Here is a 133,140-nt window from a genome sequence, read left to right as displayed (position 1 = left end):
AATATTAGAGAACATCAGCAAATACATAATTCCAGAAAAAAGATTAGTCACTTTTTAAAGTGAGTTGAATTGTTCTCATAAATAATACTTGAATTAAATACTTGAAATAAAATAAATTATATAAAATTAAAAATACTAGTTTTTCATTAATTACCTCTATTTGTGATAGATTGCTGCAGCCCAATTCACAACACAGATCCCTCTCTTTTGGGAATTCACTTTTGCTTTTCTGTAAGGGTAATAACAACTGCATTTTGATCAGAATTTTTCTTATTTTCAGGCCTGTGTTTCTCTGATAACTCCCACTGCTTCAGAGAGACATTTACCCCTCTCTTTCTGGTCTGTATATAAAACATAAAATACTTAGTAGGTCCATCTTTATTGAAACATCTGAATTCTCTCATTTGTCAAATATTTTTTTATTGTTCAAAAGGAATATTTTGAAATCAAATTGGTTTTTCAAAAGATCTTTGAATTTTCGTGTATAAGAAACTTTCATAACTTTAAAATAGCCCTGGGACCTGTTAAGAGCTTAAATGTTTAATGAAAAATAGTCACATTTCATAGCAATAATAAATACAAATTATTAATCAGTCATACAAACAACTGAAAAAAATGGAGAATCAATCCACAAAAGTATTCTGTCAAGATAAAACCTGCCCTAATTTCAACTAGTAGGCAGGAAAAGTCTATTGCAGTTTCTTATTTCCATAACAGAGAACACAGGACTACATGCAATGGATAGCCTAATGCTAAGAGAGTGATCTGTACAGAAGATAACACAGCATAGTGTTTCTTTCCTGATGTTTAAAGGAGACCACAGGAAGCTGTTTCAGGTTAAAAACCTCATTTGTTTTTTTAGAATACAGGTTAATTTTTTTTCTGAATTTCCTTCAGAGACATGGAAAATTAGTGTTCTCAAAGAATGACGCTTCCTATTCACACATTTGGTAATCTACTTGAAGATGGACACCTCAGGAGGAATTCTGCAGTGTTGGAAAAGGTACAGTGGTAGTTGTAACAAATGTGTTTAGCACAAGAGGAGAATGAGAGAAAGATGGGGACTTGTTCTATTGACTTGAGTTTAGTTTACCTTTCTGACTGATATTTCTGGTTATTGATGACAAGTTTCTAACATGCTTCTGTAGTAAAATGAATTCAGGGAGTTAACAGAATATAAGAAGTAGGGAATAAGCACCACAATTTAAACTGTAGAAGAGCATAAAATTAACTCCTGAGTTACTTGAAAGCAATTTGTTTTTCCATGTAAATTTGTACCTTTCCTAGCTAGCCTCTTTAGAAAGATAATTTCACTGTGTTCTTCATGTAGTAATAGAAATACTGCAAATTCAGCAGTTAAATTAGAAAAATTTGACACTGTTTTGATGAGTTGTAGTAATGATAAGTCAAGATTATTTTTAAATAATGCTAATGCTTAGACTGGTTTTGACCTACAACTGAATCCTTTAAAATGAGTGTGCCTTAACCAAAATCAGATCTGAATGCCTTCACTTCTCTATAAACATAATTTCATGAAAATCCAACCCATGATAAATCATGTTTTACCATCATACTTTTTACTATGGAGGTGGTAACATTTCTAACACATTCCCATTTAGACACAAAACTTCCAAAACTGAAAAAAAGCACCATCTAGAGCTTATACTCAACAATCTAAACTGGTCCATCTTTTTTTTTTTTTTTTTCTGTAGTATGTATTTTTGAGGAAAAACTAAGTGACAGTACATCTACCCATGCAAGAAGGTATTCATTGAATGGATTTAAGTTAGTTTCTGAATCTGGAAACAGGGACAGAAGACACCCTGGTAATGAAGTCTTTTCAAGGTGGAAGCTGAGAGATCAGGATTTTTATCTTTTCACTTTTTAAAATAAAAATAAAAAGCTGAACCTCAAGAGATCCCTATACCATATGGAAAAGTTTAATAGAATTAAAACCAAACTGCCAATCTTTCTTAATGACACCAGGTCAAGAACAAGTGGTGCTGTCAGGGCCCAGTAGGCACAAGAGCAGAAAGAGAATGGGGATTTTGAAGAGAGAGATAATTGAAGTAGATTAGAGATCTTGCCTTGATTTAAATTGTCATCAATGGGAAAAAAAATCTATGAAAGCTTGTTGTAGGCTTGATAGAGCTTGGTTTTGATATCTTACCAAGAGTAACATAAACGTTAGAGATTAGTTTAGATTTTAGGCACCCCACATGCCAGTTTGATGCCCATGTCTCTCTAGTCCAGCTAGACTGTGTACTCAAATATGCCTTCAAATAGAGTAATACTTAAAATGACAACTTAAATTACTGTGAAAAGTTAAAATTCCCTTACTCCATTCAGAGAACTTAGACTGCCTGCAAGGATTACAATGGTCATGCACAAGGAGTTTCTGACTCTTAAAATGAAGTAAATTGTTGGGACGACTTCCTATAATCACTTGCAGCAATCCATTATGTTCTTTAGTAATCACACTCGTCTCAATTAGAAATGAACTTGGGATTGGATATCTATGAATCTGCAACACTGCATTTTGAAATAGGTATAGCTACCCAAAAATTCAAATTACCTTTAAAAATCTATTTAAATTAAATTTAGAAACTCTCAGTCTTGTCAGCAAGACCCATGTTAATTAACAGGCTTGGATCAGCTGCAATGCATGCAGTGACATAGTTCCTTAGACTCTCCCCTAAATATTTGAAGGCAATTGGACTTTGGAATATGTAGCTAATTTTAGAAATACTGAACATCACCCAAAGCATATTAAGTCTGAATTACTGTCCCACAGGGATTTAACAACAAAAAAATATATCATTACGAAAATAAAAATATAATTTCTGACTAAGTCAGAGACTTTTCCCAGTTTAAACCAAGCAGCTGACCTATGGTAAGCCCTGCATATTGGTTGGGTAGTATATACTGCTCCCACCTCAGTTAATGGTGCTGGAGTTAGTGCATCTAATGTGGCCACAACTGAAGTCACAGAATGTTTTGTCACTGGTATTGGTTACAGCAGGATGGGATTGTTTGCTATTGAATCAATTAAAAAAGAAAGGGGGGTGATGGAAAAGAAAAAAATTTATACCTTAGTTTCTTTCTTGATAATTTTACTTCCTTCTCTGGTTTCTACTTTCAAAATATACCAAATTAATACTCTTCCACCTAACTTTGAACATTTTCTTTTAATTGTACTTCTTGCCTTCCTATTTACTAAACCAGAGCTTAGTTCATCAGCAATAACTGCTGGAATTTTAAATTTTAGTTTTTTCCAACTGAAAATCACAGTCCTTGATCCTTGCTGCATTTCAAATATATGCCTGAAATGTCATGGTATGTCTTTTGAGACCATTATTAAAATTCTTCATATAGCTCAGGTCTATGTAGGATGAAAAGGAAATCTGTTCAGTTTTCCTAACACATAACACTCAATAATATCCACTGAGTCTCTCAGTTATGAGTTACACTGTCAGCCTCAGTAATTACTTCCTATTAAAATGAAGGATGGACATTACTTTCTCTTGGCTTTCTTTGCATGTGTAACTGAACACCAAAGCCATCAGTCTGCAAAATTAACTTCTCTGCCGAGAAACCTGGCCTGGCTCCCAGCTGACCATGCCTTGAGCAGAAGGTAGGACTAGAATCCTCCAGGGCTTTTCCTTTCCAGCCTGAATTATTTTATGCTCCTGCATATCCTGAACATCAGAACCTTCAACAGTAAGTCATGCAGCCAGGGGGTGAAAAAAGGGTGCAGACTTTTCAGGAGCAGCAACCAACACCAAATACTTGAAAAAGCAATAGCAAGACTACTAGAGACTATTTATTTAGTAGTTATTGTCTGGTTTGGCCAAAAATATGGTAAAAGAAGAATTGCAGAAGTGTTTTGGAGCCAGTATCAGGCTCTTCCCAGAATCTCAGAATTATAGAAAAGAGTAATAATTCAGGAAAGTAAAATTCTAGTCATGCCCTCTAAAATCCATTTGATCAGTGACATGGTTATAGGAAGAAATATATTTTAAAAATCAGAATAACTGTCACCACAGCTTTATTTGCTTTCTCTTTCAGCATTTATAATGTTGCATTTACAAAAGGGTACTCATCACTATGCCTCTGCTAAGATTGCATTAAAAAAAATACGGATTAAACTGCCACCTAGAGTCAAATCCTTGATGTTAATATTGGTTACACTTATATTCAAGGGAGACAGCTTTACTATTACAATATTCAGGACCTAGGTACCAGAAGTCAGCATAATCTTTGAACACTGGCAAAGGAAGTACACATTTGATATAGATTACAAATGGAATCTGATGATGTGCCTAATTTCTTGACTGATATAAATCCATTTAAAAATCAGTAAGGAGGTATAAATCATTACTGGCATATGTTATTCTCATCCTGTTAATGGTGATCAATAGTCTGAGCAAGTATTATTGAAACCATGGTGCCAATTTTTCATCTGGCAGTCACTTTCAGTCCATTGGGATTGCCTGTGTATTAGCAAGTCTCAACAAATTAATTAGCTGCTTGATTTCATCTTAGATGCATTTTAAAGCAAATAAATATCTACTGCCCCCTATACGTACTGCAAGAATTCTGAATTTTATTTTTTAATTTGTATTGAAACTATTAACTATGTTAAGTAAATGTGATGAGCTGACCTTGTCTGACTGCCAGGTGCCCACCAAGCTGCTGTCTCAGCTCCCTACACATCGAGGCGGGCAGAAAAGAAGATTAAAATCTCATGGGTCAAGATAAAAGCACTTTAATGAAAGAGGCAAAGGCTGTACATAGAAGCAAAACAAAACAAAACCAAAAAAAAAATGAAACGAAGATTTATTCTTCTGGGAAGCAGAGCCTCAGTACTTAGAGAAGTCACTTCAGAAGACAAATGCCTTAAAAACAAGTTGCCCATTTCCACCTTCCCCACACTCCCACCTTTTATTGCTGGACATGTTATCACAGAGTATGGCAAATCCCTGTGGTGAGTGTGGGACAGCTCTCCCAGCCTCCCAACCCCCAGCCTGCTGGCCTTTGGCAGGGGGTGGTGAAGAGACAGCCTTGAGGCTGTGCAAGCATTGCTCTGCAATAGCCAAAACACTGGTGAGTTATCAACACTGCTTGGGCTACACAGACAAGCCTCAGCACTATAGTGCTGCTATGAGGAAAGTTCACTCCATCCCAACAAGTAACTTGAAAGTGCTGACAAGTCCTCTGCTGCCCTGTAAGAAAGTCATCTCTGCATTAAGGCACCTGTGACAGCTGAGGACAGCAGTGAACACTGCAGGTGGTCATTGACCAGTCCTTTGAATACTTGTCTTCTCCAGACACTGATGGTTTGTGTAATATGATTTCCCAGAGCAGTTTACACAGATATTATATTTTTATCTCCCTATTAGAGATACAACAAGAAGTACATAAAAGATGCATATCCTGGAGTCTGTGGCAGAAAGGGAGATGGAAGGACCCCTTTAATATCTTCCTTTACACTAACACCTTTCAGTCCTTTATGCAGAACAAGCTTATTACATTCTCTTTTTGCCCTAGTATTCTGATACAACATGGTTGACCAAATCATGCCATATGTTCACAAGCCTGGAAGCCTGTTCCCAGTATGATTTTAATGCATTGTTCCCTAAAAATCAAACTGGAAATATGATTTCAAATTCAACAAGCTGTGAAGAAATCTATGATGAGTAGAGAGGATAAATCTAAATTAGTAGGAAACTATAAAACAAGATGAAGCCATTTTACCTCCCCCTCTCCTCTCCTCTTGCAGCTTGTGAGTGAAGTGGTAGAACAGGTTTGGTAAGTAAAAATTGCTTGAAGAGAGGGATAAGGCAGACCTCCAAAACAAGGCAGAAAGGGGAAAGAGGGAACTGATGAGAGGGAAAATATGACAGGGAGTGATTTTATACCTTTTCTTTTAAATCAGCATAGCTGAGAACCTCTTCGCTTCCTGAACTAACATCCACAGCACAGGGAATGGACGGGGGAAGGAGAATGGTAGGATAGCTCTCATGACTGGAGAGCTGTCATGGGTGGATGTAGGTTTTTTAGGATGGGCAGACTCAGGACAGCAAGGAGAGGGAACAGCCCTTCACTTGTAAGAGCAACAGGGTTACCCAGAACTCTGCCCTGGGATGGACAATGATACAGCTGAAAACTTAAGGACTGGCATGAGAGGAGAGATCAGGATGGACAATGTTTGGTGGGTATCCTACAGACTGCCCGATCAATGAGGTCTCTTCAGACAACTGAAGCACCTTCACATTTGCAATTATTCATCAGGAATGACTTGAACCACAAGATATCTGATAAACAGACAACAGAGCAAAGCACAAGCAATCCTGGAGGTTTCTGGAGAGCGTTGGTGGCCACTGCCTAACATGGGCAAATAAGGAACAAACATAGAGTAACTTTGGCTGCAGTGACTCCACATGACATTATGGAGTTCAGGATCCTGAGAGAAAGAAAAAAATCCAATAAACAGAATCACAGCCCTGACTTTCAGGCCTCTTCAGGGGGTTACTTGAAAGAATCCCATAAGATAGTCCCAGAGGAATAAGTAGTCTAAAAGACCTAGTTGCTTTTCAAGGATCTTCCAGCTGATAGGCAGGAGATCAAGCAAAGGCCTGCATGGATGAATACTGAGCTCCTGACAAAATTCAAATGTAAAACAAGTCACAAAAACAAAACCAAAAGAGTAGGTGGTTTGTGCATATTCACGGTATTGTCACTATACACTGGGAGCATGATGCCTTGCTCCTCTGTAACAACTTACAGCAAGCCTCAAACCCCCCAGTAAATTCTATCTCAGACAGTAGCTGACATGATATGACCATGTTACTCCCTGTTTCAGAGCTGTCATGCAGCATTAGGTCTGTCACTAGTGCTTTAGAAGCATTTGTAAAATCCATGCTGTTACTGCTGCTGTATCATCATCATTGGTTTGTGAGACTTCTCACATCACAGACACTGAAAGAGTGAAAAAGTTTGCACAAAGCCATTAAATGTTAAAATAGTTGCATCTATTCTTGCAATCGAACTACTTAGTCCTTAAAACACAGGGAAGCTGTGCAGTTCAATCCATGTCAAGTGGTTGTTTATCAAGCTATAGTTATAAAGTAATAAATTACTGTTTCTCTACTTTGTAAGTCTGCTCTGCTTGTAAGATTTTCCAGGCTCCTTCATGGACAGCAATTCCTGTCTTTTTCATCCACCTAATTTTGTTAAGTTAACCTTGAAACAAAGTTTTTGACATACAGTAATGGCAGATAATCCATTTCACAGATTTGGAAATTTTTGTTTAGTTTCATTATCATTAAAAACCTTTAAAAATAGAAGAAAAAGAGGGAATATTATAAGGAGCATATCTTGTCTGCAGTAGCTAAGATTCTTTGTTTTGAGCATACCTGAGATGCTCAGAATCAGAACCTCATTTAGTATGGTTTGAAAGGGATATGACTTGATATTTTCAAAAAATTAAAAATACGTACTTTGTATTAAAAGTACATTTATCTTTGCAGATTGTCAGTCTTGAAGGCCTCAGGTTCCTAGGACAAGCAGTTTGAATACCTCTACTATCCATAAATGCATGACTATTCCCTAAAAGCAGGACAATATTTTTTTTTTAGTTTAGAAGTGCTTTCATCTGCAGTATTTATGTACAGGTTTCTTCAAGGACTCGTGCATTTCTGTACTTAAGTTCAATGATAGACATCTATCAAAGCAATGAAAAGTATTTGAAAAAGCATTTCTTTTTTTGATTCAGACAACTCCTTTAAAAGAAAGGTTTCTAGTTGATCAGGTTTTTTCTGGTTTTTTTTAAATTAGATCTATGCAGAGGAGGGGTTCTAACTCTACTCAGGCAGCCCTTGTTCAGTAAGGAGCCTGAGTATGGGCACGATAAGAAAAAGGAGGTATAAAAATAAACTGCAATGACCCAATTCTATTGTGAACAAACACAACCTATGACCTCCACTGTCTGGAATTTTGAATCTCAGTCCCATCTGGAAGACAAGAGAATGGGGTCAAATATCCCTGTCTCTACCTGCCTAACACATTTTCTTTTCTGCAGTTGAGTTGATTCAGTAGTCACATGGTTTCCCAACTTCATTTAGGACCACTGAAGTCATGTGAGTGACACTGGAGATAGTGCTGGATTGAAGAGACCCGTTGCTACACTCTAAATATGTCTATGGCTGCAGAACCCTGTGTTTAGCAATTTGGAAGTCAAATTGCAGAGCTTAGCTAAAAGCAGCAGCTAATAACCTGCTCTGACATCTGCAGTTGCTGAACAGGCTAAGAGATAAAGTTCCCAATGAAGAAACACAAAAACCAAACATATAACAAATTTTCCTTACAGACCTTCTTCAGAAATTCTAATACTATTAATATATACACCAAGTACTGATAGAGAGGCAGGATTAGTCAGGAAAAAGTCCCTGTTTGAGGAAAGAAGTTCTTTCATCGAAATTTCCAGCACTAAGTCCTGTTTCTTCAAGCACCCATAAGTAAAGTAGTACCAGTTAATGGCTGGTGGGTTTATTCAGTAAGAATCATTATCTTCTGACAAACAAAAAGTAGAACTAATGAGTAGTCTGGATAAAGGCCGTGAATTGGGGTAGGAGGACAGGAGGGGGCAGGCTGAGTCACAGCCCATTTCCTACCCTGAAGCCACAATCTGGGACTGCTGGGCCTGCCAGAGAACCACCGCAGGGCACTGGCAGAGACCAAAGCACTGGTAGCAGATGCAGGAGGGCATCTCTAAGATACTTTTTCAACCCAAACCATTCTACAATTCTCCAATAATTATTGTAGAATTATGCATGGCAAACAGATCAGCATGAGAATTCATAGCCCCAGTATAAAAGTCATAACCCCAGTACAAAATCAACATCACCTGGCACATGTGAAAAACCTCACAAGACCACCTAAAATGTAAGGAAACGTCCAGTACCTTTGATTCTCCTAGGAAAGCATATTCTTGCTTATTTCACTCCTACTGCTTTCCCCACTCCTTCCTCTATTTTCTCAGATGCTACTGTGGAAACTTAGATCAAGCAATAAATTAGTTGCAGACTTTTAGGCAGGGAACTTGCTTTATTAACTCTACCCCAAGATGTTGAGCAAGGGGGCTTGAGAAGGAATTGGTTTGTAGTACACATGCAAAAATGAGAGTTTTGGCATAGTTCTGCACTCATTAACAATCAATGGTAAGGGCCTTAAGTTTCAAAAAAATGACGAGACAGAGCTTAAATGGAGGTCTTGGGCCAGGGGCAGAAGCTGTGTAGATCCAGGTCTCAGATAAGGATTCTCTCTGCAATTGCAGCCTCTCTGTGTGCTTGGGGCCTTGACATGAACCATACGTCTTCATTAACCACGAGAATTCCTCTGGAACTGCAATTATCCTGATGAAAAAAATTAAATCCAAAATTTTGCTTTGAGTGGCTCAACCGTTATCATTAAACAACCAGACAGTCTCTGAAATCCTCTCAGAAAGACAATTATCCTAAAAAGGTCATTGAACATAGGTATACCTTTAGAACACCAGCTGGGATGAAGACTCAGGAAAATACTTATTTCCCATTAGTAACAATCTGCTCTGCATCAGAGAATGTAATTTTTAATCTTCAAGAGACTTTGTACTAAGCAATTGTTGTGATTAATAAGATACAGTAATTCTTGAAAATAGTTTGTCCCAAATTTTATAAGAAATGTGTTTTTTTTACATGCCTGTCTGACAGATAGCCATTGCATTGGAGAATTGTTCTGACTTTTAAATAATATTGTGAATTTACACACCTATCAGTAGCTTTGTCCTTTGATTGGAGAGGTTTTTATATTTAATTTTGAGTCTATTCTTCAGCTAAGCATAAACGTAGAGTCATCACTGTGGAACATGTAATGCACTAAATTAGCTCTCCTGGGGCCTATATGGGAAAAAAGAAAGAAGAAAACGTGATTAAAAGGAAAATCAGACAGATTGTTATGAAGCTGGCAAAATAAAGAATCTTACGGTACTCCTGAACTAATGTTAGAAGCTTGGGAGAACATCAGAAACTACTACAGATTTTCATGAATAAACATAATTATAATTGGATTGACAGACAATGTAGAATGAGCTTCACAAGTGAAATGCTCATCAGTGACACCCTGTGCTCTCAATCCAGGGATGGCAAAACTACTGTGGCAGTGGCAGACCTACTCTATTATACACTTGAGCCACAGAGTAAAGGGTCATCCCTGAATACATATCCAGGAATATGCTGTGGCTTCACATGAGGTATATTGATTCAGAGGTTCATTCTTCTTCCGCTTTCGTTTGCTTCTCACTTTTTAGCAGCTCAAAATCATATGCTTAACCCAATATCACTTTAGGACCCTGTGTATTAGATTGAATGCATGGGATTCAAAAAGAGCATGATCAGAATTACTTCCATACAATTGTTCATAGGTTTTATGTTAAAGCCACTATGAAAAAAAAAAATGCAAAAGAGAGTCAAAAGATAATGTGACTTTTTAAAAACTTGAATTTGGCTCTTTTTCTGTGTACTTCCCTCAGAAGTTATGAAATGGTTCTCCTTGTGCAAGCTCCCCTCCTGGTAACTTGGAAGCTAGTAGCACCAGTGACCACAAAAAGCACTAAGGTTTCACAGTTGATGTATGTCCTCATATTCAGTGAGAAAGAAAATGACACCTATAGAGAGAAAAGTGCTGCCACTAATGTTCATTAGAAGAAAGATAGATAGAATGGAAACATATATATCCTATTTAACAGAAGTGTTTGGCTGATCTACTTACACTGGCCGGCCAGCCAGCCAACACAGATGTAACTGTGGCAGATTAAGGATATGCTGAGTCTGGGCTATTTGGGTTCTATCTGCAAATTGTGGTGGACATTGGAGACAGTGGTAGGGATGAGGACAATAAAGATCCTGGAGAAGACCAGAGTTCTGCAATGGGTGTGCTATATGGACCTGTGGCAACACTGGATTATTGCAAGAGTGCATGACTACATCATAAATGCATGGAAAACCAAATTTTAATATTAATTTTAAGTTTTTTAGTTTATTATGTTCCTTAAGATTTATAACTAGTCTTTGAAGGTAAATTTTTAACTTAAAATCACCATGGATATTAAGTTTTGTCATTCTAGGTCTTGTAGGAAAACATTACAGGAGCTTACACCATTTTATTTTGAAATTTCATACCTTAACTGCATCTTTAATAAGATAACTTTTCTCCATTGTGTGTTTTGATTTTAATATTTAAGTGAAGACATATCTAATTATAAAATAGTTTGGCTATAAATAAGTTTTTATGACTGAACTATGGAATGTATCCACAGATATTAAAAGTTTTTAATTAGACTCTGGTTTTTATATGAGAGGTCTTCCATGCTAGTTTCTATAGCAAAATATTTTAGAAATACCAACATTCCCCAACAGTTCCATAAAAGATCACAAACTCCACAAAAGTTTCCAAATTCTTATTTTGTATATGCACCATTACACGAAAAAGCTACTGGTGTTTGCCTTTAAAGCAAAAGCTTCATGCATGAATGATGATTACTTCCCCAAATGTCCTCCATAATTACTTTAAAAGAGGTAAATAGTTGTCCTTATATTTCTTAGCATTTTAGAAGTTGGAAAATCTATTGCAAAATGAAATGTCCATCAATTCAAGTAAGTAGAGCAATAAATCAATCTCTTTTTCTCCTAATTTCTATATTACATGCAGTTGCACATAGAAGAAAGCTTTAGTACTTCATCAAGCATTTTGAATATATTTGCATACAGAATAACCAGAAAAGACCAAATTACAAATTACAACTTAGAACACATTTTTAGAGTAGTTATAGCCTATGCCAAATGGAGAACGTCTTTTCTATGCAAACAAAAAAAAATCTAAAAGTAGTATGTGACTGTAGAACTGCTGTTGCTATGGATGTTCTCAATGTCCTCCTCAACATCTGATTCTAGTTAAGATACACCATTAATATTCAAGGACAATATATAGATACATTAATTTGTTAATCAAAATTTTAAAAAATCCTAAATTATTTTTATAAGCGTTAAGTTGTAATTTTTAAATTCACTTTTATGTTATTACATCATTTCTTAAAGCTTTCTCTTTGACCGCAAACAAAGAAACTTTATGTAAGTGTAGAGGTTTCAAGAAAATAAAAATAATATAAGCCCCAGAAATCTGACAAAAATACCACAGACCTGTGTGATACTGAGAAAATTTATTCTGTCATACAGAATTTCAATTCAAAGTATCGGTAAAATGGGGAAAAAAACAACAACACAGTGGTAAAGTATCAAAGGGGGCACGCCCTTGCAGATTCCTTTAAGCCATTAGTGCTCTGGAGACCTTTGAAGGTGCCTGGCAGCACCAAGTCTCTGTTAGTCCAGGGGGATTGGGCTATGACTTCAGAGGTGAAAATGAGCTGAGAAGCTTCTGCAAATCTATCTTTGGATGTTTCAATTAATTATCTCACTGCCATGCACTACAGAGCATCCCAGAGGGTGGAGGACAGGGTAGCAGGGCTGGATGTTCCTGAAGGACACTGCCTATTAGGTGCTGCTATCAGCAGGCAACAAACATCTACACAGGCTGGATGGAGGCAACAGGTACCCTTTAAAACTCTTCAAGTACAGTAATTTCACGAATACAAGCCGCACCAATTTGACTAAGATTTTGCTCCTAAACCGGAAATGCGGCTAATAATCAGGAGCGGCTAATACAACCTCAGAAGTGCCTGCCAGAGTGCTGAGCCGAGCAGCTGCAAAGTCGGCATTTTGCGATTGTTACAAATCGCTACTCTGTTGCACCGCGGGTGGAGCCTGGCTCCGTGTAGGCAGCACGGGGGGCGGGGAGAGAGGCGGGAGAGCTCTCTTTCCTCCTCTGCCACAGCCCAGGGGAGAGACGGGGGGGGCCCGGCGCCGCCATTGCCGCGGCCCGGGGAGGAGAGGGGGGACCCGGGCCGGCCCTACCGCGGCCCGGGGAGGGGGGGGGGAAGCCGGCGCCGCCATTGCTGCGGCCCGGGGAGGGGGGGGGAAGCGCCCGCCGCCATTGCTGCGGCCCGGGGAGGGGGGGGGAAGCGCCCGCCGCCATTGCTGCGGCCCGGGGAGGGGGGGAAAGCCCGCGCCGCCATTGCTGCGGCCCGGGGAGGGGGGGGAAGCCGGCGCCGCCATTGCTGTGGCCCGGGGAGCCGACGGGAGCCCCGCGCAGCCATTGCCGCGGCTCGGGGAGCCCACGGGGTGCTTTGTCCCCGCCCGCCGCCGCCGCGGCAGGAGCGGGGAAACTCCGTCCCTGCCCGCCGCCGGCGCCACGGGCGCGGGAAAGCTCCCTCCCCGCCCGCCGCCGCTGCCGTAGGAGCAGGGGAAGCTCCGTCCCTGCCTGCCACCGCGGGGCAGCGCCGACCCGGGGTGACCGAGCCCAGGGGCAGCGGCGGCCGGCCCCGACCGGCAGCACTGTGCTGGGCCACCTGGCCCCGTCAGCGGCCCCTAGCGGGCCGAGCCTGCACAGCCTTAGCTCAGCCAGTAAACCCCGCCCTGCCGTGGCTCTGTTACTAATTGCACGCGGGTCCTCGCTGCGAACGACAGAGCGGCTTATATTCGTGTGCGGCTTATCTATGGACAAAAACCGAAATATTTGCCAACACCCAGAGATGCGGCTTATACTCAGTGCGGCTTGTATTCGTGAATTTACTGTAATTTCATGGAGCTGGGTATTCCAGAGATTTAACAGCTGTAACATCAAAGGCTGCACATGAATGGAGGACTTGGAAACGCTCCCAAGGTTGGTAAAGAAAAAAGAAATAAAACCAGACAGCTATGCATCTTGAATATCTTAACACGCATCACGCGGTTTAGGTATCAGCCAAAAAGTCCCTCCTCTGAGATAATTATACAGGGTGGCCCCAAGGTAGCTTCTCTAGTGTCTAATAATGTATGCACTTGCACAACAACTTTTTCTTTAACAAGAACGCTGATAAGATTTCCTTATTTTACTTGGCCATTTTCCAAGCCCTGTAGGAACATACTTATTTTTAGAACTATGGTACTAAGTTAATTTAGCTGGAATTAGCCAAAGGGCTCAAAAGCATTAATGGAAAGCAAAGAGATAAACATGCATGTGTGCATGCATTCAACACACACACACACACATTTGAGCCCACACAGGCATTTTTGTTATCTTATAAAAACCAATTTGAAAATACAATTTAAAACACACCCTTCAGCAGTATTTTGCATATTATACAACAACAAATACATTAAAAACAGCTGATGCTTTATTTGGTTTGGAAAATATCCCTATTTCTCATAAAAACCAAAATTGAGCTATAGAATTAGGCTTATATAGGAAAAAAAGATTATTTTTATAGTCCCAGCAAGATACTTTAACTATATGCAAGTCCCAACATAATGAAAGATTCCCTATTTGTCAAGTAACAGCATGGTGGTCTGTAATAAATACTAATATAATATAACATGCCAGAGATCAAAGCCTCAGTAATAAAAGATACAGAATAACTCATGAAATCATAATTACTGTTTTGATTTAATCCAGGCAGTTTGCTTAAAGCGTTTTTAAAGACATGCAAGCATTTCAAAGAAAACAATTTTCTAAAAGCAAAACAGGAAATAATCTGGTTCCCTGTCCTTCCTCTTTTTATATTGTGGCACACCTATTTTTGATATTATATAAAAAGCCCATATCCAACTTATCTATTAATTCCCTCATCACAGTTTTCCTTCAGTACTACTGTCAACTGCATCCTATTGAAGTGGAAATAGGTTTCTTTAGCACAGGTTTGTGCTTAGTATCATATAAGCTATAACATGATTAAAATGTGCAGTCATTTAAGATGCAAAACTCAAACACAGTTTTGCAGAATCAGGTCATGATTATACAGCCTGTTTAATGTGATTAAATCCTGCTGATTACATGCAAAAATGGGTGCATGTGCTCTTTAATAACTTGCCTGGCTGTGCCCACTCAAAAGCCTCCCTGCTTGTAGCAGCATTAAGGAAGATGCTGGGAGTGAGCAGCTGGGCACATGACAAGACAGAGTCAATTTATGTCAGGTTAACTTGACTGTGAGCCATCACTGCAGCCTCTTATTTGCAAGTTATCATTATAGAGGTAGTTTTGCTTATTTCTATGAAGCATCTCGTACAGTTGGGGTACCTTAAAAAAGTGAATTTTCCTTGTAAATGTTGCCATTTTTAGATAAACAACTTAAAAATATTTATTACGAAGGAAGTACATTATTATTTATTAGTTCAACCATAGGATTTTAATGTGAAAACTGTCAAATCAATGCTAATGGCCTGCACACCTCAAAACTGTCCTTATGACAGTTTGTGGCCTGTATAACAAGTTGCATTTTACCTTGCTCTTGAAGACAAGCGTCTACCACCAAAATTGGTGAAGTCAGTGAAGATCTTAAACCTACTGCTTCCTTAATATTCTAGAAATATACATAATACATAAAAACTGGAAGCAAGAATAAATTTGGGGTCATTCACAACAGTAAATATAGCCCTACACATTGAAACTGAGACTATTGGAAAAAGATATATCTGTGCCTAAAACCCTATGAGTTCCAATCAGTAATCACACTAGTAGGCATATGCACCTGAGCCAACAAAATGCTATCTTAAAACAGCTCAACTCTTAAAATTAAATGTCATTCCTAATTGGATAACAAATCACAAAATGCCACTCAAACTATTTCATTCTCTATATTTAAAAAGATTTTTTGCATGCCTTTTGCAATCTTTTAATCAGCAACTCTGTACTTTACATACATGATGAGTGTGTTAACTCCAAAGAAAGAAAAAAGGAAAAGGTTCTATGGAAAAAAATAGTTTTGATTTCTCTAGCTTGAATGCAGAACTCCAATTCATTCTAGATTAATTCCAATTCATTGTAATTAATTTCACCATTGAACTTTCTCTAGATATAATGTAAAAGTTTAAGAAACAGTTTGCAAAGGCTTTGCCAACTTCTGTGTAACTAGCCTAATCCCAGCTATGTGGACCCCGATGAATCAATGCAATTCTATTCACCTCTCACCTAAGGTAAGGATTTTTCCTTATCCTCACAGAAATAAATGTCCTTGTGGAACAAAGCTCTATCTCTTTATAGTTATTTTTGGATAAAGACTGCTAAAGAGGTCTTCTGTGTGCTGGAAATCTCCAGATTTTGGAGAAGACTGATCACATCTTTTTAAATATTAATCAGCCTGTGGAGTACTGTTTGGAATAGAGCTACCCAGTCAGTAGCAGGTGGCAGAAGATGTCTAAATGTGCTTTGGTCACAATCCTACAGACACTTTAACATATTTGAGTTAAAATTCTGTGCATTGAGTGATCATAAAAGTTATTCCCGTAGTAAAGTTAACAGATGCAAAAGTTTTTGAGGGCTTAAAGCATTAGGTGTAACCAAGATGGAGAGGTTTGAATCCAGCAGTAGCACAAACTAGAAATGCTTTTTTTTTTTCTACTTACCCAGTTTTCTATGACTTTAGGATTCACATAAGTAAGCATTTCTGTTCCAAGAGGAAGGACGAAAATTTGCTTGCCTACAGCAGAATCTTCCATCATCTCATGGCTCAGGCACATGTCTTCACAGATGGCAGCTTTAGGTCAAGCCACAAAACCCTCCCCAGAACCTGCTACAGTGAACGCTACTTGATTTATCCATTTAAAGCTGTTTCATATTTATTGAACACAGTTTAAAGTTACAGAGAAAACATATCCTTTCCCCATTAGTGAGACTATTCTATCCAGAAATGCTTTTGGTAGCTACCATCAGCCTTATCCCAGAGCACATTTCCTCTCAGAGACAGAAGCTCTTTGGTTTGAGGGAGGGGCAGAAGATGGATGGATCCTGGCAGCTTGCTCACTCCCCTGGGACGGTACTTTCCCCAGGTGGCAAGGAAAAGACATATTCATGCTGAGCTGTGAGAAAGAGAGGTATTTCTGAAAGGAATGTGGAGTTGTTGCCACACCAGGGGTTTAGGAACTGAAAGGAAGCATATCTCCCCTCTGAAAATGGAGGAATATGATTAAGAAAGTATTACATCTAGATATTGCAGGGTGAAGAACAAAAGAAAAAATAAAAATAGCACTGAGTGAGCAAAGGTACAGGTAAATGAACACTAGACTTTGCAATGAAGATGTTTATTTTCCACAGCTGGATGTAAATGGGATTGTAATTCTATTTTATTTTTTTTAATTAAACTTTCTTAACAAGTATGTTATTCTGACTTAGTTTTGTTCTTTCCCCTGATACCCTGTCTAACTGTTCATTGTGTGTTCATTGGACTGCTCCAGAAAGAAGCAAGAAAAGATCTAGTGCAGCTGATTTATGTTTTATAACTGGAAAATATTTGTTCCAGCCCTGTTCTTTGTCACTTCTGCCAGATAATTTGCAACTTAAATTGGAGATGCTGTTTGATTTTTTTAACTCTGGCTACACCTGAATGCATTATGTAAGTTTTTTGTTGCATCATTTATTGAGGAAGAACTTGATGTACCTAATTGTTTCTAACTGGCAAGTTTTTAATTTAATAGGTGGATAAAAATTCAAAATACTCCTGTTCAAATCAGTCATATATTAGGCTTGGACAGAACATATCTTTTCTCACCTCCAAAGCACTAGTGAGTTTGGAGTAACTCAGGCTTTTTCTGGCAGTTACCTGTGTAAATCCATAATCTCCATCACTATGATGACTAAGCAGATCTAAATTTTAACTCAAAACTGCATTGCAGACTCCTGTGCATAGCTGTTAAAGAGACTTTAGCTTAATTTTTACTTTGCAATCTCAACTTTGACTCCAGAATTGTCTGGGTCAAGTGGTGTTTATATTCAGTGTTTTCAAATAAAACCCCTGCGATTGTACTTTTGGTTTGAGGTTATATCTTTGACTGCAGCATCTGTACTGCTTCTAATATGGGACAGAGGTAAGCCTGAAGTACTGTATTCTCAGCCTGAAGAAAGTGATAGCTGTTGTTAAACCCACTGACATCAAGGAGAAAGGGAAAGACGGAACATGCATTTTAAGCTTACAAATTCCTTTCAAGTGTGCATTTCCAGAGGAACTATTTTAAGAAAGAACAGGAATTATCAGGAAATTATGGGATTTAGCAAGGAAAATTTTACCGCCCTACTTTAGGATATGCCTTTGCTGCAAGGATTAATGCTCAGGCATGCGAGTCACTCTGCAAAATCCTATCTAAGATTATGCCTTTGCTGATCCTTTGTGACCCTAGGTGTATTGCTGATGTCCTTATGTCAGCAGTACTGGCATACATGGTTTCAAATCTTTCACAATAATCTGTAGAGAAATGGGTCTGTCTTTCTGGGAACTGGATGTAAATTATGAGAAAGGAATAGTGGTGTTTAGTCCTCCTGGTAAAGTGAAGGAAGAATGCATACAATCAGGACTTTTTTTTCAAACAGTAACATTAGGGAAAAAAGACCAAACAAAAACAGAAAACCAAACTTGTGAAGAACTTAAGGAGAAAAACAGAATGTCAGAATTAAAGCCAACAAAACTTAGAAAAGTTAGAGGATTAAATCTTTATTCAAGGACACATCTGGTATATAAAATCCACCCAAATGAAATTCCTTGTAATGGCCTCTCTGACTATGTGTCCAAAAATGAGGAAGAGGAGTGCCTGAGGAACAGGTTTTTCTGGTGAAGGAAGGACTTGGTAGTCTTTGTAATAAATGAAAAAGAATTTGGCATTGACATAGGACCAGTTTTAAATGCTCCTTTAGAGGAGCAGACACTGATTTCAGTTGTAAAGTCCACAGGGGAGAGTATTGTGAGAGTCCCAGACAGCCACAGAAAATGCTGTTATTCAAAATAAGCGAAGAGTGTTGTATTCCTCTGCGCTCCCTCTTCCTAATGCATTACAAGCAGCATTTTGTTTCAAGCATTTGAAGTTACTGTGGCCATATCCAGTGGTCAAATTAAATATCTACATTTTGTACTTACATCAGTGTTTAAGAACAAACTGCTGTAAGTGGGCAGCAAAACAAATGAGCAGAAGAATGCAGACAATTCCCAAGGTGGCTTGAGAGGTCTGAATCTTCAACTCTGAGAGCACATAAAGTACTAATTAAGTCCTTCACACACAGACAAAAAGCAAATATCAGGGATGTACAATGGAAGGAAAGTATAATAAGCTCTCCAGTATTCTCAGTTTTTGCCAAGTCCTAAAGGTTTACTATAATTTATAATATTTAGCTTCTTTCTTAGAGTTTTTGTAGTGAAGTCATTTATTGCCAGAGGAAATAAGCTTTTAAAAGATTTTGTAGTGTTTATGATTGCAAAGCAAAGCCTGAAAATATGACTTGACAATTTCTTACAGTTTCAGGAGACACGGAAAACATCAACAATTTTCAGTTCCAATGTAATGATTCTTAGGGCTAATGGCTCTGAACACCTGAGGTTGCTGATATTGCACAGAATATTTATTTTACTTATAGCTATTCGATTCCTTTCATTTTCTCCCCCACATCCATCCCCTATAAGCAGATTAACTGTCCTAGAAATGTTGTTGATTATGGATCTGCCTTTACGACTCAGTGGAAAACATTACTCAAAAAAAAAAAAATTTAGACTCACTTCTTAATACCCCTCTGCTCAGATTTTTTGTTTTTGTTTTTGTTTTTTTTTTTTTTATTACAGTAATTTCACGACTATAAGGTGCACCCTTTTGACTAAAATTTTCCCCCAAACCTGGAAGTGCGCCTTATAGTCCGGTGCGCCTTATCTGATGGACAAAGTTCAGAAATTTGCCTACCCAGAAGTGAGAGCTGCGAGCTGTGGGGGGAACCGGCAGGGCCATGGCTGCCAGGTGGAGGCGGGGCCTCGTCCAGCAACCACGCGGGGGAGCTGGGGGCGGATCCTTGCTGCAAAAAAAAAAGATGCGCCTTATAGTCTGGTGCGCCTTATCTGATCTACAAAGTTGCGACATTTGCTGACTCCCCAGGGGTGCGCCTTATAGTCCGGTGCGCCTTATGGTCGTGAATTTACTGTAATTTCCTAACCAAGAACCTTTTGTACCATGTGTTAACTGCAGTACAGTTAGGCTTCTCAGATTTTCAGGATGATGTCTTCATCCGGATTTATGTAAAAAGGACACAAAAGATACCAATTTTGCAGAATACAAATATGGCAAATGATGCTAATTTTTTAAATGCATAATGAATAACTTTGCTTCCTATTTGTCTTTTTTATTATCAGTAGTAGTAGTTCTTATTTTTTTACTAGCTGTTAGTCTTCTAAGTAGATATTTCCTTGCAAAATGTTTTAGATATTTATTTTTTGGTCTCTGTGGCATTGAACATCCTACTTTTGCTGGTAAGTCACTGGCAAATTTCTGTATTGTTGTAACAATCACAGCGGCAGCATTACTGCAATTGCTACTGCAGCAGTTTGCAACCTGAAAGTTCAGGCCCAAACTCCTGCTGGGGACCTAAACCTAACCTCTGGAAGGATAACTATGATACAATGATACAAACAAATCCTGCTTTCTAGAAAAGTAAACTGAGTCTACTACTGCAACAGCATCACTGAACAAAACTAAAACCCATGTACACAAATTGTTTGCAGTACATTCTGAAATTGTGCATATGCATGCTTGACAGAATACCAAAAGTATCCTTTTGAAGTATCCTTTTGATGCTTTTTAGATCGATGGGCCCTTCTCATAGGCTAATCTACACTCAGGGGTTCAGATCTCAGAATTCTGAGAAACCATGTGAACCCTTTTGCAACGGGTAATTGTGGATACCAAGCTCAGGTAACAGCAAATAGTCTGAAGAGCAATAGAAATATCTTTAAATCACAGGTATGCTTTCACAGCTCTTGACCCACTTGAAAGGAGTGGGATCATTTACCACAACATAGAATAAAAATTCCATTTAACAGTTTTATCCACAAATTATCATATCATTCAGATAAAGAATTGCATTGGTGGTTTCCAAAGGAATTTTAAGAATTAAGATGACTTTTCTAAACAGTTGGTTGCATTCTACCTTGCTTGCCTTTGTATCAGCAGTGTACAAATGCCATGGGGAGCCTTCTGTTTGTGTGCAGTATTTTCACAGAAAATCCCCAGCCAGAAGCTAAGCACCTGATGACTAACATCTGTGTTACAATTCTGATATGACTCTAGTTGTGTTAGACTTCTGACAGACTTTGGAAAAAGACACCATAATTTTGAAAGTTCTCTTTGTATTAAAAATATAGCTTATCTTTATTCTAATACTTACTTAGACAACTAGGATTAAGCTGCTAATGCAAACATTGTGTAGCCTGTCTAGCTGCAGACAGCTGTTTGAATACGAAATGTTCACTTCACTGTAGCAAATATGTAAGCTTTAAAAAAAATCTCAGCCTCCGGTAAACAATTCTGAGAATATGAACATTGGGGAGATACTGCATCCTTATTGCAAAGGATGATGCAAGAATTAAAGCAGAAGCTTCTTAAGTAATTATTTATCTAATGCCTAACATCCACATCACATTGCTTCGAGTGGCCTGTTCACATACACCCTTGCATCTTCTGTCTGTGCTGCATCTCAGGGAAATAATGCTTAAAGTGAAGAAGATTTAATTAGAAATTACACTGTTGCCATCCTGACCAGAAACAAAACTTCTGATGAGACCACTCAGACCAAAGAGCTTAAAATCAGCAACATCCTGAAATAACGGAATATTCAAATTTCACATGTAAAAGATACTTTGAGTTCCCCTTTCAATCACATTGCTATGTAGACTTTTGGGGTCACGTGATCTTATTTGAAATGCAATGGAATGCAATCAGACAATTGCTCTTAAACAGTTATGACTTAACACTTGAAATATTTAACTTCTACAAATTCTACAGATCTTCTCCACCTCACCTTCTTCCCCAACAAAAGGAGTGAATCCCAAACTGAACAACCCTATGGAAACTCTAACCATACTGCCACAGCCTGAGGTATGAGCTGATGCGGCCACCTGAGCCTGGGCTAGCTCACTGGGGATACACGGGTGCGTGTGTGCCAAGTGTGGGGAACTACCCCAGCATAGGATTCCCTGGAGGCAGAACCTTTGAGCTAATTGCTCTACAGAGTGATCAGTGTCCGGGGTTGGGCAGAGGATGTGAGGGAGGCGCTCAGCTGCTGAGGTTCTAACATGGTTCACTGGGGTTGAAGGGTTCAGAGGCAAAGAGCCACAAGCACTGCTGTGCCCAGGATTAAATGCAGGGGCAAATCAAGGGATGGATACAAACAACTAACCAATAATGAATCCTTAGGGGAAGAGTGGAGGGCAGGGTCTTACAGAGTTGAAACCAATGACGGAAGCAGGGGCAGGAGAAAGGGTCCACAAGGGCCAATGGGGCATCGAGTAATAGGGGATTTCCATGGGGGTGGAGCAACTAGGGATTGGCCCAGGGTGGGACTGACAAGGAAGGTACTGGAACAATGGGCAAGGTTACAATAACAGATAGGGAAGGTGCTGGAACAAGGGGCAAGGTTACAGTGATGGACAAGGAAGGGGCTGGAGAAAGGGGCAGAAAATGCCAAACAGGGTAGTGTCGGGGCGGATACAACTTGGGGACAAACCAACTGGGGAAAACACAGGGGTACATAGGAACAATCCATTATAACAATGAACTGAATAGAATAAACACCTGGCTGAGCAATGAGCAGCTTAAACAAGAGAAAAGAAGTCAAATTTTGGTTTGCATCAGTTGTTATGGACAATCAGAACACATTACAGCATTCATAAGTAAAAGATCTTTCTAGATTGTAAAGAAAGGTACAGCAATTCAGGCTGGTTGATGTTAGAAACGGTCTTGTAGCCGCTCTAATGAAACTGCTTTGTAAAGCAAAATCGGTCTGTTGTTCTTTCAGTCCATCCCTCCCCCAACCCTGCCTGTAGTTTCCCATTTCCTTAGTCTTCACTTGTTTTCTTGTACAGGCCATGAAAACATATCCTTTTGCTCTCCAAATACAGGCTACTGTTCTTTCAGAGATTATTGTGATGGCAATTAGGTCACCAATTTCATTTTTCATAAACTGTTGAGCTAATAGTTATTTAGGTTGTGGAACTGCCCTCCTTTCAGGGCTGGAAAATAATTTGCACTCTTTTGTGCTTTGCTGGAAGTTGGCACAGTTGCTCTTTTATTGCTAAATCCTGCTTGTGTCCCTGCTTCTGTGTGTGTTGTGTTTCCCCCCTCAACTGTATTTTTGTGTCTTAACTTAGTGCACTTCCTATGCTTTACTTCACAAAATGTTTATAAACTTCTGGATGTAGAGCCTGATGGTAGTATCTCTGTCTCCTCCTGCAGTATTTCAGATTTTAATGCTGTGTTTATGCATCATTTCAGTAGACAGCCGCATGGCTCTCAGTGTCCCCTGTGGGATTTTGAAATGTGGATCTAGACCATCAGACCACTCCTTGAGCTTACAGTGAAAACTGTAATGAGTGCAAAGAACACTAAGATATTTGGCAACAGGTCGGAGTTGTTTTATAACTATGAAGGTATTTGTAGCTATCAGCTTTCAGGTATTCCTTCTAGATGAACTAAGCATTTGTCTAGGCCTAAGACAAAAAAAATCTGTGAGTATTTTAAGGATGGAGTGCAAACACTTTCTGCCAGGTTTGCCTTTGACTGCAGATATAAATACTTGCCCTAACACAGAACTTCACACCATGCTTGTGGGCTTGTGGAAGTGACATTAAAAATAAGGCGTGTGCTGCTCCGCCTGGGTGAGTGTGGTGCTAAAGTGGCTGCCCTGCTGCTGTTAATATGCTGGCTTGTTGCAGTGCCTGTCCCGAGCTGCATGTAATGAATGCAAAAGGGTGACATGGATAAAACTCTCTTATGAATGACTCATCAAGTCTAATGGAATTATTGTCACTTGAAGATGGGTTCAGGGAAACAAGTGTTCTAGTGCTTCTGGCCTATCCTCATTTCCAGATCTTTTCACACAAATTTAGAAACATCCTCCTTCCTATAAAAAAAAATTAAACATTTTTCCAGTTCATTATAAGAATGGGAACTGGCAACATAACTGCTGATTTGTTTTCTCTTCCTCCCAGCAGTTTTTCAAGAATTCCCAGATATCATCCTCTTCCCAAGCTGCTGTCCCTTCTCACCTCTCCTTTATGAGGCTGCCTTGAGTCTATGTGGTTCAGTTCTTCCTCCCAGCCTCACTCCTTGCTGTTGCAATTACACTGTCTTTTCCTTCTGAAGTTGAGATGATATTGACCAAAAATTAGAACAATGGATTCTAGCATTAGTAACAATTTGGAACACAATTAATGCTCTGCTGATTGCTGTAAAATCAGAGAACAGTTTTCAGCCGAAGTACTGGTAGGTTTATTCCAGCAGTACAAGAACAGAAGGTGCTTCCCAGATTTTTATGCTGTTGGGCTACCAAATCCCAAGCACAAGTAGGGGCAAATTCAATAAAAAGTATTAATTGTGATTTCATTTTGCTGGGAGATTTGTGTAAGATTTGCTCTTCTTTTATATCTAGCACACTTAGGATATATACATCTTTGCAATAAGTTGTCAAAAGGGATTATTTCTTTTGAAAACCTTAACTGCTACACTTAAATATACAAGGTAAAGAGATACAGTGCCTATCAAGTTTGTTTTTCTGGACTATTACCTTGGTTCAATTACTATTATTTATAGATATTCATAAACATAATGAGATTTCTTACCTTCTGCTTAACCCTCACATTTTATGAAATATTATCTTATCTGTTCATGACACTGTGCCTTGCTCAGAGGACATATTTATTGATTCAATGATGTGTCAAGCAGTAGTAGGCTCTAAGTATTTTGATTCTGTTTCCTATGTACCTAAGTATGTGTTGAAGTTCTTTCATAATTGTACACTACTGATCATTTACTTATCACTCTGCTATTTTATGTGTACCTTCAGGATTTCCTGTAACACAGATCTGAGCACAGGACTTGAAGCACAGTGAAAGCCACAAATATGGGCCCCAGCTGTGCACATATATGTCTACCAAATAAGCACCTACAAAAATTTAGGGGACTAAAGCAATACAATGGCATTGGTATTTCATAACTCCTATTTCTCAATGGCTTTGAACAATTTTTAATTTATCAAGGTGCTGAAATACCATGTGCAAGACCTCTGCATGGTGCTTTATTGCCAAGTATATTGTTTAAAGTAGAGTTGTGTCTGCTGTAAGATTTGGATTTTCCCCGAGGGATCAGCTTGGGGCAAAGAGTATTGCTATTTGAATGAAACATTCAAAATTATAGACTCAGAAGTAAAAAGCATATTAGACACTTAGAAAAATTAGTATTTTTTATTATTTATAAAAGGTAAGTAAACAATTCTGAGTATCAAGATTTTGCTCTTTTTGCTTCACATAACTAACAGCTGGGTCTCTGACAGGGGAAAAATAGTTGTATGAGTAAAACTGAAACCCAATAATACCCACAAATAAAACTAAGAAGTGGTCAACCTTGAAATGCGAAGTATTTAACAATCCCTGGTACAATTACAGAACTTCTACAAAACCCATCAGCCTTAAGAACTGCTTAATGTCCCTCACATTTCTGCAAGAAAACAGATTCTGCTTTCATGGAGGGAGAAAAAACACTGTAATTGAAGAAAGTTGGTTTTCTTCACATTAAAATAGTAGTGTTGTTTTTCCTGCATCTTTCCCGCAAACCATTTTTATTTCTTTGGTGTGCATGTCATGTTAGTGGCAATGCAGGAAAAATACCTATGTTTTCCTACTCTCCTAATACACCTAAGGTTAACCGTGTAACTTAAAGTCTAGTGAAGAAGCAAGCACACAAACAAAAGTCCATAGAACAGTGCTTAAAGGAAGACCAAGTTTCAGACAGGAATCTGTCCTTATATTCAAATACTAAGCTGTGGGGGCACATCACCCCAGGGCTCTTGGGCTGGGGCAAACATGGCTCTGTTTCTGAAGTGATGTGTTTCTGTTCCATACTTTATACCATTACTTAACAATACTATAGGTGACAGGCTTATAGAAGTTTCTTTCACAGAATCAATGAGTTTGGAAAAGACCTGAGATCGTTGAGTCCAAACAATGACCCATCACCACCATGTTCATGACACAAGGTGCCACATCCGTGTCAGCTCCAGGGACAGTGACTCCCTGGGCAGCCCACTCCAATATCAAAACACATTTTCGTGAGGAAATTCTTCCTAATATCCAACCTAAACCCCCTGTGGTGCAGCTTAAGGCTGTGTCCTCCCGTCCTGTCGCTGGTTGCCTGGGAGAAGAGACCAACCCCAACCTAGCTACAGACTCCTTTCAGGCACTTGTAGATAGAGATATGGTCACCCCTGAATCTCCTTTTCTCCAGGCTAAAGAACCCCATCCCTCACCCTCTCCTCAAAGGACTCGTGCTCCAAACAGGACATGCGCTCTTCCTTAGCATCTACAACACGGGAAGACACGCAGCGCTGCACACGTCATGGTGGATGAGAGATGTGCCGCTTGGTCAGAAATTTGACAAAATATTTCGATTAGCGTCCGCAGCACAGTTGCCTGACACCGAGCAGCTCAAAGACAGGTCACGCCAAGGGAGATAGGGCAAAAAACACGCCCCGCAGTTTCGAGCTCTGTGCCGTGCCATCGGACCCAAAGCCGCGGGTGCCGGCGGCGGTGCCGGTGCGGCCGGGCGCGGGCCAGGCGCGGGCCGGGCTGGGCGGGAGCGGAGCGCCAGCGCCGGCCCCGGCAGGGGCGGCCCCGCGGCCTCGCTGGGCGGCGGGGCGGGGCGGCGGCGCACGTAGCCGTCCCAAGATGGCGGCCGCTCCGGACCGGGCTGCGAGGGCGGCAGCGGGGCCGGGGCCGGCGGGCAGGCGCTGACCCGGGCGGCGGCGGGGGCTGGCGGAGCTCGCCTCGCCTCCCCGCGGGGTGCGGGGTAGCTTTCCGCGCGGCCGCCAGGCTTCACCATGCTGCGGGGCTAGAGCCGCCGAGGCGCCGCCGCAGCGCAGCGGGGTAATAATGTTAACAGAGGTAAGAGCGCTGCCGGCGAGGTGCGGGAGCGCGGGGAGCGGCGCGCCGAGCGGGCAGCGCTCAGTGCTGCGGCTCGGCCCTCCGCCGGGGCCTCCGAGTTGTCTCGGCGCTGGCAGTTTCCCCCTTGGCCGCGGAGGGCAGAGGCGCTGGCCGGCTCTCCCAGGGCAGCGCCGGCCCCCTCTTATCAGCCTCCCTCCTCTCCCGGCAGGGCTGGACTGGCTCCGCCGTGCCCTCTCCGTGCGGCAGCTGGACCCGCTCCCTGTTCCGACGCGGTCCGCAGACGGCCGGGCTGTGCTGCCTGGCGGGGGCCCGTCGGGCCGCGCCCCCGCGGCGGGCCCGTGTCTGCCGGAGCGGAGCGCACCTGGTGAGGGGGAACCCACCTCGGCCCTGGGCCGCGCCGGGGAGACGGCCCCGCCTGGGCCCCGCACGCCCGCCCCGGCGTCAGCCCCTCTGGCCTCCTTCTCCACCGTGGCTTCGTAAAGCCTCTGTGTTTGTTTTCTGCTCGGAGGGCTTAAGGCGAGCGGTTCGGCTGTGCTTGCAGGAGTTTGTGTCAGTAGGTAATCTCTAGAAGTTGGCTGCCCCGGTTCACCTCTGCCTGGTGGAGGGTTTCTGTCCCGAAGCAGCTCAGCTATGAGGCAGGCAGGTATTTGAGGATCAGCGTGGGCTATAAATGTCTGCTGTGTCCAAAGGCATTCTTAAAGGTGGAATCTGGCAGTGCTTCCCAGTTGCTGGAAATTAGACTTTTACCCTGTGTTCTCTTTTGTCTACAAAGAGCAATTGATTTTCTATTTTTAATGTCAGCGAGGTGTCCCGAGTGCAGATACTTCTGCAACACAATGACTGCATTACCCATGTTTTATAATTTGTCATTTTATTCTACAGTGGAGGTTATTCATCCAAAAGTGAGTTGTCTTAAGTCTTACAGGGTAAAGGTTTGCTTTCCAACACCTGAACATTGCAGCTTTGCTTTCCTGAATGATGTTAAACAGTATCTTCCACGTTTTAAATTGCATGAGTTCAAAGTTTTAGGACATTAAGAATGTAGTTCTGTAGAGCCATGAGCTTTCAGATTTCCCCAGGAGGTTAACATTTGCAGAATGAGTTAAACATGTAAAAATATATGACCTATTTTTGCATTGAGGGTATTTGGTGGGTGGTCAGGATTAATAAGCTGCATTAAAGAGAGTTGGTGAGTATGATGCATAAGCATTAGCCATAGTAATTTAGATTATTTTAGGGGCAGCATAGAACGTTCTGGGTCGGTGCCTCCTACTGGACTGTTTGTTCCTTTTGGTGGTGGCTGTGTGTGCCCATCCAAGACACTTTATCTTGGAACTCTTTTTTTTTTTTTAAACAGTGTTGAAATTCTGTTAATATCAGTATGGATAACAATCCGTTGGCTTTTTGAGGTAAAGCTTAGGGATTTCGCATGTAATGACCGGTTATGACACTTATCCTTGGTGTCAGGAGGAGAGAGGTTCTACTTCTAGTTGCTGTACATAAGTTACTTGTAGACAAGGTGCTTCAAGGTAAAGTATTCCAGCCTTGGTCTCTGCCAAGGAGATGAATTTAGATTTTAAGGGAATCTAGCAAAATTGCAGGCTTTACTTGCCTGAAAAGCAGTTGTGGGGAGTTCTTCAGGCAGTCAGACAGCTCTGGGCTGTCAGGAGTACCCACCTAAGGTGAACTGGAGGAGTTCTTTCCCAGTGCGCTTTTCTGAGTGTTCCAGTGGTGACTCGGTAGCTACAGTGGACTGAGGAAACTGCACACAGTCACATCTGTGAGCCTTTACCACACTTCTCAGGAATATGGTGGTCGTTTCAGGTCTACTGATACATGATTTCTTTTTATATGAAAATTGAGATTGACTGTATGGTGAACTGACATTTGAGGCAAAAACTGCTCTCACATTTGGTGCTGGATATTTGGGGCCTTGTCAAGTTTGCTACAGTATAGAGTGGCCAAAGTCACTGTAAATTTTATTTTTTTTTTAGCCATTAAAAATTTAGCTCAATTTCTCCTGCTAGTTTTATAACTTTAAGATGTAGAAGATATTTTTTCTTAAATATGTTTAAGAATGAAGGGAAGGCAGATTGGGTTTTACATGTGTTGTTATCATGCAGTAACATAGTGTTGGGTTTCTCAAGGTCAGTTTCCTACATCCTTTGACCGTATTCATATATGCAGACCCCAGCAGATTCATTTCAGTTTTGTGTGATATGCAGTTAGGATTAGGACTTTGCAACCAGTAACTTCAGGGGAAGATCACACTTCCCGTCAGGAAAAAATACTCTGTGTGTTTTTTATTTGGCCCTTTCTGCCCATCTTATTTTAGTTGCATTCAAAACCTGTAGTGTTGGATGTCAGGCACATACATTTATTTACCTAGCTGGCAAAAGCCATTTCCAAATTTTTCAGTCTAAAACTTATTTCTGCTGTAATGTAGAATACATTCTGTCGGCATGGTTTAGAGTCTTGCTGTGATGATCATTTCCCTGGTCCGTTGTGTTGCCTATTCTGTGCGTTTTCACTTGTTCCCCTTTTCTTGTTCATCTGATGTCTCCTCTGCTTTCCAGGCCAGTGTGGCCTGTTCCAGTGTGACTTGCTGCCTCAGCACTTTCTCATCTGGCAAGGCCATGGCAGACACAAGTTGCAGTGTTCTTTCTCTTGTCTTTTTAGACAGCTGGCTTTGTCATGCTTGCCTCTCCTGTGGGGGTAATTGCGCTGCACGGACTATGGGGAAGCAGTTGGTGTTTTACAGCTCTGGCTCTTGCTGATCAGTAGTGTCTTAAATTCTGGTGGAACAAACATTCAGTAGAATTTTGATTTAACTTGCAAGAAGTTTTAGGTGTCTTTCAAATTGATGGCCTGTGCTGTCTGCATTTGCAGCCTGTGTTACCTCTAAAGAAGACACTTTATCTCAGCTGAGAAGTAGGTTCCTTTTTTTTCCTCCCCAGCTACTCATTAAACTGCTTTGAGATGTTTAGGGAGGACTTCAGAATTTATCAGCAGCTAAATTTTGGACAACTTAATTCTCAGCTTAGCAAGACTAACTTGTTGCAGTACTAGTGACAGTTGAGAAGATTTTTGAAAATTGACAAAGTTGGAAAACTTTTTTCTTATCCACAACTAAAAAATCACCCATACTAAATGAGCTCTGATGTGTTGGTATTTTTTGTTATTGCAACTCGTCGAGATAATTCACTAAGTACATGCATACTTCCTTTCCATTAAACAATCTACAGATTGTTTATAAGAGAGGTTTAACGACTTCTTTTTTTTTTTTTTTTTGGTTAAATTTTGATAACTACTAGCCATTGAGAACCTTTTCTGAGCAAAACCAAGCAAATTAGCCTGATTTTAAGAATAAAGGTTGACTCAGCAGCTTAAGTTGCTCTAGAATAATAGTGAATTAGCCTTTCTGCAACAGTAGCACATTGTAAAGTATAAGTACAGCTCTGAAAGATGCAAAACACAGTTAACTGCTTGATGTACTGTAGCATTAACTTTTCCTGTTCCTTGATACATATCAGTGGCACATTGCTTTGTGCTTTATGTGTCTGAATTATGTTTTGCTGGTAGAGCCATTTTCAAATGTGTAGATATTTACCAGGGTGCTGAAATAAATAAGTTTCCTGTCCTTTTGTGAAATTTGTGTGCTGCAGCTTTCTTTAGTGCCAGTGTTTTTTTATATGAGAGACATCTAGCTGGAGCATTAGTTGCAAGCCCTTGGGAGGTCAAAAGCCTCTTTCTCCTTCAGTATTTTCTGTCAATGAGGTTTCCCCTACAGCTGGTCTGTGTTGTGTCCCTAATTGTTCCTATTACAGCTCTTTTAATAACTCCATAGTTTATGTAGTGTCAGTTGAAAGTCTGTGAGAAATGCTGAAATTAGGAAAACTAGCTTTTTGCTGAGAACACTGTATATTCTTAAGTACTTGGTTTTGGATATTTTGCTGGCTACTAGTAAAAGATAGTGTCTGAACACTCAGGACTATTCTTAGAGTGTACAGTGGGGCCTAAACTGCCGAGACTGAATGCAGAGTTCAACAACAACTCTGAAATGTCAGTCTGGACCATTCCCCAAAGCAGCGTGGAAGAAGAAAAGTGTGAAGTTCCTTTCTTCAACAAAAATAGTAATAGCTTGTCTGGTTAGATAGCTGAAGGAGCTCCAAATGATGATTTCCTCTGTCTGGTTGCACTCTAGGGAATTATCTCTGTTTTAAATATGTTTGTCATCTTCTCCTGACCCTTACAAAGATGACACAGCATGTTTTCTTCACGCTGTCATTGGGAGAATTGCTATTATTAGAAAAAAGAAGTCATTGATATTGTATCTTAAGTTATTTGCAGCAGTGAAAGAATTACTGTTTAAAAGTCTCAACTAGCAATTTCCCCCATTGCTTGCTTGAGAATATCAAGGCTGGAATGATAGCAAAATCTATGAAAGTTGGTACTTGCAGTTATGTGAGTGAGACCCTTCAAGAAGTGCAAGACATTGTAAGCTTGGGCCTAATGCTTGTTCTTATGTCCCCACCATGTAATGTCTGATTTCTGAATTAATAATAAAACAAGGCGTTATTTTGTGATGTAAACATGTTGACAAGTTTGAACAAGAGCACTCTAACCATGTTTACATAAATTCTGTGGAATCACACTTCCAAATGATGATGGCATGATTGTGATTTACAAGTTTGAGGAGAAATGGGTGTTTTATTTGTACTGTGAGTAAGCTTAGATGATAGGTGTGTTCAACCAGGGGGACTCCTTTTATAACTGCTGTTTTTTTTTGGACAAGAGGTCAATTCCTAAACTGTCACAGTTTGGGAGGACAAAGATTATTATTACTCTGAAACAGGAGCAGCTGTAAAATCCTGAGAGAGTGGTGATGGATTTCTGAAGAAGTTGCAATGTTGATTGACTTTGTGTTCTGTGTGGAATGGGATATGAAGTAGTGTTGTGGTTAAAATAGCGTGAGCCAAATTTATTGCTGTATTCTAACACTGACATTTTACAAACACTTTAAAAGTCCCACAAATTTTAACTCGTTTTTTTTTTTTTTTCAAGTGGGATGTTATGAAAAATCAGGGATTTTATAGTATAGAATAAGGAATTTGACCACAGTGGTTAGTACAGCAGTTTATTTTGAAGCTGTTTTACCAGTGACACTGAAATCTTTTCAGTCCTGTTGTTTTGCCTATTTTCTTGGACAGTAAGCACAATACTAATTTGATTTGAACCTCACCAGTTTTTCAGTCCACTAGTTGCCAGCAGGAGATGGAGATAAAATCATCTCTGCTGGCTTGAATCCTATTAAACTCCTTCATGCATCACATGACTTGTATGATGTCCTTTCTTCAACTTCACTTGGAAGGATTTTTTTGGTAATCAGAAATACTAAATTTCAAGAACTTTTTCTTTATTTCACAGGTGGAAATAGCACTGTGTTTGTTCATGTGAGGGCTCATATGACCAAATTAAAAATTCACAGGTACCATTGATGTCTGAAATGTTTAATTCAATATCCTGTTGTGGTTTGAGCTCTGAATAGGAGGATGAGCTTTGCACACATTTTCTTTCCAAGAATGTTCATAAATTTGGGAACATTCTTTGAAGAGTATGAACTGCTTAAATGTGGTTGGGCTTTTGTTAGAATATGATTTTTAAAAAAATCTTTAATGTCTGTTCCTTTGCAGTTCTTCCCTTAATCTCATGCTTCTTGGTGGAAGGGAGTGATCCTAGTTCTATTTTAATCAAATCTGTTTCTGTCAGAATGTTTTGATTTCAGAAATGTCACTATTGTAAGATCATGTATTCTTGTTTATCAGTATATTTTTGCACTTCTGCTGGTGCCTTTAAGGCAGTGCAGGTTAGGCTATCTCTTGTGATGTAAGGGAATGAACTTGAGCAGGAAGTATGAATTGCTACATATCCTGTAGGGCACCCTGCATTTCCACTCTTCCAGTCAGCACTGTTATACAAGGCCAAATAGAAAATTAATCAAGAATAGGAATTTTTTTGCAGCAGTTGTCCAACTGATTATGAAACAGTGCCTCAGACTTGGGATGGTTTTTCACATACCTCTAAAGTGATAATAAGAGCAAGGGGGAACAAACTTGCATGGTTTTTCCAGTCACCCCTTACTCAGGATTTGGCATTCCAGACTGCACAGATGAGTTGGAAATCTGGTGGTGTACATGCCTTGGGGAAACAAGTTCAACCTGTGTTACTGTAGCAAGAGTGATTGCTTTGGAGTCTTGCTGATTGCCAGAGTGCTCTTGGAACTGTCTGACTTGGAGAGGTGAGGGAGCCTTGCTTATTGCCCTGCTGCAGTTCTAACAATGGCAGATGCAGGCTGTGATATCTCTGAGGCTTGAGTCTTTTCTCCTGTGTGAGGCCCACTTAAAACTTTACATTCCATGTCCATTATAATAAATCAAAACTTGGTGTAGGTTGGGTTTCCCCAAAGGTTGTTGTGTTTCATACTGTTGTATCAGCTTACTTTTCTGAAGCCTATGTAATGATTTTTTGTGACACCTTGAAAATAATGAGATCAGTAAAAAATATGTATATTCCTTATTTACTGAAGGAATTCTGTGCTTGAAATTGCACCTGTATTTATCTGTATTTCTGTAGGATTTTTTTTCTAAAAATCTATGCAAGTGGTTGTAGTTCTGTTTCCCCCTCTCCTGGTGTATCTTGGTGTATTAGTTACTGATAGATATCTTAATTTTTAAAGAAACCTATTGGGGATTGAGGTATCCAACCTCTTTTAACATACTTGGAAGAAAAATACTTTATTTTATAGTTTATATACTCAAATTAGTATTTTTGATCACAATGCTAACAAATGGAAATTTCATTAACTTTGTAAAGTAAAATCATGTTATGGAAGTCTTAAATCTTGTGATCTAATGTCCGAATTACAAATATAATTTGATGATGCATATAATGAAATGGAAATTACTTTTAATGCTTGTTTATTTCTTCTATAAAATTTAAAATTTTTTGTGGAGAACAAATTGGTTTATGTAAATATAATTTTTATTATTTTGATAAGAAGTTATTTATTCATAACATTAGACTAGAAGAATAAGGTTTTATTTAAAATTTTCACACTTATCAAAGTTTTTCTCTTCATAGTCAGCATTTTTTCTAAATTGAATAATGTGCAGTAGGTGTGTTAAAAATAATTTGTCCTTACTTTGTGTATACAAGTACTTAATACTGGTACCTTGTTTTATGGTCTTATACCTATGTACTTCATTTAATTTTTAGTACTTCATGCTTGACTTGCATATGTGCTTAAAACTTTGAAATAAATGTTATGTCTGTTTCTTTATGTTGTTTTTAAAGTCTGGACTTTAAATGCTAGCGGTCTTCTGTCTTTCAGTTGGCAGTTGCCCTACTGCAGCTTCTTAAAAATTCTTATGAAGATTATGAATTAGCAATAGTGATACCAACAGGAAACAATATGTCTATGAATGTTTCTAAGCTCTTCCATTTCTTTATTGGATGTTTTCCTTTATTGAATTCTCCAATTAATGATGGTTGGCTGTTGCCAGTCACTGTTTCTTTTAATTGTGCTTTATTTTACTGGCATCTTTTTTGTTTGAAATATTTTTTCTGTTTTAACAATCTTAATATAACATGATGCTTGCAGTCTTCTTATTTTTTCTCTCTAAATTTCTAGACAATTGCCCATAACTCTTATTTTCCCTTATTCTCTATTTTTTGATGCATTATGACAAATAATTTTTGTTTGTTTTCCAGTGATAAAAGTAGCTGCATTGTTTCTGTGTAGAGTTGTGCATCTGGGTTTGTCTATGAATGCTTCCACCTTGCTGTCTATGTGGTTCTTCTTTTGTTTGTTCTGTGTATTACCCTCTTCTTTATTATTTTCTTTATATATTTTTGTTTGCCTGTTGCTGTCATTGGGATGGCCACATATTTTTCTTTAGCTGTTGTCCATGTATAAAGGTATTTAAGATACTAGGAGTGCCATTTCATGTTTGACTTCACTGGATCTAGTTTGGCTGCTACTAAAGTGGTTTCCTCCCCTCCACCAGACACAAGCTGGTCTGACAGCTTCTTATTTCAGGTCTAGCAGCTAAATAGCAACTGCATGAAGAATTCTTTTGCCTTGGTGAACCAGTCTTGTGGAGGGATGAGAGGGTGGGAACGCAGGATAAGTTGCCAAATCAACAGCTGCATGGTTTGGCACTAGGGAAGTGCGTAGTGTTAGTGTGCATTTCCTTTTGTGGAGGTCTAAAATGAGTCAATATCCAAAATAATTCCTGTACTTTGGAAAACAGGGAATGTCACTGTTCCTGCTGTGCCTTCTGAATGCATCTCTACCTCCAGAAAAAAAAAATTACAAATATGGGTTTGGTAGTTCCAGTTAGTTTCTTTTTTTGTTCTTGACCATGTGGCAATGATTGAAGTTTTTAGATATCTTCTCTAAACTTACCCTGGGACCTGGATATTGTAATGACTCAATTAGTTTCAGTCTATAGTCTTGAAGTGTCAAGAGTTGATGCACCATTTCTGTGGTTTCCTTTCTCTCTGAATTCATTGAAATTTGTTGGAAATATTCCATGCCCTTATGTATGAGAATGAAGTATTCCAGCAAGTTCAAAGTACTGTCCCTTTATGTATATGTTATTTGCAGGTATTCACACTTGTTTTCCCTCCTCTGTGTCTTTGTGGGAGAGGCAGTCTGTGAACCTGGGAGATGTTTAGGAAATAGTGGACATGCTAATTGTGGGCCCAGATTTTGTACAAGGAAGAAGATGAGTACTTGAGGTTGAAAGATTGATCTAGGATACTCAACAGGCTCTTTGCTTCCATAGAGAGGCCAGATGGACAGAGGTCATGGAGCAGAGTCTTGAAAGAAGTTGTAGGAGGCTCCACTCTACTTACAATTACCTGCAGTGCTGTCAACAGCATTCTGTAGCAAACCACTCAGTAACTCAAGTGGTTTGTGCAGGGTTGTGCAGGCAGCAGACAGCAGTTTTCTCAGTCACAGTGTTAAGGAAAAGGCAGGTGTGCAGAGAGGATTGTGAAAGATGCACATAGTGAGCAAGCCTTCCAGAAAGATTTGGGGAGCCAAACATCTCTGGAAAACAAGCAGGTAGAGCACACAAGCAATAAGGGCTGTAGGAAGTGTTGGAAAAGGGGAGAGAGATTTTATTTATTTGTTACATTCCCATTACATTTGTCCCATTGGAAAAAGACAATAATATTTAAGCAGTTTCTCTGTCTCTTAAGTAAGGACTTTTTTTGCTGATTCGAAGCAAAATCAGAGTGCTGATTTTCTGTGTTGGCACTCTCCATTCTGTGAAGAGTTAGGCATCAACTGCCTATTAAAAAGGTTGCAGATTTTTTTGTATATTGTGGACTATTGAAAAACTTGCTGACACTGAACTTCTCTTGCTTTACTTTGTGCAACTGGATGATATTCTGTCCAGAAAAACAGTAGAGAGGAACAGGAAGTTTTTAGGCTTACTCTAGTTTTTTTAAAGGTTTGTGTCACTTTGTATAACAGCTGTTTCCATGGTTATTTTGTCTTCATTCAGTAAGCATGCTTCATACGAAATTTGACCCTGTAGAAATTCAGATGTACTCAGAGACCACTGGGAATTTGCAGTGAAATAGTGGCTGTATCAGAGTTTCTGTATTTTGTAACTGGAGAAAACCTGTGGCGCTCAGAGAACTGCCTAAATAAACTTTTGAAGGAAATAGTGGAGTAACATCACAATATCCAGAGGAAGGTGCTGGTATTCTGTCAGTGCTTTTAAGTTTCTTAAAAATGTACTTGCAGCTTGGGATCTTACTTGTTATTAGTGTGCTGACAAGAAATTTTTGTGACGCATACTCTGATCTTTGGAGTTCTATTTTTAATATCCATTTCATTTTCCAGTTTGTAAATTATGATGCTGACTAAAAAGCACTACAGTAATTTCACGATTATAAGCTGCACTATTTTGACTAAAATTTTGGTCTAAACCCAAAGTGCGACTTATAATCAGGTGCGGCTTATATATGAACAAAGAACAAAAAGTTGCTGTTTTAGTTTGGAGGACAGGTGTCTGCTGAGAAAGGCAGGAGCTTCTCTTTGAAATGGAGAATGTAAACCCCCTCCCTCCAAATTATTAGAATTTTGAAATCAAGGGGCTTTCAGGCAAAGATATGGGAATTAGGAATAACAGTTATTTTCTAGGGAAATTAAAATAAAATACAGTGCTACAAAGAAACAAACTCCAAACCCTGACAAAGTCAGAGTACAACCTGACACCCCGTCAGGCAGGGTGTTGGTAGCAGTCCCATTAAATGGTGGCTGCATCCTCCTGCAGTGACAGATGTGGTTCAGTTGGAGCAGTGCTCCTGTAGAAGGTGCAGTTTCCCTCCGGAGGTCCAGTGGTGATGTGGAGAAATCCGTTTTTCCTCTGGAGTCCAATGGAGAAAGGGGCTCCCTTAGTGTCCCAAAACTTCTGTTTTTGTCTTGGTAAGAAATGTTGGGCTCTTCCCCCTGGCTGGAGCATCTCCCAATGGGATGCAGTAATTTTATCAGTCCCACAGTGGGACTCAGTGGGCCATTAGCAGAAAATGACTCCCTGGAGGAAGGATGGGTTGTGAAAAGATAAAGAACAATGCCCCGCCTGGTTTCAATGGATGGACCATTAACAGAATATCTCCCACGGAGATAAGGATCACTGCCCCCACCTTCAACAGATGGTGATAGAATAGGTACCTTTTATCACACTCTGTATTGTGACATGCGCCTTATAATCATGAAATTACTGTACATAGTTCTAAGAACTGTTGTGGAACTATCAGTAGATTTTTGACAAGAAATCAGATATAGTGAAGGGGTGATTGTTGCAAGCAGGAGTCCAGACTGAAACTGGTTATGGCGCTGGCACTGATTGAGATCTCGAAATTAAAAGAACAAAACAAATCTGCCAAAATAGTAAAATCAGTGAATACAATGTTGGTAGCTGTTTCTTCAGAATCCAGTGTTTAGTCAGTAGATGCCTTTATGACTTTGGTGGTAAGAGAGTAGAGACTGTTACCGTTGTTTATTTTTGAAGACAAAGGTGACCACCAGGGAGAGGAGGGAGGCGGTAATACTTTAAAAATTGTGTTACTTCTCAGTCATATAAAAGGGTGTCAGAATGTTAATTGGGAGCACCAACAAGCTTTCTAAACCTACCCTTCTCTTGCTGGCAAGTGTAACCAGCATGTGGCTTCATAAAATGGATATATTTTATTTTAGCACAAAATCATGGGATTGGATATTTTGGTTGAGGTTGGTTTCCAGATGGATATTTATTGTAACAGGAAGACCAGAACTGGACGCAGGAATATAGGGATGTCCAAATGGAGAGGAAGGTTCATTTTGCTGTCTCTGCTGGTGACACTTCTGCTGATAGAGGACAGAATACTGTTACCACCTTTGCTACAATGGCATGCTACTGACTTGAGTTCACCTTCCAGCCCACCTCAGGGTCTCCTTCTGCAGAGCTGTTTTGCGGAGAGTGAGCCACAGACTGTATTGTGGCCCAGGGTTAGTCCACCCCAGGTGCAAACCTGTGCTTGTTTTTGTTGAAATTGATGAGGTTCCTGTCAGCCCCTTTCTCCAGCCTGTTGACACACGTCAGAAACCTCTGTAACACTGACCATATCTTTGCATTCAGCATTTTTTGTTTACCATTTAATCCACTCATCAAGCCTGTACCTCACCAATTTAGCGATAAGGAAGCTATGGGATATTGTGCTAAAGGCAAAGTGCACGTCATCCAAGGCCCCACCCTTGTGCTCAGTGTCACTCACCTCATCATGGAAAGCAGTTGGGTTGGTCAACATGATTTGCACTTGGTAAATCTCTCTTGGTTGTTCACAACCTTCTTGGGGACTGAGGTGATGCTGACTGGCATGTATTTTTCCTTCCTCTCTGGCCTGGACCTTCTTTCTTGCTGATGGCATCTGCTGCCAGTACAGTCTGAGAAATCATTTATGGTGGCTTTCTATTAAGCTTTAGATTCCATGATAGCAGTTACAGTACTGTCTTGAATCAAGGTGACATTTTATATCACAGGTGAGAAACTCAGTGTGGTTTTCCTTTATGAATGCTACATTATTGCTTACAGCTTTTCTCCTACTTCTTACTAAATTAAAAAAAAAACCAACAAAAAAACTCGAAAAAACCTCGAAACACTTCTTTTAGGGGTAGTAAAAAGGATAGGCATGTTTTAACCATGTTATTTCATTTACCAAAAAATTCTACAGGGATAGGTGGCATGACTGGCTATATTTAGAGACAACAAACAGCCTTTATCACTAGGGACAATGTGGAAATAAAATTTTAGTCTTGTTGAGTATGTCTGTTATTGGAGAACTCCTGGCAATTATGGTAGATAACATGAATTGACTTCTTCCACTTGCATTCTTTCAGGTTTGTAACATGACCTAATAAGGCAAGTAAGGTCAATCTTTATATTTAGCACAGCCTTGATAAAAATATTCTAAAGTTGTGTTTTTAGCTTAGTACTTTTAGAGTAACTTTTTCATCTAGATGAGGAATGTTGCTTATTTGGGATATATTAGATTGGAGTATGTGCTATTCAAGGAATACTGCCCAAAGCAGTTGCATCTTAACTTTAGTGGAATAATGCTGAATATTTTGCTACAAGGACAAAATAGCAACACAATATTACCAATGGATTAAAGAACTAAACAAAACTCTTGGATGACTAATTTTATAGCGGAAGCTAGAATACTAAAAGGTTGATCAGAAGTTAATGACTAAATCTCACTGCCATAAACTTAAGTTCTGGATTTTGTGTGTATATAGATAATATTTATGTATTAGTGAAATGTGTATGAACACATATAATACGTTTAACTCTCAGTAAAAAAACCCCACACTTCCTGCAGATATATATTGAAATGTATACTTTATCAGTCTGTTTAGAAGAAACTATTGTTTTTAAGGAATTCACTTGGAAATAATTATTTGCTTATTGCTGCTTTCAAGCAAGTCATCAAGTGATAGAAACAAAAATCTTAGGGCTTTTTTTAGTATAAAATTTGAAGGTGTTGTTTGCTGTTCATATGTGAGGAGTTATTTAGAAAAAAACAAAACAATAAAACTCGATGACTGCTACTGCAATGTGCAGTTCCAAATTTTATATAATTTGTCTTATTTTATGCCTTCATATCTTTGACACTTTTGTATTTGCAAAAACTGTGCTCCTTCACTTAATTTCACATTTTGTTGTTGTGGGGTTGTTTTGTGAAGGTAGCAAGATTTTCCAAAGCAGATAGTATATCATTGTGCATCTTTCTTGTATTTATTCTTTTTAAACCCAATTCTATCAATTCAAGATTGCACAAACTGTTCTGCACATAGCCATTGGTATGAAATTCTGTGATACCTCCACAGGAAAAAAGAATGGATTTATTTTAAGAAAAGTAATTGTTGTTCATCAGACCTCTTATAACCCATCTTTTTCACTTATTCCTCCCTGTAGAGATCATGGACAATAATGCATTGCCTTTGAACAGAAGTACAAAATAGTGTTTATATAAATAATCTTTATATATTTTTTTTTTAGTAATTATATAAGTTGGGCAAGTGTATTGGAAATTTAAGTTCCAGGAGTAGGCAGATGCCTATTGCTTGGCAGAAGGGATGTTGAGTTCAAATTACCATTACCATGGAAGAACAGCTTAGAACTAAAGAGATCTCTTCTCTGTCTTCTAAAAGCATAGCTCTTAAGGGATGAAGAAACCTTTTTGAAAATATGTTCCATGCAACAGTTTCTGTAGTGTCTGTGAGCTCTGCCTGCATGTTTTTATTAGAAACATAAGGAGATAACCATTAGATCTGATTCTTATGGAGAGAGAGACTCATTCAATGCATACAGTAAATTTCCATACAGATAAACATTAGGAGCTGGAGTGGTAGCAATTGTTCTCGAAGCAAAGTTCATGATTCTTGAAATTCATTCAGTGGAATCAGGTTTCTTTAGCAGGAAAAAAAAGAAGAAATGGTGAAAAGAACTTTTAGGTAACCCTTTGCCACAGTAAAGTAAAAGCTTAAGATGCTGCTTGAGCAATAGTACAAATGAAATACACAGTAACAGTTTATTGATTTAGTGCATGTGATCTCATTATTTGGAGCCATATAGGAGAACAGACATTTTTCTTTTCACCTGCTAAAGATTCTGGAGGATTTCTCTCTCTCCCTTTTGCCTCTATTTTGCACCAGAAAAACTTGAAATATATGTAATCTGTTTATCCAGAGGCTGAATGTAGAACAGTCTAGATTATCTCATTGGCTTGAATTCAAGATAGAGGGATTACTTTATTCTCTCACTTTAGATCACCTTAGGCAATCCTGTCAAGCCTGGCTCTGTTTCAATCACTTAAGGTGATCCAAAATGCTTTTATCTTTTTGTCTTGGTTTCTGTTCAAATAAATAAATTAGCTTGGATACAAGTCAATATGGATTGTTACAAAGGAAAAGGATCTCTTAATTGAAATTTGTATTAAAGATGAGTTTGAGTATGTCACTTTTATATTCAAGAAAGTAGCAGAAAGTTGGGCTTGCATCTCTTATTTCCGTTGCTATCCAAGATGCTCAAGTGCTTCTTTTAAATTTGACCAAAATTCCATATCCTTTAACTAGAACATGATTCAGAGTGGGTTTTAATGCAAGCATGTTATCAGAAGGTGTGCATCTGTGAAGGTTGCCTCTTTATTTTTCACAGCAAGTTAAGTACTTGGCCACTCAAGTAAAGGTTACATGGAATGAAACTTTTCTGTCCCTTGGTGATACTTCTGCTATATAATAAAGTAGCTGTAAGCACAGGAAATATAGGTTAGTAAAATGAAGGTCAGTTTAAAATTAAAAATTTCGCTTCCTAATTTCATGTAATGATTAGCAATGGTGGCAAAGCCAGGTGTGAGAGATGAAGAAAAAATAATCTTGGCTTGTGACTGTTCACTTGAGAAGAAAGTTTGATGCTGAAAATATTTGCCATTTCTTACAGAACTGTAAGTGTTAATCAGAAAATTGGTTTTTTTTTCTTGCAAATAAAACCCGGTTGTGTCAAAATATGGAACATAATGTTTTTATTTTTAATTATATTACAAGTATAGTAATATCCTGATTATTGCAAACAATAAAGTTTTAATATGGGAATTTGTTGTTCTCTGGATAAATGGTAAAATCAAAGTAATGCGCACAATAACTTTTAATCTTTCTAGTTACAGACTATAATGTTACATATTTTAAGAAAATGTTAGCATGTATTTTAATGTTTGCAGTTCTTAAAATGAGTTTCAGTAATAGTCAAAACCACAGTAATAGTGAATACAGATGAAAAATTGTCACCTGTCCATTAGGGCCTGGTCTGTTAGACTGCCTTGTATAACTGTAGGGGAAAATGATCCCAAAAGCTTTGCTGCCTCATGCAGTGTGAGGAACAGCGGGAAAACGCAAACTCAGAACAGTTAGACGTGATTGTGTTTAAATTAATGCAACTGTTAAGTAATTAAGCCATTCGACATGCAAAGTGCATTAGTGGAAGAAGAGGACATGAGGTAGTCAGGAGACAGATGGACTCGTGCTTGCAACAGAGTTTCCAGCCTCTGTAACCAGGAGGGAGCAGCGGGAATACTACACTTACCTGGAGAAAACTTCATGGGCCACACTTCTTAACTCGTAACATTAATTAACATTACATTTATTTAATGTAATTACATTTACACTTATTTATTTAAAAGATTTTTAGTGTATATTTATATGTTTTAAGCTTTCTTTGGGGAAAAAAGCTAAACTTGGAACAATAAAAACGAAATAGACTATTAAAAAAAATTAAAATATTTTACAATCTCATGAGTTTCCATGGGAGTACTGCAGTAAATTATGGTGTAGATTCATTACAATTATTTTTCCATAATATGAAGTAGGAGTGGAGTTTAGGGTGGTTTTTATTTTTCCTTTGCCTTTTTGGGCTAAGGAAGGAAAAGGGCAAAAGGATAAGAAGAAAGAGGTTAAAAAGAGACCTTTAGTGTTATTAGGAAATCATGATATGTGGAAGTAAAAACCCTGTTGTCATGTATTTCAGATGATTTCTTTAACTTTGGCAGATAGAATGTAACTAGAAAGTTGTTAATGGTTTATTTCACAATTGTTAAATATTTCTCTGAGTAGTGTAACATAACAGTCCCATTGCACTGAAATTGGCACTCTGGTTCGTACAGCTTTCCAATTTTACTTGTCATGCTAGTGAACAGACAGTAATTTGAAACCTAAAATAATCTTTTTAATCACTTGACAAAAGTGACACTCACCTTAATTATAGAAAGGTTTATATGTGAACATATTCCATTTGCACTCAAAATGGAAGTCAAATTAAAAGGCAGATGTGGGGAATTAACAAAATTAAACTTGACATCTACTGTAAATGCAATCCCTGACAATTTTTTTAATGTTGGCCCAGAGGAGGCATTGAAAGAAAAAACCCCTAATAATTTAAACTACCAACTACCCAAATGGCAAAGAATAGTTTATCAGTGTCTGAGAAACAAGTCAGCTACTGTAACTTTTAAAATATTAATGGAAAAATTTAATTTGATAAACAAGAGTAAAAGAATTGTGAGCAAAGAAAACATTTTTCTGTTTTTAAATGTTGCTGTTCTTTCAAAGCTCAGATTATTCTGTTGTGACCATTAAATGTGAAAATAATCACAAAGTATAATCTTCCAAGGTGGTATAAGTCTTTTGGATGCTACTGTGAGACTTAAATCATCTTCTGCTGCAGCTTTAACAAAATTGACAAGCAGATGATTCCAGAGCCCTGTCTTCCTATATGGGTGTTCTTTATTTCCTCTCCAACTGTGTCTCCAAACTTGAAACCACAATTCCCATCCAAAGTGTGTGGGAACTGTGAAGAGAGGCAAGTGCCCGGAGCAGGAGCTTCTCACTGGAGTAGGAGGGTGGTGGCACCAGAGCCAAATGACTGGAAACACTTGTCCTCTGTTCAGTGGCAGAGGGGGCTAGGAAGAACCTGTCATCTGGACTTGTGGAGTAACACTTGTTTTGCCCTAAACTAGACACACATTACCTTATTGCTAGTTGCAAATTAAAATTGACAGCGCTACTTTAAATCCAAACAACAATCCTACTCTACCTTGGTGAATCTTTTTTAGAGAAAGATGTGTCAAGACGGAAGATCTTGTTTAAAAATTGGTGTCAGACAAAGGTCTGAAAGATTGCCAGATGGATTTAGCAAATAAGAAATCTATTGAAGTTACTTTTTAGTAAGACACAATTGTGTTTATTTCTGGAAGATAAAGAAATTGCTGTGGCTTGTGGATTTCTAGAAACTTCTGTGTGAATGGTCATGTTAAGTCACATAGTCTGAGCTCAGCACTACTAGCTATAATGGCATGCGGCTTAGATCATCAAAATGCTGTCTTGATTAGGAGGCAGAAACCAAAAAAAGAAAAAACAAATACGCATAAAAAAGCAAATTATTTGTGTACTACTTTTAATACTTGGCTGTATACTGTGGAAAAACCATTCAGTGTGAAAAATGGACAAAACCTAGTAAAAAAAAACCCCAAACAGGTATCATTGAGGTTGCAGTTTTGTTATCTGTAGAAGCTGAATCAAGCACATATGAACATTCACCTGTTTGTGTCTTCTCACATCTCATGAGCCTCTGCTATGTACTGTTGGACCTTACAGTCGCCTCTATACTTCCAGACACCCCTGTACTTCAACTGCAGTTTTATTTTGCTGAAGCAACTCCAACTGTGGAAAGAAAATTACCATGTGTGACCACAATGGTGCATTAACCGACTATATATGTATATATGACCTTAGTAATATACTGCAGAAGTCTTTGCAAAATCTTATCGTTGAAAACTGAGAAGTGATGATGGTGAGACAAACATAGAGTATCTGTAGTGGTGGTAAGCAAAAGTGGCTAAAAACTGAGGTGGAACAGCTGCTGACATGGAATAAACATCCTTTATCCATGTGTATGCACACAGTATATACCCAACCATCCCACCACAACACTAAGGCCTATGTATCTCTTCAGGCTTTAGATAACTGTCCCTAATTCCTTGAAAGTCAGTGAACAGCACTATGCCAGGTCAGCTTGGAAGTTTGCCCTGCCAATATAGGGCAGGTCAGCTTCTTTTAAAGGGTCTGGATAGCTGTGACTTAAACACCAGCAATTACACCAATTCTTTGGAAGACTGGTATGTTCTTTGTGTTGAATGATAAACATTCACCCTGCAGCTAACTTTAGTAAGACCAACAGAGCTTCACTAAATATGTAAATTTCTAAAAAATTAACATAAAATTTGGAAATAAGCTGTGAGACTTGAATTTAAATACCTGACCTATTTTCATACTGATCAACTGGATAGTCTATTTGTGTTTGTTTGGACATTCTATTAAAAATAGTTGGTTTTTATGTATAAAAAACTTTAAGTTTTCATTTTTTTCCCTAGGAGTTTTACTGCTGAAGTTGTTTCAAGAAGTGTGTGGAGTTAGAGGGTTTTGTTTGCAGTCAGCAGAAAGGGTACCATCCTGATTATTTAATCCCTTTGAATGTCTCAAAATCCATAAGACTATACACCACTCATTTAGAATAATCAAGAATTGGGCCAATATCTGTTATGCTTCCTGCAGTGTACCAAGTACAATTTTTAAGAAATCCTATTAAAATACCAAATGAGATTTGAATCTCTGTACCCATATGCTAAATTGCAAAACTGGAGCATAGGACAAAAGGTCACTGTTTTATTTATTAGAGTTATAGAGCTTTCTTTGTTAATTATGCATTCATCCAGCTCTGGCTATACATCCATCTAGTTTAATTAAGTCATTTGGAGTGCTTATCCCATATTTAGAACTTAAACTTTTTTGAATGATGTGATTAAGCATAATGAGTTTTTGACATAAAAAGACCATTATTAAATGCTATCTTCTGTGTGCATATCTTCCTCATCATGCTTGTAGTGCTCTGCAGAAGTTTTAAAATGTATTTCTGAGGGTGGGAATATGCTGAATCGTCTTTTTGTATTGAAATGTGTGTAAATGGGATCTCATGTTTTAGTTAATTGTTGTGTTTGCCAGGGGTTTTTTTTTTTGTTTTTTTTTTTTGTTTTGTTTTTTTGTTTTTTTTTACTAATGTGTCTCTCCTTTCCGTATTCTGAAGAGTTTATGAATGGTTTGAGTTGGACAGCAGGACCTTGAAGATCATCTAGTTTCAACCCCTGTGCAATGGGCAGGAACACTTTCTGCTAGACCAGGTTGCTCAAAGCCCCAACCAGCCTGGCCTTGAACACTGCCAGGGTTGGGGCATCCACAGCTTCTCTGGGCAGCCTGTTGCAGTGCCTCAGCACCCTCTCACCTTATATCTAATCTAAACTTAGTCTCTGTTTGAAGCCATTCCCCCTTGTTCTGCTACTACATGCCCTTGTGAATAGTTTTGTCTTTCTTGTGGGCTTTCTTCATGTACCGGAACACCACAATTATCTACTGCATTTACTTATTATGAGTCAACAAAACAACAAGATCTACTTGGTTGTGATTTTATTAGTGCCAATTCAGCATTTTAGTTGTGTGGATTTTGTGGTTTATATTATCTATTAAAGCAATTCCTCAGCTTAAAGAGAATCGAATAACTCGCAATGCATTTTTTTTAAATTGTGGCACTTTAATTACACTCATCTACATACTTGTATGTTTAATTTTTCCCACCCTCAAACACTAAAAACAAAGCCAGTACAACTTGTATCTCCTGCTAAGAAATTTCAACTAGGAAGAAAATAGAATTTCATCTCAATGTTCCATTAAACTTTTAACTAGGAAGAATTAGATAATTCTGATTACTACAGTTTAGATCTGTGAAACAGTCTGTCTTCAGAGCTGTACTTTTGCTTTTTGATCTTGCTCCCAAAAAATAATCAAAGCTACTTTATATGGGAGTCTTAATTTATATTATTTTTCCTTGTCTATAGGATTTTTAAAGCTTTTTTTGAAAAAGGTGATTTTTTTAAATCCTATACCTAAGATGAAAAGATGAAATCTAAATAGTTCCTTGAGAGAAATGAGCTGTAGCTCCTTCATATTAAAAGCTAAAAAAGGACTCTCTGCAAATCTGGTGTTCAATCTCTGTTTGTTTTCTAAATGTCAAACTGCAAGACAAGTTTATTTAAATACTTTCTTAGTGTTACTTGTTGACACAGTTGTCTGAGTTCCCATCAGGGTGTCATTTGATCACTGTTAGGGAAGGCGTAAATTAGACAACAGCAGCAAGCAAAAAAAAAAAAATTGAGAACCTTAGAGTTGGAACAGTTTGGGTGGCCTATAAATACTTGTCATCATTGTGTTTCTCACTCTTGGGACTTGGCTGAAACATGCTTTCCATATTGAACTAGAGACTAGATTGAAATAGATTTATATAAACTTTGTGGACTGCATTGCAGCATTGTGATGGTCTAAAATGTATTGTAGCTCAGATCAGTCAGGGGTTCCCTGCCTTGCTTTTTTAGATTACCATGTATGTATGTCCAGGTATGTACAGGCGCACATCTGTCTATATAGATAGATCAAGTATGTATCTTGCTGCTTTTTTTGTACTCCTGGTGGCTGCCAGTGCAGGTGGAGTTTCGCCAGCTACTTTTATGCCAGACATCAACCCTCAAAATCCCACCAGCCCCACATGCTCTTGTGACTGACTTTAATTTCATAATGGGCTTTTCAAACAACCATTGCCTCCCTGCCGCTGCCCAAGTATCAGTTTCTGAAGTTTCCCACCCTTTTATTTATGTGGAGGAGTAAAAGTATACTTGTGCCAATTATTTGGTGCACCTGTTGACCTGCCTGTGACTTGACTAGAGAAAAGGACATCTTTTTAGTCTTGCACCTCCTTTGATCTAGGGAAGAAACATCATTGCTTGGTTGTAGGAAATAACATGTTTAGATGTGTAAAACAAGGCTATATTGTCTCTTCCTATTCTATCATGGAACCTACTTTTTCCTAGGAGATGGTGGAGAATTTTGCACAGGGTAGGGATGGGGGAAGAGGTGAGGAGGAAGGGACCTCAAGAAACAAAATTGCACAAAAGGAGAATAGAAAAAAAAAAGTGGCACTTTAGAGGATGATCGTTTTATCTGAAGTGAGAGATGAGGAACAGTATTTGAAAGAAAAATGTTCTAATGTTGATTGAACTGGGTTACTGGCCCACAGGATAATGGGGGACATATTTGATAGCAATATACTCTTAAAAAGAAAAGTATGTAATTTTTATTTCATCAAGCAGAACTTATATCTGGTTAAAATGTATCAAATATTATTGACACTACAAGTATTACTCTGGAGACTGAAAGTTGTATGAATGTATAATGCTAATTATTCCTGTTCTGTATGTTCTTGTTTACAGACCAGTCTTTCCATATGGGGATGGGGAAGTCTTGTGCTTTTTCTAGCAACTTTTGGACCCTTCGCTATATTTTACTTTGCATTTTATATCCTCTGCTTTGTGGGTGGGTAAGTATATTACTGTTTTGTTTAACTTGCTGTGAAAGTAAAATTTTAATGGGTGTATAAACAAAGAGCTTGCTCTGATAATCTGAAGTGACTTTATGTAATTAATATTTCCACATTTGAGCACCTCTTTATGAGCAAAATTTGTGTAATTGAAATCTCAATTTAGCTGTTTTTAGTGGATGCTAGAGGACTCACATAAATGCTCACATAAAAAGAGTGGTAATTTCAGTTCATACTTTTTATTAGTGTCAGTTCTTTTCCCAGGTACTTCTAAGTGCTTAGATTTCCTTTTCTATCACAGTCTCATTTTCCTATCTAAGGCACTTGATTTGTGGGAGTGGATATTGTCCTGGGCGTGTGGAAATAATGCTGCACCTTGAACAAATAGATCAGTTCAGCAACTGTAGGCTTTTCATATGTTTCCTATCTATATAGGCAGGAAGGGAGCAAACAGGTGAAGTTTAGCACCATTATTACATTGTATATTATGATGCTTACCTTGTAACCATTAAAACATTTTCAATGGCCAGTTAGAATGTCATAGTGGGATATTCTTTTTACCTTCTTGTTTGTTACCGTACAGAATGTATGTATATTCCTGTATATTTAATCCAAAATGTATTTGAGTTTAGTAGCTAGAACTAGAATTTCTACGCTTGGGTTTCAACTGTATTAGGCTTGGTATTTCATCTCTGAGAAATCAGAATAGTCAGTTTGTTAGAAAAGCAATTTAATTAAAACTAACTTGAAGTAAATGCATTTGTCTTGTTAAGTCTTGATACAGGTATGGTTGGCATATTTTGCTATCTGTTTGTCCAGGGCAAAAGTCAGAGTTCATCCTAAGGGCAAGAGTACATCTTCTTGCTGTTCTACCTTACCACTTCCTTACTAACTACTTGCAGTATGGAAAATAATATGGAAAATAATATGTAATATAATAATATATAATATTTCTTAATACCTTATCCTTCATTCTTGCACAGTTTCAGTTGTTTGGCTTTTCAAAGCTAACAGTCAAAGTAGGGTCTCAGAACATGTCTGAAGTCAACTACAGTTTGGCACCATTAAACTGCATGTGGTGCTTGAGCTCATTCATTCTCAAGTCAACTCTCATATCTCTTTGCTGTGGTTATTGTGCTGCTTTGATTCATTTTTGTAGCTAGTCAGTAAACATTGATCTTGTAAAGGATAAATTCATCTAGTGGTAGTGTATCTGTTAGAGCAGAGTGTTTACTTACATATATAGATGTGCAGTCTCAGCCCTTGCAGAAGAATGTCATCACTTCATTACTTTAACATATACATCTTGGCTATGGCTGTGATCTGGCCCTTTTTTTACCCTGTTAATCTTTTTCAGAGTGGCACACTTTAACATTCAACTCACAGAACTGTGAATGCTAACTAGGTCAAATGGGTTTATATCTAAATTACTCTTGCCTGCTTTTTTATTTTTTTCTTTTTTAATTAATTCCTTCAAAGTTTCACAAAATGCTTGGTCATGCTTCTGTTAGAAACAAACAGAAATTGTTATGAAGTAACTTCTGCACTTATGATTAGCAATTATATGTCATAACATCATATATACAAATTTAAAAACCAAAAATTTCGTTTTGGCTCATGATTTTAGTGGTGTCCGTAATATTTACTGTACCCTTCTCTGGACCAAAAGAGCAATTTTGGACATGGGTTTTTGTGGTTGAATTTTTTGTTGAAACTTGGTGTTCTTATCCAATTCGTCACACAGTTTTTTAGGTCTTTATATTTTGTTCAAAAAAGAAGTGGCCTGTGTCAAAGGTTTCTGACTTCCACTAGCCAGGAGTCCAACTTCTGTCCCATTTTGCAAAAGAAAATGCTGAATCACAACTGGTTGCACTCTTAGTATTGACCTAACCATTTAAATAATACATCAGTGAGCTGTGCGGGAAGACAATGGTGATGCCATATCTGTGTCAATGTAATCAATCTGTTTATACTGTTTAACTCCAATTATGTGCTAATTATTTCTTTTTGATTTGCACTCAACTCTGCACAGATGGTTGTAGTAAATGTACCTATTGTTTTTTGGTGTACATGAAAGAATACTGAAACTATTTGTATATCTGAATAAAAGTTCAAAATCACAATTTCTCTTTATTTTATTTTGTTTTGTTTTAAGACTGGTTTATAAAATGATAGCCTTTTTCCATTCAGGATCTGGTAACTCATTCACTTAGACAACAGAGCTCAAAAGGAGGAGGCTAAAGATAGATACCGCTTACTTAACCTGTGTAGAATATTACAGGGTGGTATTTTTTTTTTTCTCTCCTTCAAGTACTAGTGTAGGCCCTTTACCTGAGTGCTGAGCCTGTCTGTTACCATCCTACTAAGAGTGTTTCTTATGTTATTCTCTTTCCTTCCCTCTTTCAGCCTTAAGGAAGTGAAATAAAAATGATGTGAATTGTGGTTTTGCCAAATAGAAAAAATGAAATTTCTTGGATCATCAATTGCTTTGCTATTTAAAAGAATTGTTTCTGTCATCAAATCCCATAATTATTGGTACTCAGTCACATCCATATGTATGTAACTGTTGGGCTCCATTAATGATTGTAACTGCTGACAAATCAGGAATGGTTCTGTAGCTGCTTTTTGACTTTGACAAAGCATTCAGCTGAGACTGTTACATTTCAGACTTGAGGGGAAAGTGATAAATCTGTGATCTTCATTTTTCTATCTTTTACCTTTGTTCTGATGTTAATCTGCCCTTGAAAAAGCTGACCATCCAGTAATCTTGGGAAGAGTTTTTGAAAAATGAAGCAAAAGACAACCTTTTCCTTTTTCTACTCCATCCATTTAGAGAAGACTAATATGATTTCTCGTTAATATATTGGAAATCCTCTTGATGAATTTGTGTAGGGGTTTTTTGGGGTTTTTTTCCCCCCCTCTTTCATGGAATTAACCCTGACAGCTTCTGAATTACTGGGCCTCTGGGGTTCTTTTGAAGAATTTTTTTAATTTTGGGGATTAAAACTTTTAAATTACATATTTTAGCTTGGATAGGATTTTTTTCTCTAATCTGATAAATGAAAGTATCATGTGTCAACAGCTATCTATAATAAAAGAACATATTACTTCAGCACATTTCAAACCTGGAATAGTTTTGTGAGTTCCTGTGGTCATAAATGCTGGTCAACTGGCCTTTAAATTGAATGCTTTGAAATTTGTGTAAAAAGCTGTGTGTGTTTAGCCATCCCAAGGCTGATCTATTTTCTTTTTGTCTTTGCTTAATATTTCAAAGGCCACATGCTCTGCTTATGCTAGAATTGGAGCAGACAGTAGGTTTTCATCTATTTCTTAGTAAAACCTGCTAGATGTTCATGTGGTTTTGTGCATTAGTATCATAAGCTGTAAATAAATTCTTGCTGTTCTAGCAAGGGTAAGCACAATGTCTAAACATATGCAGCAGTTAGTTATGCTTGCTGCATCAGTTTATTCCTGGACTGTGATTTTGTGGCTTACACCACAGTGGAGCAGTCTACAGGGTTTATTTCTTCGTGGTGTTGGAGACTCTCCATATAAATGCAACCCAAGCAATTTCTGTATGTACCCCTCTTCCCAAGTGGTAATATTTGTGAGCACAAGGCAGTGTGCCATCACAACAGGCACACTGTAGCATAGACAATGCTATATAAATCTTCTGTATGGTAAGAATATATCAAGGCAGACAATACAAGACTGGGAAACTTCATACTCCGGGTTGTGTCAGTTATTTTGAGCAGCATGTTACAATGTGAAAAAGCACGAGAGTAAACAGTGAGGACTGTCATGTGTTGTCATTTTATAACTTGCTGTTAAATATTTTCTTGAGGTGAGAAAATGTGGCTGTTGTTGTACGTGGTATTTCTTTTTCCGTTTTAGGGGTTTTGTGGTTACTCTTTTATTTGGAAAAAGCAATTCAGAAAAATACCTTGAGCAGTGTGAGCATTCGTTTCTCCCTTGTACATCGGTTGGGATCCCTAAGGTAAGGAAAGTTTTCCAGTCTTAACTTCTAGATCAGATTTTATAACTTGGTTAGAAATAATCAGTTTTAATGTAAGAATTGTGCCCATTTCTCAAGATAAAAGAACCTGCTTTTATTTTTTGAGTCAGCTTCAATGTGTAAGTGAAATGCAATATTTTTCCTTTATGAAATATAGGTTTTTTAATAGGTTGTGGAAAGTTTGATTAAAGCATTGTTTCTTTATTGTGAGAAATAAGTATGATATCAGTGGCTAATACCGTGAGAAAATTACTGAACCATTCCTTTCTAGACTACTTGTGTGTCTTGGTTTGTTTTTGGGGATACCTCTTTCTTGTTTTTATGTACAAGATTGTCACAACTATTTAGGTGTCCTCCATCACTGGATCTGTAGTCTCTCCACTTTTGATTGTGGTCAAAAAGTTGCCTGCCCAACTAAGAAAGTCAACCTGTTACAAAGTCTAGATTTGCAGTACTTCAAAGATGTAGTGTTTATCTTTGGCTCTCTTCAAGACCAAGCAAAAATTCTGGAAAGGCATAGAAGAACACAGAGCAGCATTGGAATCCACTTTCCAGCTTTTTTTTTTTTTTCTGAATACCTAACAGACACATAATTTTTGTTAATGCACTTAAGTTCAGGGTTCTTAACTGGCTAAATCTGCATCTGTTTAGTACAGAAAAAGTTGTTAATAGCCAAGAAGTAGAATTTCTAGGAATTCCTGGTTTATGAACCAATGATCTTGTTAGCTCAGAAGTTTAGATATATCTTGGCATAATCCATTTGCACTCATCAAAATAAACACTTCATCCCAAAGATTGCTAGTTATGTTTAATTTAATAACTGAAGCATCCTGTTCTTTCTTAGCTGTCAGTTCACTACATTTCATGTTGTCTATCAAAGGGGGATAGAACTATCAGTAGCACATAGAAATTTACCTTGGGATTCAGCAGTATGTTTTCTAGTCAGAGGACTTTTTCTGTGACTTGTTCATTGCTTGTTGGTAAGTGGCTTGTTCACTTAAGTCTTTGAATATTTTAAAATAAATCTGAAAGTATACCCTAAACTCTAAAGTAAGGTCACTGTTCCAGATGAAAAGTACAAAGGTTAAGACTGAAAAAGGAAAAGTCAGCAGTCAGCTAATGTTTCTGTTCTGTTAATGAAATCTCATTTTGGATGGCTTAAATTCTTGGTGTTATATAGACTTTAGTGCTTCTTTTATATAGGTTGTGGAGTGTTCCTTAATATCCTGTGTTTTGAGAGCAGATTTAGACAAGTTTTTCTATTCTTTAAATTTCCTGTATGTGCTGTAACTTTTTTTAATGTTAATGTTACTTTCTTGGGTTCAGTATGCATGTATGCTCTGGTTTATAAAAGAATAAAATCTTGTGGAGTTTTTTGTGTAATCTTCGCAAATTCAGTAGTTTAACATCTTTAGACCAGTAGATTTAAGTATGGACTGTTGACACAGCACTTTCCTCAACTGACTTGTCTCGACTAATCTCTGGGTTTAAGTTTTGTAATATGAAGGTATTTGTTTTTGGCTGACTTATGAAATGCTATTTGAAGCTGCTCACCAAATAAAATCTGTTTGTCTTCTACAATAGTGTTTTCTCATTTACCACTGCATTAAAGTAGTGTTAACAAGTGTAGGTGAGCTTTTCAGTAGTAGTGAAGTAGAGATGAGTCCCAACTAAAACCAAACGTGTTGTTTGCTTGTTATTCCAATTTGTTATTTCTGTATTAAATTTCTGCTGACTTATATGGAAGATAATATTTTTAACTTGAATTATTTTTGTGTTTAAAATAATTTTGGCCTAAGTAGTCTTGAGCAATGGATATGCTTTCTAATGGCTGGTGTGCATAGATTATACTTTTTCCATGAACCAAGTATAAGCTGAATTTACCTGATAATTAAATTATCTTGTGGTAGTCTGAAGAATAATCTGGTGATATTGGTTCTTCATAAGATGTACTTTTCATCAGAGTTTTATTGATAGTTTTGGGGTATTTTTGGAACTTAGAGATTTCTTTAGGCTAACACAAATGTTCAAATACTTGATTTTATAGAAATAATTTATAATACAGAGCATCAAAGTTGTGGCTGGATGTAATGTGTAGAATGTACATTGCAAACATACATTACGACACCAGATTTGATGCTGATAAGTGTCCTTGATTGCTGCAGATTATACTTATTAGCAAATATATAATGAATACCTCACGTTAAGGAGAATACTTAAGGTACCTTTGATGGAAGATTGTATACCTTTTATGCCTTTCTGCAATTTTTTTGTTTGTTTGTTTACATACACACAGGGCAGCATGAGATAAAACAATGTTGAATGAAAGATAAGTTTAGAGGCTTCTGAATTGTTAACTTAAATGCTACTTTCAGTTGGAAATTACAGTTTCACTCCAACTTCAACAGAAGTGTGAAATGTTTGGTTATCATAGTTGGTGTCACTAAGCTTCACCCAAAAGACAAAGAGTTTTTGTAGGCTGGGTACAATATTGCCAAAATATAGTAAGAAAACAGTGATAACTTACAAGCAGTAGTTGCATGTTGCACCCCTGAATAGTCTCTGAGTCTCTTTAAGTCAGTGGGTCTTATTCTATGTCACGGATTTGAGGCAGATGTGTAAATACCCTGTGTCTTGTCCTCTCATGAAGCCCTGTAACTGCAACTGAGGAAATAGTAGCAGTCTAAATGAAGCATATTTCATATTTGACCTAATAGTTACCTAACAGTTTCAAAAGAGGCCTTCAAAAATACCCATTAGTGCAGTGAAACGAAGGTCTGAGATAACTCAGTAATTGCATTTAGATGCTTACAGAGCCTGGATTTGTTTGTGCTGCATCTCACTTTGTGGAGTCTGTGTCTTGCATTCCTCCCTGGTGCTTCCACCCTGCTTAAAATAGAGCAAGGTGATGTCAAATGTAATAATAACAAGCAATACCCATTTTTCCTAACCAGTGATTTAATAATGGTAGAGTGCATCAGACTAATTGTAAGTGAAGTGACAGTCAAAGGGGACAGTTGTCATGTGAGTTGGGTCCTTCCTTTAAGTCTGCCTTCTGTGTCAGTGTCTGGAAGGCAGAAGTAAAACCGACAATGCTTTCCAGGTGAGACTACAGTCAGCTGTTGTACCAATAATGAAATAAAAGCACATACTCTAAATTTTAGATGTCTTCAGACATATCAAAACCAAATTAAATTATACTGCAGGCACGTAAAGATTTCACTGGAGATAAAGAATAAGAAAAAATGGTCTGACCTTGTAGTTAGCTTTGCTTTGAGCAGAAGGTTGGACAAGATTAATTCCTGAAATCCAGGTCAAAACCTGGATCCTGTGAGCACATGATCATTCAAATTTTTACCAAGCAATCTTGCGTATTCTCTGTGTCCCTCTCTTTCTTGTTCCTGCTGCTTTTTTTGCTGCTGCATTTTCCTTTCTGTTTTCCAAATGTGGTTTTATGCATGCAGTCCTTCAAAATTATTTTGACAGTTTTGTCTGGTAATTTTTTCCTATGCTGTGCTTAGTAAAAATGGTTAGTTATTTGGTTCTGTATAATTTTGCTGTTTTTAACACAATCAACACAAAAATACTTTGCAAATTCATTAGTCTATAGGTGGAATATGCTAATTGTTTAAATGTGACCCAGTCTTATTTGTCTTAAAGTAGCATTGTAAGTTCCCTTGTCTTGAATGTTAAAATATATACAGAATTTTGCAACAAAGTATTTCTGTGTTGTGATACAGGGTTGCTTAAATAGGAGGATGATTTTTTTTCTTGCCTCAGGTATTTCACTGCCATTCACTGTTAGCTGATTTGAATGTGAGATACTTCAGGCAAGTCACATAGGATAAAAACCTTTGATATATGGTTTATTCCTTAATTTTAATTCCTTCCTTTAGTTCCTTCATTTAAGGTTTTGGCAGTTGTTTGTTTTTATTTTTTTTCCCCAATATAGTAAAACTTTCTAGATCAAAGAGATTACTGGTTTATTTGAGCAATAGTGTAAGTTCTTGGGTTGTTATTTCTGTGAAAATTGAGCAGTTTATTGCCAATTTCATCAAAATTTTCTTGAAAGACTCTGCATTAGCCCACTTGAGAGAATCACTGATAAAGGGAGTTCTTTTTCAGTATGTCACTTGCCAAAAGTCAGCTCCAATGAGATCATTCTTGGAGTTCACTGCTTTGAATCGCAAATCCTTCTATAAAGTAATTTCTTTCCCTCCTCATCAACTGCTTTCTAAAGGCTCATCCATTGAGTAGCAATGGTACAAAAAAGTAATTTCTCTTCTGACATACGGAATAAACTGAGGTGGATAAAGAAACCAAAAACCCAACTGAGATTGCACAGTCAAGTTCACAAACAAAAGGGGAGCTGAAGTCTTTCACAAAAACTACCTTGTGCTGTTGTTGTGTCTCCCCCTCCCCTCCTTTTCTAAGTATTTGAGTTTTATTTCTTTCTGATTTAGTAGTTACAAACACTTACTCCTTTATATTAAGCAAGAAGTAGGTTTCCAGGGGTTCCTCATCATTATGTACTATATAGAGAAAACTACAGAAAATATTGTTGCCCAGAGAGGTGCTGGATGCCCCACCCCTGGAAACATTCCAGGTCAGGTTGAATAGGGCTCTGAGTAACCTGATACAGTTCTGGATGTACCTGCTCATTGCAAGGGGGTTGAACCAGACCTTCCAACCCAAGTAGTTCTGTGATTCTTTGATTATATCTTCCATCCACTTATTCTTCTCTCCACTTATAATTTATATTATTATAAATTAGGATAATATAGAAAACATAGTAATATAGAAAATTTATGAAGTCATTGCTGGAAATATACATATGTATCATAAGCAGTAGAACTGTGTTTTAATTAGAACTAAACCCTGCAAAGTTACATTTCCCAATCTCTTTCAAGTGCATAGAAGAAATGAAACGTGAAACCAGACCTATTAAGATTGATAGAAGACTGACAGGTGCAAACATAATTGATGAGCCTTTGCAACAGGTAAGTTCTAACCAGGACTATTTAACCTACTTCTATTTTTTTGCAAGTATTGACTATGTAATAAAGAAGTAGTTGAGTGACAAATAGAATTTCAAAATTTTACCACATATGAAAGTGATAAATGAAAAAACCATGGGTGATGAGCCAGGACATTGGGCAATATTTGAGTATGTTTTCGTTCTGTTTTATTTTCTCGGTGTAGTGGTGCTAAAAACAGTGTGTGCAAACCAGACTGAAAAAGTAGTTTCTGTGTGGGAATTTTATTGTTTCATTCCCAGTTTCATAATGGCAGAGGAATATTGTTCACTCTGGTAACCTTTTAGGATAACTGCTATTGTGTTATCAGGCACAAAAAACTGCTGTATTTTTTTTGTCCTTTTTCATTAGTTCTTTTTCTTTTCTTTTCTTTCCAATTTCAGGTAATCCAGTTTTCCCTGAGAGACTATGTGCAGTATTGGTATTATACACTAAGTGATGATGAATCCTTTCTTCTGGAAATTAGGCAGGCTCTTCAGTATGCACTTGTTCAGTTTTCTGCCAGGTAAGGTTTGTTTTTGTTTACATCAATATGCTGTGGTTTGTATGGTAGTAGATAAGTGATTAGGTTTTTCTACTGGCATAGTTCAGTGCATTTTACAGAAAGATCATATAGAAATTTAGGATTACAATATAAGAAATACTGTCTTTTGCTGATCCCCTAGGGAAATAAGGGCGATGATGGTGTTTGAAGTCATGATCTTTTGGAAAATGGCCATTTCAAAATTTAGATTAATGTCTAAAATCACTGAATGTTTTTGTTTGGTTTTTTGGTTTCTTTGTACTTTTTTACAGCTTAAACCTTAAGTTTGTGAACCATTACGTCTTTGTTTTTGGGTCTTTTTCATGCTAAGAGTAGGACCACTCCTGAATTAAGTCTGAATTCAGTCCAAAAGTCTGAATTCAACATATGTATCACCTTAGATGATTTTTAGCAGTGGTATGGCTCTTCCGTATGTAAAAACAATGGATATTTTAAAAAGAATAGTAGTCTGGGGAGTTAAATAGAATGTCATATATACAAACCTTTTTTTTAAAAACAGGATTGATTGAGAACAAATGGGTAGTTTGTTAATTACCTCTTATTTCTACTGCTGTTCCTTGACTTTCTTCTACTTGATTAAGCAGCCTGTCTGGGAAATTCACTTCTTTAGGATGGCTGATTTCTCAGCCCGAGTACCATGTATCTTTATATCCATTTACTTGTTTATTAGATTTTTATTTCAGGTATTCATCCCACTGTGCTTATTGTTGCTTACTTTCTCTGCAGAAAACGTTGTGGGTCACCTAAATATAAGTAACTTCTTAGCAATTTTGAAGTGTTTTCCCTTCCCTCTGTTGACTTGAAAATGTTGGTTTTCTGTGTACTTTTCTGACAGTGAGGATCAAAGATAGAGAGCTGGGTTTAATACTAGGAAAAATTAATTATAATATAATATTAATTATAAATATAGTATACAATATATAATATAGTATAGTAAAAGAGTGAAAATCCTAGGAAACAGAATTGAAATGGTGAAAACTGTGCTAAATAAACTGTTGCAGCAACCAGACTTATGGTTGCATGAAATGGACCTGACTACCCAGCTTCAGTGTTTTTATTTGTGGCAGAGTTACTTCATTGGACAGTGTCGAGCACTGAGTTTGTGTCAAAGTAGGTCAAATTCTTGAAAGTTTATTTTTCTTTCCTACAGTACTACAGCTCTTCAAAAATAGGAACTGGTCTTGCGCAGTTGTGTTCTGCTGTAGAAAGCAAATCAATTTCTCAGGCCTGCTGCAGTTCTTCTTCTGCAGAAAAAATGATGTAGTGTATGCATTTATAATGCCTGTAGTTGCAATATAGCTGAAGCAGTTTAGGTTAGTATTGTCACCTATAGTTTCATACAGCCTGTCAGCTTCTGGAGAGTATGAATACAGTGGGAATTTTGTATTCCCTGAGAGCTGCAGCTTTAGGAGCCTGGGGTAAGGCTGCCACCCAGAGGTTTTGTGAAGTTCTGTCTTGTGCAGATGAGGGATCTGGATTGTTTGATCAATGGCCCTTTGGGACAGCTCTGCTTCATATTTACATGTCTAGATTTTGCAGTAGCCTTCCCTTTCTTCCAGAGTTCCTTATGTCTTTCTCACTCCTTGAGAAAAGAAAGAGCTGGTAAGGAAGTTTGGTAGAAGGATTCCTGCTATAACAAAGTGGGCATCTTGAGAGAGTTGAGGTAATAAAATACTTAGTGTGGTGTAAGAGCTATTACTAGCATGAAGGTTCATTAAACTTATAATGCACAATCACATTTTTAAGTTGCCTAGTAAGGCACAGATATCATAAAAATACCTCTATCCTTTTCGCACCACTGAGGAAATAGTTTTATGTAAATCTAACAGTGACTATTTTCTGATCTAAACATATGTGTGTTGTTGGAAGTGTATGCTAAGTACCTCATATAAGCTGTAGGATCAATTGTTGATAATATTAGGTTGTGTTTAGTTTCAAGTGAAGTGTGTGTTTTCTCACTGGTGCATATTCTGCAAATTCAGAAGAAAATTATTTTGATTAGATATCTTTCAAAGTGGTAAAAAGTATGCCTGAAAAAGACAAAAGACCTGGAGAGTATTTTAGTTTTATGTTGTGAACTGTTTATACCAGGAGTTCTCACAGATGTTTGACAGTGTCACAAATCAGAACACTATTCTAAATGCAAATGTGGGCTTTCAGCTAAATAAAACATAAATATTAATGTCGTGCAAGAGTGGTATTTTACAATATTTGGGTTTTCAGTGGATAGGCAATTAGGAGACTGATTTATTTCTTTGCTTTTCCATGTTTACTATCAGTGTGGTTCTTGGCAGGAAGGAAAGAGAAGTAGGAATTTATTATTGTTCTTTGTGTTCACAATAAAAGAATTAATTTTCATGATGTCCTTTACTTACAGGTCAAAGGAAACAGACTGGCAGCCTTATTTCACTACACGACTTGTTGATGACTTTGGCACTCATCTTCGAGTTTTCAGAAAAGCTCAGCAAAGGATAGCAGAGAAAGGCAATCAGATGAAAGGTAATGTGAAGTACTTTTTTATTTGAGTCTGAGTAGGCTGGTGTCTTATGTGTGTAAAATATAGCTTTATTTTATAATTCAAGTTCACTCTCAAGTTTCTAGTCTTGACAAAAACATGTGTTTGTTTTTTTTTTTCTTTTGCATAGATCAAGCTGAGGAACTTGTAGATACATTCTTTGAGGTTGAAGTTGAAATGGAAAAAGAAGTCTGTCGTGATCTAGTTTGCACTTCTCCCAAAGATGAAGAAGGTGTCTCAATATTTTCTTCTGAGTAAATATTTTAGTGCAGGAGACTAGATTGAAATACTAACAATTATGTTCACAATATGAAATGCATGAAGATCTTAGCATATGACTTTCAAAGTATGTTTATCTGCCAGATGTTTATATTTCCTCTAGTTTATAGATATTAATGCTATAACTAAAATGAAGCATGTACATATGTAAGTCTTCCTCCTTTCACTGGAAGAATTTTAAGATAAAAATATTTTTTCCTGGTAAGAAGGGGATGGTTTTGCAGATTCTTACTGCTTTCCGTTAGATGTACTTTCCTTATCACAATTCTTTAGTCTTCCTTCAAAAAATGCTATAATTTTAGGCAAAGTGTTGAAGGACAGGAAACAAAGCTATATATGTTAAGTAAGAAAAATGAATTAGAGTTAGGTTGTTTTTAATCTTGCAATTTGGCTTTTGTTGCCTTGGATTTGAGGCTGATCTTTCTGATCAGTGAAAAGTGTTACTGTAATGTTTGGAATATAAGAGAGACATGATTGTATGTTTGAACTCAGAATTAAGGATTTATCTATGGGATTTGGTGATATCAGGTAATATGAACATAATATGAAATTGTGCTGAGGGGTTTGTTTTCCTTCTCTAGGATTCCTAAGGGATCTGTGTGAGGTTTTACTGTATATATTGCTACCTCCTGGAGACTTCCAGAACAAGATCATGCGATACTTTGTCAGGGTAAGTACAGACTCTAAAAGCTATTGCTAGTTTTCATGTCATAAAAAAAATTTTAGTTCTAAACTGCTGGTCTTATTTTCTAAAATTGATCTAATTTAATATTAGGGTATTTTAAGAGCAGTGGAGTCTTGATAAGTATTTAATAGCAATGAACAATTTGTCTGAAATGTTTTTGAAGGTTCTTTTAGCTCTATCTTAACAAAAGCATGAGAAAGTGGATGTTTCTTAAAGTTTTTTCTTGAGGAGGTTTTTCTTGTAATTTCTTGCAATTACACATTTTCATTTGTAGTGTTAATTGGAAGAGAATGTGGTAGTGCCAATTAAATGTTTTCTGTAATTATACTTTTGTGTTTTAAGCTCTACACAGTGATGTTTCAATTGTTGCAGTTTTAGTAGCTTTATGAATAAATGCATAAAATTATCTATTATCCTTTGTTTTTAGGAAATCCTCTCCCGAGGAATTCTTCTTCCATTAATAAACCAGCTCAGTGATCCTGATTATATTAATCAGTATGTCATATGGATGGTAAGATTTGAAATGTTTAAAAGTATTTGTATTTACAGAACATGTTATATAAAGCTTTACAGATGTTCCCTACAATCACTATGGACTGGTGTCTGGTATAAACATTACCAATGGATATGTTGGCAGAGTTAGTGAACTTAAGGCTGCTGTATTAAATTTTATACATACACACAGAGTCTAAAATCTGCACTCTTCATTGTGGCTGCTCAGCCAAAATTGTCTGACTGAGGACAAATGTATCATAAGATGTGAAGTTCACTTCTCTTGACTGTTCTGCTTGGCTGTTTGGGAAGTATGGCAGTAACTGTGGAGGTGTTTTCCCCTGACTCTGTTTACAGTCTGGCCTTTCTAGTTTATGAGGCCTCAAGAATGAAAACTCAGAAACATTTATTTTCAACTAAGGAATTTCAGGGCACTTGTTTTAGAATTGTTTGTGTTAACCCTAAATATTTCAACTGAATAGGCAGAAACAATTTTTTTACTTTGATAACTCTCTAATGCACCTGCAAGAAGAGCTCCAAAACTTTTTGATGTAGTAATGTATAGTAAAGCTAACATAAATAGACATTTGTCCTTTAATTAACATTACTGGGTCTTTGCAAAGCAAGTTAAAAATTACTCTTATACGTTATTATCCTTTATAGTTCATGAATCAAGTTTAATTTTTTTCACCCCAACTTCTCTCTTTTTATTAATATATTTTAGTTTTATAGTGTACATTCAAATTCTATGCTGAAAACACCCTTGCATTTCAAAGTTCTTACTGTGTGTGGAGTTATGGAATGGCTTCAAGTGTATGTGTACAATGTTTCCTTCACTGAAGTCTCCTCCATTTCATGTAAAAGTTTGCATGCATTCTACAGGAACCTAGCTTTAGTAAGAAAAACTCTTGCTCATCTGGACCAGAATTTTCAATTTTCAATTCCCCTTTCCTCCTACGTGTGTCCTTTATTTGTAACTTGGCCTTGTTCTTTATTTACTGAGCACTGCCCCTGCCTGCATCCAGAGATAGGATTCTGACTTTTTTATAAAGCTTTCTGTTATGATAGTGATGTCCCAAATAACTAATTTTCAAAATTGCTTTCTGAGATGAAGAAGCAAATGTGCCGGGCGAAAGATAAGGAAAACATTTTATACAAGTCTTATGAAATGGAGATTGTTGCAGAAATTAAGGTCAGAAGTAGAGATGACTGAAATAAATCCTGGCTACTTTTGGGACCTTTGACATAAAGTCAGACTTGAATGAAAAGATCAGTTTCTGGAAAAGAGAAGTTTGACACCAGGTTTCTAGTCATACTACAGTCAGATACTAATTCTGTTGCAATAAAATACAAAACTTCAGTATAAAATTAGAAGTTAATTCAAACTTCTGTCTTCACTGTGAAATGCACAAATTGGCAAAATGTTTTAAGTTCAAGTATTGCTTGTACTATTAATTTTAAAAGAAGATTTCTAGGGAGATTTTTCCATTAACTTTGATCAATGGTATCCAGTCTTCATTCTTTCTGCTTCGTGCAGCTCATGTCAATGCACTTCTTCAGTGCACTTCTTCTACAGACCAAGTATTACATTTCCATATCAAAGTGAGCATTTATAAGAGGTGTGAGTAAAGTGACTTCTTTAGCTTCAGATGGTAAAGACAGCATTAGAACTCTACCCTCAGCACCTGTGTGCAGGTGGTGTAAAGCTTTCCCAGATCTCCATGCTGCATTCAAAGCACAGTTTCCTGTGATCTTGGCAGCACAGCAGGCATCCTTCACTTGCACAAATTCCTTTGAGTCCCTAGACCAGGTTCACTATATGCCAATACTGGCAAAATAGTATGTATTTAAATAGCTTAATTGTATTTGCCAGGCTATCTGAATTAAGGTTCCAGAGAGAAGTCCTGTACACTTTTTTCCCCCCTCCACAGGTTATGATTACATTGTAGAATGTTTTAATTCTTTTCATAATTCTGTATCTTAAGGAGCCATTACTCTGGGAGCATGCATACTTGCAGGGAATTTTGGTAAAGCTAAACCTTTTCAGTGATCTCACCATTTTCTGCCTACTTAGCTAAGGAGATAATAGCAGAAGAAGGTGGAATGGATTTTGGAAATCTTCAGGTTGATGGACTTTCCATGTATCTGTGTTGTACTTCTTGAAAACAGAAAGTGATGGTGTGAAATAGTTTTGACTATGTGTGCTTTTTCTGTCTTAGTCCATATAAAATGTCTGTAACAAAAGGAAGATTTAAAAGTGTCAAAGAATTTTCAAAATGCTGCTTTGCAGTGCTGTATCAAGCTAATTCACTTGAAAAATTATTTCTTGTACTTTTAGCATTACTTACACTACAAAACTTTGTGTTTCAGATTCGTGATTCCAACTGTAACTATGAGGCCTTTATGAATATTATTAAATTAAGTGATAATATAGGAGAGTTGGAAGCAGTGAAAGATAAAGCAAGTGAAGAATTGCAATATCTTCGATCTCTAGATACAGCGGGAGATGGTTAGTACTACATTGTTTTGCAAAATATGAAATTCATTTACCAGCATGATCTCTATTGAATATTACATTTAAAAAATAAAAGCTCCGAGGAAGCATAGAAAAAAGTACAGTAATTTCACGACTATAAGGTGCACCCTTTTGACTAAAATTTTGATTGAAACCCGAAAGGGCGCCTTATAAATCCGGTGTGCCTTATAGTCATGAAATTACTGTACTTTATTTTTTTAAAAAAAAAGTTGTATAAAAAGTGATAAAACTCGAGTTTTTATTTTTGTGTTTTGTTGGTTGCTGTGTATTTGGTTCCTTTTTGTAAGTATATAGAGAATTTGGTTAGCTAAGTATATTTCTGTTAAATCAAAATGCCTGACTGGTGGTTCTGAATTTCAGTAATGTTTAAGGTATTAATGGTACTCAGTTTAACCATTAATCTGAAAAAGGGAAGAGAAAAATATTTCTTCTTGTTGACTTTTATTAGGAAGTTATTTAAATTGAAAAAAAAACCCCAAGACTTTATTTAGTCATCTGCATTGCTTAATTGTCTTTGTTTTTGCTTGCAGATATCAACACTATAAAAAATCAAATAAACAGTTTATTATATGTTATTAAAGTATGTGATTCAAGAATTCAGAGATTGCAGTCAGGAAAAGTAAGTGTTTTAAATTTTTTTTTAGTTTCAAAAGAGTGAGATTGCAAATGACTGACTAGTTGTTCATTTTGCTTGTTTTATAATTAAGGGTTGATAGAGTTGGTATGTTTGACTTTACTTAGTTTCTTGACTCTCCTAATTTGGCCTAGATGTGATTCCAAGACAATGTAATATTCTGCATGTATTGACTATTAAATTGATAAAGCATTCTATAGCTGGACCTGAAGGCATAGCTGTAATAGCAAGAAATATCTTTTAGGCAGAAGAAAATGTGACAGAGATGAATTTGTGATGACCTGCGACCCATCAAATGCTGAAATCAATTCTTGTTAATTAATTTTCTGCTGCTGTCAGTGTTGATGAGGTATTTGGGGTTAATTTGACTTGTAGAATATTACATAAACAGCAGTATTAAAATGCAGCTTATCATATAGTAGAATAGCTGCAGCCTGTTTTGAAGGCAAATAATTAAGAAAACATTATCTTCTAATTGAGATCTTAATTTACTAGTGATTGTGAAAATAGCTAATAATTGAGATTCTGCTTTATTAGATGTAATATTTTTTTTTAACCTATATGCTTTGTGGTAAATAGAAGTTTTGAAAGTTAATTTTAAAAAAGCCTACGAACACACTGGACTGTGTCTTACAGGAAATAGATACTGTGAAACTGGCAGCAAACTTTGGAAAACTTTGCACAGTCCCTCTGGACCATATTCTGGTAGACAATGTTGCACTACAGTTTTTTATGGGTAAGTGATAATTTGTCTGATCTGTTTTATTGATGAAGAGTATGCTACCTCACAGCACTCTATACTTGGAATTGCTAAATGTCAGTACTAAGAATATCCATGTTTTGTTGGTGGTTATCGTCCTTTTAATGCAGTAGATGGAAACAGTCCAGGAAGTTCCTGGAGTGTGTGGGAGGTACTTCCTGGCACAGTTGGTGAGGCAGCCAATCTAGAAAGGCACCTGTCTGAACCTGTTGTTTGCAAACAGGGTGATGTGATAGTTGGAGGCTGTCTTGGGCATAAAATGAACACCCGCAGTCAGTTTGCAGATGACACTTAAGTTGGGCAGGAGTGTTCATCTGCTGGAGGGCAGGAAGGCTCTCTAGAGGGAAGAGGACTGGATTTATGGTCTGAGATTGTTTGTATGAGATTCAGTAAAGCCAAGTGCCAGGTCCTGCACTTGTGTCAACCCCAGGCAGCGCTGCAGGTTGGGGACAGAGTGGCTGGAAAACTACCTGGCAGAAAAGCACCTGGGGGTGCTGATTGACAGCAGCTGGGCATGAGCCAGGAGTGAGTCCAGATGACCAAGAAGGCCAGTGATATCCTGGCTTGGATCAGCAATAGTGTGGCCAGTGGGATTAGGGCAGGGACTTAACCCCTATACTCAGCACTGATGAGGCCACACCTAAAATCCTGTGTTGAATTTTTGGGATCTTCACTACAAGAAAGACATTGAGATGCTGGAGCATGTCCAGAGAAGGGTACCAAAGCTGAGGAGAGGTCTGGAGCACAAGTTTTATATGGAGTTATAAAATGGAGGGAACTGGGGTTGCTTAGGCTGGAGAAAAGGATGCTCAGGGGGACCTCATCACTCTCTACAACTACCTGAAAGGAGGCTGTAGTGTGGTGAGGGCTGCTCTCTTCTCCTAGGCAGGAGGAAATTGACTCAAGATGTGCCAGATGAGGTTTACATTACAATAGTTCTTCACCAAAAGGGTGAAGCATTGGCTTGACAGGCTGCCCAGGGAAGTGGTTGAGTTACCATACCTTGAGGTATTTAAAAGACTTGTAGATGTGGTGCTTAGGAACATGGTTTAGTGGTGGACTTGAAAGACTGACAGTCTTGAGCATCTCTTCCAATCTAAATGATCCTATGATTCTATGAACCTGTGTTTTAGAAATTCAGTTTGAACTTTGTCTCTGTTTGTATCATGCTGTACAAGCCCGTTATATTCACACAGTAACAATGGATTCACTTTTTACATGTGCATTTGAGGAGTCAGTGCTTAGTTCCTAGACTTTGCTCACAGTTTTGTTTTACTGATTATCACCAATATGTATACATATATACACATACATGTCACGATATGTATATGTTTTTTTTAATTGACACTATAGGGTAAGCATTCCAGATGTATAACCAGATCCTGGTGTTCCATATGTAGTCAACATCATAGAGTTTTCCTATTCCAAGATGCAAACAGTAACTAAGGTCTGTTTTCTGTAGATTACATGCAGCAAACTGGTGGCCAAGCACATCTGTTTTTCTGGATGACAGTGGAAGGATACAGGGTTACAGCACAGCAACAGCTGGAGGTACTTCAAAGCCGGCAGAAAGATGGAAAACATCAGACTAATCAGACCAAGGGTCTATTAAGAGCAGCTGCGTTTGGAGTTTATGAGCAATATTTATCAGAAAAGGTAGGAGTAACTTAATTCTGCAGTTTGGTGTTTATTCTTTGTACTGATACTACTCCTATTTAGTTATGGCTGAGTTAATATGAAATGGTTGTTATGTAGCACAAGTTGCTTACATGTTTACATTTAAGCTATTATTTTTGTATCTTCTCTCTTTCATGTAAAGCAGTAAGGACTACTTCCTCTTTTGTATTCCCCTCATTTAAAAAGGCTTATATTGCCACTGACTGCCCTGTGTTCCTCAGAAGTTGACTTTCTAGAATACACAAGCTAGAGACAATGTAAAGACAGAATAAAAAAGTGTATCTGTCTATGCCATCCTTTCCTTTTATTCTGCCCTCCACCCCTACCTGCTCCTTAAGAAGTGTTATTAAAAAGATGGAACTGAGCATTTATCCAAACTTGGATTACGATTGGTTATCAAATGAAATAGCTTCCTCTGCCTCTCCACAACTGTCTGTGTAAATTGCTCCAATATCAATACTGGGTATCTTTCAATAGGCAACAAGGATTCCTCTGTGGAAGAAACCACTCATGAAGTTGTATTGATAAGCATCTTTGTTCTGAATTTGTGTGTGCATAAAAATGACCACTCGGAAATGGGCACTTAGCCTTTTCCTCAGATGTTTCTGGACTTCATCCTATTGCCTTTTTATTGGCTTGTTCTTGATTTCTGAATCTAAGTATTTTTCATAAATAAATAAAAACTGTTTATAAGTCTGGGTAAATCTGATTTACTGCTTCAAAGCGTATGTATAAATTGTTTTTTATGCAATTCCCAGTGTTTAATACTGAAACTTCCAAGTTTTAATACAAACTCTGAACTTAATTTTGGGGGTGGAGGGGGATCTGACTCCTGTTGTATGTTTTAGACAGTTACAAAGATATTTGTGAAGAAGAGAGTTGCAGCATTGCATTGGATTTAATCTGTTACAGTAGAACTTTCCTATTTTTATGCTGCAAAAGTTGATTTAGATCTCTATGACAGGCATCTCCAAGAGTTAATATTGATGACAACTTAGTAGCAAAACTTGCAGAAACACTGAACCATGAGGATCCAACACCTGAAATCTTTGATGACATTCAGAGAAAGGTATATTCTATCTGTCTTTTATTTCATAAGAACAGTTAATGCTATAGAGTATAAAACATAATTGCAGAGGCTAGAAAAGAAGGAAGTAAAATATCTACAACCTAAAACCTGTTTAAAATTGTCAACTTTCGCTTTGCCTTTTGTTAGCCCCTGGATTTCAAAGCAGTAGACAGAAGGAGTAGGTGTCCTTCCTGTATGAATCTAAATAGGAAACATAGTTTAGAATTATCATGTTTGTATTTGTTTTAGTGCACCATTTTAAGGAAAATGTCATCAGTAGATCGATATATCCAGTTTTTGTTCAGTTTTACTTCTCTTTTTCAAAGGTGAATGTAATAGTCCCATATTAAATCCTATAGTTGTTACCAGAAATTAGTTTGGTCCATTTCTGCAGTGAAGCACTCGGAAGCAGCAAACACTGAAGAAAAAAATAGTATATTTGCTACCTGCATATGTAGACTCTATCACTCAAGTCTAATATATGTATTTAAAAAGGAAAAGTGAATTATTAATATTCTGGCAATAACTTACCGAGTCTGAATATTTTTTTTTGTTTAGATCATTACTTTGATGTTCTCATTCATGCTATAAATCAGTGATAGGAGCTGTAGAATTTAGAATCACACTATTGCACTTGGGACTCCCATTTAAGACTAATCAAGGACCTTGTGAAATCTGGGCCTTGCTCATGAATCTGCTGAAGAGCATAAATTCCCCATATGTGACAAAAGAATTTAACTTCCTCAAATCTGGATGGATTGGGTTTTTTCTATTCTTGCTAGATGATAGTACTTGAACAGTGGTCCACGGGGAAAAAAAAATCATTAAAATATTCTAGAGTTGGCATGAGTATCCAAATATTATTAATTAATTCCTGCTATGTATGTGTGTATGTATATGTATATATACTGTATAGGCTGTGAAGATAAATTGTTTGTAGTAGTGAGGTTAAATCTGTGTGAGATATGACTAGATTGTGTTGGTTAAACTAGAAATTGTCTGAAATGTCACATATGGTGTCTTTCCTCCCCTTCTCTCTGTCTTCTCACCTCTTGCCCTAAGTGTTTGCAGGTCTACATTTATAGTTTATCAACATGGAGGAACTGAGATAATCTTTTATGAAATGCACAAAATGCAATTAGGTTTATACTGCAATTGGAAGGGTTAAGAGCAGAGGACAGAAGCATTTACAGCTCTTGTGCTACTTCCCTTCCTATATGTGCACATCTGACTAGTTAGATACTTTCTGATAACCTTTCCATTAAAAGTAAGTCAGAGACATGTATGCACAGGTACTTCTTTTTCAAGTAGAATTTATGAACACTAGTCTGATTAGTTAAAAAATGCAGTAAGTATTTCTGAAGTTGGCATTTTCATTTCAATAAGGTGTATGAGTTGATGCTGCGAGATGAGAGGTTCTACCCTTCGTTCAAGCAGAATGTGTTGTATGTGCGTATGTTAGCTGAGCTGGACATGCTGAAGGATCCCAGTTTCAGAGGATCAGATGATGGTGAAGGAGGTGAGCTCTGTATCTTTAGGGAGTATTTCCTGGGACCATTCTTTTCTCTGCTTTAAAATGAAAATTAAAAAATTTTCCACATTGTTTTTCGGAAATTAAATCCTCCTATGGTGTCTCTGATATTTAAGTTAATTTTCCTCCTTGAGCTTTTGTGTGTACATTGTTTTGGGACTCACATAGAATTTTCACTGTAGTAAGTTTATTAATCTTACATAAAAATTCTTGTCAGATCTTGGTAACTAGTTTGTCACTAAAATAAATATGCGATTCTTCCATTCTATTTTCTCTTGAAAATATTTAAAACGCTTCAATATATTCTTTTAATACATAACTATACTTCTCTCTGGAAATAAAAATTAAAAGTATATAGGAGATGTGGTTTTCTAAAGCAAATAAAATCATTGTGCTTGTTAACTAAAGTATAAATCCAGTGGAAATTGTTTTCACTGTTAAACTAGCTGCTTAACAAAGCAGTACCATGTGGGGATATTAACTTACAAAATGTTATCTGAAGTATTTATTTAGAATCTTTATAAACTTACATTTAAGTGTCTTTACTGGAAATTTGAAACACTTGCATGTTGCATGCAGTATTTTTTCCAGTGCCACAGTTCTCCTTCATTTTCCATAATGTTTGGTGGATGCATTTTTATTTATGTGTAGCCCTACAGTGGGGGAAAATCTTCTAACCTGCTTTTTCCTTTCCTTTTCCTCACTGCTCCCAGAATCTTTTAATGGGTCTCCTACTGGTAGCATAAATCTGGTAAGTGCTTGGAATTTTTTTTTGTCCTCAACAGTAGAGAAAGTGTGATATAACTTAATGTACATTACAGGTTTTACTTCACTGCAGTTGAATTTCTGAAGAAGTTTTTGAAGATAAAACTCCTTTTTGTATTTTCCTATGTTTAATGAAATTTTACATTGTTTCTCACAGAAGCAGTTAATTTATGGAAAGCATACTTTCTTATCCATATTTGTTTTTCTTAAGTAGATATAAATCTGGAGTTGCATGATAATAGGTGAAAATAAATCCTTTGGAACAGGAATCTCAAAGGATTAAATTCAAATAGACTGTAAAATGAGGCATTTAATTACTTTTTTGTTGGTTGATTTTTTTTTTTTTTGAAACATTAAGGTATCTGGAGTTTATTCCAGCCACAAGTCTTTGTTTTTTTAAATCTGTCCTATTTGAAGTTCAGTTTCATTTTTTAAGTGATTCTTGACCTGTGTCAGTTTGTAAAACCTTTTCTTTGTTAAATGAGTTTACCTAAACCAAAAATGTAAATACAGTTATTTAAAAAGGAAAAATCATTAAAAGTTTGATATATATCCTCCCCATGTTTCTGCAGACAGTGACCCACAAAGTATGCAAGATTCAGTTGGGCATATGAGACTATGTTTCCAAATCTTTTAGTTTCATGAAGGTTTATATAGAGATTTACAATCTGCATGCAATTTCCTGGATTATGTGGTGCCTGGGCCCTTCTAGTTTGTTCTTGGAAGGTGCTGGTCATGCTTGCATGCAAAGGAATGAGTGTTTTCTAAAGGAATACACGTAATATTAATGTAAATGTGTTTCAGTGTGGGGGTTGGTTGTTTATGGGGTTTGGTTTTTTGTAGGTTTTGGATGGTTTTTTAATTTAAACTGGGATTTTTCTTTCCTGTAATTTTCGTGTTGTTGAAATTTTGAAACGTAAAGAAAAGGGGAAGTGTTTAGCTGATACAATTTATGCAAACTCCTGGTAGATGCAGAAGAAAAACTTAATTTAGCGGTACTTTTTCACAAGAGCCTTTTAACTGACTAATCTCTTTAAAAGATCTTTCCAAATGTCTTTTAAGTACTCTTTCTAATGTTGTGAGATATGTGAGTTATGATGAGGATTTGTCATTGTGGTGGCCTATCTGGCTAGTGGTTATCTGCTGCTTTGTTTCAAGTGACTTTCCAAACTAAGTTAGAAATTTCTAAAGTTTTTACCAAGCACTGTTGCAGTGCAAACAGGTATTTGCATGGCAGTCTTCAAAGATTTGATTTTTGGTTTTGTTGTGACAAGGGTATTTATAGGATTCTACATTTGTTATAAAGAGTTAGGATCATTTTAGGAGAAATGCATAAGTAAATTTCTCTTTATGCAGAGCAACTTGTACTTTTCTGTAGTCCATATTGTTCAGGATGTTCAGTGCTTTTACAGGTGTTTGAATAGTGGTAGATTAGTTTTTGCTGGCTGAATTCCATGTCAAGAGAAAATTTCTGTACACATGGTTTAGCTCCCTTGTGTTAGTCTGTTACATAAGAAAAATAGACCTTGGAAAGGTTACTTCAAAGGTCAGGGAATTTCTGTACTTGCAGCTAATGACAATGTATTAAATAAGATTGGGTTGTGATGTGATATTTTTAGGTTTTTAATTAACTTGTGTTCCTGAGACTACATCTAATGGCAGGGATATTAGCTCATATTAAATGTCTGTCTGTTGTGTTATCCGTTCAGGTTTCAGTCTTTTAATTTACTTGTATTAATAGTTGCTGTATAGTGCCTTGCCGCAGCAGCTGAATGTTTCCTAAAGTTTCTATTATAAAATAAATTGTCTGCAGTTCGTACTTTCACTGGAAGAATTTGTAAGAGAGGCTCAAAATTGTTTTGAGGAAAAGTTGTTTTACAAAAAATCTTAATTTCTGCCTTTTGATTTGATACATTAATCTACTATATTAAATCAGTTCACATTTGGGGAATATAAAATCACTGTTAATATTTATAGACTCTTGCAGATTTCCTCTAAAGGATCCATAATGAGAGCTTTGCATTGAGTAAATAGGAGGAGTTACACAGGTGTTCCAAGACCTTGAAGGGCAGCAGAAGTGGCTGGGTTGAACTTTTGGCAGTCATTCACATAAGTCAGCTTGAACTCCACTCAGTAATCACTAAAGAAATCTGAACTTGAGTGACAGTGAAGGGAAGCAGGAAAAAAAGAAAGCATTATGCCTTTAAAAAAATTAACAGTATCTTAATGTCAGTATTTTGTAGCAAACAAAACATTTGAGCGGTTGGCAGTTGTCTTCTCTTATAACATCACATCCCTTCCGTCTTATTGATAGTCAAATCCTAGAGCTTTCAGAACATGAAGCACTTTATCCAAGCTTCCACAATTGTCTTCTGTTATAGATAAATAACCAAATCAAGCCGAATTAAATAGCAAAACAGCAATTTTTTTTTATTTTTGCGACCGAAAATACGGTCCTGGGAAGCCACAAGCGAAAACACGGCAGCGCCGAGCCCGGGAAATCGGTGCTGGGTGACACACACGCTGATCTGACCTCTATCGCGTCAGATCTCCCTGTGTTCACACCCTGCCATCTCGGAGAGCTCAGCTTTTATGCAGTTTTTCTGGCCTGAGGCGAGAGTTTCCTTTGTTTCTACTGCAGATTCTCATATTTAGATTAAATCCTTTTTCTGGTGCTACCCTGGACAAAGGTCCTTCCTGCATGCTGATGAAGGTTGTGTCTGCTCCATATTGATGTGTAATTTTTCTTGCTTATGGGAGCCGTGGAGGTGATCAGTTGTCTGATATGTGGTACTTGGCAGGTATTTTATCGATGATCTCTTCCCGCCGTTGTGGAGATAGCCGAGCTAGGTCCGTTCATATGCTAATTACGGTCGTTGTCTATGGCCCTGGGTGCTTGGTGTTTAAGAGGTTCTTTTTATTTTATTTCATTTCATACAACCTTCTTATATTATATAAACATGAATTATAACAACATATATTACACTTCTGTCAGCCATTCTCAGCTGATAGTCTGCTCCTAAATTGAACACTGCAGTATAGAGCAGCACACCTGACAGGGTCATGGCTGTCCAAGGAACTTGTTTAAGAATGGACTAAGGCAGAGTATTGTGTCCAGCAATGAAAACAAGCATAAAGATTAAAGGAACAGCCCACTTTGGTGATACTTTACCAGAATAACTCTCCAACATCGTGTAACTTATAGATTCTTGAGGTAAAGATGACGTTTACTGTCAAAATATTTTTGCATAAATTCATCTGTTCTTCCGTTTGTCAGACATAAACTTCTAGCACTATAGCATGTAGTGGCAAAACAGATTTCCCTAGAAGGGCTTTTCTTTCTTCTACCTTTTCTCAGTCTGGGACTTTAGTAATCTTAAATTTACAAGCATATAATTCAGGAGACTCCCTACTGCAGCATGTTATTCAGACACTTATAAGCTGTCTTTTATTCGATATCTAGACTTTATAACAGCAATGTTATTTCCCTTCTGTAGTAGATTTTTTGGGAGAGACTGATTGAGGTGGTTGAGGCAGAAAATAGCCATTTCCTTTAGAGAGCTACAGGAGGAAGGGATGGAGTATTATGTTGGGATATTGTGGAGTTGATACTCGGACGAAGAAGGGGCAACAGCAGAGTCTTTAAATAATTCATGTTTAAGTCCAGCCTATCTTGTAATTGTAGTCTCGTGTATTGTTTTATGTTTAAGGAAACAGATTTAGAAAGTGAATTGATGTAGTAGAGTTTTTTATGTGGACGTGACACTGCTAACCAGTTACCTTACCTGGTAACTTACCTGTAGGTAACTTTTTGTGGTAAGTCACTATTAAACTGGCTTGGTTAAATTATAAAAGGTAGCAGATAGCTATATTTATTCTGAATGTGTTTCTTTGGAGAATCTTAGAATCTGGGGTAAAACATATAAAGTAACTGGGATTTACAGTGTCAGTAAATTCTACTTAAGTAGCTCCAACTACCTTTTTTTGACCTAGTAATTTAAGATTAGGATGCATAGTGGCCCATCACCTGTTTCTTTCAGTTGCAGTATGCAAGTCTTTCAACAGTCTTCAAGAGCTTTGTTATGCTAAATCTTAGTAATCAGATGTGTTAATTTTAACTAAAAACAATACTTCTCTAAAAGACCCATTAGGATTCTTTTGATCCCAGTAATTATCAGGTATGGAGTCAGAGCATGTCTCAGCTGAGGTTGTACCTGTTCATTTTTTTATGACAGAAAATATTTCTGAGAAAAATGTTGTCTGGGTTTTTTTTTTTAACATAAAGCAGAAAACTTTCCCGTTTCTACTGCTGTGTAACGTTTGTGTAGTGTGTAAAGGCATTTGAAAGAAAACAGAATGCTATGAAGGTAAAAGCCAAAAAACATGTTATACAATATCTGTATCTCCCCAGATGTTTTAGAGATTTTTTCTGGTTTTGTTTTTTTTTGTTTTTTTCCCCCATTGCTCAGTAAAAGACCATTTTTAGCTATACTTCCATTAGAATTGAGATGTCAAATTGAAGTGGCAAATATGTTTGATCAAATATGAGTGGTCACAAAACTACATGTGGAAATGATGGGGAAAATGAAAGGCCCTATACTATGCAAAAGAGCACCTTTGGTTACCAGGCAGTGCAAACACCTGCATTGTTACCGTGCACTAAGCTTTTAGTATACTGAACTGAAAGTTTGAAAATTAAATAGGTTAATCAAAACACATCTCAAATATTATGTATTTTCTGATTTTTTTCCCGTTTTTTTCCTCCTACATTATCTCCCCACCCTGCAGTCCTTAGATGATCTTTCAAATGTCCCTTCTGATGAGACTGTTCAGCTCCATGCATACATCTCAGATACTGGTAAGTGAATTTTTTATGATGTCTGCTTACCTTTTTCCCACCATTTATTTTGAGTTTTGTAATATTACAGGCCCTTGAAATTCTGATTGTCTCATTTTTTGGCCTCATAAAACATCTGAATTCATATTTTCCATTGAGTTCTCCTGGAAATCTTTGCAGTATTTGTTCTGTAGGTCACAGACTATATATCTGTTCTTAAAAAGTGATTTAATTTGTATTGCTTATGGTATTATTATTACTACTCTCATCTCTGGAGAAACATTCATTAAAATTAGTATTGAGTAGGATTTATTTTAGCAATTATTTAAAGAAATTCTGAAAGCCATCTCTCTTTCTAGTCACAGAATTATAATTCTTGACTGCTTCATTCTCTTAGTATAATATTTTTCCCTTATTCTTTCTATTTCCTTACTGACTTGCCTTAGTTTAAGGAAGTGACTTATGTCCTCATTGTGGTGCCATTTTTGGTTATCTTTTAAAAACTTTACCAAGAAAGAAATTGTTTTTCTTTATTACAAGAGAGTAAATAACAAAAAAAATCCCAGCTGTTATTTGCAAATACTCTAGTTAAATGAGATTGCATTGGGTAATTAAATTGGGAAGTGGTCTTCAGATACTTTTTTGGTAGATTTTACTGTGCAATATACTTTTAAATCTATGCATTTATGTAGTGGACACATGCTGTCAGCAAGCATTCAGCTACTTTTACATTTTAATTAAACTCATTCCAACTCAGTGTGAGGGCAGTGTGCAGTGGTAGTCAGTCCTCAGGGAAAGGGGAAAATGAGCTGAAAGTTAAGAATCAAATTCTGCTTTTTTATTAAAATGGCATGTGGTACGTTTTCCTGAATTAAACTTAGAAGTTTCATCATTCTGACCTAAGAAAAAAAAGTAAACTTAGAATCACATAAATTGTAAAATTTATAATCTTGAGGGCAGCATTGATTGATAACTTTTCCTCACCTGGTCCTATCCTTTAATGTGCATGAGGGTTATATACAGTCAGGATTATCTTTTGTGTTTCAGGATTCACACTGTCTTGGGTTGCAAAATAAATGCTAATTAAGAGGCTATGACATAAGGGGCAGCAGGACAACTTTCTTTTTCTGCCTGAAGTGGTTCTGAAGATGCCTTAGCAGTTTCCCTGGGATGTGGTCTGGTGACTGTAGAGCCAAGTGGTCAATGTGAGTGTAGAGGACAGGGCTTGTGCAGCATGTGTGAGGCTGGAGCTTCCTGGCTGCACTATCTGGGCCGTCTTTTGTCACCATCCTGACTGCCTACTCGTTCCCTGGGGGTTCAGTATTCAACATTCTTCTTTTAGACGGTGGATGGCAAAGACAAGATGCTCTGCGCCCACTCTTCACCTTTCTAGCATGTAATTCTAGCGTTGGCAGCAGCTGCATTACCCTGCAGATGCTCCCTGGCTGTTTAGACAAAAGCATTATACTTCAGAGAAATCAAGACTGAAAGTACTACAGAGGATGGAATTGATGATTTCTCAGGAGAATTGTATTTTATGCAGTGTGGGTGCATAGAAAAATTGAGAAACCTTGATCAAAAATATTTTCATCTAGCCACTGGAAAACTGTAGGTATTGGATATTGGCTCAATACTTAGGAATATGACAAGTTGCCAATTTAAATGGTGTGCAGCGTAAGCACTCTTGGTTCTAGGTTATTCTTTAAATAAAATGAAAAGTTTTGAAACAAACCATACAGGGAAAATTCTGTGGAGGAGGAATGTCCAAGAAGAGTTAAATATTTAACAGTGATCAAAAGGATGCTTGCTTCTACTTCAGATAGCTATATTCTTTGCATTTTTGAATTGACTTTTCCATAAAATGTGTGTGTGTACATGCAGAGAATGCATTATATATATATGTATATACATCTGTATATATAGTTGACTAAAAAAGCATAGGGAGTGTTTTTTGTCTTAGTGTTAATAGCAAACTGCTGAGTTAATAACAAACTGCTGATGCCAATAACAAAACTGAATGCTTGCAGCTTGCAATCACTGTCTTGTATTTATAGACTTTTTTGATGGGCAGACTTTTGCAATGTGATTAGACTACTTTGCAGACTGGAATTTCTTCTGGTTTCACAGTTGTCTTTCACCCTCATCTTGAGTTCTTTAAGTTTAAATATTTTTTTAAAAGATCTATTTACTATTTAAAAGCTTAAAAATTTTCTGTTTGTTTCTGTTTTGCATGTCATTGAAACCTGTCTAGCTTTAAGGCTGCTTAATCTCTATTTAAGTTCATGTAGTAAATTTTGGAGGGTATTGTTCAGTTTAAGTTAAAGGGATAGTTTAGTCTTCTGCTTGCATGTCCATTTTTGTCTTTCAAGTCTGTCATTCCAGACATTTCTTCACTTCACATTTGTGTCCTTTCGTCTTCCTTCTTTCTGTTTGTTCCTTTTTTTATTTTTATTTTGAAAACTACTAGTCTATGCTGACTCTGACCCATATGCTGTGGCAGGAGTTTGTAATGACCACGGCAAGACATACGCCCTGTACGCCATCACCGTCCACCGGCGAAATGCAAACAGTGAGGAGATGTGGAAGACGTATCGGCGCTATAGTGACTTCCATGATTTCCACATGAGGATCACTGAGCAGGTAACTGACATCATGAAAATCTCTATAGGCACGTGTGTCTGTAGTTTTGTAACCAGTGATGGTATGGTTGCTCTATGAAAAATAAATGGAACTTAGAAAGTCTTCCCCCTCATCTCATACTGCTTAGTTTTGCTTTAAGTGCTGTTGGTCTCAGAGAGTTAGTTACATTTGTCACAGAGATTAAGAAATAAAAGCTGAGGTTGGGAAATAGGTATTTAGGTTTTAAGTGAATGTTAAGAATTGGCGGGGTCCCAAAAGGGAGAGCTGGTAGCACTTCACTATACTACTGGCAATCTGCCTTTTACTGCTATACTTGTATTCTCAGACTCTGAAACTTCTTAAAATGAAAGAAGGAAGAAATAGAAAGTTGTAATTCACCAGCTGGTACTAAGTAGAACCTACTGACATAAAAAAAGGACAAAACCAACATGCTTTTAAAAGGGGACTGAAGTGCTTTCAAACCAAGCCTTTGGAGAAGTCAGATTTGACTGCATAACGTTTGAACTAGTCAGATGTGTCAGTTTATATCCCTTTACTCTGTTATCAATTGAGAGTCATAGAGAAAAAATTCTGTGCAGGTAAGGTAGCATTTTAAAGTTACAGCAGTAATAAAAATTGACAAGGCTTTACTAAAAAAGCAAGCATGTTGAATATTTGGATTAATTATAAATGAAGTCCAACTTTCCTTTGAATTTCTGATCATCTTAGTGTGCTGTCAATAAATTTGAAATACCAGGTTTTGTACTCTTTCAAATTGATTTTTTTTAATTAATTCAGTGTTTTGAAGAATTCTGGATCCTAGAGTGAATAAACATTGTGCTGTATGGACAGTAATTTAAAATTAACATAACTTTAAATGAGTAGAAATAAATGGCAAAAGCAAAAGATGTTCAAAATATGAAAGCTGGTTGCTAAGTCTGAATTTACAGAGACTAGAAATGTTACTCTAGAGCACTGAGATTGAAAAAAGTAAACAAATTTTTGTGATTTGGTGTGGCATCCCAGATGTTCCCAACAGTTTTGTATTGTCTTGACAATAAAATAGTAATTTTTACTGTCCTGTGTGCGTGTCTGAGACTTTTTTATTGAAAAAGGGTAAAAGTTAAGGGTAAAAGTTAGAATCATCGATTTAAAATTAATAAGAAAGCCAGGGACTGTTTTTCAGAGAAAATAGATAGTTGATCCAAAGTGGAATTGAAGTTAGCTGTTCAAAGTATCTGAGTTTTTTTTTCCTTAGAGCACTGAATAGATTCACACCAGTTCCTTTAGTCAGTCATGTAATGAATACCATTTGAAGTTGATACCTATATTTAAAATAGAGGCTGTTAGTTACTTACACTTCTTCTGCTTAGATATAAGATTCCAAATGAAAACTAGACCATTTTCTGTTCAGTTATTTTCCCATATGATCTACGTGCAAGGGAATGGGATTTGTAAAGTTGTAAAGAGTTATTATTTGGTGCTTCCTACAGACCATAAATTTTATATGAGCTTTGTGGTCTTCCATAGTTTAACCATGCAAGAAGAGATCTTGCAAGGACTCAATGGAATCCATATATGTGGTCTTTTCTAGAGGAAAAGGATGCAACCTGTTTCCAGATTGTTTATTAAAGCCTGAAATAATGTATATTTCTCTCTTTACCACCTTAGGGATATTATTTAAAGGAAGTATGGATCTTGTATGCAGGTAGTCCTGATTCTTCAAGTTTTCTTCTTGTCAGTTTATAATTTTTTGTGCATTTTACCAAGTATATTTAGCCTTATTAAGTGTTAGGGTCACTTCCTTCCCTTCTGCTTCCCTGGGACTGCCATTCTTCCTGCAGAACTAGATCAGAATATATGTCAACCACTGCCAATCACTGTCATTACCTGGAGAAAAGGCACAGATCATGACATATAGAGCATGTTGTGATAACCTGCGCATAAACTGGGTGCTGCCATCTCCCCAGGGAGAAAAACTTAATTATTTCCTTAATAGGCTTGATCAAGACAGGAAAAAGATTTTAGAAAGATTTACAAGTTCTCTTGAAAATCTTTACTCTTTATGTAGTCTCATAATCCTAGCAACTTCATTCCAAATAATAATGATAAATTTTGAGCCTAAGCCTTTTGTGTACTCTATTGGTTTGTCTTTCAAAAGTGTATTTCAGAAGACAGTTTCACAAGAAATTAAATTTTGCCCTTGACCCCTAGCCTCCTGGGAATTTTCATGCATTTGTTCTTGACAGCATACCTCTCACTTTGGTTTCTCTGAGGATTCTGAGTTCCAGGCATGATGCAGAATTCTTTTTGTCAGGTGTTGGATGATACATAAGAATAGGTGAATAAAATGTCCTCATATGAAGATTTGAAACTCTTGAAAACAAAAAATATTTTCTTTTTTTCTAGTTTGAAAACCTTGCAAATATACTAAAACTTCCTGGCAAAAAAACATTTAACAATATGGACAGAGAGTTTTTGGAAAAGAGGAAAAAAGATTTAAATGCTTATTTGCAGGTAAGCTGGTATTGTCTTGTTTTAGCTCTGTGCTTGGAATTATTTTTTGGAGGTAACTTGCCGTTTGTAAAAAAAAATAAATGCTATGTTGTAGTTGTTACACAAAACTAAATAATATACCATAAAACTTGATACTATCTCATATTTGCGTTTTCTTTGTTGTTTTGGTTTATTCTCAGCCAGTTCTGTCACAGCTTTTCTGAGCTGATGAGGTTCCAGATATGTTAGTATTGATATGTTGGTTTTGAGCTTTATGCCTTTGACCTTGTCCTGCTCATATGCTTGTGGTCACTTTCTCTTGTGCTGCGGTGTAAAGATTTCTGTGACACTCACTCCAGCAGTGTAGCAAACCACACAGTTCCTCTGTTCAGATGAGGCCTGTATCAGCCCAAGCAAAAAAAAATTCTGTTGTTTTCCTTCATAGGAACTTTCTGGTCATTTAACATTAAAATATGTTGACCAAGTCAATGAACATGTTAACAGTAAAGATGAGTAAAACACTGTGAAATGACAGTTTGATGATAAAGGTATATATTTTTTGGTGTGATGCTATAATTACCATAGTGGTTAAAATCATGGTAATTACTAAGAAGCCCAGTGTTTCCATCTTGAGACTTAGTGTAATGTCAGAATAAAATTCAGGAATTAAAAAAATACATTGCTAGATGCGATGTCTGATTGTGTCTTGTTCATTATGTATTAAAATAACTTAAAAAATTATTTTATTCAGCTCTTGTTAAATCCTGAAATGATGAAAGCCTCTCCAGCTTTAGCCCATTATGTGTATGACTTCTTGGAGAATAAAGCTTACAGCAAAGGGAAGGGAGATTTTGCACGGAAGGTAAGAATATTTTGTATAGTCAAGGGGACTCATGCAATGATTACATTAAACAGACATGTTGAACTGGTGTTAAAGAGCTAGATAGAACTTTGAAAGCAGCTTGCAAATGAGTTGCTTTAAAACTTTCAGTGCAAAGTATGTGAGGACATACAGAACTAAAAAATTGCCATTTTTATAATAGATAAATCTGTTTGTATGACAAGAAAATAAAATTTTGAAATTGGACATAGTGAATTGCACTGAGACTACTACTCTGAAAGTGTGTTTGTTGCAAGTTGCTTTCTGTCAGGCATCTGTGATTTTTTTTTCATGGTCTTATTCCTTCTGATTTCTCTTTTCAGTTCTTTATGCTGTATTTGCTGCTGTTACCATGCTTTCCACTCTTCAGCCCAAAACTCGATATGCATTTCCCTTCAAAAGCACCTGTTATGTATTTAGGTGTAACTGTCCAGAGTCATTGGTCAAATTCAGAGCTCTGGGCTCTGCATCCTTTTTGTTAAGACACCAGAACTTCCTTCAGACAAGTGGGTCTTTGTTCAGTTGACCAGTTTGTTTGAGCATCTGCTTTGCAAATGTAACCATTTCTAAAGTTTAAGAGATTTAGATATAAAAAGCATCTACAACTCTATTGTCACCTCAAGTTACTGTCCTGCCTATACTCCTTAAATAATTGGCAGTGAAATAGTTAAATATTTATCAAGGTTTATGTAATTACTACTAAGATGTTTTTTCCAGCTTACAATATTCTTTATAAGCATAACTTTTTAAAGAGCATCACTCTGGTATTTGTGCCTCTGTTTGGACTGAATTTAGAGTATATACTGAAAGAAAAGTTGTGACAGTTTCTGTGGAGCTACTTCATGGTTTTAATTTATACTTGCCATGATATATACTATTCCAGTGCTGTTTAGAAGAGGCATGTTGCAAAGATGAAGAGTTGAAAGCAGAATTGAAACATCTGGAAGTAGAAGGCTTGGAAGGGAGAAATGGTATTGAATGGAGAAGAAAAGGAAACTAAATTTAACCTAAGAAAAACCAAGGGATGGGAAATGGAAATTACTCAGGAAAACATCTGTTGAAAGATGTAAATAGCTGCAGTAGGGCTGTAACAAATGAGAAATATAAATGGAAGTAAAATTAAAACTGTACTCTGCATTCTGTACTGAATTAAGTAATTGGAGTTCTTTTATATTGTTGTTCTCTGGAACAGTGCCTGCTTCTCATAGTGTATTAATATGCTGGTGTCCTCATAGATGATACAATTCTGGTTAAACATCTTCCCCTTCAGATGGACACATTTGTAAATCCACTGCGTAACTCTATGAGAAACGTATCAAATGCAGTCAAGTCTATCCCTGACAGCCTGGCAGAGGGAATGACTAAAATGTCAGACAACATGGGTAAAATGTCAGAGAGACTGGGACAAGACATAAAGCAATCATTTTTCAAGGTAAGAAAATACTGGTGGTTAATACATACGAGTAAATTAACAGAAGAGTCACTATTGACTCACTTAAACTAATGGAGTCAAGTCATTAAACAGAAGACCAATCTGTTTTGTACCTGCACTTTTTAATAAGGTTCAGCAGGCATTTTACTACAAAAATTGAGATCTTTGCTGTTAGGTAACCTGTTTTAAGATGGCATCTACAGACTGTCATAGTTCTCCTCCACTTAATTCAGTAAACTAACTTGAGAAGAACATGAGATTCATGGCTTTTCTTATTTTTTTAACCAACCATTCTCGTTCAGCTAATTTCCTGCATCTGCTGTTTTCTTTGGCAAAAAAAAAACCCATCTATTTTGAAACTCAGAATAAGGAGATAGCCTCTTTTCTGCTTATTCCTTGCTGAATTCTTGTTTAAATTAATTTTTTTTCTGTGTTTCACGCCATCTTCCCTCATCTTTTACATTCATCAAATGTGCTTTAGAGGTGAGGAATGGTAGCGTGACATGCAATCTGGAAGTCCTGTGAAAGTAGTTATGTTCAGAACATGTTCATCTTCCCTTTGTTTCTCTGGTCTTCCTCTTTCTGTGTGTAGCTGTAAGGTTTGTGGTTAAGGTTGTTCCATTTTCTGCTACCAAAGCAGTTACATATGGCAGATGTAGAACAGCAACTGAGATAGGTGAATTAACCCTTAAATCATGAAAGGGAATAATAAATTGGGACCTGGGGGGATATGTGAGTTTTTAAATTATTTGCAGGGTAAAATTACTATCTTTGGGCTTTCTCATTGCTAGCAAATTCCCTGGTGTGTGACTAACAATATATTTGCAGTTGTACTCACTGTGAAGCCAGGGACTAGGCAGGAGTTAAGATCAGGAAGAAATACCAAAAGAAATAGCAGTCTCATGAGAGTTTTTAGGTGTTTTTCAGTTGAAGCATTAGGTATTTGATAAATTAGATGTGGATTGTCTTAAAGGTGTTGGTAATTTTGGTGGCTATACAGAAATGTATACAGACTTGATTTTTGGTTTTGGAAGGTGAAAGAGCTGCTGTGTATTTATCCGTATTAGTTTGCACTTCTAATCAAATGCTGTTGTTTTATATTTTCATAACCAAACCTCTTATGATTTTTTTTCTGGTTTATTCACACTCTGAAGTATTTTTTTCCATCTTTAACATAGCCTTTTTTATTGTAGGTACCACCTCTAATGCAGAAAACCTATTCAGATCCTGACCATTGCCGTGTTGCAGCACCAATTGATGACAATGTGAGTCTGACATTTGTCCTTTTAAAATTGACACCTCTAAAACCAAACAAATTAGTTACTTATTATGCGTTTAGCTGCACTTTTATTGTTTTCTGACACTATACCAGGCACTTCAAAACAGTTCTAAGCTTTTTTAAAATAAATTTGCATTCTTTTAAAATTAACATTTTTGCTAGCATTGAAATGGTCTGGCACAACATTGGAGTAACTGTGAAGAGTGCATGTACCAATGTTTCTGTGTTTTATGGCTGGGGGGTTCATTTTTTGGGTTTTTTTCTCTTCTCCCTTAACATGTTTTTTGTAGGCCAATCTCTGTAATGTTGTCTACTAAAAGAGTAAAATCATGATCCTTTTCTTAATCTTCAAGCACAAAAGCACTGGATAGTCGTGCAGGTTACAATGATGACTAAATAAAGAGCAGTTCATTACAGAGCAATGTCACTGCTTTTAGTGTCCATAAGAAAATGGTGCCCAAGAAGAGCTCCTTCCCAAGTTTTTGTGTAAGGCAGTTAGAAACACAGCAACCAAGGAAGAGGTCAGGGATGAGGTATCTCTTTAGGACATATTTACATGTATTAATTTTATTCAACTTCTGTAATAACTGTTGACTTTTTAAATAGCTACTTCTTCTTGTCTTATTTTAAAAATTTAGTGTGTCTGCTTTTAAATTTAATTTTCAGTCCTTCTTTGCTACTAATGGTGTTGTAGAAGATTTAGGGAAGAGTTCATATTACAGTAAAATACAGAGTAAAGTGTTTGTCATTGTTGTGCTTATACTGAAGTATTTGACACGTAAAATAGCTTCTAAAACTGTAGCTTTCTTGAACTAAAATAAAAGTTTACTGTTTATTCTTTTACTTGGTGGTCAGGTGGACGACAATATTCCGCTGAGAGTAATGCTCCTACTTATGGATGAAGTCTTTGATTTAAAGGAGAGAAATCAGTGGTTAAGAAGAAATATAAAAAATCTGCTTCAGCAACTTATTAGAGCAACATATGGTGACACAATTAATAGGTACTGTTTTTCTTATATAGAGCAATCATGTGAGTGATGCTGTCTATACATCCTTCTTGGTATTACTAAATTATTGTGGTTTAAATCTGCATGCATTCCTCTTTGAAGAAAATCAATAAACTGAGTGTAAATGTGGTGCAAAATGGAGATAAACACAAGACATCGTTGAAAAAAATATTCCAGTAATTCTTACATGCCAAAGAACTTACAAAAGAGCTTTCACATTAGTTCACATTTATGTGGATGTAACTTAATGTTTATGCTTTTTGCCCTGTTTTACCACTACACCATTTTTTATTAATATTATTTATTACCTTCTGTACTGTTTCCCCTTACATCTTTTTAATGCCACAAATGATACACTGGCACTTTTAAATTACGTGAGCTATACTGACTCGCTGTGTTAAGGTTTTGCTCTCACTGTTTAAAGACGGAAGTGGGAAAGGAAAAGGACTCTTATGGGGTCTGTTTTATCCGCTCCATGTTCTTTATAATTCATATGTACACTTATTAATGCAAAGCCAGTTAATAGAGCTAATTAAGTAATGTTTCTTGCCCTCAGCTTAGAAATATGCAGGCTGCTTTCTAATAATTTGTTTCTGAAATTTGAACAAATAAAAAGAACAACAACAACAAATTCTAGATACAGGTTTAGAGCTGCATTGTAACTTTTGATTTAGTGCCATGAATCAAAAACTTAAATTCCTAGATTGTAAGAAGTAACTTCCTATTACATTTTTTCAGGACATTCCTTACTGTATTTGTTTTTACCCTTCACAATTATATTTGTGATGTTTTCATCATCACTGTTAAACATATAGACTTGTGGTAGCAGTAATGATGTAACCATGTGATAAAATAGCACTGGGTTTTTTCTCAAATAACTCCTTATGGCCAGTTGACAACTGTCTTGAGAACTGTACTTCCAAGAACATGCTGCCATGTTGAACAACTCTGTATACTTTTTGCTGTTTCCAGGTTGTAGTATAAATATCCGAGTTCGTGCACAAGGCTGCTGCTTCCTTATTGCAGAGGTGGCTGTAGTGTAGTACTAGTTTGCTTCTGCATTTAGAGCCATTTCAGATACTCATGGCTTTCTCTAGTCAGCAGTCATACCTTGTCCGGTCAAGTTCTTAGGATTTAATGGCATTCTGCAGAAAAATTGTCTTTTTGTGTTTCTTAGAAAACTAAATTCAAATTGTGGTTAGGGAAACAGTCCTGGGATTGTGGTGATACAGAGATGCATGTGTCATTTCTGTAAACATCCTAGATTTGGATATTGAGCTGTAGGCATGGGTTAGTGACAGAAGGCCTAATGGATGATCAATCTGTATCTCCTGTTGAGGATTGTGAAGTAACTATACACATTGCAGCAAGTATTTTGAGATTCTGAGTAGGTCCTTTGCTTACAGAAGCAGAACTTAAGAGTACTCCATGTACAGCATGAAGAGGAATGCTCTACAAGGAAACCGGTTATCTCATGCTAAAGCGAAATGCAACAGCAGCTTTGCAGCCAACTTCATTATAATTTCATTATAATTTTAATTTTTTACCCCAAAAGAAAAAATCTTTACCTTTAGAGAGTGATCAGTGAGCTTAGATTTCTGTCTTGAGAATCAGTGTTTGCCATCCTATTGTGCAGTATTATAGAACCTATTTACAGAGTTGAAGAAAGTTGGAATTATACTTTTTTTACCCTAGAATGCTCTTTAAAATGCTTCACTTATGGGTTCTCTGCTTTAAAAATTAAACAAGAGACTTGTTGCTTTGATTTTAGGAAAATAGTTGATCATGTTGATTGGATGACATCTCCTGAGCAAGTAGCAGATGCAGTGAAACGCTTCAGGTATGTCTTTTATCACAGATGTTAAATATGAAGCACTCACCAATTGATGTCTAATATCTATATGTCTTCCTATTCTTCTTACATGAGGAAATTATTATAATTCTCCAGAATACAGTTGTATCATACACTGCTTTTTACTCATGTTAAGTGAGAGAAAGTGATTGTCACATGGAAAAGAGTATTTTTGTTTTCTCTTATACCTTAAAAGCTTCTTTGTTAACCAGTCTAGAAAAGCTAGAGTACAGGTATACTTAGAAGTTTCATCATTTATCACTGTAGTGGTGTAATGTTTGTCTTATTTGTCTTGATGAAGGCGTGTACATGCTTTTAAAGGCAAACAATTAGTGCTAATGTTTCACTTTGGATATTTTTTATTCAGAAAAAAAGTTGTCTTTCACTGAGACAAAATAGCTTATTAGAGTCATGTCTTTTACATTGGACTTTCTACTACACTGAAACTATTTCTTCTCATCTTTAGCTTGTTGAAAGGCTAACTGCTAGTGTCAAAATTTTGATGAAGCAATTAATAGATCTAGAGTCACAGTAGCAATAAAGCCTGGTAAAAGCAAGGCTTAGGTTTATTTTTTGTAAGAACTATGTGGTATTTGAATGGTTTTGATTTGCATTATTTTATTTAAATTTCATTTCTTCTGATTCCTTTACTAAAAAAGTATATGGTAGCTACTGATAGGTTGAGTGTGTTGTACTACTTGGTTTTGATTTCTTAATCTTCTTTATCATTCTCCAACTTTTTTTCTCTTCTGATATTTGAAGTGTGTGTTAGGTTTTGTGCAAATTACTTTCTTGTATTTATTTTATGAGCTAGCCTTGAGAGATTTAAAAGAGATTTTCACTTGATAAAATGTTAATGTATTTTGACAGATTTGCTTTTGTTACAGAGATGCTTTTTGGCCCAATGGCATTTTAGCAGAAGCAGTTCCACGAAGGGACAAAGCTATTAGAATGAGAACAAGAGTGGCAGGGAAAACCAAATTGCTGGAGGTAATGCCAGGTAAGTAAATCTGGGATTAAAGCCTAATAATCCATACTATACACTGTTACTGAAATAAATGTCAGTATTCTTGTTGATTGTTTTAAGTACTGAAAAGAAACAATATATGAACTGTATTTAAAGAAAAAGGTTTCTAATTATTAAAGCATTGGGCATTTTCACATGTACTATCAGTAATTCTCTTACAGCCAACCCAGTATTAAGTTTCTAGAGGATTAAGTTGTGCCTGAAATAGGTATACTCCAAAACAGTACAATTTCTTGCAAACATAGTTTCCACTTCCACAGGGTAAGAGTGAAGTAATTTTCAGAAACACTCTCTTCTGTAAGAGAGCTTCTAGTTTATGTAGAGGCACTGTTACCTAAAATTTCAGGCTATATAGTAATAGTCAGTTTAAGTTTGTTGTTAGCATGGAAGGAGAATTTAGATTAAACTTCTGTGTGACTTCTGTTTTTGTAGATGAACTGAAGCACATCATAGGCGCTGAGACTACGCGGAAAGGCATTCTTCGGGTCTTTGAAATGTTCCAGCATAGTCAGCTGAATAAGAGAATGGTGTATGTGTTTCTGGAGAGATTCCTAGAAACCTTATTTCCACAAAATAAGTTCCCTGAGCTGTTCAACAAACTGCATTCAAGGTCAAAGCAAATGCAGAGATATAAGCAGAGACTACACTCTACTCAAGCGCCTTCCTTACAGAAAAGGTGACACTTCAAATCCATTAAGCTGGTGTTTGTTTGTCCAGGATTAATTACTTGGGCAGATTCTCTGGGGCTTCAAACTCACATGCCGTCATTTCTGCACCAGTCTTCTAGTGTCACATATTAGATTATTAATGCATCTGTAAGACCTGTGGATCTTCTCATCTTCACTTGTAATTCAACCACTACCAGAATGGTTTGTGTGTCTTAAATGATTTGGTGCGTCTTCATGCAACATTGAGAAGAAAACTGGCCCAGTATATCAGAATGCTGATCCCTTCCGTTCCTGAGTCGATGTTTTGCCAGCAATGCAAAGTGCCAGACTGATCAAGTAAAGCACAACTGTGGTGATACAATTGAAGAAAAGGGTGTTCTGGCACTGGGAGATAGTGCAATGTGTGAGAGTCAGGTGGAATTATTTGATGTTACAAGTGTTGAGGCTCTGTAGGGCTATTTTAACATTCCTGTAAAGGCTGAGTTAACCAGAAAAGCAGTCTGTGGAATAGCAGGTTCTTAGGAGTGGAGAGAAATAGCTGTAGCCCCATCATAAAAATACATTTATTGAATAAAACTGGAGGTAAGGTGGCTTTTATGCCACATTTGCATCACCTTTCATATTGTGAAAATTAAACTAACCTTATATCTAATGGGGTTTTAGTAAAAGCAGAGGTGCAGTAGAAACAAAGCCTTTATTCTGATTATTCTGTAGCTTTAAGGGCCATATGCTGCTCTTACAGCACCTGGCATACATTTTGCATGTAACTGCAGTGGAGAAGGAGCATCATATTTATGTTCAATTGGTCTGTTGGAACATAAGTGGATAGTTGTAGAAGGAAAGGGATATATGTTTCAAAGAGGATAGATACTGTGTTAGAAGATGAGGAAATTGCACTAAGACACAGTTTACACACAACTCCCCACTAAAATCTGGAGCTTTTTTGGGATGTGAAAGAACTATGTCCTACTTAATTGAAAGATTCCTTACCTTTTAGTGTGTAAGCCTCGTATGGAAAAATGCTAGAATTACTTGGTTCCTCACAGGTAAAAGATTTCATTAGTCATATGCAAACACTTGGAAATTTCTGAATGCATCTCAGTGTATATATGAAAATAAAAAGGAAATAAAACAACAATATTTTTTTAAATAATTTTTTTATTTTTTGCATAGTGTAAAATTTTAATAAAAATTTGACATCAAGGCCCCACATCCATCTGTTTAGTTTCATTGAAGAAGTTCTGTCCGATTAAAAATACAATAACATCTGAATAATCCTGTTTGGCCACAGCATATCTCAGTTTATGTTTTCTTTTTTTATAGTCCCTGGCTGTTTGAATACTACTATCTTGAGTGAGTAGAAGGTTATCTTTTAGAGTCCCTTTTTTTTCTGAACACTAAACACAGGGTAAAATACAGTCATGAATCAAGGATCCCAAGGACCCTTGTTGTAATTTGTGTCTTAATGGGAGCAAATGGTCCTTTTATGCAAGAGAGAAACATAGATCTTTGATGAATGTGTTCTGACACAAGATAGAAGGCTCTCAAAGGACCTCGTTAAATTGACTGACACCTATATATAGATAATTTTTCTCATGGACTCTATTAATGAAATGTAGCCTTTTATCATACTACTTAATGATGATCATATTGTACTGTTAACATTCTCATACAGTATGCATGGGCTCAAGTGCACTTGTTTTTTTCTTTATTGCAGAACTAAATGCTGTAAATTAAATCCCTTTCTTTTGTAATCCCTAGTAAGACAACTTGGTAAATATAGAAGAACCCCTCTCCCTTCCTCTCTGCAGGTTCTGTAGAAGTGTGACGGTTAAATGCTTTTGAATTTAACAAAATTCTTGAGTTCTGTGTGAAGTAATCAACATAGCCAGCTCCTATTGTTTACATGCCTGTATCTTCCTCTGATGTCAGGGTGCTCAAGCATAACTGATGTCTGACTGATGAAAGATCATTCAGCAGTTGTTTTTGGTGATACAGTAAATATCTCATTAATCCTACCAAATCTAATTTACATCTTTTAAGTCACTGAATTTGTTAAGCAGTATGAAAGTGGGAAGTTCAAATACTGTTTTGTCAAATCTGTGGAACCTTTTATCTATCTGTAGGTACCATGAAATATTTCAAGAGGATAGTGATAATATACAAATTTGGCTTTTTTTTTTTTTTTTCAGTTACCTGGTACATTTCTGTACAAAAACAAAATAATATCTCTAGGAATGTGAAATGAACATAATACACCGTGCTTATTAGTCGTTTTACTTAATGAATTTATTACATATACCTATACACACATTTATATACGCATGTGTGCATATGTATATATGTATTGAAGTTTTGTCTTCTGTATTTAATTACAGAATGTGGCTTCCTAATTCAGTGGTGCCTGTTGGCTGGCAAGAACCAATGAGTACTTTTTGTTAAAGCGAGTTATCTTTAACGAGTACGTATCTTTATTTAAAAGGTTTTCCTGTTGACAATTTGAAGTACCCATGCTGTCAACCCACGCAGCCTATTATCCTAGGAAGTATCCAAAACTGAATGTTAATCTACAGCACTTAAGTGTCTGGGTGTATTTTCTGGGCTTTAGGTGCTGTGACTGGCTGCTGAAAATTGTGCCACTGTCAACAAATGCACTTGTTTTAGCCTTAATTATTTTTAAGAGAAAATGAGCAATTGATTTTCTCATTTGGTTCATCCTCAAGCTTGTGCTGCTGGTGTTTGCTAGAACTAAACAGTAAATTTTAAGTGCTACCAGAATGTGTACCAAAATGGAACTATATAAATTCCACAATCTAAATTTTAATTTTGTGCAATATTTTCATTTAATGCATGTGTATTTGAGTAGCTGTAAAATAAATGAATTTTTAATGTTCTGAAGTCTAGGTTAAAAATGTTTTCTCAGGTGAACAATTCTGCATTCTGTTGTTATGTTAGTTTATTTAAGGACTTGTTTTAAAAGTCTAACTTGTTACTCCTATGTTAATTCCTTTGTTCTCAATGGACCTTGCTCTCCTGAGCAAAGCTCATGTATTACAAGGGAAGAATCTGAAGAACACATCTCATAAACTCATAGAGCTGTTATAAATTACTTGTGCATATCATTGTACAGTAAGTGTCAGCTGTGTGCCTAATTGTTCTATTGATGCTTTTCCCCTCCCTCTCCTCTCGTTTCTGTAACAAAGAATGAACATGAAATGGGCTGCCATGGTCACTTCTACTGAATGGCAGAGGACTCTGAATTTTTTTGGAGTTTGCATTTATGTTCTGTCCAATAGAAAGCTAAAAAATTACACTAATAAAGTATTAACAGGATTAGTTTGAGTCTCCATTTATTTTTCAAATAACTTTCTCACAGGTACAAAAGGTTGCTAGAGATAAAACTATTGCTGTTTAAATAAAACAACCATTCTTTGATTTTTTAACATTTTATAAACTGGATTTGCTTCTAACAAATTAATCTCTACATTCATTTTTGACCAGTGTTTGCAGAGAGTCCAGTATTTTAAAAAGAATCAGAAACAGTGGGATTGTATGATGTAGGAGGGGTTTATATTGCAGGTTTTTTAAGTCTTTGGCTTTTCCCCCCGGGTTTATTTTTGCAGCAGCTGGGTCTACCATGGGATCACAATTGTTACCCTTGATATGTTTATTCCAGCTGTTTCACATTCATCAAAAAGATGTCCTGAGCTAGAGAGATGTTAGTTCTTTGACCCTTGGGTAAAGCGTTTACCACTTTCTCTTGCTACAGGATATGAACACATATCAGGAATTTTACTAGCTGATTGGAAGTTCTTCTTTGTTGAACCTGTTATCCTAGGGTAATTTCATGGCAAAAAATACACTCCATAATAAGCTTATTTTTTCAAAAAATCTTTAAAATATCTGCCCTGTGCTAACTGAAGCTTATATGTGTCTGTGGCTTATTTAAATCTTCAGTCTATCATATTACTTAATTTTGGTTTTGATGTCTAATGCAGTGTGAATGCTAAAGTTTTTGTGGAGTTCAGTAGTCAGCATCAGTCTTCCTTGACATGACTACAAATTCCATGATTTATCTCTTGGAAGAAGGAAAACTACGTCATGGAAACAATTAGTTCACTTTTATTATGTATTTCAAAAGAAATTAAGCTTTAGTAAACACTTGAAACATGTAGGCCACACCACAGCGTGTCCCTCCCCAAAATACATTTGACTACTTTTGTATTCAGATGTCTCAAATAACTGTTTCCCAGTTATTTGAGATATTTGCCATGTCTCTGAATTACTATGGCATGTTGGGCTTGGGATAATCTGCATGGGTCAGTTAAATCATTTGATACCGGTTCAACAAAGGCTAACTGGAATTCTCATTTGGCATATTAGAATTGTACTGGTCCACAAATTAATTCTGAGGTTGGGTTTAAGTAGAGAACAAGATTATATTGAATTTGTTGGCAATCAAGACTTACTGAATGGAAATAAGGAATGTAGATTTCGGAAACTGCATTTTTCTTTCTAACCATAATACTTACAAACATGAGTCCAAAGTAGTCTTTAGATGTTTTTATGCTGAATTTTCTCAGCTTGAGCTCTGGAAACATGTTGATTCTGAATTAAATTGAGAGATAATTATGAAATTTTTCTGTTACCGACTTTTGGGAGTTTTAGGTGAGAGATTATCAAAATTACTTTAATTGGGAACATTTTTCTTCATTTGGAGCATGTAGAATATGATTCTGCAAATTACCTGATAATTCCATGCATAGAATAGCTAGAACTTTCACTTCTTTTGTTCTTTTTCTTAAAATAGCCAGCCTGTATTAGGGCAAGTACAAAACTTTGCAGATTTCATCTTTCCTACAGGTGTTTTATTTTTCAGTGTGATGGTGAAGTTGGAATTTGATTATCAAAAGCAATGTTTTTGTTATCAAGAACTTCATAAAAAGCATTCCTTTATAGTCAGTTTAAAAAATTGATACCACATATTACTCAATTTTATGTTACCTATGTTGATTTAAAACACTGGCTTCCCATTAATCCCAAACATAATTTCTGCAAACAAACAAGACCTGCTTATGTCTAATGTAAAAACATCGGTATCTGGGGGAAGAAAGGGATAGAACCTCCTTGCAATGTTCTTCTGTCTGGTGGAATTGTATCAGTGCAAAGGTGAAACTGGGGTGTCATGCATTTGGAAATTCACCAGTTTTGCTGACTTTGTGCAGTGACATGTAAAGGAAACATGGACTCATGGTTCTCCTGGGGATCTCATGGAAAAGTATGTTAGGTTTTTTTCTATTGCATGTGGGTTCCAAGTGTTGCTGAGGCTAGTGGTGAGTAGTTGTAATAAATGCCTCACAATGGGTTGGAGCCTCACTGTTTTGCTCATGAGGGAAGTGCAGCCTGTAGAAATGTGTTACTGACAGAACCAACACATGGAGTTGTCACCACTGAAAGAGCTTGCTGAAGCACCTGAGTGATACGGAGAACACAGAAACATTTGTGCTGTTCCGCTTGCTATAAAATCCATCCCTTTTTACTCCTGTCAATGGTATTGCTATTGCCAAGAGTATCGTGGTCTCTAGAGGGTGTCTCATCCTGAGCTAAGGAATGTAGTAATACTGGATAGAGGGCTGTTTGTGTAGGTGGACTCTGGGCTTGACAGTCATAATACTTTCTTCTAGCATTCTGGACTGCAGCTGAAAAGAAGCATAAGAAGAAATAATAAGAGGAATTTTAAATAATTATTACAAATAATAACTTAAAAATTATTTTAACTGGAAACTTTTTTACAGATGATTCGTTTATTTGATACCGAGTCAAGTGATAACTTACTAAATTGAGAGAGATGTGGCTCTCATAGTGGGTCCACTAACCCATTTCTTAGGAAACAAACAGTAAAATTTTGTACTCATTTAGCAACAGAATGTGAAGTACAATATCCTCAGTTCACTAACTTGAAAGAGAATTGAATAATCTGAAAAGAGAGCACTGCAGAAGCAAAGCTGGTAGGCCAGAAATATCTTTCCACTTCAGATTTATTTTGAAAAGTTAAATAATACCTCTCTTGACATCCTATTCCAATACTTAAGCTTTTACACTGTTAATACAAATTAGACAATAATTGATTGAAATTTGCAGCATAATTGATTTTCGTGCATCTCTAGTATTGTGTACATTTGTACTTCTGAGACTTACACATTTTTATTGAGCGTTTCACATCAGAAAAATACTATTTCATCTGCAATACTTGTTTTCTTTCCCATTAGCTATTTGTAGGCTTTATCACAGATAAAGGGAAGCACTCTCCAAATAAACTGCCTAGTCTTTGCAAACTGCTTTGGTTGATAGCATCAAAATTAGTTAAATTTGCTCAGCTAGAAAATACTTCTCTTTTAGGAAAAAGACAAAAAAGACTAAAAGTGCCACTACTAAGAATTGCCAGAGATAATGTTAGTTTCTTCTATTATTTTTATCAATCAGCAAATTTCATGTTCTTTCTTACAAGGAAACCTAAACCAAGGAATTCTAGCATGTAGAATTAGGTTTTATGTATGTACATAGGTGTATGTTATATTTTGCAAAGTATAGAATTAAGTACAAGCCTCCCTCATTTTGGGGGAATTGTGCAGTTTTAAAATCAAACGTGAGGAAACAAAAAATGGTGCTTTTCATTTTATTCAAATGTAAAATATGCCTATCTTAATGCCTTTTTTTAAGAATTTGTTTTGGTTCATTATTTACTTTTTTCAATCTGATCAGTACTTTTATACTTGTAATAAACCCTCACGTGAAAAATGGCCCAAAAATAAAAGAAAGGAATGGCATACATTTGTGTGTCTCCTTTGGCTACAATGAAGTGTTTTCAGCTACTTGGAATGTTTTTATGAGGTTGCTCCTAAAATATGGACAAATGTAAGCAAGTTTATGGGGAGTGCATAGCTTAAAGGCAGAGGGGTTTGGTCTGTAGAGATGTGGGCAAAGAATTGTGTTTGTGGGCATTACAGATGTTCAGAGCATGGAAACACCAGAGATGTGTACTTTCAAAGCAGAGGAGGACACAGAATGAAATCTTGGCTAGCAGAAGCTGACTGCTAAACAGTAATGCACATCCTGGTGGAGCATGGGAACAGGCTCCCCAGGGAATGGCACAGCACCAAGTCTGGCTGAGATCAAGGAGCGTCTGGACAACACTCAGGCACGTGGTGTGATTTTTGGTGGTGTCCTGTGCAGGCATCCAGGAGTTGGACTCAATGATCCTTATAGTCCCTTCCAGCTCAGGATACTCTGTTGTATGATTCATTAATTGCTGTCTGAGCCAGTTTTGACCATGTATGCTTTTAACTTCTCCATGGTGGCTGTTCTTTTAAGTTAAATAAGAAAGAAACCACAGTTAGGACTTCTGTTTCTGTGCCTGTTTTTAATGGTCCTGGAGTAATTTCATTTAAATGAACCTTCTCTCTCCTATTAATAATGCCACATGTAAGCTACATTCCATTCTTAACAGCCTGCATCTTTTAGGTAATTTCAATTCACAGGTCCTTATAAAAAATATTGCAAGGATAATTACCTGAGCTTTTCCATACTTGCACAGTGTATACCCTAATACATGAAGTTAAAAATATTCTACTCTTGATTTTTCTATTTAATTATGTTTGAAGTAAACCAGACAATTCTACTATTGTTTATGCTCAGTGGGTTTTACAGCAACAACTCTTTACTCAGTGTAGGAATATGTTTGAAAGACTGTTTTTTGTTAAATTAATGTAAACTTGCAAAAAAATGTAAAATATTTCCATATACAATTAAACCTGGCAAAACAGTTTTTTTAATTTGCTCTTTTTCAATTCTACAGTCAAAAATTAACATTTTTGTTGTTATTATTATTCCTCAAGTTGTTTTGCTGTCAGTACAAGCACAGGATAGTGTGATTCTAAAAGCAGATGTATTTTGAACAAGATTGCATAGTGTATATGTAGAGTTGAGTGATGCATGTGACAAGGTACTTGTGTATGGATACTGAAGTTACTGAGCTCAGTTAAGAAGTGGAGTAGAGGAGCTGAAACCCTCTTCAACTGTAGAGGTTAAAAAGAGGTCAGTCACTGGAGTTCTTGGATCTATACCCCTTCCTCTTGTCCGTCCTTTCTACTCCCTGCAGTGTTTTGGTTATGCTTTCTGGCTTCAAAATTGAAGAAGCTTGTCTCCTGGCATGATTTGCTGCTGACATTTCATGAGAATAATTGGTTGTATGAGATGAAAATAAATACTTCAGAAATATTTATGGATTTTCATCCAAAGCTTCATGGCAGCTAGTTCCCGGCCTCTGTTCTCATTTATTCTAACACTGAGCCACACTCCTGGTCTACATTCCTCTCTCTTCACAAAGTGTTTTATGTTCTGTGGTTTTTATCAGTGTGTGATGGTCCAATAATGCTGAGATCTGCTTGGTATAAAGAAAGTGGTTGTGTATGTCAGTATGATCAGTGCATGTGGTAAGGGAGCTCCACTGGGGGAAAACTGACACACAGCAGGTGTGCAAGGAATAAGCAAAAACATTTTACTATGATAAAGATCATGAAACTGAAGGCCAGAGAATGTCAACTATTTCTAAGACCCCTGACATTTTCATAAAGTGGTCTTATAGTACATGCTTGCCATCATCTGTTCAGCATTGAAGGGTTTTAGAAAAAAATATTAATTCAGTGCTGCTGTCCTTGATAGAGTCCCAAAACTTCACATTATTGCACAAAAGTCTGTAATCGTAAAAATTAGTGGAAGGTGTAATTTGAAGTATTTTCTTCCAAGGCACTTGGTCTTTGTGCATTGTAGCACGTTTGGCGGTGTTGTTTGTGGGTGGGATCATGCTTCCAACTTCAGTTTGAGGAGTGAGGGGTTTGTGTTTCTGAGCCCCACAGGATGGGGCTGAGTATTTGCTACAGCCAGGTGTGATGCAAGATGGGCACAGCCTCACACGGAAGTAAGCTCCACCAAAGGTATCTGTTCTGATAATTCTGGTGCTTTTGGGAGGAAGGAAAGGTCTGCTTTGAAAGCTGCACTTCTGAGGTTCTTTGGTCCCACAGACCTCCTGATCCTTTCATCTCAGAAAAGGCTTTTCTGAAATTACATGGGCTGTGCGTGCACAACGAGGTTGTCCTGGATTTTTAGCTGAATATGGCATATCTTCTATTTAACCTTCTCCTACTAAAAGTCAGGGATCTCCTTGGCAACTGAGTCATCAAGAGAGATGTGTTTGCAGGTCAATTTGGTGAAAATCTGCCATAGTTTCCCTCCTAGGAAAGAAGCTTTGAGTAGGAGCAGGTTGTAGAGCCTTCACTGAACAGAAGCCTTGAGGAACCTCTGGAAAGTCCCCCAGCTGAGAGTGGGCCAGGCTCAGCTGGGCCCATGGGAGCCTCTGTGTCTGAGCAGGAGAGACTGCCCAGGCAGTGGAAGAAGAGTTTTGCGTCCCAAAGTGTGCAGTGACCGGAGGAATTGTGTTCAGATGTAGTGGTATCAAGATGATCTGCACCCTTGCAGGTAAAGCCTTTCTTTCATGCAGCTCCAAATGGAGCTTATACAAAATCACGGTTCTGTTTTCAGGGGCACAGAAAGCACAAGGCTCTGCAGGGAACAGTTTGGTCCATCACTTTTCATTTTAGTTCTTCCCAGGAACTAAAGGATGGTGCTTAGGGGTTTCAGCTTATTCTCTGAACAATAACTAGCAGGATGGCCTTGAATGATGAAGATAAATAAATCTATTATTTTTCCAGCCTGGTGCTACTGATGCCTTGAGAGGCTACCTAGAACAGTGGCTAGACAGTGTTAAAGGAATAAAGCTAAATATTAAAGGGCCTTATTAAAAGGCCTTCAAAAGGATACACCTTGGGCAGTACAAGAGCCTGGATGTGGCTCCACCCAAGATGGACAGCATGTCACAAGTTTTCACACTTTTATAAGTTTTGGTCCATTTACATATTGGGGTTAATTGTCCACTTACGGGTTCAGGTTATGAAGTCCCATCCTCCCAGACTGCTCTTCTCAGTTCGCTGTTGTTCACACTGCAATGCTGTCCTTTGCTCCTGGGCTGGAAAATTATTGTTTTGTCCAATTAAACTGTGAAGAAAACTTGTTAACACTTTATATGAAGTTCAGAGTTACATACTAATGCAATACAGAATCTGAGAAATATGAAAGGTAAAAGTTAAGGCATCACTACTTTAAAGCCCTGTCTTTAGTGCACTTTTTTAAAAAAATAGACATTAACTGGTTGCACCACTATATTTTTGCTTTGGTGTATTGGTCTGGCCAGCCCAGCTTCACAGTAGTTGGCACTTTTACCCTCTTGGGAAAAAAAACCTTCTTGCTACAGGTGTTTTTCTTTTTCTGCAAGGGGGTTCTAGAAGGTCACAGAAGCATGAAATCTATCCTAATTCAGCTTAGCTGCTAATCACAGAGAGAGAAAGGAAAGTGTGACTGAGTATTGAGTAAATGTCAGTTGGCACCTGTTTTCACAATCTCAATTTGTTTTTCTTCTCACACCATATTACACCTCTTAATTTAATTTGTGACTAGCCTTTTCTCCTTCCAGCTGTCCAGGGCTGCAGGGCACACGTTCCAGCTGGTGTTATCGGGGCTTTCCTTGGCCTGAGGACTGAGCTGAGCAAATCACCAAAGTCGCACAGCCGCCCAGGATCTGGGTGCTCTCTTGCTGCCTTATCTCACTTACAGGCTGGTAACTTGATCCCCTGGACCTGAAATGGAATATGCATGTTTCAAATACCTTTAAAAAGTCTTTCCCATCCTAACTATGTTGTTTTGGGATTAAAATGGACTTTAGCTAACAGAGTGGCCCATTCATCAGCTTTGCAATAATTATGGTGCTAATGTTGATTTAAGTTTGTTTTTTTGAAGAGAAAGGTTCCTAATGGCATTTGCAGAAGGGTAGGCTGCCTGGCAGTTGTACTCTGAGTGTGTCACGTGTAAGGGCTGCATTCTCCTTCCCTCCCGTGTGAAAGCACATGAAAAACAGCAGGGCTGGAGAAATCCAACATCCCACCCCCGTGCCCCAGAGAAGTTTAAGACAGTCCCAGAGTGACGTTCAGAGAAGTAGCAAATTTAATTTCTTGGACCTCAGGCTATGATAGCTTAATCCTTCCTCTCCAAAACAGCTATCTTCAAAAATAAGATGCATGACTGTCTGGCAAAATTAACAGACAGACTGAGAGATGATGAATTTGTAAGATACAGAAGCCAGTGTTATCGCCAGAGCTTCTCTTTGTGTAGATCTTGGCATTCCAGACCAAGAAAGAAGGAAATTGCCCAGCCCTGTTCTCCCTGAGCAAATGTTTCTTGTCTTCTGTCAACTCTCCGAATTTCTCAAAATTATAGCATGTGTGTTGTAGTGCATATTATTAAATAGGTTATTAATTTGCTGTACAGAAGCAAATCTGTTACCGGCTCTGACTACAACTGTAATCTGCTAGCTAAGGATATTTCCAACCTGATAAGCTCATTTTTTTACAAAAATCATAGTCACAATTCCTCTGATTACTGTTAGAAATTTCTCCCATTTTAATATGGGAAAAGTCTTGTATATTAGTATGGTCCCTATATTAGATGATACTGCTTCTTTTCCTCTCTATAAGTTGTTCCAGAGTGAATATGTTAGCAGTTGTCTCTGAATAAATAGTCAGATTGAAAATGTATTTCTGAAAATGGGTTCTAAACTGAAGAGCTTAATGAAAGGCTTTTTGTTGACAGTTTTTGTTTGTTTGTTGTTGATTTTTGGGGGGAGGTTGGTGACTTTGGAACGAAAAAAATATGAAAAGCATTGAATTTAGATGTGGTTTTGGTCAGCACAGGCTGTGGTTACAGGTGGTATTGGCAGGGGAGGCATCAGACACGTGGTCTTGGAGGTGGAAAGGGCAAAGACCTCGGTAGGAGTGGCTCTCAGCCCTGCCAGCTCACAGAGGTTGTTTAAGGAGGTTCTAGAAAGTCTTTCTCATTTTCCCAAACCCCAAACAATTGCATTATTTGTCTTAAGGATGACCCAATTTCATTTCAGCAGGTTGTTCTCTGTTGCCTTTCTCTATAATTTTCTTGGCTTTGTGTAAAAGCTCCTGGTGGGCAAAGGATCTGACATCTATTGAAATGTTACCCCCATTCTGCATGTATTTCATGGATGTAAGATGGATATTTGAGAAGAAACAATCTTTCAGTCTTCAGGTTTTGATTTTTAGTAAGTCTCTGCTTGCACATGATGACTAAAGAGGAATTTTTAGAAAAGTCACTCTTGTCACAGCTGGTGACTGCTTGAAGCTTGAAACTTAACACATGTTGAGGCTATCATCATATAGGTTATTGTAGCTTGCTTTGTCCCCCAACCTAGGCAAGGGCAATCTTACCTCTGCAGAGTACTGCCACAAAAGCTGTATTTTAACAGGAGCTATCATAATTTCTGCTTTTCCTGCTGTAGTTCTTTTCAGAGTACACAATCTTTTTAGTCCCCCAGAACGTGCAGAAGCAGTAACAGAAAAAAATAAATTGCAGAGAGATCCCATAACAAAGTCAGAAAAGTATACTTTGGCAGTTTTTGGCAAATGATATTTTAAAAAACCTCCACATGCAATAGTAGTTGATTTGCAACAGTAGGTTTTTTTTTTCCCCAAGAAACTGTTGCAGCTGTACTACTTTATAGTTCTCCTAGACGTGGTTCCTGTGTGCAGCAAATACACATCGAGTCAATGTGAAGAGTCTGGTGCCCAGGTGCAGTGTGGTGGCTGCTTCTGCAACTGGTAGGACATCTGGGTCTGCTCATAGCATCACCTTCCTAATCACCCTGGTGCAGTGCATGACATCGATACATCATCCACTGAGTGATAGAGATTAATTTTTCTTGATTTTTCTGATGTTTACTCTCTTTGTTGTGCCTGATATTAGGCAAAATTATTCCATAGAAATTGGAAGCTTCTCTGTTTTGAATTTCCTTTTTTCTTTTTCATCTCTCCCAGTCTTGCAGGTTTACCATAATAAAATTATTAGGCTGGGGTTTTTTTGCCTGTATTTGCTAATATTTTGTGCTGACTGCCACTACCTTGAGTCAAAAATGTTCAACGCCTGATTTTCACAGATTTCCAGCTAAACTCCGAAAGTAGAAGGTTTGTATAAAATATTGGAAGACATTTCTGACTTGCTGGCAATCTTCCCTCTCTCTCGTCTCACTTTTCCATCTTTATTTTAACCCTTACATTGAACCCTGCCCTTTCAAGAAGGTATCATTGGGCTGACACAGCAAATAATTTTACTTGTGTGCCTATTGCTGAATGCGGAAATGTCAGGTTAAACTTGAGCATCTGCAGATTAATCTGTAGAGGCTGCTGAATTTCTCTTCCCTTCTCTCTAATGAAGGATTACCGCTGCCTAAGATTGTCACACTGAGATAGGGAAAAGTGAAGCTTGGAAGAGAAGTAAACACTGGGAAAAATTTATTTGCCTAATTATGCCTTGTGGGAGTAGGCTGGATTGAACTTCCTAAAATTCTTCTGTGTTCTGGTGAGCTTTTATTTTTCTAAGTGCAGAGAAATTCCCTAACAATAAAACAAAGACTAAGGCACTTGGCTTTAAAGTAGAACCACTTAAAAATAAGTATTCCACTTTTCCTGCAGTAAAAGTTGCTATTCTGAGTATTTCAGGCTCAGCACATCTTGAAAAGTAATGAGGAGCAACATCCAAACAAAGTCTGTAAGAAGTGGTGCATCCTTTTCCAGGAGCAAGAGGCTTCTCCTGAAAGGAGCCATATGTTCATTCAAGAGAAGCAAGGTTTCCTGCTTGAAAGTGCAGCAAGATTGTCTAGAGAAGAAAATACAGAGATTTAATTTATCAGCTCTGAAAAATTGACTCAAATCTATGAAATGAGACTTCTAAAATAGTTACCTGCTTTAGAAGGTTCCTATTATATGGATACTGTAGTGTCTATATGACTTTTCTGTCTGACCTGAACAACTCTTGTCCTGTGTCTCTTAAATTGCTCACATTGCAGCTCCCCTCCCAGCCCAGCATGGTGGGGAAGAAGGCAGTAAACCTGTTACTGGCAAAAGAACAGCTACAGAGCTGGGGAAGGGTCTGCAGCACAAGTCTTATGAGGAGGGAGCTGGGGCTGTTCACGCTGGAGAAAAGGAGGCCCAGGGGAGACCTTATGGCTCTTGACAAGTGCCTGAAAGGAGGCTGTACTGGGGCGGGGAGCCGTGTTTTCTTTCTGGTACCAAACGACAGGACAAGAGGAAGTGACCTCAAGTTGCACTAGAGGAGGTTCAGATTGCATATTAGGCAAAACTTATTATCTGAGCACGTTGTCAAGCACTGATGCAGGCTGTCCAGGGAAGTCATGGAGTAGCTATTCCTGTAGGTATTTAAGAGATGTGGCACTTAGGACATGGTTTGATGGTGAACTTGGCTGATGGCTGAACTCTACGGTGTTATTTTTCTATCTGAATGATTCCATAATTCTCTGAAATTTGGCTGAAACCTCTACTGCTGGAAGGACATGGCCTGGGCCTGACCTCATTGGTCTCTGCCTGAAGGATGCCAGTCCTGCACTATTTCACTGATTCAGACATCTGTGTTCACCTGGATCTTTTTGCACAGCTGAGAATTAAAATTGCTATTGGTCTTTTGATGGCAGTACCTAAAAAGAGAGCTGCTGTTTGTTCAGGCTATCTTTGTGCCCCCTTGCCTCTTTCTGTTCAGGTTTTATATACATGCATTTTTAGGTTAGACATGCTTCATTACCAAATCTATTTGTTAAAGGAAACTTTTCTGCTTCTGGTTTTTATGGCTGACTAACCTGACTTAAACACAGATGCTGGTTTCCCTGAAAGAACATCTTTTCCAGGGTAATCATGGCTTTGTTTTTGGCTGCTGACTCCTGTGCCAGTATCATGGTGTATAAACTATAGCTGTTGCCTGTCTTGTACTTCCCTTGTTACTGGCAAGCTCTCAGACAATAGAAATGTTCAGAGCAGTGTGTTTCTCCCAATGTTCATTGGCAAATCAGGGTTTAATTACTGGTAATATTTGAGTGCCTTTAGACAGAAATCTGTCTCTGTTGAGCTGAAAGTGCAATTGATACCTGTAACAACATTTACTTAAAAAGTTAATCTTTTATGTAAAAAACTTCTGAAATAATACTCAAAGTGGTGGATGTCAAGCATTTATTGAAAGTTGACCTGGACTTTTCATGTGCAGCTATGCCTAATCTAAGCACACTGAACTACAACAATACTACCTAAATTCAAGGGGACAAATTATATTGGGTTTTTTGCAAAGTTTAGCACAGTGCTGGTGCCCCTCCAACATTTCCCCTCACAGAAGGATGGCTGCAGCGCTTTCTGGCAATGCAAAAAGAAGTATGCTGCTGCCTTTTTCTTTTCTTATATTTACCAAGAGGGAGGGGTGCTATCAGCAACTGTAAAAAACTTGAGCACAGGGCATTTTCCAATGACCTGATGACTGACTGGTTTTAATGACCCTCAGCTTTTCTCTGGGTCATTAACTCTCCTAGGTAGTTATTAATCCCCAGGAAACATCCTGGGTCTCAGTGTTCAGTGTTTAATGACATGACAGTCTCTTGCAGATATTTTTCCTATAAAGCATCCAGAACACATGTTCAACTAATTTTTTTTTTTCCTTTCCAGATGTTCCAGTGTTTTTCAGTCTCCAGGAGGAATCTTCTCTTATCTTAGTGATTTATTTTGGTCTTATGTTGCATTGGTATGCAGCTAGTGTATGTCTGTGAATTGAAGGTTTCCACACCCTCTGGTCTTGGGGCCTTCACTCCCATTTCATTAAATGAACTGCAAATGTCTTTGCACAACACAATGATTGCTGTGCTTTGAAACATATAATTTATTGACCTAATTCTAGCCTTCTGTCCTTTACAGTCACTGTGCTGTACTGATGCCCAGAACAGCAGCCTCTTGCAGAGGGTGGAGGGATTGATGCTGTAACAGGCACAAACCCATCCACTAACTACGAGGAACCCTGAGCCTCAGCAGCCACAGCATGGCTTGAATGGAGGTGTCTCAAAGTGCCAGAAATTTATTGATTCTACTCTTGTGTGCTCTTATTTCCTTTAATATAGGACTGCTTAGAGTTATCAGCACGGTTCTTTGAAAAAATTTACATGATGATGAAAAAGCATCTGCTGCAAGGCACAGCTGAGTCCCATTTCAGGTGCTGTTTTGGGAGGTGCACCAAACACCTGACTTGGCAGTGGTGGGGATCCTGACGCTGAGCACGTCCAGAGACACTGCTGAGAAGCTTCAGCTCCTGGTGCTGCCTGTGAACAAGCTCTTTCCTTAGTGCTGAATGTTTTGGAATCTGCAACATCTGAAATGAAATGGTTTGTTAGCTAATGGAGACCTCTGTAGAGGCTGATCTCTTGGTTTTACACACAGTTTGCAAGGCCAAGTTATTTTTCCCAAACATAGAACCTCATGTCATGTTGCCTGTAATCCCTCTGGAGAGCAGAAGCCCAGCTGTGATGCCTGTGAAAGTTTCCAATAAAAGTGTTCTCTGTGCCTCTGTATCTTGGTGTGTCTCTGTCTACACCCAGGACCTTGAAAAGGCAGAACAGGCAAACTTTCCCAAAATGCACAGAAATGCTATGGCAGAAGAGTAGAGCTCAAGGAGCAAAAAATCATCCCATGCTTGTATTTCCTCCTGTTCAATGGGGATCACAGGGTTTGTTGTGTTAAATCTCCCATTTCCTTACTGGGTAAGGTGTTGCAGGTGGGATCAGGCCCTGTGTAAGAAGTAGCTCCTTCCTCTTCACTTGTAGAAAATTATTTTCAATTTTTTGGCAAACCAGGGCTGAAGTACTTTGTGTAATTCTTCTTTATTTTTAAAATTTTTTTTAGTACCTATTCAAATAACATTTTTGTGTGTTCAGACACCTATTAATTTTTTATTTTACTCCAGTTTCTTCCAGGAAGCAAAATTTACAGCATCTTTCCCATACTGGGCTCCTCTGTGCTCATTTTGTGCAGAATGAAAATCCCACCTCCTGTAAAGAAGAGCTTTCCATTTAGCCTCCTTCCACTTTAAAAGTTCTGCCTATAAAATAAGCCCATGATCAGTTTCTCAGCCCTAAATTTCATTGTAAATAAGAGACCTATTGCAAAATAATTCTACTTACCAAGAACAACTTTATAAAATTTTCTTATTTCCAGTTGGAATGCTCAACTTTATTATATCTTTATTTCTAGAGATGAGGAGGGGTTTTTTTCTTTTTTTGATGTTGTGCCTATAATAAGATGTAGCTGCCAATTTAAAATTGAGTTGGTTTTCATTATTTATTCTGCAGGCGTGCACAGGTCAAAGTCCTGATGCTGGAGTCTGGCTGAAGACAGCACAAGTATGAAACAAGATTGCCACCTCCTGGTTGGAAGCTGAGCCGAATTGGGTGGATTGCAACGTATTTAAACAGACTTTATATCACAATATTAATGCCTGCTTTTCTGGTTCTGTGCTAGCTAACTGCATGTCTGGTCAGTGACTGTGATGAGCTGGGATGCCTGGGAGAGGATGTCACACAGGGAAGCCACCACAGTCATGTTTATTACCTTCAGTCAGCTCCGTGGCCATTTTAAGCCCTAGAATCCAGGGGGCATACACAATGTAAAATTTAGAGATAGTAAGTAATTATAGCTGTGGGAAATCCGACCAGTTAGAGCTTTCGCATTAAAAATGGAAAAATAATTGTGGTGCCTCAAATATTCCTGTAGTGATGAAACAAGGCAAATATTGAAATATTAGACCTCTTCAAACTATCTTGTGGAAAAAACAGTGGTGGGCAATATAGATGTTTACCAAAGTAGTACTTTGTTTTCAAAATTTTGTACTAATTCCCCAATTTGATGTCTGAAAATGAAGCTAACAAACATGGTTTTAAGCACTGTGACAATACCTCCGTATTCAATTTATGGTGGTATGGGTAAACATTTGCAGTTCTATTCAGCTCCAGGCCAAGGGTGACTTCCTTAACAAGTAGGAACTGCAACATCAAAACTGAATTACTTCACTGATCTGGTATTTTTCTGGTGGAACCACCAACCTTACATTTACATTTCTACTGCACATATTATTTTTAAAGACATCTATTTAACTCTTGGCTTAAGTCAGGCTAAAGTAAGAGAAGCTATAGACCTTAGGACACAATAAAAAATATTTTATAAACAAACTATATTCCTAGTTATTTTCAAGGGAGTGTTTTTCACAACTGTCTGGCTGGGACCACTGTGGGTGAAGAGCCTTGCTGCAGGTCCCCTCTCTTGGCTGGTTCCTTTGCCTTGACCCTGTGCAGGGTTGGCATCGCCAGTCCTCTCCCCAGCTTCCCAGTTACGTGTGTGCTATTTCTTGGCTACTGGTTCTCCCTGTGACTGATGTCTCCCTCTGGACACTAATAACAGGGACAAGCAACACTTTTGGTTCTTTGCACCATTTTCATTAAAACATAACTTGTCTTCTTGCCCCGTCATCTCAAAAGGCCACACTTTCTGTCAGGTGTTTTCTGCCACAGAAATGGCTTCTGAAATGGCACTTTTGCTGTAACAACATAATTAAAAATTATATATGAGGGCTGAAGTTACTTCCTTGACCTTTTCTCAACTGAAAGAGAAGAACAGACAGGCTGTATGGAAGCTGTAGGGACATACATACAAACTAAGGATCAATCCACTTATCCAAAGTGTATGAGCAGTGGTTAAAGGCTTTATCATCCAAACAAAACTAGGTAAACTCCATTTACCTTAATGACCCTCTAAATATGTTCGTGTGCTCTATTCGACCTCATGCATTTAATTTGAGCAAGTACAAATATTGATTTATGACTGTAGATTACAACACCTCTCTTCAGGTTAACTGAGCTTGTCTCTACTACCTACAAACTACTGAAATCCTCTTACATTGTTACCTGGCCATAAGGAAAAGCTGCAGAAGAAAATTTATCCATGAGAGAAACTTTTTCAGTGTGCACTTTGTTAATGGAGTCCAGAAAATGGATGTAGAAATAATACTGAGGGTGCTCATTGCTTATTATAGCTTGTGCTGAAATAGAGAATAAAAAAAAAATTCCCAAGCTTTTGAAAACTGGGCCCTTCCAGTGCTAAGAGGTGACTCAGTTTTTGTCCAGCATTTCTTCTGGCAACTGAAATATCCTCCTGCAGCGCACACAGTGTGTGAAGTGCCGGGTAATGAGCTGTCTGGAAGAACCCTTGGTGTTGAGGAGATTGAGCATTTATACTCTAAAATGTGTTTAAAGTGATGGGTGTTGGAGGCTGCTAATGCTCTTGGGTAGTTTGTGTGACAGAACATTCAGTCACGGTGTGGCTGCAAGGTCTCAGTTGCAAGGTTAACCTCACTCTCACTCACTGGGATACAGCGTTATGTGCAGCTACAGCAGGACAAAGGCTCACATGCCCTGCTTCCTTCCCAAGCCTGGGTGAAGAGCTGGAGGGGAGATATATGGTGTTACTTATCTGCTGGGAGCAGGACTGAGCCATCTGACTCACTCAGCAGGGTCATTACTTGGAGATTTGCAGCTGTCTCAGTCACAGTGCTGGGAGGAACTAGACTCTCAGCCATAAAGCACTTGCAAAGTAATGCATTAACTCCTGTTACATTCAGCACTTGTTCTTCCTTTTCCAGCGTTTGCTTGGTGAAACGGCAAAATGAAAGTGTATGCCTGGAGACAGAGCCATAGCACTAAGCACTATTGCTAAAAATTTGAGGAGAGCTGCCAGCTAATTAACACATCCAAGCAGCTAAGCTTTCCTGCTGAGTACAGCTGCCAAGGGACTATTCAAGGAACTGGTTGGGAGCACAGTGGTGCTCTGTGCCTTTTTCTGAACTTTAGATATGTGAGCAAGTGACAAACTGGAAGAAGAAAAACATTAAATTAATACTTTTAAAGGACCTCAGGAATTACTCATAGGTACGCCTTCCTTTGAATAGTAATGTATGATTTTTAAAAAATATCCTGCTTGGAAACATTGAAAAGATGCTTAATACAGAAAGGTTGATTTAGGAGGGATTTTCATCTCTCATATTTATGATTCTGACACCTAAGAGTCAGATTTGCCCCATCTCCTATTTAATCACCTAGATCCAGATTTTCAGAAGTAGTCAAACTGGTAAAGTGAATTTGAAAACATAATTCTAAAGGGCTCTTGGTCATTTGGAAACCCGGTGCATTATTTACTCCTTGAGCAAGGCTGGAATTTGTCCTGTGGGAAGGCTGGGACACTCATGGTAATGGGCCTTTCTTTTCTGTGGCACACAAATGAGATATGAATTGTGGCCTTCATAAGGCCTTGCAAGAGGTTGTGCAGCTCTGCCCTATGTGCTGGGTACCTGTCAGACCTGCCCTGGCATCCTGGCCTCTCCTTTTCATGTCACATACAGCAGTGTCTGCCATTAGCTCTGTTTTGCAGTTAGAACACAGACCCCTAAAAGCTGTTCCTCACCATGTACAGGACCTCTACATCAGGGAGAAGAGCCCAAGGAGAGTGGGCTCTGGCCTTTTATGGGCAACCATTGGGTCATTGACACAGCAGTGCCACAGCTGTTTCTTAATTTGGCGTTATTTTGCTTTTTCTTTGCTTTTCCTCTCCATGACCTGGTGCTGGATACAGACCATTCCAGCTCCTGGCTGTACCCACTGCATCCACAGCCCATGGAGAGACAAGCTGGATGGGTCTTCAGGAAAAGTAGCCCACCAGGAGTGATGAGAAACAGCACAAGCTTACAGCAGGGCCTGCTGCTTCCCTTTACTATCAAAACAAAATTGGCTTTTCTTTCCACCTTCCTCTTGGTAGTGAACCTTGTGAATGATTGGCTTGCAGGACAAACCACTGTTGGAGGTCAGAGCAGGTTTCAGTGTGTTTTTCTGTACCATCAGTCCAGCTGCATGATTTTGTGAGAAACCCTTGGGCTGGAACATTCACCCTTCCTGGAAGTGTATTGTCTTCAGTGGAAAGCACTGGATGTTGTGTCCCAAGCTATCAGCTGTGCAGGTTAAGAAAGGTCAGGCTCTAACTTCAATTCCCATAATTTTCATATTTTTTTTCCTTAATAAAGATCAGAAAATCTACTACATGGGCTATTACTTTAAGTTTTAGTAATGTCTTGAGTTGTAATACAGAATGTGATCACCATCTGATGAGACAAGGTGGGGCAGAGATCCTTATCTCCGTGGGTGATATTCTGCTAATGATCCATTGAAACCAGGTGAAGCACTGTTCTTTATCTTTTCACAACTCATCGTTCCTGCAGGGAGGTATCGCCGGCTAATGGCCCATTGAGTCCCGCTGTATGACTGATAAAATTACTTCATCCCATTGCAAGTTGCTCCAGTCAGGGAGAAAAGCCAAGCCTTTCTTACCAAGATACAAACTGAAATTTTGAAATACTAAGGCAGCCCTTTTCCCACTATATTTCAGAGGGAAACCGGATTTCTCCACATCATCACTAGACCTCGGGAGGGAAACTGCACCTTCTACAGGAGCACTGCTTCAACTGAACCACATCTGTCACGCCAAGAGGACTGCAGCCACCTTTGTCAGGTTGTATTCTGACTTTTGTCAGTGTTTGGGGTTTTGTTCTTTGTAGTACTGTATTTCTATTTTAATTTTCCTAGTAAAGAACTGTTACTTCTATCCCCATATCTTTGCCGAAGAGTCGCTTGATTTCAAAATGATAATAATTTGGAGGGCGGGGGTTTACATTCTCCATTTCAAAAAGAAGCTCCTGCCTTTCTTAGCAAACACCTGTCCACCAAACTAAGACAAGTAAGTAAATAGATGCAAACAAAATAAGTACCATATATTATTACTATTATTGCAGCCCAGATTCTCTATCAAAACATTTAGCTGTGTGAGGCTTAAGGCACAAATTAGTTCCTTCTTCCTTCCCCCATGCTGCATCTTTCAGTTTATGAATTTTTATCACCATTCAGAGCAATATAAATATGAAGTGATTTACATGCTGCATTTTGTGTATTTAATTTCTTATGGAAAAATTGCTTTCCTGCTTAACATGACAAAACATGTCAAGTTAAACATCAGAAGAGCTCTTAAAGAAGGCTCTAAAAGTTAATATTGATTTTTCAGACAGACGTCTGCAACAACTATAGTAGAAAATATTGATGAGCTTTAAATGGACGGGTGGACTCACACTGCCACCTAGAGAGCTGGATAAAATGAGCCACTTTATACAGCCCTGTACTAAATGAATTACTGTTTTGCAGATATACTATAAAGTTTGAAAGAGCAGCTTTGAGAGTAATTATACTTTCATTGGATTTCAAGCTTGAATTGCTCGGACATTAAATACAGGTTGTGTTTAGCCCTGTGAAAAGGCTTGTCTGCTTGATAAAGTATTGTCACAGGGTGATATATATATATAATATAATAGACTTGTTTCCAGATATACAATTTGCCAGGAAGCCTGTGCAAGTTTTTTTTTTTTTTGAAAATTTTTTCATTATGTGTCTGTGTAAACATTTTTATGCTCAATGCTGATCACAGGGGTAGCCTGTGTATTTAATATTCCTGAGTGACATTTTCACTGGTGAGATTAAGGATATGACATCAGAAAATCAAGAGCAGATGAGCTTTTTTTTCTCTTTATTTTGTTTGGTTGGTTTTTGTTTGGTTGGTTTTTGTTTGGTTGGTTTTTGTTTGGTTGGTTTTTGTTTGGTTGGTTTTTGTTTGGTTGGGTTTTGTGGTGCAGCTTTGGCTGTTTTTCTGGATTTTTTTTGAAAAGGGAATGTCCGATTTTGATCTGTGAATATGAATCCATATTTTGTGTCCGTCATTCCCACGGTGACTGCCGTCTAACTTTGTGCAACTTTTCACAGAGATATGTTCTGGAAATATTCGGTCTTACACACAGAGAGGACATATATAGGATACGTAGTGTTTTGCCTTTCTTGTATATCACAATTTGGGTGAATGCAAACAGGTTTCAAAAGGCACTTGCTTTAAAATATGCAAAGGGAAAAAGGGAGGAATTTAAGTAACATGGAAGGAAAAGCAATATAAAAAGATCACTTCTTTGTATTTAGCAGGAGTTTCTGTGTTTTTCTACTTCCATTTAAGCCATCTTCAATATACTTAAATTCTTAGTGGAACCAAGGACATTTACCATCAGTAACCTTAATGTGTTACACTGTTTGCTTCCTGCTTTGAATTATTTGTCTTTTGCAAAAAGAGAGATTCTTAAGAAAACTTTTTATAGTTTTTATCCGCTTGCTTGAATTAATTGGGGGGGAAAACAGCCTGCATTCCATTCCTGCAGTTTTTGCTTGTTTTGGTATGTTGGGGGTTTGTTCCCCTTCTTTTTTCCTCGCTGTGGAATTTTCCCCATTCTTACGCTAAGAAAGCTTGTTGGGCTGCACCCAGCTTGTGATCCCTAGGGACAAAGAATTGGACTGGGTGGGGATCTCACTCATCTCCCGCTCGTCGGCAGGGCTGGGGGCAGATGCCTGGCGAGCTGCGGTGAGACACTGCCCTGCCGCCTGCCCGCTCCGCACTGCCACCTCCGGGCTTCTGGCACATTTCCGAGGGCATCTGGGGGCCTTTTCCGGGGAATTTCGGGGAATTCCAGGGGACTTCTGGGCTGATTTTGGGGACATTTTTTTGGGTGACAATTAGGGTGATTTGGGGACGAATTTTAGGGCCAATTTTAAGGCATTTTCCAGTTGAATTTGAAGCCCTTGAAGTGCTTAATTTGGTGGCTGATTTTTGGGAGGATTTGGGGCTTTCTTTGGGAAATTTCACGGCGATGTGGGGACATTTTAGGGAGAATTTCGAGTCATTTTGGGGTAATTTTAGGCAGATTTTTGGTCATTTTAGGGGCTCGTGGGGGAATTAATGGACATTTGGAGGGGATTTTGGAACATTTGTTGGGGAAATTTTGGGAATATTTGAAGACATTTTTTTGGAATTTGGAGCAATTTTGTGGCCTTTTCGTGGGGACATTTAGGGGAGATTTTAGGGCCTTTTTTTCGGGGCTCGGTGTGGGTATTTAGGGACCTTTTTGAGGGGATTTTGGGCCTTTTTTGGAGGGAATTTTGGGGGTTTTTGAGGCCAATGTTATGTATTTCTAATCCATTTTTGGGGTGATTTGGGGGATATTTAAGGGGAATTTGGGGCCATTTTTGCAGGATTTTGAGGCCATTCTTGAGGGAATTTTAATGGGATTTAGGGAGGAATTTACGGCCATTTTTGGGCAAATTTTGGGGATTTTTGGGGCATTGTGCAGTTTAATTTGAAGCCCTTTAAATGCTGATTTTTGAGCCATTTTGGGGCTGATATTGGGAGGATTTTTTGGCTTTCCTTGTGGAAATTTTAGGGCGATTTGGGGTCATTTCTGGGGGATTTGGGGCTTTTCTGGGAAATTGTAAGAAGACTTGGGTGGGATTTGGGTCCATTGTGGTGGATTTTTGGGCTTTTTTGGGGGAATTTCTGGGGGATTTTGGGGAGGATTTTGGGGCTTTCTGGGAGGAATTTTAGGGGGATTTGCGGCCGTTTTGGGGCCATTTAAAGGAGCTTTAGGGGGAGATTTGAGGCCTTTTTTGGGGGGATTTTGGGGCCTTTTCCGGGGAATTTGGGGGATTTTTGAAGCCCTTTTGGGGGGATTTTGGGGCCATTTTTGGGGAGATTTTGAGGCCATTTTGTGGGAGTTTTAGGGGGATTGGGTGGGATTTTGGGGCCTTTTTGGGGGCTCGGTGTGGGTATTTAGGGACATTTTTGAGGGTATTTTGGGGACTTTTGTGGGGAATTTTGGGAATTTTTGAAGCCATTTTTGAGGTGATTTTGGGGACATTTTAGGGGGAATTTGGGGACATTTTAGGGAGAATTTTGTGCCATTTTGGGGTAATTTTAGGGGGATGTGGCATTTTAGGGCCTCTGTGTGGGTGTTTAGGGGCTTTTTGGAGGGGATTTTGGGGCTTTTGTTGGGGGCATTTTGGGAATATTTGAAACCATTTTTGGGGGAATTTGGAGCAATTTTGTGGCATTTTTGTGGGGACATTTAGGGGAGGTTTTATGGTCGTTTGGGGGGCTGGGTGTGTGTATTTGGGGACATTTTTGAGGGGATTTCGGGACATTTTTGAGGGCAATTTTGGGAATTTTTGAAGCCAGTTTTGGGGTGATTTTGGGGACATTTTAGGGGGAATTTGGGGACATTTTTGAGGGGATTTTGAGCCATATTGGGATAATTTTTGGGGGATTTTTGGGCATTTTAGTTGTTCAGTGTGTGTATTTAGGGACTTTTTTGAGGGGATTTTGCGCACTATCGTGTGGAATTTTGGTAATTTTTGAAGCCATTTTTGAGGTGATTGTGGGGACACTTTAGGGGGAATTTGCGGACATTTTAGTGGGAATTTTGAGCCATTTGGGGGTAATTTTAGGCAGATTTTTGGGCATTTTAGAAGCTCATGGGGGAATTAATGGACATTTTGAGGGGATTTTGGGACTTTTGTTGGGGGAATTTTGGGAATATTTGAAGCCATTTTTTTGGCAATTTGGAGCAATTTTGTGGCCTTTTTGTGGGGACATTTAGGGGAGATTTTAGGGCCTTTTTTTCGGGGCTTGGTGTGGGTATTTAGGGACCTTTTTGAGGGGATTTTGGGCCTTTTTTGGAGGGAATTTTGGGGGTTTTTGAGGCCAATGTTATGTATTTCTAATCCATTTTTGGGGTGATTTGGGGGATATTTAAGGGGAATTTGGGGCCATTTTTGCAGGATTTTGAGGCCATTCTTGAGGGAATTTTAATGGGATTTAGGGAGGAATTTACGGCCATTTTTGGGCCAATTTTGGGGATTTTTGGGGCATTGTGCAGTTTAATTTGAAGCCCTTTAAATGCTGATTTTTGAGCCATTTTGGGGCTGATATTGGGAGGATTTTTTGGCTTTCCTTGTGGAAATTTTAGGGCGATTTGGGGTCATTTCTGGGGGATTTGGGGCTTTTCTGGGGAATTTTAAGATGACTTGGGTGGGATTTTGGGTCCATTGTGGTGGATTTTTGGGCTTTTTTGGGGGAATTTCTGGGGGATTTTGGGGAGGATTTTGGGGCTTTCTGGGAGGAATTTTAGGGGGATTTGCGGCCGTTTTGGAACCACTTAAAGGAGCTTTAGGGGGAGATTTGAGGCCTTTTTTGGGAGGATTTTGGGGCCTTTTCCGGGGAATTTGGGGGATTTTTGAAGCCCTTTTGGGGGGATTTTGGGGCCATTTTTGGGGAGATTTTGAGGCCATTTTGTGGGAGTTTTAGGGGGATTGGGTGGGATTTGGGGGCCTTTTTGGGGGCTCGGTGTGGGTATTTAGGGACATTTTTGAGGGTATTTTGGGGGCTTTTGTGGGGAATTTTGGGAATTTTTGAAGCCATTTTTGAGGTGATTTTGGGGACATTTTAGGGGGAATTTGGGGACATTTTAGGGACAATTTTGCACCATTTTGGGGTAACTTTAGGGGGATGTGGCATTTTAGGGCCTCTGTGTGGGTGTTTAGGGGCTTTTTGGAGGGGATTTTGGGGCTTTTGTTGGGGGAATTTTGGGAATATTTGAAACCATTTTTGGGGGAATTTGGAGCAATTTTGTGGCCTTTTTGTGGGGACATTTAGGTGAGATTTTATGGTCGTTTGGGGGGCTGGGTGTGTGTATTTGGGGACATTTTTGAGGGGATTTCGGGACATTTTTGAGGGCAATTTTGGGAATTTTTGAAGCCAGTTTTGGGGTGATTTTGGGGACATTTTAGGGGGAATTTGGGGACATTTTTGAGGGGATTTTGAGCCATATTGGGATAATTTTTGGGGGATTTTTGGGCATTTTAGTTGTTCAGTGTGTGTATTTAGGGACTTTTTTGAGGGGATTTTGCGCACTATCGTGTGGAATTTTGGTAATTTTTGAAGCCATTTTTGAGGTGATTGTGGGGACACTTTAGGGGGAATTTGCGGACATTTTAGTGGGAATTTTGAGCCATTTGGGGGTAATTTTAGGCAGATTTTTGGGCATTTTAGAAGCTCATGGGGGAATTAATGGACATTTTGAGGGGATTTTGGAACATTTGTTGGGGGAATTTTGGGAATATTTGAAGACATTTTTTTGGCAATTTGGAGCAATTTTGTGACTTTTTTGTGGGGACATTTAGGGGAGATTTTAGGGCCTTTTTTTCGGGGCTTGGTGTGGGTATTTAGGGACCTTTTTGAGGGGATTTTGGGCCTTTTTTGGAGGGAATTTTGGGGGTTTTTGAGGCCAATGTTATGTATTTCTAATCCATTTTTGGGGTGATTTGGGGGATATTTAAGGGGAATTTGGGGCCATTTTTGCAGGATTTTGAGGCCATTCTTGAGGGAATTTTAATGGGATTTAGGGAGGAATTTACGGCCATTTTTGGGCCAATTTTGGGGATTTTTGGGGCATTGTGCAGTTTAATTTGAAGCCCTTTAAATGCTGATTTTTGAGCCATTTTGGGGCTGATATTGGGAGGATTTTTTGGCTTTCCTTGTGGAAATTTTAGGGCGATTTGGGGTCATTTCTGGGGGATTTGGGGCTTTTCTGGGGAATTTTAAGATGACTTGGGTGGGATTTTGGGTCCATTGTGGTGGATTTTTGGGCTTTTTTGGGGGAATTTCTGGGGGATTTTGGGGAGGATTTTGGGGCTTTCTGGGAGGAATTTTAGGGGGATTTGCGGCCGTTTTGGAACCACTTAAAGGAGCTTTAGGGGGAGATTTGAGGCCTTTTTTGGGGGGATTTTGGGGCCTTTTCCGGGGAATTTGGGGGATTTTTGAAGCCCTTTTGGGGGGATTTTGGGGCCATTTTTGGGGAGATTTTGAGGCCATTTTGGGGGAGTTTTAGGGGGATTGGGCGGGATTTTGGGGCCTTTTTGGAGGCTTGGTGTGGGTATTTAGGGACATTTCTGAGGGTATTTTGGGGGCTTTTGTGGGGAATTTTGGGAATTTTTGAAGCCATTTTTGAGGTGATTTTGGGGACATTTTAGGGGGAATTTTGCGCCATTTTGGGGTAATTTTAGGGGGATTTAGGGAGGAATTTTAGAGGCTCTGTGCGGGGATTTAGGGAGTTTTTTGAGGGGATTTTGGAGCTTTTGTTGGGAGAACTTTGAGTATTTTTGAAGTAATTTTTGGGGGATTTTTTGGCTATTTCTAATGTGATTTTGCGGACATTTTAGGGGGAACTTCGAGCCATTTTGGGGCCTTTTTGGGGGGAAATTTAGGGGGATTTTAGGGCCATTTTGAGGCCATTTTGCCAGCTCGGTGTGGGGATTTATCGACGGTTTTGAGGGGATTTTGGGACCTTTGGAGGGGGGAATTTTAGTTACTTTTGAGGCCATTTTGGCAGTGATTTTCTGGCTATTTTGGGGGGACTTTTAGGGTGATTTGGGGAGGAGTTTTAGTGCAAATTTTTGCCAATTTTTGGTCGTTTTCCAGTTGAATTTGAAGCCCTTTAAGTGCTCAATTTGGTGACTGAATTTGGGAGAATTTTCAGCTTACTTTGGGAAATTTTAGGGTGATTTGGGCCCATTTTTGGTAGATAGTCTCCTAATGATGCATTGAAACCAGGTGAAGCACTGTTCTTTATCTTTTCAAAACTCATCCTTCCTCCTGGGAGTTATCTCCTACTAATGGCCCGTTGAGTTCCGCTGTATGACTGATAAAATTACTTCATCCCATTGGGCGATGCTCAGGGAGGAAAGCCAAGCCTTTCTTACCAAGATAGAAACTGAAATTTTGAAGAAACACAAAGACATCCCTTTTCCCACTAGATTTCAGAGGGAAACCGGATTTCTTCATGTCATCACTAGACCTCGGGAGGGAAACTTCACCTTCTACAGGAGCACTGCTCCAACTGAACCACATATGTCACGCCAAGAGGACTGCAGCCACCTTTGTCAGGTTGTATTCTGACTTTTGTCAGTGTGTGGGGTTTTGTTCTTTGTAGTACTGTATTTCTATTTTAATTTTCCTAGTAAAGAACTGTTACTTCTATTCCCATATCTTTGCCTAAGAGTCGCTTGATTTCAAAATGATAATAATTTGGAGGGCGGGGGTTTACATTCTCCATTTCAAAAAGAAGCTCCTGCCTTTGTTAGCAAACATCTGTCCACCAAACTAAGACAAGTAAGTAAATAGATGCAACCAAAATAAGTACCATATATTATTACTGTTATTGCAGCCCAGATTCTCTATCAAAACATTTAGCAGTGTGAGGCTTAAGGCATAAATTAGTTCTTTCTTCCTTCCCCCATGCTGCATCTCTCAGTTTATGAAGTTTTATCACCATTCAGAGCACTATAAATATGAAGTGATGTACATGCTGCATTTTGTGTATTTAATTTCTTATGGAAAAATTGCTTTCCTGCTTAACATGACAAAACATGTCAAGTTAAACCCCAGAAGAGCTCTTAAAGAAGGCTCTAATAGATAATACTGAATTTTCAGACAGACATCTGCAACAACTATAGTAGAAAATATTGATGAGCTTTAAATGGACGGGTGGACTCACACTGCCACCTAGAGAGTAGGGAAAAATCAGCCACGTTATACAGCCCTGTACTAAATAAATTACTTTTTTGCAGATATACTATAAAGTTTGAAAGAGTAGCTTTGAGAGTAATTATACTTTCATTGGATTTCAAGCTTGAAATGCTCGGACATTAAATACAGGTTGTGTTTAGCCCTGTGAAAAGGCTTGTCTGCTTGATAAAGTATTGTCACAGGGTGATATATATATATATATATAAAATATAATAGACTTGTTTCCAGATATACAATTTGCCAGAAAGCCTGTGCAAGTTTTTTTTTTTTTTAAATTTTCCCATTATGTGTCTGTGTAAACATTTTTATGCTCAATGCTGATCACAAGGGTAGGCTGTGTATTTAATACTGTTCCTGTGTGACATTTTCACTGGTTAGATTTAAAGATATGACATCAGAAAATCAAGAGCAGATGAGCTTTTTTTATCTTTATTTTGTTTGGTTGGTTTTTGTTTGATTGGTTTTTGGTTGGTTGGTTTTTGGTTGGTTGGTTTTGGTTTGGTTGGATTTTGTGGTGCAGCTTTGACTGTTTTTCTGGATTTTTTTTTTGAAAAGGGAACTCCCAGATGTCAGATTTTGATCTGTGAATATGAATCCATATTTTGTGTCCGTCATTCCCACGGTGACTGCCGTCTACTTTGTGTAGCTTTTCACAGAGATATGTTCTGGAAATATTCGGTCTTACACACAGAGAAGACATATATAGGATACTTAGTGTTTTGCCTTTCTTGTATATCACATCTTGGGTGAATGCAAACAGGTTTCAAAAGGCACTTGCTTTAAAATATGCAAAGAAAAATGGGAGGAATTTAAGTAACATGGAAGGAAAAGCAATAAAAAAGATTGCCTCTTTGTATTGGGCAGAAGGAGTTTCTGTGTTTTTCTACTTCCATTTAAGCCATCTTCAATACACTAAATTCTTACTGGAACCAAGGACATTTACCATCAGTAACCTTAATGTGTTACACTGTTTGCTTCCTGCTTTGAATTATTTGTCTTTTGCAAAAAGAGAGATTCTTAAGAAAACTTTTTATAGTTTTTATCCACTTGCTTGAATTAATTGGGGGGAAAAACAGCCTGCATTCTATTCATGCAGTTTTTGCTTGTTTTGGTATGTTGGGGGTCTGTTCCCCTACTTTTTCCCTCGCTGTTGAATTTTCCCCATTCTTACGCTAAGAAAACTTGTTGGGCTGCACCCAGCTTGTGATCCCTAGGGACAAAGAATTGGGCTGGGCGGGGATCTCACTCATCTCCCGCTCGTCGGCAGGGCTGGGGGCAGATGCCTGGCGAGCTGCGGTGAGACACTGCCCTGCCGCCTGCCCGCTCCGGACTGCCACCTCCGGGCTTCTGGCACATTTCCGAGGGCATCTGGGGGCCTTTTCCGGGGAAGTTCAGGGGACTTTTGGGCTGATTTTGGGGACATTTTTTTGGGTGACAATTAGGGTGATTTGGGGACGAATTTTAGGGCCAATTTTAAGGCATTTTCCAGTTGAATTTGAAGCCCTTAAAGTGCTTAATTTGGTGGCTGATTTTTAGGAGGATTTGGGGCTTTCTTTGGGAAATTTCACGGCGATGTGGGGACATTTTAGGGGGAATTTCGAGTCATTTTGGGGTAATTTTAGGCAGATTTTTGGTCATTTTAGGGGCTCGTGGGGGAATTAATGGACATTTTGAGGGGATTTTGGAGCATTTGTTGGGAGAATTTTGGGAATATTTGAAGCCATTTTTTTGGCAATTTGGAGCAATTTTGTGGCCTTTTTGTGGGGACATTTAGGGGAAATTTTAGGGCCTTTTTTTCGGGGCTCGGTGTTGGTATTTAGGGACATTTTTGAGGGGATTTTGGGGCTTTTTTGGAGGGAATTTTGGGGGGTTTTTGAGGCCATTTTTAGGGGCTTTTAAAGCCATTTTTGGGGTTATTTGGTGGATATTCAAAGGGAATGTAGGACCAGTTTTGCAGGAATTTGAGGCCATTCTTGGGGGAATTTTAATGGGATTTAGGGAGGAATTTACGGCCATTTTTGGGCCAATTTTGGGGATTTTTGGGGCATTGTGCAGTTTAATTTGAAGCCCTTTTAGTGCTGATTTTTGATGCATTTTGGGGCTGATTTTGGGAGGATTTTTTGGCTTTCCTTGTGGAAATTTTAGGGCGAATTGGGGTCATATCTGGGGGATTTGGGGCTTTTCTGGGGAATTTTAAGGAGACTTGGGTGGGATTTTGGGTCCATTGTGGTGGATTTTTGGGCTTTTTTTGGGGAGGATTTTGGGGCTTTCTGGGAGAAATTTTAGGGGGATTTGCGGCTGTTTTGGGGCCATTCAAAGGAGCTTTTTGGGGAGATTTGAGGCCTTTTTGGGGGGGATTTTGGGGCCTTTTTGGGGAAGTTTTAGGGGGATTGGGAGGGATTTTGGGACCTTTTTGGGGGCTTGGTGTGGGTATTTAGGGACATTTTTGAGGGTATTTCGGGGGCTTTTGTGGGGAATTTTGGGAATTTTTGAAGCCATTTTTGAGGTGTTTTTAGGGACATTTTAGGGGGAATTTCGAGACTTTTTTGGGGGAATTTTGAGCCTTTTTGGGGTAATTTTAGGGGATTTTGGGGCATTTTAGGGCCTCTGTGTGGGTATTTAGGGGCTTTTTAAAGGGGATTTTGGGGACTATCACAGGAAATTTTGGGAATTATCAAAGGCAATTTCGGGGGAATGTGGAGCAATTTTGTGGCCTTTTTGTGGGGACATTTAGGGGAGGCTTTATGGTCGTTTGCGAGGATTGGTGTGAGTATTTAGGGACATTTTTGAGGGGATTTTGGAATTTTTGAAGCCGGTTTTGGGGTGATTTTGGGGACATTTTAGGGGGAATTTGGGGACATTTTTGAGGGGATTTTGAGCCATATTGGGGTAATTGTTGGGGCATTTTTGGGCATTTTAGTGGCTCAGTGTGCGTATTTAGGGACATTTTTGAGGGGATTTTGCGCACTGTCATGTGGAATTTTGGTAAATTTTGAAGCCATTTTTGAGGTGATTGTGGGGACATTTTAGGGGCAATTTTGAGCCATTTTGGGGTAATTTTAGGCGGATTTTTAGGCATTTTAGGAACTCATGCGGGAATTTATGGACATTATGGGGGGATTTTGGAGCATTTGTTGGGAATTTTGGGAATATTTGAAGACATTTTTTTGGCAATTTGGAGCAATTTTGTGGCCTTTTTGTGGGGACATTTAGGGGAGATTTTAGGGCCTTTCTTTCGGGGCGTGGTGTGGGTATTTCGGGACATTTTTGAGGGGATTTTGGGGCTTTTTTTGAGGAAATCTTGGGGGTTTTTGAGGCCAATTTTAGGGATTTTTAAAGCCATTTTTGGTGTGATTTGGGGGATATTTAAGGGGAATTTGGGGCCATTTTTGCAGGATTTTGAGGCCATTCTTGGGGGAATTTTAATGGGATTTAGGGAGGAATTTACGGCCATTTTTGGGCCAATTTTGGGGATTTTTGGGGCATTGTGCAGTTTAATTTGAAGCCCTTTTAGTGCTGATTTTTGATGCATTTTGGGGCTGATTTTGGGAGGATTTTTTGGCTTTCCTTGTGGAAATTTTAGGGCGAATTGGGGTCATTTCTGGGGGATTTGGGGCTTTTCTGGGGAATTTTAAGGAGACTTGGGTGGGATTTTGGGTCCATTGTGGTGGATTTTTGGGCTTTTTCTGGGGGATTTTGGGACTTTCTGGGAGAAATTTTAGCGGGATTTGCGGCTGTTTTGGGGCCATTTAAAGGAGCTTTAGGAGGAGATTTGAGGCCTTTTTTGGGAGGATTTTGGGGCCTCTTCCAGGGAATTTGGGGGATTTTTGAAGCCCTTTTGGGGGGATTTAGGGGCCATTTTTGGGGAGATTTTGAGGCCATTTTGGGGGAGTTTTAGGGGGATTGGGCGAGATTTTGGGGCCTTTTTGGGGGCTTGGTGTGGGTATTTAGGGACATTTTTGAGTGTATTTTGGGGGCTTTTGTGGGGAATTTTGGGAATTTTTGAAGCCATTTTTGAGGTGTTTTTGGAGACATTTTAGGGGGAATTTAGGGACATTTTTGGGAGAATTTTTAACCTTATTGGGGTAATTTTTGGAGGATGTTGGGGCATTTTATGGACTCAGTATGGGTATTTAGGGACTTTTTGGAGGGGATTTTGGGGCATTTGTTGGGGGAATTTTGGGAATATTTGAAACCATTTTTGGGGGATTTTGGAGCAATTTTCTGGCCTTTTTGTGGGGACATTTAGGGGAGATTTTAGGGCCTTTCTTTCAGGGCTCGGTGTGGGTATTTAGGGACATTTTTGAGTGAATTTTGGGACTTTTTTGGAGGGAATTTTAGGAGTTTTTGAGGCCATTTTTAGGGATTTTTAAAGCCATTTTTGGGGTGATTTGGGGGATATTTAATGGGAATTTGGGGCCATTTTTGCAGGATTTTGAGGCCATTCTTGGGGGAATTTTAATGGGATTTAGAGAGGAATTTACGGCCATTTTTGGGCCAATTTTGGGGATTTTTGGGGCATTGTGCAGTTTGATTTGAAGCCCTTTATGTGCTGATTTTTGAGCCGTTTTGGGGCTGATTTTGGGAGGATTTTCTGGCTTTCCTTGTGTAAATTTTAGGGCGATTTGGGGTCGTTTCTGGGGGCATTTTGGGGCTTTTCTGGGGAATTTTATGGAGACTTGGGTGGATTTTTGGGCTTTTTTTGGGGGAATTTCTGGGGGATTTTGGGGAGGATTTAGGGGCTTTCTGGGAGGAATTTTAAAGGGATTTGCGGCCGTTTAGGGGCCATTTAAAGGAGCTTTTTGGGGAGATTTGAGGCCTTTTTTTGGGGGGATTTTGGGGCCTTTTCCGGGAAATTTGGGGGATTTTTGAAGCCCTTTTGGGGGGATTTAGGGGCCATTTTTGGGGAGATTTTGAGGCCATTTTGGGGGAGTTTTAGGGGGATTGGGAGGGATTTTGGGGCCTTTTTGGGGGCTCAGTGTGGGTATTTAGGGACATTTTTGAGTGTATTTTTGGGCCATTTCAGGGGAATTTTGGGAATTTTTGAAGCCATTTTTGAGGTGATATTGGGGACATTTTTGGGGGAATTTTGAACCATTTTGGGGTAATTTTAGGGGATGTTGGGCATTTTAGGGCCTCCGTGTGGGTATTTAGGGGCTTTTTAAAGGGGATTTTGGAGACTATCGCAGGGAATTTTTGGAATTATTGAAGGCATTTTCAGGGCAATTTGGAGCAATTTTGTGGCCTTTTTGTGGGGACATTTAGGGGAGGCTTTATGGTCGTTTGCGAGGATTGGTGTGAGTATTTAGGGACATTTTTCAGGGGATTTTGGGCCTTTTGGGAGAATTTTGGGAATTTTTGAAGCCATTTTTGAGGTCATTTTGGGGACATTGGGGGAATTTTGGGTCTATTTGGGGTAATTCTAGAGGGATTTAGGGAGGAATTTTAGAGGCTCTGTGCGGGGATTTAGGTAGTTTTTTCAGGGGATTTTGGAGCTTTTGTTGGGGGAGAATTTTGGGTTTTTTTGAAGTCATTTTTGGGGCAGTTTTTGGCTATTTCTAGTGTGATTTTGCGGGGATTTTAGGGGGAACTTTGAGCCATTTTGGGGCCTTTTTTGGGGGAAATTTAGGGGGATTTTAGGGCCATTTTGCGGCCATTTTGCCAGCCCGGTGTGGGGATTTAGCGACATTTTTCAGGGGATTTTGGGGCCTTTTTGGGTGGCAATTTTAGTGACTTTTGAGGTCATTTTGGCAGTGATTGTCTGGCTGTTTTGGGGGGAATTTTAGGGTGATTTGGAGAGGAGTTTTAGTGCAAATTTTTGCCGATTTTTGGTCGTTTTCCAGTTCAATTTGAAGCCCTTTAAGTGCTCAATTTGGTGACTGAATTTGGGAGAATTTTCAGCTTACTTTGGGAAATTTTAGGGTGATTTGGGCCCATTTTTGGTAGATAGTCTCCTAATGATGCATTGAAACCAGGTGAAGCACTGTTCTTTATCTTTTCAAAACTCATCCTTCCTCCTGGGAGTTATCTCCTACTAATGGCCCATTGAGTTCTGCTGTATGACTGATAAAATTACTTCATCCCATTGGGAGATGCTCAGGGAGGAAAGCCAAGCCTTTCTTACCAAGATAAAAACTGAAATTTTGAAACACAAAGACATCCCTTTTCCCACTATATTTCAGAGGGAAACCGGATTTCTCCTCATCATCACTAGACCTCGGGAGGGAAACTGCACCTTCTACAGGAGCACTGCTTCAACTGAACCACATCTGTCACGCCAAGAGGACTGCAGCCACCTTTGTCAGGTTGTATTCTGACTTTTGTCAGTGTGTGGGGTTTTGTTCTTTGTAGTACTGTATTTCTATTTTAATTTTCCTAGTAAAGAACTGTTACTTCTATTCCCATATCTTTGCCTAAGAGTCGCTTGATTTCAAAATGATAATAATTTGGAGGGCGGGGGTTTACATTCTCCATTTCAAAAAGAAGCTCCTGCCTTTCTTAGCAAACATCTGTCCACCAAACTAAGACAAGTAAGTAAATAGATGCAAACAAAATAAGTACCATATATTATTACTGTTATTGCAGCCCAGATTCTCTATCAAAACATTTAGCTGTGTGAGGCTTAAGGCACAAATTAGTTCTTTCTTCCTTCCCCCATGCTGCATCTTTCAGTTTATGAAGTTTTATCACCATTCAGAGCAATATAAATATGAAGTGATGTACATGCTGCATTTTGTGTATTTAATTTCTTATGGAAAAATTGCTTTCCTGCTTAACATGACAAAACATGTCAAGTTAAACCCCAGAAGAGCTCTTAAAGAAGGCTCTAAAAGATAATATTGAATTTTCAGACAGACGTCTGCAACAACTATAGTAGAAAATATTGATGGGTGGGATGGACTCACACTGCCCCCTAGAGAGTAGGGAAAAATGAGCCACTTTATACAGCCCTGTACTAAATGAATTACTGTTTTGCAGATATACTATAAAGTTTGAAAGAGTGGCTTTGAGAGTAATTATACTTTCATTGGATTTCAAGCTTGAAATGCTCGGACATTAAATACAGGTTGTGTTTAGCCCTGTGAAAAGTCTTGTTTGCTTGATAAAGTATTGTCACAGTGTGATATATATATATATATATATATATATATGTAATATAATAGACTTGTTTGCAGATATAAAATTTGCCAGGAAGCCTGTGCAAGTTATTTTTTTTGTGGCCACTTGAAAATTTTCCTATTATGTGTCTGTGTAAACTTTTTCATGCTCAGTGCTGATCACATTGGTAGCCTGTGTATTTAATACTGTTCCTGAGTGACATTTTCACTGGTTAGATTTAAAGATATGACATCAGAAAATCAAGAGCAGATGCGCTTTTTTTCTGTTTATTTTGTTTGGTTGGTTTTTGTTTGTTTGGATTTTGTGGTGCAACTTTGGATGTTTTTTTGGATTTTTTTTTGAAAAGAGAACTCCTAGATGTCAGATTTTGATCTGTGAATATGAATCCATATTTTGTATCTGTCATTCCCACGGTGACTGCCGTCTACTTTGTGTAGCTTTTCACAGAGATATGTTCTGGAAATATTTGGTCTTACACACAGAGAAGACATATATAGGATACGTAGTGTTTTACCTTTCTTGTATATCACAACTTGGGTGAATGCAAACAGGTTTCAAAAGGCACTTGCTTTAAAATATGCAAAGAAAAATGGGAGGAATTTAAGTAACATGGAAGGAAAAGCAATAAAAAAGATTGCCTCTTTGTATTGGGCAGAAGGAGTTTCTGTGTTTTTCTACTTCCATTTAAGCCATCTTCAATACACTAAATTCTTACTGGAACCAAGGACATTTACCATCAGTAACCTTAATGTATTACACTGTTTGCTTCCTGCTTTGAATTATTTGTCTTTTGCAAAAAGAGAGATTCTTAAGAAAACTTTTTGTAGTTTTTATCTGCTTGCTTGAATTAACCGGGGGGAAAAACAGCCTGCATTCCATTCCTGCAGTTTTTGCTTGTTTTGGTATGTTGGGGGTTTGTTCCCCTACTTTTTTCTTGGCTGTAGAATTTTCCCCATTCTTATGCTAAGAAAACTTGTTGGGCTGCGCCCGGCTTGTGATCCCTAGGGACAAAGAATTGGACTGGCTTGGGATCTCACTCATCTCTCTCAGTCCTGCCCCTACCACCACTGGTACTGAGTGAAGAGAGAGTGTGAACTGAGACTGAAAAACACTAAAACTAAGTTACTCTTTTTGCTTAATGTTGTTTTTCATAACTGCTGTTGTTTGTGTTTGTTTGGTTAAATGTATTAGTAAAGAGCTGTTTTTCCTTCTTCCCATATGTTGGCCTGAGAGTCCCTGATTCCAAAACTGTATAATCAGGAAAGAGGGAGTTTACAGTCTCCATTTCGGGATGAGCTCCTGCCTTTTCTTGGAAGTACCTGTTCTCCAAACCAGGACATGGTAATAATTGCTGCCATTTCCTTTTTTATATGATTGTCCATAAACTAGGAGCTCTCTGCCTGTAGCCAATTGCAAATAAAAGCTCCCTTGTGGTTCCCTTGTATCTCACTGTTGTGGGGCAGCTCTGATTTAGGTTTATATTATTCTTGATTTTTTCCCCGCTGCCCTGCTCCGAATAAATCTTCGTTTAATTTTACTGGGATGTAAAGGTTTGTGATTGCTCTGCTTGGGAGTTCTTTCTCAGCCAGAAATAATGGAGCAGACCCTGTCCCCAAGTGCCTCAAAAAGAACTTCCAGGTTGGATGAACCACATTTTGAATGGGGCCATGGCAAATTGTTGTGGAAAGGAAATGCAATTAGGGAAACATCAGCCCGAGCTCTTAGACATGAGTCTTCAGGAAAACCAGCCAACAACAGATGCACAGTCTATTGCTGACCTCCAAGGTCAAAAACTGGCACATTTAAGAGAAAAATGCTTTGGTGACTAATGGAACCCTTGCAGTAACATCCTTTCCCAGCCCTGGAGAGTGGCCATTTCAGCTTTGTCAGAAAACTGCCTCTGAATTGTATCACAGCCCTGATAACTAACTCTTTCAAAGCAGAAACAAACTCTAAAGCATTCAAAAGTGTCTCTGATCTTTTATCTTTATCCATACTGTGGTGAAAAGAGTGCACTCTGGGCACGCTCTGAGTAGGGGTACAATAAGTGGTCTGGCAGGTACTTTTTTTCAAGGAGGCCATTCTATTTAATGCATTGAATCAAACTCCTATGAGGTTAAATTTCAGATACAAAACTAAAAAGTGGGAATTTAGAGTTCAGGTGGTTTGTTGTTTCTTTAATAACTCTCTTGTGAATAATGTGCATTTGTTTTAGTGTTAGAATCTTTCATGGCATAATCATGTAACTCTGACTAGCCTCACCTACTAATATATTTAATGATAGTGATCATGATGTAATTTTTTCTCTTCAATGTGTATATTTTTAGGGTATAATAGGAAGACAGTGGCTTCAAATTCTTAAAATTTTTTAGAGAGTTTCAAAATAAATGTAACGTTTTTCTTTAATATTTTAGCAATGCTTTACTAAAATCTGAGATTCTGGTCACCAGACAGTTCCAGAAAAAAAGCAAAGCAGAAAATGGTGAGGATCCCAGGATGGGGAAAGTCCTGGCAATCAATGCTGATACAGGCGGTTCCAGTGGGATGTAGACGGATACCTGCCAAGCCCGTTCTTACTGAGAGCCAGCACAGGCCTTGGTGTGGGATCACACAACTCAGACACTCAGAGAGGCTTTGTTTGTTTGGCTGTATAGTCAGAAAAACGACTTTTGCTTGTCCACTGGTGAGTCAAACCAATGGTTTTCCAGGTGTTGTTGAATTAATGACAATTTCCCAAATCTGGGGAGAGAATCTTGTGTAATGTCCCTGTTCCTAAAAGTCCTGTGAATGCTCCCATTCCTAACCTAACCACCATCAAGAAGAGTGGTGTTTGAGCAGCTTCTCATCATGGCTGCATAGACACCTTGCTCGGCAAATACAAGACCCTTCATGATTCCCCCCACCCAAACTAGTGGCACCTTTTTCTTTCTCTGCTTGCTGGTTTGGGTCCATCTTGGAGGAACAGGTTCACTCACCAGAGTGGCAGCTTGGCTTTTAGCATTGGCCCTGCATGAGTCCACTTCACACCAATGTAACTCAATCAATCAACTCATAAATGAAGTTAATTGTTTGAAGTGCCCTGCTGTGTTTTGCTACTTTTGGTGCTAGCAGTTGTTTCAGAGGCACTTTAGCTTTCTGTGTACTCTGTCAACTTCTGTTTGGTTAGCTGTGTGAGGGCTGTCTTTTTGGAAGACAAAGGAAAGAGACTGTGAATTAAGATTTCAAGGCCATTTATTTTTTGTCCTTGCCAACTGAGATAGCTATTTTTAGTCCTAAACAACTGTAGTCAAATGGCAACTAGAGAACTGAAATAATTATTGCTATGAAAAATATACTGAGGGTCATGTATATTCACCACTAGTTTCAGGCTACCGTAGGCAGCTTGCTTCAGTATTCTTCAAACGGTCAAAATCAGAAGCCTAGACTTTTAAATGCAATGCGGATGGATATAGATACTAACTATGCATAGCCACAAACAATCACTAGTGCTGATGGGACTCCGGGGAAAATTTGTCCTGCTTCCTTAACTTTGACTTGTATGCCAGCTAAAGCCGAGATTTCTGTGTGTCTTTCTTGTTTATATGCACTCTGTGTTCCTATTCTGAGTGAAGGGACAGGATTATGTTTTTGTAGTACTGCATTTGTTTGCCCCTCTGAAGCTGGTGCTAATGGTGGAAACATGTAAAGTTTAGACTGACTTTCCTGAGCTGCTCTAACCAAGCAATGCTTCTGCTTTGGCATCCAGTAAGTGCCTTGATGCACGTCTTTCATAATAATTCTCAGTGACTCTTGCTGAAAGACTCTCATGGGACTTTCCTACTGCACCAGGACTTGCAGAAATGTTGGGAACATCAGCCTCTGGCTGATGCCATTATCCTGTGGATGCATGTCTGTGTATGCCTATGCTAGCTGATGGCTCAAAGATAACTCCTTTTCCACTGCTGGATAGCATTGTGTCTTAGGGCAGAAAATTCTGCACAATTCTATGTTCAGTTATGCTCAATTTTATCAGATATCTTTTCACTTTGTTTTAGAAGCTGATTTTGTTGTTGTTGGTTTGGTTTGTCTTTTTTTTTTTTTTTCTAAACTGGAACATGTTTTTGTATTCTGATGAAAACTACCATTCAGTTAAAAAAGTGTTATTACTATCGTTCACAATATAAGGGAAACATATCTCAGATGCTTTATTTATAATTACTACTTTCTACTATCTAAAGGTAACTTGCAGCTTTAGGCTTCAAACGTGGCTATCTAATGCCGTGCTGATGGGCAGAGTTGTGCTTTTGGAAAGCTTTCATTCTGTTGCAGAACAATTCAAAAAGAGAACTTTACTGTGTGGAAAAGATGACTTAGGTACTAGAACATGTACCTTCAAACTGAAGTCATCCATTCACACATCTCATAAGACTTGACAGGCTGATATAGAAATGCGTCTAGGTGAAATCTAACCTTGCTTCATTGAGGGTTGGGGTGGGGAGAGAAAGGAAAAGTTCCACAAGGAGTAAAGCAGAAAATTTATGGCTTCAGCTGACAGAGGCTTGGCACAATAGGCTGACTTCAAAGTGTACTAATACTCTGCAGAGATCAGTAAACATGATTAATATATAGTCTGTGGGATATTATTTTCTCTGTGTGTGAAGTTATATAAAAACAAAAACAGCTTTTATATTTAATGTCTAATGTGTTCCATATGAGGGAGTGTGTATAAATATGTTCCTACTAAGAGACAGTTTGGGGACAAAGTGCACATGCTCAGTAGTAACTTAGTCTGCAAATAGTGCAACAGCACTCTTCTGATGAGAAAATAATTAGCATATGAATTTAAATCTCCCATATCAATATGTTTAGAAAACCAGCAATACGTTTCTCCAGATTTTCTCCTCTGTGGTCCCCTATTGGTCTCCTGTACTGGTTTTCTATGTATTTTCTCTCTGGGGTCTCCTCTTGGTCCCTTTTAACAGGCAGCCTGGGGAATCATGTAGCTCTGATACTAATTTTTATTCTGTGGTGGGTCTGCTGTGTCTGACTATGTGGTCTGTGCTACTCATGCCGGTGTGGCTTTACTGGAAATTCTTTCCCAGAACCCAGTCTTCCTTTGTAAATCTTTTTTCAGCTTAATGGATGATACATCATTCTCATCAGCGGATGCTGTGAGCCTAAAGCAGTGCACTGCTGTGTCTTGTGTCTGTCTCACTTGGTAATCATGGTCTGACTCAGGTGTCCTGAGTCATCTCTTCATCTTCCTCAGCTTTCTTTAAATATCCAAATTGATGTACTTTGTGAATTTGTATTTTCTAGACTTAGAAGGGTCTCCTTTAGATATTTAGAGCAGTTAAACTCCAGCCTTTCTCCTGTCTAGCTAAGGGTATAATCTGTTCTGTTATCATTGGTCTTTCAGCTGGTACAGAAACTTGGTGTCTCTAAACGGCCATGTCATTTCCCTGCAATTCTCTTAGTTCCTTTTAAAATGGTGTGGGCAAGGGGAAGAATGTATGCTTAATGTGCTTGCTTTCTTCCATTTCTCCTTGAAATTATTTGTACCAAAGCTATATGCTGTTAAATTGTAAAATATCCCTGTTTCTCCTCCTTTCCTCTGCAGCTGCTAAACAGTTGGCAGCCAGCTGCAGCTTAAAAGGAGAATTTTGATGGCTTTTGTGATTTTCTGCTGGCACTGAGGCCAGCTCTGCTGCAGCCCCTCTTGGGTTTGCTGGGCTTTGTGCAGCATATGTGTGCTCCCTGTGCCCTAAATACTGTAATTACTGTGAGCCTGGAGAACAAAGCCTTTTCCTACTGTTATATAAAGTACCTTGTTACGTAAACTACCTACCTGTGTGAGCTGTCCTTTTATCTACAGGCATTGCTTGCCATGTCCTGCCATTGAGTGTAGTGAAAGGTGCTATATTTTTCTTAATTCAACCTTTGTAAAAAGCTGCTATCAAATGTAAGAGATTAACTTATGAAAACTAAACACTGAAATACTGTAGATCCCAAAATGCGGAGCACAAAATACTTGTATACAATGTACAAAGAATTACCCAGTTGTGTAGTATGGATTATCCCCTTCTCAAAAAGGCAAGGTAAATTTCCATTCTTTGAAATAGGAATGTGCCACAACTACAGCAATTTCATGGCTATAAGGCGCACCTCTGGGAGTAGGCAAATTTCGCCACTTCGTACATTATATAAGGTGCACTGTACTATAAGGCACACTTTTTTTTTGGCAGCGAGGATCCGCCCCCAGCTCCCCCCACGCAGCTGACAGGCGCGGCCCCGCCTGCACCTACCAGCTGCCCCCGCCTGCCCCTATTGGCAGCGGCCCTGCCAACCCCGGAGCCACGGCCCCACCTACCTGTGCCGGCTGCAGCCCCACTGGCCACGGCACCGCGACCCTGCCTGCACCTGCCAGTTGTGGCAACACAGCCCCACTTACCCCTATCAGCCGCGACCCCTCCTACCCGTGCTGGCCGTGGCCCCGCTGGCCTCGCCTGCCTGTGCCGGCCGTGGCCCCGCTTGCTCTGCCTGCCCCTATCAGCTATGACCCCGCTGGCTCCGGCACCGTGGCCCCGCGGGGCCAGGCCACCCTCGGCTCAGGGCCAGCGCGGGGCCACCGCGCACAACAAAGTAACAAAGTAGTAACGCCTCCCTGCCGGCGCTTTTCCTGGCACCTGGGGCCGCCCGCAGCTGCCCCCCCATCGTTACTCAGCGCTCCCGCAGCGCCGCCCCCCCCTCGCAGCTCTCACTTCCGGGTTGGCAAATGTCACAACTATGGACGTTATATAAGGCGCACCGGACTATAAGGCACGCTTCTGACTTTGGGCCAAAATTTTAGTCAAAAGGGTGCGCCTTATAGTCGTGAAATTACTGTAGTGTTTGTAACAGCAATAAACAAAATATCCTTTCCTTTTTGGGACTATTATTTAAAACAAAGCACTTTGAGGTGTAAATCTACTGCTGCTGGTGTTCAAGAGAAGCCAAGCAGGTGGGTTTTTTGATGACTTCAGTCCATTCTTCACCTGTACACTACTCTGACAGGCCAGCTGGCAAGGGTGGCAAGACCAGGATGTGCCCCTTTGTTGTGATATCCTACGACTGCAGAAGAGATTCCACTCTCTGA

The 133,140-nt window shown here is 38.2% G+C and overlaps 1 protein-coding gene across 2 annotated transcripts; it reads left to right on the top strand.

Annotated features, from left to right (window-relative positions):
• Positions 1-26,811: 26,811 nt before the first annotated feature.
• Positions 26,812-92,634, top strand: SNX13 (sorting nexin 13). 2 transcript variants are annotated; one of them, XM_033063685.2, is made up of 26 exons: positions 26,812-27,082; positions 48,560-48,666; positions 52,561-52,663; positions 57,592-57,681; positions 58,101-58,222; positions 60,639-60,760; positions 60,907-61,008; positions 61,637-61,725; positions 62,168-62,251; positions 64,603-64,741; positions 65,299-65,387; positions 66,039-66,138; positions 67,625-67,818; positions 68,804-68,908; positions 70,295-70,427; positions 71,153-71,190; positions 75,993-76,062; positions 78,542-78,681; positions 81,070-81,177; positions 81,908-82,018; positions 83,307-83,468; positions 84,662-84,733; positions 85,603-85,748; positions 87,526-87,594; positions 88,494-88,606; positions 89,066-92,634. In XM_033063685.2, exons 1-26 carry the CDS (start codon positions 27,071-27,073, stop codon positions 89,311-89,313), a joined length of 2,868 nt encoding a protein of 955 aa, XP_032919576.1. In that variant the 5' UTR covers positions 26,812-27,070; the 3' UTR covers positions 89,314-92,634. The 2 variants fall into 2 exon arrangements, with proteins under 2 accessions (XP_032919576.1, XP_032919568.1); XM_033063677.2 differs by having other exon boundaries at positions 26,939-27,082; positions 78,509-78,681.
• The last annotated feature ends 40,506 nt before the right edge of the window (positions 92,635-133,140 follow it).

Source organism: Catharus ustulatus, chromosome 1 (assembly GCF_009819885.2).
Source record: "Catharus ustulatus isolate bCatUst1 chromosome 1, bCatUst1.pri.v2, whole genome shotgun sequence".
Lineage (NCBI taxonomy): Eukaryota > Metazoa > Chordata > Aves > Passeriformes > Turdidae > Catharus > Catharus ustulatus.
Note: the sequence above shows the minus strand (reverse complement) of the source record. Positions and strands in the feature narration are given on the sequence as shown.

Bases quoted from the DNA above. Each gene is read 5' to 3' on its own strand.
- SNX13 (XM_033063677.2), top strand. The intron at 62,252-64,602 runs GTAAGATTTGAA...TTTGTGTTTCAG, and splicing joins ATCAGTATGTCATATGGATG to ATTCGTGATTCCAACTGTAA. The intron at 85,749-87,525 runs GTACTGTTTTTC...CTTTGATTTTAG, and splicing joins TATGGTGACACAATTAATAG to GAAAATAGTTGATCATGTTG.